Below are 144,179 nucleotides of genomic sequence, written 5' to 3'. Positions count from 1 at the left end.
GAAGATTTTTGAGGGCAGTGAAAGAGTCAGTCATAGCATGGGTCCATGGAATGGGCCAAGATCCAGAAGTCTTGGTGCTTGCCAAGGCATCTGTCAATGGAGCCTGAATCTCCACAGCCCAAGGTAGATGACGGCGATAATAATTAACCATCCCCAGAAAGCGCCGGAGCTCTGTGAATGACAGAGGTCTGGGTAGGTTTAGTATTGTTTGTACTTTGTCAGGGGGCTGTGAAATGCCATTGGCAGAGACCCGAAAACCAAGAAAAGTGACAGCGGGTTGATGTAGCTGCAATTTGTCCTCGTTGGTCTTGATGCCATCTGCCGTGAGAGTGTCCATAACAGTTTGCACATGTCGAATGTTGTCCTCGACGGAGGAGCTGAATATAAGAATGTCATCAAGATATGCAAAGCAGAATTTTAGTCTGAATAGCACTTCGTTGATGAAGCATTGCCAGGTCTGCGTTGCGTTTTTCAGACCGAAGGGTATGAATCGAAACTGAAATAACCCGATTGGGGTGGTGATTGCTGTCTTCTCGATGTCTTCAGGAGCCATGGTGATCTGGTGGTAGGCCCGTTTGTAATCAATGACAGGGAACGTGGTCGCACCTGTGAGGGAACTGGTAAAGTCAGCAATGTTGGGTATGGAGTAGGTGTTCATAATTGTTCGTGCTTTTAGTCGATGGTAGTCTCTGCACATGCGCCAGGACCTGTTTTTCTTGGGTGTCATATGAATGGGCGTAGACCAGCTGCTGGCAGAGGGTTCGATGACGCCAGAGCTTAGAAGCTCAGAAATCTGCTTTTTAAGGTAGGAGAGACGCTCAGGACAAAGTCGACGTGGTTTACTGGAGATCAGGGGCCCTGGCGTGAGGCGAAGCTTGTGAACCGTGCCATTGGTGATGACGGAAATGTTGCCGGTGGCACGGGAGGCGGTTTGTTTACAATGTGAGGCAGGTGGGGCAGGTGAGGCGATGTCGTGGTGTTCGGAGCCACTCGGCCGATCTGCCGGGAGCCGAGGTGGCGAAGTGTCCCAGGAGTCAACGTGACAATATGGCCGCCGGTCCGAAGCAGTGGCACTGTGGTCGGGTGAGCTCGGTAGAGCTTGTGAAGCATTAGTGAGTCCATTGTCCGAGGGCGCGGCCTGTGGCAGCACGGTCACGGGCGAAGCACTAGGCGCGAGTGCACTGTTTGTGTTGTCAGTGGCAGTCGCATGGCGGCGCGCAGGAGTCGAAGTTGCATAGTTTGAGGTGCTGCCTGCGAGGGGAGGGGTAGGAGCTGTCAGTATGGGAACATGTGACGCTCATCGCGCATGCGCACTCGTGTCCAGCCGAGTGTCATATGCTGCTGTGCTAGGGGGGGTGTGTTCCTGTGGAACTGTCAGTACATGTTATGGTAGACTTGATAGCACAGTTGCGAGAGGTAGCGGGAGGTAAGCACACGGAGGCTCGATTGCTGGGACTACAAGCAGATTCGGCACACTTACCGACCTTGCTTTATCCTTGCTGCGGTATCTGTAATTCCTTTGCTGTGTCGGATAGCTGGAGCTGAGTTTTGTGGAGCTGGAGGGAGAGCTCGAAGTTTTACTTCCGTAGGCGAGCGACGTTTCCAAGCTCGACAAGGCACTTGTGCGTTGTTTCTTGTAACATCGTCGGTGGAGCTGAGTATGTACAGATGAGATGAGCCCGGACCGACGTGTCACGGGGGGGTTTGCTCGACGGAGCACAGGGGAAGTGTGTTTTTGACAGGTGATGAAACACGGTGTTTTGCACTAGGTCCGGTGAAAGTTTATGGTGTTGCAAGAAGCCAATGGCTAGTAAAGGTTCCTCAATATTGCACACTAAAAAAGTCACTCGAGTTTGCAGTTTGCGGAGAGTGAGACGATGTGGGAGGTTCAACCCGAGCATTATAGTTTAGTAGAATTCACAACTTGCAGTGAAGTATGATGAGGGCAGATGTTCAACGACACTAAGGACGTAGGCAGCAGCAAAACATCGGCGCCTGTGTCCACTACGAAAAAGTATCCCGACGAAATGTCTTTAATATAAAGTCGTCCGTAATCATCCGATTGTTCCCGGACAGAATGGAGCACTTTGAGGTGCCTGTCATGTTGTGCGCAGGAGGTGGCACCCGGACCTACCTGCAATTTGCGTTTGGGAAGCAGCAGGGTGGTCTGCAGTTCCATGCCGCCTCACCAAACCGTGTGTGGAAGTAACAGTATGGGTAATGCAGCTGCATTTCCTGCGGAAAGTTCGTTGCCAGAGGCGGTGGCTGAGGTTCGGAGGCCGCAGCCGGTTTGGTTGCAGCAGAGGGCATGACCGAGGGTGGAGCCGGTGACGTCCTTGCTGTTTGTATACTGCGTCCCAGAGCGAGTGGAACAGTCGGTATAGTGTGGCCCCGGCCGCGGGACGAGGAGCCTGAACCTGAGACTTGCCAGGTAGGCAGTGGCCGGTGAAATAGAGCAGTGATGCATCATGTAGTTTGTCAGCAACTGTCATTTGTTGCTCGACGGGTCTGGGAGTCCTCTGAGCCAGAGCAAAGCGGATGTGGGGAGGTAGTTTATCTGACCAGATGGCGAAGAGAGCTGTGTCAAAGAGTAGATCGGTGCTGACCAAGGCCTATAGCCGTCTCCAATGTTGTGAAGGTTTGTCGTTGCCTAATTACTCGACGTGGAGCACTTGCCATATTGTTGTCTCAGTTGAGCGCACAAGCCAATGTAGAACTGTTTTTTGGCTAAAGTGAACCGGGTAGCTGAGTCCGGGACGTCGACCAGGCCAGCAATCAAGTCCTCCTGGTCGTGCAGGTGGGTGATAAGGCACAGAAATCTGGTTGATTCGTCGAGTTTGAAATGGTCGAACACTTCGTCCACAATTTTGAACCAGGTTGTATTCCAGGAGAGTGTGTCTCCAGGGTACGTGGCGACGACGGGTGGTCGGGTGGCAGCATGAAGGCGACACGTTGTGGTTCAGTGCGATCCATCGCGATGCGGGTGAGACACCGTACTGTGTCAATTGCGGCTGCGGAAGTTGGACACGTTGTGGGTGTGTTCGGATTGACGTCACGAAAGACCAATGCGGATGAGGCACCGAGATGTGCTGAGAACAGGAGCGGAAGCTCGACTGGGGCCGGCGCAGGGGCGACAGGTGAGAAAAACTACAAAGCTTGAAAACACGTGCCAGTCCGTGGAAAACTCGACATGCGATCAGAGTCTGAGCCACCTGTGTTGCAGGGAGGCTGCGGAGGTGCGGGCTGTCCAGAAGCACAGTGAGGAAAATGATGTCGAACGTTGGGCGGAATTTGTGAATGTTCACCGTTCAGAGTCACTTCACACAAAATGTTGTACGGAGAAGGTGAATGTCATGGCACAACACATAGGCGTAGCTGTAGGACGGGAGATGGAGGTCAGGCACAGATAACAAGCCATTGTTCCTGTTGCAGGCCGAGGTATTGAAGCAGGAAGGCATGTGCTGATGCTGAACCGAGGCGAAAACGGAAGACGTTACAACTCGGGGTCACCAGTGAGGTGGATGCTCAGGTGAGATACACCAAACAACACCTTATAATCAGGAGTTCATTTATTTACCTCTTGACACAAGTAAGGCTTACAAGGAACTGGATGGCGGAAATACACAAAGATAATGTTTTGCTTAGTTCAAAGATGATGCTCAGATCGATACTTGTGTCGATCTCATCGGCGCCACGGGATGTTTGTAAATATAGCCAACTGAATTTTTTCCTACCTGAGAAGAGATGGTTGCTAATAGGAACTTTTATGAATTGTGAATAATATGCAGTACTCTCTTCACCATAAGAATATAAACATTTTGCCATGTATTCTTTTGTGTTTGCTGCTATCTCATTTAAATCCTGTCTGCCTAATAAACTACGAAACTAGAGTGAGACAACAGCAAACGCGGAAGAATATACATATCGTGTCATGTTTATATTCGTATTATTCTTATGTCTAATAGTGATACAATCAGAAATGAAGCACGGCAATCGAGTAGATTTTTAAATCAAAGATGACTCTAATTTCTGTGCAGAATGTAACGTACTAAAGAGGCGTCTGCAAAGATTTTCAAACGGAGAAAAATTTTCGCTAAACTCTCGTTCAGAACATCTTCTATCATACACAGTCTATTATTTGGTTCTTGTTGATCATTATCAAAGATAGCAGCAGTGTAAGTAACAACAAATAGCAGTCTCTTGCCATTGTTTCGCTAATGAGACGATTCCTCTCTTCTCTTTTTTAATTGTAAGCGGTGGTAGCGTGCACAAAAGCAACCCATGCCACGAGCGGTGGCAGGCCGTAAACACTCAATATCAGAATGCGACAAAGAATGCAATGCATGAAACAGTACAGTAATGCATTTTCAGCTTAGAGTGGCGTAAACACCTGTATCAAAGACAACAGCACTTATCAGATCAAAGAAAAATAAGCAATCAATTCAAACCAGACGAAGCACGTGAAAAAGGGTAGGAACCCATATAAATACGGACAGAGTGCCTGACGCATGGAGGTATTCTTACTTCCATGGCCTGACGCACAGCAATGGCTAGCTGGTGAAGTTTAACTGCTAAGCTTACGACTCGAACCAAACTACATACTGTAGCTGTATCATCATTCATTCGACCTAAATTGTGTCTCATATTACAATGGACCAACTTTGTTTCAATTTGGAGGTGCGGCCTAAAACTTTTCTCTCCCCTTGAATTTCGAGTCTCAAATTTCAGGTGCGGCTTAGATTTAGGGAAATTTTTTTCCTTGATTTCGAGCCTCATTTTTCAGGTGCAGCTTACATTCAAGTAAATACGGTATACAAACCACACTGTTAATGGTAAAACTTGTCCTAAAAATTCAAATTAAAAATTTTTTCCCTTAAAAATAATTTGTTCAGTAGGGTGTGTGGTGATAGCTAGGGGGTATTCTGGTAAGTAGCTGTACAGTAACCAGCATTCCATACAAGCAAATCAATTGCGACTTTACCCGTTGTTTTCTTGTACATTAGGTAACTGAGCTGCGCACAGCACTGTGTAACAAGAATAGCCTGATCTGTCGTAGGGTCAACCTGCACACGTCTCCTTTCGTGACCAGCAGCTAACACACTGCAAATAATAGCTAAGCATTGGCTAGAATTGCGAATTAATAAAATAAACAGACATATTAAATAAATATAAATGAATAATTAATAAAAAGGGTTCTATTCTAATACATCTGTAAATGATGTACCCATCATATCAAAAGTAGTGGAGTATTGGATACAGCTCCAAATCAGTCAACATCTGTCTGTGAATAATATTCTTAGTGATTCTCAGTATGGCTTCAGGCCCGGCCTGTCAACGGTAAAAGCAGTTGACAATATATATGAAACAACATCTTCATCATTCGAATCAGGATTATCAGCTAATGCCACTCTTGTGGACCTCAGCAAGGCATTTGACTCTGTCAGTCACAGGATACTACTAGAAAAACTGCACTGCTATGGTATTAGAGGCTCAGAACTTTCTCTGATCAGATCCTATCTGAACGACAGAAAAAAAAAATTGTGCATTTTAACAATATGAGGTCAAATGTCTTGGATATCATGCAGGGCCACAAGGCTCTGTGTTTGGACCTTTACTTTTTATAATATATGTAAATGACTTGCCCAGCACCATGTTATGTAAATCCACACTCTATGCAGATGATACAACTTTTGTTACAGCAGGGAAAGACTTAGGAAAATTAAACGAGGAAAGTGAGGCTCATCTCAGAGCAGCCATCAAGTGGTTCCCACTCAAAGACTTGCATATAAATCATGATAAAACTGTAAATATTCTCTTTAGCTTGTGTGTTAAGATTGATAAGATTGACTGTGTCTCAGCTAAACTACTTGGGATCCATCTTGACTCAAAATTAACGTGGAAGAGTCATACCAATTATATTTGTACTAAGTTAGCACGTGTGTGATATTTGTTAGGTAAACTAAGGTCATGTGTTAGTGATAAGTTATTACTCAATGCATACTATGCCTTTTTCCACACCAATTTAACATATGCCACTTTGTTGTGGGGAAACTCAACAGGAGCAAAACAAGTTTTCATTTGGCAAAAGAAGGCAGTCAGATGCATCCATGGAGTCAGAAATAACGAGTCTTGTAGACCATATTTCAAAAATCTAAAAATACTAACAGTTGCAGCCCTCTTTATACGAAGTTGTCTGATAAACACACGTAGAAAACCAACACAGTCACAAACTACGACAATCTATCCATCACCATGACACAAGTATAAATCAGCAAATTGACATCCCAGTTGCTAGACTAAAGAAAACTCAAGACAGTTACAGGTACATGGTAGTAAAACTATTTAACATGTTGCCATTAGAGGCACATAATGTGTCACTGAATGAATTTAAAAGTGTCACAAAGAAATGGCTTACAGAAAAAGAGTTTATAATGTGCTCTAAAGATGATCTTAAGTACTGGTACTAATATAGTTTCACTGAGATTAAACTTATACATGTAAATATAATGCAGATACCTTGTGCAGCATCAAGGAAAAATTTTTGTATCTAATTAGACAATATTGATCTACAATATATTACACTATTTCTGTTAGTTATGTAAACTGTATATGTACACAAATGATGACATCAATTGCATTTTTTTAATGCCTAAAGATGGATAATAAAATAAACAGAGAATTATCTTGAATAATGGCTATTCAAGAAAGTGAAACTCAAGTAAATGGAAGGTGGTTCTACGATAACGTAGTTCAGTACAGAAATAAGCATATTAAATGCAGTAATGTTGTGTTGAGAGTGTTACAGGATTGGTAGCAGAACCCCAAGCTAAATAGTCATCAAAGATTCACGTAAACTAAGACCATTTTGGATCACAAAAGATGAAATATTTGCCAATTCAGATAATTCAAGGTTCAGCATTGTAATTTACAAAACACACAAAATAGAAAGAGCAGTAATCATACTCTGTGTATTCTCAGTGCCATAATGCAAAAGTAAAAAGAATTCTACATTGCAGCACAGTGAGACCTCTCAAAATATAATGCCCCTACCAAAGTTAACGTATGGTAGCAGCCATTCACAACCCAGAATCAATCACCCATATGACTGAATAACCCACGTTACCACATGTAGGTTTGCCTTCAAGTGCAAACATCAAAGTGACCTGAAATGCTCCCTTGAGTGCACCACTCAAAAAGTGTGTGTCTCCATTTGATTCTAGCAGTGCTCCACCATTGTCTGCTTCTCCATTGGCTGAAGGCCGTCCCCACCAAAAATACATCATTTTTGTGTTCAACAGTCATGGTTTTGACTCAACCTGACTACTTTCCACACTAAATTAATTTATTAAAATAATATTTAAATAAAGAAATGTTATAAACATTAACTCACCCACAGACCATTCACAATAAACAGAAATAAAGTTTTGTTCAAAAATAAATACGCCAGCATTCTTATGCCAATGCACTTATGTTAAATGACAACAAACTATTGTTAAATATTGTTTAAACAATTGTTTATATCTCCTTGATAGAAAGACCCTGTGATTCTCTTTTCAGTGGTGGTGAGAGTTAACACATGTGCTTGAACACTTCTAAATTACCATGGTTTCTTTCTATCAATTGTAATCAATGTTTAAATAATGCTGTTGGCAAAATAGTAGCAAATTCCTTAAATAAATACATAAGTATGACAAGATTAGAGGTATTCACACTACATTCAGTTGCTGTGTCATTGTGGGGAATACTATGTTCTGACTGACATTTGCACAATGAAAGAGATACAAACAATCCATAAATAAATTAGATACAGGTTGCCAGGTTTCAGGGATGACAGCTATAGTGCAATGCTATCATCTGACATACGATTGGTTGAAATCACATGAAGTGTTTGAAAGTTGTTAATTCTAAGGTTCATTGTGACAATATTCAGTGCTGTAAATTATTGTAGTTTTAAAGATATTGAAAATATTGTTTCACTGGATGCGCCTCATTTATCTGAGATCACCGACGTATTCAGATTTGCTCTATTACTTGAATGTGGTTTATTACAGATTTTCTAACAGCTGTTGTCCTAAGCGACGTCCATATTCCCCAATACGGGATTTACCCATTTCCAGCCATGCGCTTCTCATCCCTGCACCTGGAGCAGCCACACAACATCCTTCTCCTGCACTCACATACTCAGCCGAGTAAGAAAATTCACCTCTCCTCAACATCAGCCCTAGTCTGCTGAATAACTCGCCTATGCACTCATAATGTTACAAGTGGATAATAGTTCCAGAGGAAGTCGAAGAAGATCAAGATATAAATATGCAGTGCCCCACAATGGACGAAATTAGGATTGCCTTGAAAACACTAAAAAAATACAATGGCTCCATGCCTAGACAACATAGCACCGGAGTTCTTGAAAGCCGATATTGAAAGTACTGTTAAAATGTTCCATCCTTTGCTGAAGCATATTTGGCTTGAAGAGAAATCTCCAAAGGAGTGGAAAATGGTTTGGTGGTAAAACTCCCAAAAAAGGGAAATTTGTCAGACTATAACAACTGTCGTGGTATTACATCGTTGTCAGTGCCTAGTAAGGTCCTCACCAGAATTATTTTAAACAGAATTAAAGAATTCCTTGAAAAGCGACTGCGTAAAGAACAGGCCGGTTTTAGGGCACAACACAGTTGTGTTGATCTTATTAACACTCTTAGGATCATTTTAGAGCAAATCAAAGAATTCCAAGCAACTATGTACCTGGCATTCACTGATTTTCAAAAGACCTTCGATTCCGTGAAACATAAAATGCTCTGGCAGGTGTTGCAGAAGTATGGCATACCACAGAAGATCTTAAACATCATAAAAGATCTATATGATGGCTACAAATGCTGCGTACTCCACAAGAGAAATATGGCAGAGCCCATAAGAGTAACGACTGGAGTCCGGCAGAGTTGCATTTTGTTACCAACACTTTTTCTTCTTGTTCTAGACTCTGTTATGAGAAGAGTCACAGCAGGCAGGAGACAAGGAATCCAGTGGGGGATCCATGAACGTCTGGAGGATTTAGATTTTGCAGACGACACAGTTTTATTAGCTCAAATGCTTGTAATGGTACTTTGACTACCGCGCCTCCGCCAATACAAAGATATAATTTACGATCGCGCACGCAGAAGAGCGCTGCGCCAGCGACCGATTTTTATAAATAATTTTTTTCGTCTTTTTACTTTTGCGTAGGTTTTTTGTCTTTAACAACTAATTCATCACACACTCTCTCTCTTGTCTTCATACGAAAGACGTGTATTTTTTGGTGATGTGTTGAATGTGCTTTTGGGTGGAAATTCAAATTATATTACAAAGCGAGGTTGTTTCAATAGTGATTCGAGGTGGTTATCGCCAAATTTGTAAATTGATCATGACAGTGACAACTTGAAGAAGTTTTCAACAGACGGAGAAAAGTGAAAGACGGGTCGTCCTAACAAGAGAAATTAGGACAGCCATGAAGACTATATTGTAATTAATACTGCGTATCTAACAAGATTATAAGGTAAATTTCAATTAAAGTGCGCGTCATATATCTTGGCGGCCGAGTTTAGGTTCGTTCTGCGCATCTGACGTCACAAAACACAGTCAGCCAATGAACAGAGAACGACGTTGCCAGATCTCGACTGCAGAGCAGAGCACCGACGAGTGTCTTCAGTTTTAGAAACGTTCAGTCATAAATAAAGTAACTGAATGAAAGCAATGTCTTTATAGCAGACTTTCTTTTATAGAAAGTTTGGAAAAAGCATTCTTTATACCAACTGCTTCATATTCTATTAACTAATTAAACCAAACATGCAATAAGTCTTCTAATTCAGGCGATAGCAAGGAAAGGTGTTTGTATCAATCTCACGAACCGCTTTTTCGCAATAAAGAACAGCGGTAATTGTTTATTTCCTATTGTACTTCGACGAAGTGTGAGTAATTCATAATCATACCAACAGTGTTTGTCAGTATTTTGCGTGAACTGTTAGATATCTCCTGGTGTCATAATGTGGGACGAGTTGCGGTAGCGTAACAGTTAAGGCGTTGGGTTAGTAATCGAAAGGTGTAGAGTTCAAACCTTGTGCAGTGCTTATTATTTTCTTAATTTAAAAACAATATCGAAGTGTCTTACTTCACGAATTTTATTCGTTTGAATGCAATTTTTTGAAATTTCTAGTGCTTTGTCTCTTCATTAACCCTTTCGCTGCTGCAGACATGTGCTCCCCGCATTCCGCCCTGTGCGCGATTTTGTCATCACTGCACTGCTCGCCTGTGCAGACAGATGGTGTTCTCACTGCTTTGACACACTTATCATTCGATTTCACATAAACTATTTGGCCCAAAAATTAGATTTTTACAAATCTTCTTGACTGATACCTCCCCCCCATAAATGACTTAATTTTGTTTCGATGTTCAACCCAGTTATTGTGCAGCATTAAATATAGTAAACCATTGCACGAAATTTTGAAGAGTTTGCAGAGGTAAATGTCCATAGAGTATACTTTCCGTATGGTCGATTTTAGTTGCCACGATGTTGAGAATGAAATGTGGACAAGATACCTAAATTTCATATAAAATTTACTGTGTAACAATATCTCATTTAATTTAAGTACCACATAGGTGTCGTATGTAATATTGAGAAATATTCCATCTTTCGCGACTGCAACAAAAGTGTGTCTGCACAGGCGAGCAGTGCAGTGACAAAATCGCGCACAGCGAAGGAATGCGGGGAGCACGTCTCTGTAGCAGCGAAAGGCTTAATGCGGCCGTGGTGGCATTACTTCATGAACTGCGCGCTCCCCCCTAAACGTAAGCTTGCTAACTATGCTATACTATGGTGCTGCTTCTCTTGGCGCGTGCGTCGTGTGCAACTGGCAACGCAGCAATCTCCCGCGTCTGGGCGGGCATGCGCGAGCCGCCAAGATAAAAGAATTGAACTATAGTTTCTGATGCTATTTCCGTACAGTCGCTTTTTGTAGTGTTGCCGACCTGGTCTGCCATGCACGGTCAAATTACAGCACGATCTCAATCAATAATATGAAGTCCGCCTTATCCGTAACTGAAACCACCAAAATTCCAAACCCAATCAGATTTTATATTTTATATTTTTCACGGCAGAACCCCGAGGATAAGGAAACACTACAATTGGCGTCCTGGTGACAGGACTTACAATCTCCGGATTTGATACAAGTGCAATTATTATAAATTTTGGACATTTTATCTAATTTTAACCACTTAATAGCATCAGAAAATGAATTTGGACTAAGTCTCATTCATTTAAATTGTAACGTTACGTGCATGAAATTTACAACAATATTGTTTTCCCTGTTATTAATTCGTGTTAATTTTCATTTTCATGCTGAGGAAATTAATTTGTTAAGAAAAAGGAAAAGGATAACGTTCCATAAAACAATTTGCACGGACGCGAAAGAAAAATTTTGGATTCAAACTGTATATCTGATGTTACATTTGCAACATAATACTGAAAAAAAAAATAATAATAATTTGTGAGTACAGAAATTTACATTTTTTCCAGTTTCAAGCAGCCATCTGTACTTCCTTTATTCCGATCCATTTATTTCGAAATTATTTTTCTTAATTGTAGTTAAAATTGATTTACTATTATTGCAAATGATAAGTGAAGAGCATATTCACAGTCATTTATTTGTGAGAGGGAAATTTCAGTCATCATCATCAGTTATCTGCTATATTAGCAGGTCCTTTGCCTCTCCATTTTCTGCGATCCATTGCTTCCTTCTTAAGGCTGCTGTATGTTGTACCGTCCATCATGTCATCCAGTATCTGTAATCTCTTCCTTCCTCGCTTCCTTTTCCCTTCTACATAACCTTCTAAAACTGTTTTTATCAGTCCGTCATTCTTTCTTAATATATGCCCAATCCAATTTCTTTTTCTTCTCTTTATTACATCTAGTAACTGCCTTTTCTCTCCCACTCTTCTCAGTACCTCTTCATTTTTTACTCTGTCCATCCAACTTATTTCTTCCATCTTCCGCCATGTCCAGATCTCAAAAGCCTCCAGCCTTTCTCTGTCTTTTTTCCTCATAGTTCATGTTTCAGCGCCATATAGAAGAACACTCCATACAAGACATTTTATGAGTCTCTTTCTGAGTTCTCTGTCCATACCGCTGCAGAAGATTCTCCTTTTCTTATAAAACGCCTCTTTTGCCATTGCTATCCTTGTTTTAATTTCTGTGGTGCACTTCCAGTCGGTGTCTATCCTGCTTCCAAGATACTTAAAATTTTGCACCTGTTCTAGTTTTTCTCCATTCAGCACAATTTTTAGTTCCTTATTTCCTCCTATTGCCAATACTTTTGTTTTATTTGTGTTAATTTTCATTCCATATTTTTTTCCGTTAGTTGCAATGGTGTCCACCAAATCCTGTAATTCTTTTTCCCCTGTGGCTAGAAGGACCATGTCATCAGCAAATCTCAAGCACCCTACTCTTCTTCCTCCAATTTCTACTCCTTTCTCATCTAATGAGCATTGGTCAATCATATTTTCCAAGTACAGGTTGAAAAGAGTAGATTTCAGTACCAGTTTAATAATTCAATTTCTAATTAAAAATCGTGTAGAAATATCCATTTCCATAAGAGAAATTTCAGATTTCAACATATCATACGAGGGCTATCTACAAAGTACATTACGTTTTGGAATTAAAAATAAATAAAGTACTGGAATTTTTTTTTATTATATACAGATGAAAGCCACACTTAAATACTACTTTTCTACATAGTTGCCATTTAAATTAAGGCACTTATCGTAGCGATGGACGAGCTTGGAAATTCCTTCGTCGTAAAATTCGGCCGCCTGCGCCTTCAACCACGTGGTTACCTCTTTTGGGACAGAAAAGGTGTGATTTTGTGGATTTCCTGGAAAGAGGCACTACAATAAACTCTCAATGGCATTGCCAAACTCTGCACAACCTCAGAAGAGCAATACAAAACAAGCGCAGGGGAAAGTTGGGGTCAAAGATCTTGCTGATTCACGACAACGCCCGGGCCCACACGGCAAATGCCACTCGTGAAGTTATCGAATCTTTTAAGTGGGAGTTGTTTCCTCATCCGCCGTACAGTACCGACCTGGCACCGAGGGACTTCCACTTATTCCCAGCAATGAAGAAGTGGTTGGCTATGCAGCGTTTTGATGACGACGCACAGCTTCAAGAAGAGGTAACCACGTAGTTGAAGGCGCAGGCGGCCGAATTTTACGACGAAGGAATTTCCAAGCTCGTCCATCGCTACGATAAGTGCCTTAATTTAAATAGCAACTATGTAGAAAAGTAGTATTTAAGTGTGGCTTTCATCTGTATATAATAAAAAAATTCCAATACTTTATTTATTTTTAATTCCAAAACGTAATGTACTTTGTGGATAGCCCTCGTATTTTAAATTTTTTGTTTTTTTTGCCATTGGAAAATTTTATTTGCAATTAATTACGAAAACCGCAAGATGGACGCTAGACGCGTAGAAATTGTTTCCGCGGACGAGCTTAGTGAAAGTGACACATTGCAAAACATGTCCGACCGTCAAATGAATATTGAACGTAATTGTGAGGATGTTCAAGACATAATTTTACCGGATCGATTAAGGCAACAGCCCCTATATTTAAACAGATATACAGGCGAATGGAGAGAGAGTACTACGCGACATTGACAACGTCAACTTCAGAACCAGACATCAATCAGACACGAAAAATGACGAAACTAAGACACAGGACTCTGACATGCTCAACCAGATTCTGAAGTTACTTGGTGACCAAAACAGAAAATTTGACAAAAGATTTGACGCTTTAGACGAGAAAAATTACAATTTAAAACGTGACATTGGGAAATTTGACACTAAATTCGATGAACTGGCACGGGACATTAAACAAAATTTTGAAAAACAATCGAGACAAATTGCCGACTTGACAGAAACCACCAGTAGTCTTGGAAGGAAATTTACTGACTTATCAGACAAGGTTACGAGACAAGAAAAGGTATTTGTGGAATTCAGTGACGAGACAAAAATTGACTTACAACGATGTAATGAGAAATTGTTAACAGTAGTTTTTGAACAACAGAAAACCAGTACCCAAGTTGACGAATTACGACAGTCACACAATTCCGTAAAAACAAACCAAGAACACTTAGACCTGACGAATACAGACCTTTCAGACAGATTAAATGATGTAACATTGGAGCAGAAATCCTTACAGGAAAAGTTAGAAAAACTTGAAGACAGAGCAGATGTAGCATTTTTAAAGAATGACAACTCTAGCAGAGAAACTTCGCATGAGTGCAAATTATGTGATGATTATTTAGATGAGAAGTTTGAGACTGACACAGATCATTTTAGATAAAACAAAGGAACAAGTAAAGGGAGAAACAGATAATATTCGGAAAGAGGTACGTAAACTTAAAGAAAATGTAGTACCAAGTTTGTCAGTGATACCAAAACCCAAATGAGAATCCGAATAATGCTAGATCCAGCACACAGCCGAAAATAGAATTACCAATGAGTGATACAAATCCCAATGAACCATTTTCAATGCTACCACAAGATCAAAATTACTATCAGACATCACCACATACTATGCACAGTTTGACACAAAATACAGGACCCATAATACCATCGGGAGTAGCTGATGAAGCATTAGTACGACATGGATACTTTCAGACATTTTCATGTGATGAGAAAGTCAAAGTGCATCCGATTGTTTTCATCCGCTCTTTTGATGGTATTTTCCCGAGACATTGTTTAGAAGCCGATAAAATTCGATATGTTACAAATTTGTTACGTGGAAGAGCAGCTAAGTGGGGAGCAGCAATTAAAAGACGATGTTTAACATTTGAACAGTTTGAACAAGCATTTCTTGAGGAATTCTGGTCGATCACAGAACCCGAAGAAAGAGACTTTACGTCAATACTTTGAACGCTACCTAGACAAAACATTATATTGGACAAAACCAGCAGATTTACCAGACGTAATTAGAACACTTAAAAGCCACTTACCATTTCCTTACCGTGATAAATTAATAGGAGTGTCCGAGGACAACATAAAGAATTTTTTCAGTTATGTTGATGAGATAGATGTTGTTTACAGAGATGAGATCAGGAATTTCAATCAATTGTATCCGATCCATCCAAGCAATTCGCGTACGCACAACAGAAATGACAGAGGCTATTGGCATCCGCCTCCGACACCACAACAGAACACTCAAAGAAACAATTCGCACTACAGTGGGACATTAGGAGAAACAACTCGCAGCATTGGCAAGGAAACAGTAATTATTACTATAATGGTTATCCGAACAGTAATTACAAACAGAACAATAACAGTTATATTCAAAATAACAACAATAGAAGGAGGAACCGAAATCATAGAGATCAGAGAAGAGAGGATAACAGGTACCATCCAGGATATTTTCAGAGGAACAACATTCAAACATGTATTGCAGGAATAACAATAATGACAATACCAGTTACAGTCATGGCCGAAATAATGTATGGGGAAATCACAATGGACCACCGCCACGACACATGCAATACAGCAACCCTCAATTCCTACCTAACGGAACTCCCAATGCGACGCGAGGTAATGTCAACAACCAAACAGCTGATACTTGCGTTACGCGCGACAGAAACGTAAATATTATTGAGTTGGGCAATGAACCCAACCCGCAGCAACAACCGAATTTGCCGTAAAACGATCGACGACCGAGCTAAGCGCTCGAGTCACGGTAGATAGGGAGCAGAGCGCACCGGAACCGACGATTTGTTTTCTCCGATATGATGACAGTAAGAAAATAGAGAAAGAATTATATCAGGTTGTAGATTTTAATAGTACCAGTAAAACAAAGAAGATTATTCAGGCTATAACACGAGTTATGATTGGTAGTTATGAAGTGGAAGTAATGTTAGATACAGGAGCAGCAGCAAGTGTCATTTCAATGTCCTTATATAATGAACTCGAACAAATAATGAACATACAAACATTGCCAGTACAGAATTGTCACATTATAAGTGCCACCGGTAACAAATCAAAGAATGTGAAATTTCAAGCGCTAATTAACTTCACATTTTCAAATATACCACTCAATTGCAGTTTTCTGGTAGTAGACAAATTAGTTATGCATTGCATATTAGGAATTGACTTTTTGAATGACTATCAAGCAATCATAGATTTAGGAAAAGGGAAATGTCATTTAACCGTAAACCAACAACAACTGGCAATAGAGTTAACACAGGGTAAAAACTTAAACAGTAAAAAAGGTAAGTTTGAACAGTTACATTTTGTGTATCCACCAGCAACAAACATATGTGATTTAACTTTTAATGAAGCTTCAGCTCAGGGAATTAAACCTAATGATTTATATGAGAAATGCACAGAATCTGAATATCTGACCAAGGAAGAACAACTTGAATTACTTGAAGTTTTGCAGCAATTTGCCGAGGTATTTGTGGAGAAACCTGGAATTATTAGAGGCTATACTTAAGAGATGGATGTTAAACCACACAAAACATACTGTAGAACATATTATAATATTCCTTGGTCAAAGAAACCCGCAGTTTTGAAAGAGATTGAAAAAATGCAAGCTTGAAAGGTCACATTCACCATATTGCAGTCCGATACTAGCAGTTAATAAAGAGGATGGTAGTGTAAGGTTAGTGCTGGACGCATGAGAAATTAACAAAGTTATAATCCCAATGAACACATGACCTATAAATTTGGAAGAACAACTTTTAAAATTTCATAATGTACAGTATTTAACCAATATCGACCTCCGCTCATCGTTTTGGCAGGTGAACCTCCATAAAAACAGTCGTAAATACACTGCATTTCTATGTGAGGGATGTAGTTATCAATTTTGTGTTCTACCCTTTGGTCTATGAGTGAGTGCTGGAGTATTTATTGAAGCCTTAGATGCTGTTCTTGGACCACAATTGTTATCGCAAATCACAGTTTATGTTGACGGCATTGTCATTGCCACCACTACTTGGGAAGAACATATTAATCTTTTGAAGCAACTTCTGACTAAATTTTCTGACGCAGGTGTCACTATCAATTTATCATAGACAAATTAGGGAGGAGAGAAATCAAATTCCTTGGTCACATCATATCAACTGAAGGCATTTATCCAGACTCAAGAAAAATTGATGCAATAAAGAATTTTCCATCCCCACAGAATCGTAAACAACTTAAAGCCTTTCTTGGTCTGTCTTCATTCTTCAGGAAATTTGTACCCTACCACCTTCTTACCAGTCCACATCTTCTATCTTTACTCAAAAGAAATAATATTTGGAAATGGACAGAGTTCTGTCAGACAGATTTTGAAGTGATTAAGAATGCTTTAGTAAATGTACCGTTATTATGTCATCCTGACATGACGTCAGACTTTTGCCTAGTAACAGATGCACGTTCCTATGGGCTCGGAGCATTTTTATTCCAAATTCATGTAGAAAATGAACAAACAGTCATCAGACCTATTAGTTTTGCTAGCTGCACGCTCACTGAATGCGAAAAGTCATATTCAGTGACCGAGTGAGAAACACTTGCCATAGTATGGGCATTTTGCAAGTTTCGCTACTTTCTATGGAGAAAACGTACTAAGCTTTATACTGATCATCAAGCTCTTTCTTTCCTGCTATCATGCAAGTTATTACATTCACGTCTTGCACGCTGGTGTGCATCACTACAAGAATATGATTTTGATATTATATATATAAAAGGAGAATCCAACATTATAGCTGATGCTCTATCTCCTTTGCCACAAGGCCTACAAGAATTTTCAGATGTGACAGAACAAACATCAGATTTCAAAATTTTACTCATGTATGGCGGTACATTTGCACCTTACTACAAAAACATGTGCAGGAAGTTAGCCATATTGCAGGACAATGATCCCAGGTGGATCCAGATAAAGAATAAATTACGTGCAGGAACAGACCCACATCTTGAAAAATATTACACATTACACAAAGAAGTATTATTTCACCGACAAAACCCTGAATCACAGCATTGGTGTGTTTGCTTACCTGAAGCTCATGTTGATGATTTTATTTTATTTACACACAGAACTTGGGGACACTATGGTGTAACCAAATGTACAGATAAGATTATACAATATTGCTATTTTCCAAATTTAAGGCGAAGAGTATTGAGTAATATTAGGAAATGCATCATATGTCAGAAAGCCAAATATTATAATCGCACAAGCTTGAATGAATTGCACCCAATCATGCCTAAGAGGCCATTACAGCTAATTTGTTTAGATATTGCAGGACCCTATCCACAAGGACGTGGAGGAATGAGATACATCCTTGCTGTGTTAGATGTTTTCACAAAGTATTTAAAATTATATGCTTTATGTTCAGTTTCTACCACTGCTATTACCAGACGTCTATTAACAGATTATTTTGTAAGAATAGGAAAACCTGAAGTTATGATCACGGATAATGCAGCATATTTTACCAGTTTAAAATGGAAGACTTATTGAAGAACAGAATGTTAAACATATTTTAGTTTCAAGATTTCACACAGCAGAAAACCCAGTAGAAAGAACATTTCGGGAATTTGGACAGTTTATGAGAACACACACACCAGAGAAGCACACAAAATGGGTAGAATACCTAGCACCATTTGAATAAATAGTGAACAATTTAACTCACATTTCTACTGGATACACACCAACTGAATTAATTATGGATAAAACAGAAAGAAATGAATGGACAGACCCTCTACCTAAATTTACAGCAACAACAAATCATGTTAGTTTAGAAGAAAAGGTAAGACAAGCTTACACAACATTATGTGACAAAGCTAAGGAAAGAGAGCAGAAATATGACAGAGGTGTCAGGAAAGCACAAACATTTCAAGTTGATGAGTTACGTTTTACTAAGAACACATCCTAAACCCACAAAACTGAAACATTTAAACAGGAGATGGCAGATCTTATACTCTGGACTATACCGAATTGCAAATATTCCACACCCTGGCTGTTATTCATTAGAATATCCATTAACACATAAACCCAGAGGTCTACATCCACACAGACATTTGAAAAAATACATACAGTAAAATGTTAGCTAATGAGAAGAAGATAATTAATGTGATATACAGTTATGATGAGCCTACATTTAAGTTGTACAGATACTTACAATCTAATGAATGCAGGTAAGTCTAGAACGCAATGTGAACCATCCAATAGCTAATTAGATATTTGGTTATAAGAGGAGTTGCTATTGAGGCATATACGCATTAGAGATTAGATTAGATTAGATTAGATTTACTTTCATTCCAATTGATCCGTAGTGAGGAGGTCCTCCAGGATATGGAACATGTCAGAAAAACAACAATACATGACAAATATTTAAACTAAAACAAATAAGCTAATGTACCATTCCACAGGTCCCAAGTGGAATGATCGTCATTTTTTAATGAACACTAAGTGTCATTTTACAAATACTATTGCACTGAATTTAAAATAAAAAAGTTTTATATTTATTTATAAGGTAAGAAACATGTAATACAACTACTGTAATACTTATTTACAATGAACACATTACTGCACTGAAATGGTGCAGAAGTTAGATTATACTTACACACACACACACACACACACACACACACACAAATTTTCAGTGAACACATTACTGCACTGAAATTGTGCAGAAGTTATGTTGTACTTATATACAAATCAGTTGGTTTTCCTCAGAAATTCATCAATGGAGTAGAAGGAGTTGGCCACCAATAAATCCTTTAGGCTTCTCTTAAACTGAATTTCATTGGTTGTTAAGCTTTTTATGGCTGCTGGCAAGTTATTGAAAATGTGTGTTCCTGAATAATGCACACCTTTTTGTACAAGACTAAGTGACTTTAAATCCTTGTGAAGATTATTCTTATTTCTAGTATTGATTCCATGAATTGAGCTGTTGGTTTGAAAAAGTGATATATTTTTAATGACAAATTTCATTAAGGAATAAATATATTGGGAAGCTGTAGTTAGTATCCCTAGTTCCCTAAACAGGCTTCTGCAGGATGTTCTTGAGTTCACACCACATATAATTCTTACTGCACGTTTTTGTGCCCGGAAAACTTTAGCTTGGCTTGATGAATTACCCCAGAAAATAATCCCATATGACATTATGGAATGAAAGTAAGCATAGTATGCCAGCTTTTTCATTTTTATATCCCCTATGTCTGACAAAATTCGCATTGCAAACAGAGATTTGTTAAGATGCTTCAGCAGTTCTGTGGTGTGCTCCTCCCAGTTGAATTTATTATCAAGCTGTAATCCCAAGAATTTAACACCGTCCACTTCTTCTATCTTCTTGTCATCATATGTTAGACATATACTCTTGGGACACCCCTTACAAGTTCTGAACTGCATGTAGTGTGTTTTTTCAAAGTTCAGTGACGAAGAATTGGCTAGGAACCAGTGATTAATGTCTACAAATATTTTATTGGCTGATCTTTCTAAGACTACACTTGATTTGCTATTTATTGCAATGTTTGTATCATCAGCAAACAAAACAAACTTGGCATCTGGTAATGTTACTGATGAAAGGTCATTGATATACACAAGAAAAAGTAAGGGCCCCAAAATGGAACCTTGTGGGACCCCACATGTAATTAGTTCCCAGTTGGATGATGCCTGATAGCTTGATACATGTCTCTTTCCTAATAACACCCTTTGTTTCCTGCCAGAGATATAAGATTTGAACCATTTTGCAGCATTTCCTGTTACACTATAATATTCTAGTTTACTTAAAAGGATATTGTGATTTACACAGTCAAATGCCTTTGCAGAGAACTGAAGAGAACTATTTTCTTTAGGAGGCATGTGATAATAGTAATGTTGATATGAGTGATGTGATTGACTGAATGAGATGAGTGAATGTAATTTTAGTTTAATAAGAGGACAAATAGTAATATGGAGACAGGTAAATGGAATATAAGATGAGAAAAGGGTATTATTATTATAATAATAATAATTATTATTATTATTGTTGAAGTAAAAAAAAAGATGATGAATAAGAGGAAAATATATATATATAAAATGCTGAGGAATAAGTATGTTATTTTGTGAAGAATGAATAATGGATAGGTGAGAATGTTATGAGTAATTGAGTATATATTGAGAGGAGAAAAACTAGATTTGAACGCTATATCACATGTACTCATGGAATACAGAATGAAAGTGGTGGAAAGAATATTATTTATTGAAAGATTGGTATGCCTGAGATAATAACTTATGTGATGTCTTATATATTCTTATAACTAAAGGTGAAAGTATAGATTTATGTGGAAAGAATTATTTACAGAAGCCACTGTTGAAAATATACCAGAAGATTTAAATCTATAACACTTTAACACTAATCTAATGGGAACTTGTAATGAAATTTTTGGAGTTATGTAGTCTTCACACTTCAGATTGGAAGAATTATTTAAGAGAAGATATTTAGCAGTCATCTAATGGAATAATTAAAGATCATCTACTGTACTGCACCATTAAATAGAAAGGAGAATAAGGAGAAAACAAAACGTCAGTCCTCTGTTGCAACTCATACTCTCAACCCACCCTTAGAAAAATTTATACATGTTGATGAAATATTTGACATTATATAATTTGTGATTATCTGACAGTATGGGAGACATAAACACATATTTATTTATGAATCGAATTTTACAGGTACCACAAGGTAAATACAGAATGGATATACAGCATGGAACGCAGCAGCAATTATCTAAGAAGATTTATTTATTAATTAAGTAAAACATTTATTTATATTGCTTGATACTCATGAAAGGAAGGAGATGAACTACACAAACTTTATAGGAACATGATTGACTTGAACTACACTCCTGGAAATGGAAAAAAGAACACATTGACACCGGTGTGTCAGACCCACCATACTTGCTCCGGACACTGCGAGAGGGCTGTACAAGCAATGATCACACGCACGGCACAGCGGACACACCAGGAACCGCGGTGTTGGCCGTCGAATGGCGCTAGCTGCGCAGCATTTGTGCACCGCCGCCGTCAGTGTCAGCCAGTTTGCCGTGGCATACGGAGCTCCATCGCAGTCTTTAACACTGGTAGCATGCCGCGACAGCGTGGACATGAACCGTATGTGCAGTTGACGGACTTTGAGCGAGGGCGTATAGTGGGCATGCGGGAGGCCGGGTGGACGTACCGCCGAATTGCTCAACACGTGGGGCGTGAGGTCTCCACAGTACATCGATGTTGTCGCCAGTGGTCGGCGGAAGGTGCACGTGCCCGTCGACCTGTGACCGGACCGCAGCAACGCACGGATGCACGCCAAGACCGTAGGATCCTATGCAGTGCCGTAGGGGACCGCACCGCCACTTCCCAGCAAATTAGGGACACTGTTGCTCCTGGGGTATCGGCGAGGACCATTTGCAACCGTCTCCATGAAGCTGGGCTACGGTCCCGCACACCGTTAGGCCGTCTTCCGCTCACGCCCCAACATCGTGCAGCCCGCCTCCAGTGGTGTCGCGACAGGCGTGAATGGAGGGACGAATGGAGACGTGTCGTCTTCAGCGATGAGAGTCGCTTCTGCCTTGGTGCCAATGATGGTCGTATGCGTGTTTGGCGCCGTGCAGGTGAGCGCCACAATCAGGACTGCATACGACCGAGGCACACAGGGCCAACACCCGGCATCATGGTGTGGGGAGCGATCTCCTACACTGGCCGTACACCACTGGTGATCGTCGAGGGGACACTGAATAGTGCACGGTACATCCAAACCGTCATCGAACCCATCGTTCTACCATTCCTAGACCGGCAAGGGAACTTGCTGTTCCAACAGGACAATGCACGTCCGCATGTATCCCGTGCCACCCAACGTCCTCTAGAAGGTGTAAGTCAACTACCCTGGCCAGCAAGATCTCCGGATCTGTCCCCCATTGAGCATGTTTGGGACTGGATGAAGCGTCGTCTCACGCGGTCTGCACGTCCAGCACGAACGCTGGTCCAACTGAGGCGCCAGGTGGAAATGGCATGGCAAGCCGTTCCACAGGACTACATCCAGCATCTCTACGATCGTCTCCATGGGAGAATAGCAGCCTGCATTGCTGCGAAAGGTGGATATACACTGTACTAGTGCCGACATTGTGCATGCTCTGTTGCCTGTGTCTATGTGCCTGTGGTTCTGTCAGTGTGATCATGTGATGTATCTGACCCCAGGAATGTATCAATAAAGTTTCCCCTTCCTGGGACAATGAATTCACGGTGTTCTTATTTCAATTTCCAGGAGTGTGTGTGTGTGTCTATATATATATAATAGAGGGAAACATTCCACGTGGGAAAGATTTTATCTAAAAACAAAGATGAGGTGACTTACCGAACGAAAGCGCTGGCAGGTCGATAGACACACAAACAAACACACAGAATTCAAGCTTTCGCAACAAACTGTTGCCTCATCAGGAAAGAGGGAAGGAGAGGGAAAGACGAAAGGAAGTGGGTTTTAAGGGAGAGGGTAAGGAATCATTCCAATCCCGGGAGCGGAAAGACTTACCTTAGGGGGGAAAAAGGACAAGTATACACTCGCACACACACACACACACACACACACACACACACACACACACACACACACACATATCCATCCACACATACAGATACAAGCAGACATATTTAAATATGTATTTTATAAGGACAGGTATACACTTGCACACACACACATATCCATCCACACATACAGACACAAGCAGACATATTTAAATATGTCTGCTTGTGTCTGTATGTGTGGATGGATATGTGTGTGTGTGCGAGTGTATACCTGTCCTTTTTTCCCCCTAAGGTAAGTCTTTCCGCTTCCGGGATTGGAATGACTCCTTACCCTCTCCCTTAAAACCCACTTCCTTTCGTCTTTCCCTCTCCTTCCCTCTTTCCTGATGAGGCAACAGTTTGTTGCGAAAGCTTGAATTTTGTGTGTATGTTTGTGTTTGTTTGTGTGTCTATCGACCTGCCAGCGCTTTCGTTCGGTAAGTCACCTCATCTTTGTTTATATATATATATATATATATATATATATATATATATATATATATATATATATATATATAAAACAAAGATGATGTGACTTACCATACGAAAGCGCTGGCAGGTCGATAGAAACACAAACAGACACATACATACACACAAAATTCAAGCTTTCGCAACAAACTGTTGCCTCATCAGGAAAGAGGGAAAGACGAAAGGATGTGGGTTTTAAGGGAGAGGGTAAGGAGTCATTCCAATCCCGGGAGCGGAAAGACTTACCTTAGGGGAAAAAAAGGACGGTTACACACAAACACACACATTTAAAGACAAAGAGTTTTTGCCAGAGACAAGCAGACATATTTAAAGACAAAGAGTTTGGGCAGAGATGTCAGTCGAGGCGGAAGTGCAGAGGCAAAGATGATGTTGAATGACAGGTGAGGTATGAGTGGTGGCAACTTGAAATTAGCGGAGATTGAGGCCTGGTGGGTAACGGGAAGAGAGGATATATTGAAGAGCAAGTTCCCATCTCCGGAGTTCGGATAGGTTGGTGTTGGTGGGAAGTATCCAGATAACCCGAACGGTGTAACACTGTGCCAAGATGTGCTGGCCGTGCACCATGGCATGTTTAGCCACAGGGTGATCCTCATTACCAACAAACACTGTCTGCCTGTGTCCATTCATGCGAATGGGCAGTTTGTTGCTGGTCATTCCCACATAGAATGCATCATAGTGTAGGCAGGTCAGTTGGTAAATCACGTGGGTGCTTTCACATGTGGCTCTGCCTTTGATCATGTACACCTTCCGGGTTACAGGACTGGAGTAGGTGGTGGTAGGAGGGTGCATGGGACAGGTTTTACACCGGGGGCAGTTACAAGGATAGGAGCCAGAGGGTAGGGAAGGTGGTTTGGGGATTTCATAGGGATGAACTAACAGGTTACGAAGGTTAGGTGGATGGCGGAAAGACACTCTTGGTGGAGTGGGGAGGATTTCATGAAGGATGGATCTCATTTTAGGGCAGGATTTGAGGAAGTCGTATCCCTGCTGGAGAGCCACATTCAGAGTCTGGTCCAGTCCCGGAAAGTATCCTGTCACAAGTGGGGCACTTTTGTGGTTCTTCTGTGGGGGATTCTGGGTTTGAGGGGATGAGGAAGTGGCTCTGGTTATTTGCTTCTGTACCAGGTCAGGAGGGTAGTTGCGGGATGCGAAAGCTGTTGTCAGGTTGTTGGTGTAATGGTTCAGGGATTCCAGACTGGAGCAGATTCGTTTGCCACGAAGACCTAGGCTGTAGGGAAGGGACTGTTTGATGTGGAATGGGTGGCAGCTGTCATAATGGAGGTACTGTTGCTTGTTGGTGGGTTTGATGTGGACGGACGTGTGAAGCTGGCCATTGGACAGGTGGAGGTCAACGTCAAGGAAAGTGGCATGGGATTTGGAGTAGGACCAGGTGAATCTGATGGAACCAAAGGAGTTGAGGTTGGAGAGGAAATTCTGGAGTTCTTCTTCACTGTGAGTCCAGATCATGGAGATGTCATCAATAAATCTGTACCAAACTTTGGGTTGGCAGGCCTGGGTATCCAAGAAGGCTTCCTCTAAGCGACCCATGAATAGGTTGGCGTACGAGGGGGCCATCCTGGTACCCATGGCTGTTCCCTTTAATTGTTGGTATGTCTGGCCTTCAAAAGTGAAGAAGTTGTGGGTCAGGATGAAGCTGGCTAAGGTGATGAGGAAAGAGGTTTTAGGTAGGGTGGCAGGTGATTGGCGTGAAAGGATATGCTCCATCGCAGCGAGGCCCTGGACGTGCGGAATATTTGTGTATAAGGAAGTGGCATCAATGGTTACAAGGATCGTTTCCGGGGGTAACACATTGGGTAAGGATTCCAGGTGTTCGAGAAAGTGGTTGGTGTCTTTGATGAAGGATGGGAGACTGCATGTAATGGGTTGAAGGTGTTGATCTACGTAGGCAGAGATACGTTCTGTGGGGGCTTGGTAACCAGCTACAATGGGGCGGCCGGGATGATTGGGTTTGTGGATTTTAGGAAGAAGGTAGGGGTGCGGGGTGTCGGTGGGGTCAGGAGGTTGATGGAGTCAGGTGAAAGGTTTTGCAGGGGGCCTAAGGTTATGAGGATTCCTTGAAACTCCGCCTGGACATCGGGAATGGGGTTACCTTGGCAAACTTTGTATGTGGTGTTGTCTGAAAGATGACGCAGTCCCTCAGCCACATACTCCCGACGATCAAGTACCACGGTCGTGGAACCCTTGCCCGCCGGAAGAATGACGATGGATCAGTCAGCCTTCAGATCACGGATAGCCTGGGCTTCAGCAGTTGTGATATTGGGAGTAGGATTAAGGTTTTTTAAGAAGGATTGAGATGCAAGGCTGGAAGTCAGAAATTCCTGGAAGGTTTGGAGAGGGTGATTTTGAGGAAGAGGAGGTGGGTCCCGCTGTGACGGAGGACTGAACTGTTCCAGGCAGGGTTCAATTTGTATGGTGTCTTCGGGAGTTGGATCATTAGGAGTAGGATTAGGATCATTTTTCTTCGTGGCAAAGTGATATTTCCAGCAGAGAGTACGAGTGTAGGACAGTAAATCTTTGACGAGGGCTGTTTGGTTGAATCTGGGAGTGGGACTGAAGGTGAGGCCTTTGGATAGGACAGAGGTTTCGGATTAGGAGAGAGGTTTGGAGGAAAGGTTAACTACTGAATTACGGTGTTGTGGTTCCAGATTGTGTTGATTCAATTTTGTGGTTTTGGAGGGAGTGGAGCTGGAAGTGGGAGATTGAGTAGATGGGAGAGACTGGGTTTGTGTGAAATGAGAGGAGGTTGAGGTTTGCTGGAAAGGTTGTGAAGGGTGAGTGAGTTGCCTTTCCGGAGGTGGGAAACCAGGAGATTGGATAGTTTTTTGAGGTGGAGGGTGGCATGCTGTTCTAATTTACGGTTGGCCTGTAGGAGGATGCTCTGAACAGCCGGTGTGGATGTGGGAGAGGAAAGATTAAGGACTTTTATTAAGGATAGGAGTTGACGGGTGTGTTCATTGGCTGAGTTGATGTGTAGGTGAAGGATTAGGTGGGTGAGGGCAATGGATTGTTCAGTTTGGAACTGGTATAGGGACTGATGGAAAGAAGGGTTGCAGCCAGAGATGGGAACTTTAAGTGTGAGGCCTTAGGGGGTAATGCCAAATGTCAGACAAGCCTGAGAAAATAAAATATGGGAGCGTAATCTGGCTAGGGCGAAGGATTTGTTTGCGGAGGGAATGTAAATAAAACTTAATGGGGTCGTTGTGGGGGTGTTGTGAGGGTGACATGGTATTAGAAGGTGGAAAGTGTAACATGAAGCTGAAATGAAAATGAAAATAAAAATATATGGGGAGGGATAAAGGTGGACTGGAAAGTAACTGGAGATCTGGTGTGAAAAAAGGCCCAAACTCTTTGTTTTAAATATGTCTGCTTGTGTCTGTATATGTGTGTGTGTGTGTGTGTGTGTGTGTGTGTATACCCGTCCTTTTTTCCCCCTAAGGTAAGTCTTTCCGCTCCCGGGATTGGAATGACTCCTTACCCTCTCCCTTAAAACCCACATCCTTTCGTCTTTCCCTCTCCTTCCCTCTTTCCTGATGAGGCAACAGTTTGTTGCGAAAGCTTGAATTTTGTGTGTATGTTTGTGTGTCTGTCGACATGCCAGCACTTTCATCTGGTAAGTCACATCTTTGTTTTTAGATATATTTTCCCTACGTGGAATGTTTCTCTCTATTATAACCATATATATATATATATACATACAAAGATGATGTGACTTACCAAATGAAAGTGCTGGCAGGTCGACAGACACACAAACAAACACAAACATACACACAAAATTCAAGCTTTCGCAACAAACTGTTGCCCCATCAGGAAAGAAGGAAGGAGAGGGAAAGACGAAAGGATGTGGGTTTTAAGGGAGAGGGTAAGGAGTCATTCCAATCCCGGGAGCGGAAAGACTTACCTTAAGGGGAAAAAAGGACGGGTATACACTCGCACACACACACACATCCATCCACACATATACAGACACAAGCAGACATATTTAAATATGTCTGGTGACTTTACTAGTATTTATGAAGTAGTTAGCAACCATCCCATGAACCTATCCTCCTACAGAGGGCTGTCTTGAAGCTTGAAATATGTGTAAATTTTATTCCAGGAGGCAAGATGAATTTTAAGTTGAATATTCTAGCGAGTTGCCACAATTATCTTCAAATGTTGCAAGTGTAAGGAAAGGGGAAGGAACAAAAAAAGGAATGAAAGGAAAAAGAATGAGCTAACAAATAAAATAAATAAAATGTATATTTCAATCTGAATGTAATGTAATTCACATGTCAGCACAATGATACTGAATGTAACGTAAAAATTTACTATATTTTTCATTTAATTCTGTGTATGTATTATACGACAACAATGTAACTATCTCATGTAATGATTAATTGTAAATATTTGTATATTTATGTTCTTACTATATCAAGAAATGTATTTTAAGGAGATGTTAATGAACTGCAAAGGACTTGTGCATGTAGCACATTATTCATATAAATGGAACTGAAAATGCAAAGAAGAAACCAACGTGATGGAACACTGGTCAAGAAATATTTACGTAGTGTCAATATGCCTTGAAGTTTATGGTGTAGTGGAAGCCAGCAGGTCTTCAGGTTGGTGTAAAAGACAAGCTCATCACCTGTCGTAGGCAGTGAGGTGTTTCCTGTGCCCTCATTGACCATTTATACCCCGGTAGACGCCACCAAAATTCGACTGCTGGAGATCACAATTTCGTGTTGACCCATTGAACAAACTTTGGACTTTCTTCAAGTCACACGCAAGAGATCCAGGCAGTACACACACACTCAAAATCCGATACTACGTTTAAAGACATTGGAGCAATATAATAGAAACATTTATTGTTCGAATTAATTCCATTGTATGATTGTAAACACGAATCTGTGAACTGAATTCAAACGCTGTGCTAAGCAACGATAATACGCTGCAATTCAAAGACATTAATGTTACGACTCCTAAAGAGGATACACACCAAAAAGACTGTATACAAAGACTGGTGTGCAAAGAGCATTGTGCTCAGAAATATTTTTTGTAATATGTAAATTTTTTATTTTCTCATATATATATATATATATATATATATATATATATATATATATATATATATATATAATTGGTGTTTTGCCCTTAAAGAGCGCATTTGGACTAAACTACATGGCCAGTTCCTTTTGCTGCCTTCCTTGCTGCCCAAACTTCCCTCATTCGCTCGCTGTGTTTCTGTTTCCGGTCCTCTGTCCATGCTTCTTGTCGGCTTCGTGTCTTCGGCTTCATCTTGATTGCCTTTTTGGTTGCCCATATTTCTTTCATCTTCTGGCTGTGATCTTGCTTGCGTTCTTCGGTCCATTTTATGCCTGTTCGTTTGTCGCATTGTATCTCATGTAGTTTACTTTTCTTAATGATGTTTCTGAACTTTATTCTGTCGTTTATTGTGTCTGCTGTTATGTTGAGCTGGTTCAGGTCGTTTTCTACCTCTGCCACCCATTTGTTGTTTCTAGTGGTTACCCAGTCATAGATCTGTTTTGTCAGCCTGTGTGATGGCATTCTGTATAGGTGTCCATAGAATTGTAGTCTCCGTTTTCTAATCTTTTCTGTGATTGTCTCCGTATGTTTGTACAGTTCCTCTGTAGGTTTCTTGATCCATATTCCATTGTTGTTAGTTGCGCCAAAGATTTTCCTAAGTATTTTCCGTTCTACTTTTTCTAATTGTCTGATACGTGTATGCCCTCGGATTAGTGTGGTCTCTGCTGCATATAGTGCCTTGGGGAACACCACCGTGTCGTAATGGCGTAATTTGGCTTTTTGTGAGATAGACTTCTTGTTGTAATGATTCCACACTACTTTGTATGCCTTGTCCAGTTTAGTCTTTCTTTCTTCATTTGAGTCTCTGTTATGTCCACTCATTTGTAGTGTTTCACCGAGGTATTTGAAGTTTGCTGTTTTGTAAATCGTGCCATACTTTGTGTTCAGATATGAGAGTTTCTTTGTGCTCATAAACTGTGTCTTTTCGTAAGAGATCTGTAGTCCAGTTTTGGAAGCGATTTCGTGCAGTTTTTCAATAGCGTCTTTTGTTTCCTTTATACCTGTCGTGACAATCGCCAAATCGTCTGCAAAAGCCAGGCATTTAATCTGTAGGTTTCCTAAGGTTATCCCCTGTTGTGATGTTTCCCATTCTTTTATGACCTTATCTAACACCAGATTGAAAAGGAGAGGTGAGAGGCCATCGCCTTGTCGGACACCTGTGCGAATTTCAAAGGGCTCTGATAGTGCCCCACATAACTTTACTTTGGAGGTCGTGTTGGTTAAAGTTTGCTCTATGATAGCCCGTGTTTTGTTGTCTACTTTGTATTCTGCTAGAATTTTGAAGAGAGTTTTCCGGTCGATAGAGTCATATGCCTTTTTGAAGTCAACAAAGGTAATGATCAGGTTCTGTTTGTGTTGTAAAATCATTTTCAGGTTCCAAATTTGTTCCGCACAAGACCGCCCTTTACGGAAGCCTGCTTGGTATTCCCCAATCAAGTGGTCGGTTTGGCATTCTAGTCTGTTCAGTAAAGCTTTAGAGAGGATCTTGTATGTGACCGGTAGTAGGGATATTCCTCTGTAGTTGTTCGGGTTAGTCTTGTCACCTTTTTTGTGCAGTGGGTGTATCAGGGCAGTTTTCCAGTCGTCAGGAATTTTCATGGTCTTCCAGATGTCTTCCAAGATCCTGTGGATGTCTTTGGTGAGTTCTGGGTCTTGTAACTTCCAGATTTCCGCGATGATGCCATCTTCTCCTGGTGCTCTACGATTCTTGAGTGACTTTATTATTTCTTTAACTTCTTCTAGAGTTGGAGGTTCACTATCTGGATTGTATGTGCTCGTTTTTGTCATCATTTCTTCCATCGGGGGGTCTGTGTTGAGCAGTTTTTCAAAGTACTTTGCCAGAATGTCACAATTGTTTGTGGTATTGGTTTCTAGGGTTCCATCCGGTCTTCTGAAGCACAAGTTGGGTGGTTGATATCCAGTCATATTTTCTCTGAACGTTCTGTAGAAGTTTCTTGTATTGTTCTTCATGAAGTCCGATTCAATCTCTGTCAGTCGCCGTTTGTCATACTGTCGTTTTTCACAGCGAATGATTTTGCTTGATTATATGTAAATTTTCTATACTGCCACGCTCACTTGCGGAGCGTGTCAGTAGAGGAGGCATTGTAATGGTACTTTGACTACCGCGCCTCCGCCAACACAAAGATATAATTTACGATCGCGCACGCAGAAGAGCGCTGCGCCAGCGACCGATTTTTATAAATAATTTTTTTCGTCTTTTTACTTTTGCGTAGGTTTTTTGTCTTTAACAACTAATTCATCACACACTCTCTCTCTTGTCTTCATACGAAAGATGTGTATTTTTCGGTGATGTGTTGAATGTGCTTTTGGGTGGAAATTAAAATTATATTACAAAGCGAGTTTGTTTGAATAGTGATTCGAGGTGGTTATCGCCAAATTTGTAAATTGATCATGACAGTGACAACTTGAAGAAGTTTTCAACCGACGGAGAAAATTGAAAGACGGGTCGTCCTAACAAGAGAAATTAGGACAGCCATGAAGACTATATTGTAATTAATACTGCGTATCTAACAAGATTATAAGGTAAATTTCAATTAGTTTCTGATGCTATTTCCGTACAGTCGCTTTTTGTAGTGTTGCCGACCTGGTCTGCCATGCACGGTCAAATTACAGCACGATCTCAATCAATAATAAGAAGTCCGCCTTATCCGTAACTGAAACCACCAAAATTCCAAACCCAATCAGATTTTATATTTTTCACGGCAGAACCCCGAGGATAAGGAAACACTACAGGCTGACTGATATGCAAGCTAAATTAAACTTGCTGAAAGAAGAAGCAGAGACTGCTGGCCTCAAGATAAATACAGGTAAAACAAAGAAAATGAGAATAAATTCAGGCAACATGGAGGTGCCACTGTTAATGGGTGAGCAGCGGGTGGAGACTGTCATCTCATTCCTGTATCTGGGTAGTATAGTGGTGGAAGATGGTGGAGCTGGAGATGACGTGAAAAACCGAATTAAAAAGACAAATGCTGCATTCATACAATTGTATCTAATATGGAAAAATAGAAATATCACATACAAAACAAAAATCCGTATTTTTAATACAAATTTGAAGGCTGTCCTTCTGTACGCCAGTGAAAGCTGGAAAATGGATAAAAAGATAACAACCCAGTTACAAAGCTTCATAAATAGATGTCTTCGACGCATCATGAATATCTGGTGGCCAGAAAAAATATGTAATGAGGAGCTCTGCCGAATAACAAACCAGATAGCTATAGAAGACCAGATACGAGAGAGAAAGTGGGGCTGGTTGGGGCACACCTTGAGAAAACCAGATGGAGCCATCGAGAAAAAAGCATTGGAATGGAATCCCCAGGGAACAAGGAAGACCAAGGGGCACATGGAAGAGGACAGTGGAAGGGGAAGCAAAAATAGTTGGCAAGACCTGGGCAGATGAGGCAAATGGCCAAAGACAGAGACGGATGGTGAGTTCTCCTGGATGCCCTATGCCCCCATAGGGGCCAAAGGAATTGAGTCAAGTCAGGTAAGTCAAGCCAAAAATAAATACGCCAGCATTCTTATGGCAATGCACTTATGTTAAATGACAACAAACTATTGTTAAATATTGTTTAAACAATTGTTTATATCTCCTTGAGAGAAAGATCCTGTTGTTCTCTTTTCAGTGGTGGTGAGAGTTAACACATGTGCCTGAACACTTCTAAATTACCATGGTTTCTTCTATTAATTGTAATCAACATTTAAATAATGCTGTTGGCAAAATAGTAGCAAATTCCTTAAATAAATACATAGGGATGACAAGATTAGAGGTATTTACACTGCATTTAGTTGCTGTGTTATTGTGGGGAATACTATGTTCTGACAGACATTTGCACAATGAGAGAGATACAAACAATTCATAAATAAATTAGATACAGGTTACCAGGTTTCGGGGATGACAGCTATAGTGCAATGCTATCATTTGAGATACGATCAGTTGAAATCACACGAAGTGTTTGAAAGTTGTTAATTCTAAGGTTCATTGTGACAATATTCAGTGCTGTAAATTATTGTAGTTTTAAAGATATTGAAAATATTGTTTCACTGGATGCGCCTCATTTATCTGAGATCACCGACGTATTCAGATTTGCTCTATTATTTGAATGTGGTTTATTACAGATTTTCTAACAGCTGTTGTCCTAAGCGACGTCCATATTCCCCAATACGGGATTTACCCATTTCCAGCCATGCGCTTCTCATCCCTGCACCTGGAGCAGCCACACAACATCCTTCTCCTGCACTCACATACTCAGCCGAGTAAGAAAATTCACCTCTCCTCAACATCAGCCCTAGTCTGCTGAATAACTCGCCTATGCACTCATAATGTTACAAGTGGATAATAGTACGAAACCTAACAAACTAACAGTTAAAGCACAAAGAAAGATATGTTTGCTTGTACAGGGTTCTTTTGCAGAATTCTAGCCAGACAACAGAGAGATTTACCTACTTTAAATCACAGTTCACCAAGTGGCAACTGCAGTTCAAAATTCTGAACACCAATTACAATCTTGAACATGGATGATATTCAGCAACAGTATTTAAGTTTTAATGATGGATGAAAACAGCCAAATGGTTGCACAAATTTTATTGCACTGAACTGGTTTTGATACCAACTAACGGTGTCTTCAGCTAAATAAGTGAACTTTTTCTGATGAAGGTAGTACTCTTCGATGGTTTTGAAATCAGATCACTGCTATAGAATTTGGGCAACTGGTTACCTGTTTTTATCCTCACCACACTAATTACATAGGACATTTATAAAAATGCTTCAAGAAATTATTTAAGCAAGCTAATTTCACACAATTTACGCTAACTTAATTTTATTTAGGAACATAATATTATTGTCAAAAGTTCTGTCATTCCTCACAGTAATTCATATATTTATAAAGGTGTCAAGTAAATATGTCCTAGTTTTCCAAGTTGGATTCAAGCAGTGTGCCTTCTTAATTTTTTTTATATAACTACTGAAACCCTTAAAATAAAATAACTCCAGTTTACTGCCTATTAGATCAAATGAAAAACATTCTATAATCAAGAAAGTTGGTATTGTTATGGTAAAGATTTTTAGTGAGGTCAAAATCTGTAGAGAAAGAATTTGTACCAAGTTTTTCCTGGAGCAGTTCAGTATAAAGTATTTGTTGCAACAAAGATAGAGTGTGAACTACAAATGATGCCAGAAGATGATAATGTTGAAAGGGAATCTGAGAATATTAAACATTACAAACAATCAGGAAACTCCATGGATATATGATGACCTTAGGAAGTTGATTTTGGAAAAGAATTTATACAAAAAATGTTATCAACTAAATCACCTCAAGATTTACAAAATTAACAGACAATAAAATGGGACAAAAGAAACAGAATTAAATCAGAAAAGAACAAGATATAGAACAGAAATCCATTCAGACAGAGTTTAATAGAATGAAAGTGTGACGGAAAATTACTGGTATGAAAAAAACACTAGTAAACAAAGCATACGAATTGAAAAAGCATTACACAGATCTAACTGAAGACAGACCCCAGTACACAAAAGAGGAAGAAGCTAAGACGGAAGAAACTGACATCTTGAGGTGTCGGGTGTTCTGCCGGATATCAGCGTCATCCATGCAAAACATTTCAACATGACATGTTGGCTTCATCAGGTCCTACTTGAGACTGTCAATCTCAAGTAACATCTGCTGAAGATAATGAATCATGTTAAAATATTTTGCATGGGTGAAGCTGATATCCAGCAGAACACCCAAAACCTCAAGATGTCAAGATATTGCATGGAAAGTCTGAAGAATTACACTGAAGAAACTGTTATAAATATGACCATTGTGATAAGTCATTAGCTAAAACAAAAAGTGGCTAATCACCTGGTCCTGGAAATACTCCTGTAGAATTACTGGAAGCTGGAGGACACCGTTTGAAGAAAACAATACTGTCCCCTAAGAACAACTTGTCAACAGGTTGAAATTCCTTCAGAAAGGGAAAGATCATAAATGGTCTCCATTTTTCAAGAAGGGCAATAGAAGAGAGAGTAATTGCTAGAGGCATTAATTGAACTAAACGATGAGCTGCTTATTTGTCAAAATTACATACAAGAAAATAAGGCAGAATTTTGGTCACTATACTGTGGAATACCAAAGTGGGTTCCGATAGAACAGATCCAGTAATGATAACCTCATTATTTTACAACAGCTAATGGAGAAATTTATACAATACAAGCCTTGCACAATACCTTTGTAGATTTCACAGAAGCTAACTAGAGCAAAACTGCGGGAAGCTTTGAAAGATGCAGATATGGATAAACTTTTACAGATTATTATTGAAATGTACACAGATAATAAGGTACAGATTAATAGATCGTCAAAATTATCCAAACCTATTAACATCACAAAAGGGCGTCCGCCCCGATAGCTGAATGGTCAGCATGACGGACTGCCGTCCTAAGGGGCCCGGGTTCGATTCCCGGCTGGGTCGGGGATTTTCTCCGCTCAGGGACTGGGTGTTGTGTTGTCTTCATCATCATTTCATCCCCATCCGGCGCGCAGGTCGCCCAATGTGGCGTCGAATGTAATAAGACCTGCACCAAGGCGGCCGGACCTGCCCCGTAAGGGGTCTCCCGGCCAATGACGCCAAACGCTCATTTCCATTTCCATCACAAAAGGGCAGAAAAAAGGTTGCACCATGTCACCCAACTTGTTCAATTTATACACAGAAGTGGGTCTCCAAAGGTGGGACAACAGCTGTGAAAGAATGGGAATCATTGTTAATGACATCTGTTTTCATTAAAATTTGATTATTATTTTATTGTGTGGCAATTACTTATCACTTTAGAAATACAAATATGTACATAATTTACAAATTTACAGACATATTTTTTACACATTTTATCACATCTGCTGTCGTGTCCAAGAGGCCCAGGTCACGAATATTGAAGGGCACTCTTCAACAATGTGTCTGACAATCTGTCTTGGGTGGCCAGCAGTTTTTCCCCATCTGAATAACTGGTCACTACATCTCCAGTGGTTTGTTATTAACTTGAAGGAAGGTATGGAGCTCTCGTAAAGTATTATACCATTCTTTCATCCAAGCTCCATGGAGATTGAGGTTATGGTCCACCAAGTTGGCAGCTGTTCTGAATGGGGAATGTCTTGAACAGAGTCTGTCAGTTCAGATATCAGGTATATCCTCATGAACTGACAGCTGCTGGTTGTTCCATATCTTATTCCACAGGAGGATATTCTTTCTTCTTAGGTCAATGATGGAAACTGGTTCAGGTCAAATAGAATACTTCAGTGGACTTGGTGGGGCAGTGACAATCTGCATTTTTCAATTTAATTGCCTATATACCAGCATCGTATGCTTGCTGTTTATCCAGACAGGGCTGTCAATTTTACCACTCGGTAGATAAGGCTGGGTCGGATGATAAGAGTCAAAACTGGAGGATCCAATGTATTACGGCTGTATTTTTGATCAGCATTATTTTTTGACCTCAATTTAGCTGCAGCCTGATAGATGCTGTTTAAATGACAGCACCCTGTTAGCTATAACTCTAAGGTACCACAGATATTTGCTACAGACCACGCAATTACACTCGAATAATATGGCCAGTTCACAATTGGCTAGGGCATTTCTCACATGAAAACAAGTGTGTACAGTTTGCTAAAGTTTGGTTGAAGTTCCCATTTACAAAAATATTTTCCCATTACATTTAGCTTAAAATATTTTCAGTGAACTCTATTTAATTGTGCTTTGTTGCTTTCACCCAGTTATCAGCAAAACCAAACTTCCTGGACTGAAAGGCTGGTATGTCTGCAACATACACGCTAAGTAGTAACAGTAGTGTCACTGCTGTGCCTTGAAACAGACTACTGCTGAGAATCAGTTGGTCAGTAGTGGCATTACCAAATATTACCAGAAATGGTGTCAGTGAACATGTTGAGAAATTGTGCTATTCTTATGCAGTGTATTGCACAGAGCAGCTGTCTTCCCACGGTATCGTAAGCTGCAGACAGATGAATAATTACAGCAGAGGTATTTGATTGTTTCTGGAAGCCAGCTTTTATGTAAGTTAAGGTACTTGATCCACACAAATTATGTTTGGTTGGAATCAGGCCTGTTAAACAGGAATCTTTCCAAGTATTTTGATGCATATAGATAGACAGCAGCCTCTCAAGTAATTTGTACATCATACTTGACAACATTATTTAATTGGATACATAAAAAATCTAAGCTCTGAAAGCTTGCCAATTAAACTATATTTTGTGTGTGTGTTCTGCCACCACTTGGTGAGTAGATTTTTTATGTATCCAATTAAATAATTTAGTCAATATTGACTGTTTTTGTTGGTACATCATACGCGGACGGACAATAGGATGAAAACTTTAAGGCTTTTTATTGGGTTTACCTGTTTTTAAGGTACCAATGGTCTTCATCTGTTTTGTAAATTGTGGAATGGATTGTCTTTGCAGACTGTCAGAAAAAATTGGCCTACCCATATTTTGGTATATTTGCCACACTGCAGAAGAAATTCTAGATGTGTACCATCAAAACCTGGAGCCTCACCTGATTTAATGTCTTGTAAAGCCATTGAAATATCTTCAGGGGTGAACAGGGGAGAATATGTGCTATGATGTGAACATTCTTCCATGCATCCTCCTCAGTTTTCACTTAACTTGTATGGCGTGAGTTCGGGAAATTATCAGGCCATTCTAACACAAGATGAACACAAAATTGAGTTATATACACTAGGTATATATAAAGATTATTACAAATGCTCCTACAGATGAGTCTAACACAAGCCGAGTATCTAGTAGTGAATAGTAACCCTAGATTTGAAGTTCACATCAAAGGCAGAGCAGTTCCAAGACGGGTCGAAAAATTTAGATATGTAAGGGCTTATACTGACAAAAATGGATTGGGTAACACAGAAGTAAAATACAGAATGCAACAAAGCAGGAAAGTAGTAGAGCAAATGAATTCTTTTTGGTAGGACACAAACCTTTCTAACAACAAGAGAAGAGTGGATTGGATTTTAAACCCCATCAACAAAATAATGAACCACTGTAGTGTACAGAAGGAGGATGCCCAGAATAGACACTTGGCAGAAGGTAAAAGGATTACAGCAATATGTTATTAATTGATTTTTGTGTTGATTAATCCTATAATAATAAAATCTGTAGAGCAGATATTACGAACTACTACCTGACAAACCCAGCATTGTCCAGGTATTCATTTTGCCAATTTCTATAGGAAATGAAAACAAAAAATGAACTGTTTGTAGTGAAGTATAAAAAAAAGTTCATTTCCATGTATTTGTGAAAACACCTTTGAAATTACGAAGTGGTCATACAAATAAATATGCATAATGTACAAATGTGTATGTACAGATTCAGATTAAGAAACAAGATCGCAAACAGTTTCTGTACCCAGGGTACAGCTCTTCCGCACATCCACAACCTGATTTTGTAAATTGTAAATTTCTCTTGGGCATCAGTTCTTTATAGCTCTATAGACTGCTATCGTTTTCATCTAAAGCTGTTTGCACTTCGCAGATGAAAGCTGTCAAAAGTGCTGCCAGATGTCAGGGATTTCCATAAGTTGGCTTGGCTGCAGGAGTGTCTTAATACAGGGTGTATACGTGGACAAGGAAAAAAATTCCCGGATTTCCTGGTAAAAATACACTTTCTCCCAGGTGAAAACATGCTTATTCCCTGTTAACTGACAGTATATTTTCTCTCAGAACAGTATAACTTATCAGTCCTTTGAATGATTATGGTTTTATACACAGACATAGAATTTCCCGGCGCTTTAGAAAACTAAACACGAGGAAAAAACACATTTCGGAATGATCTTTGATGTGCAGCAACAAGTATTACGAAAGTATAAATTCGAATTCCACCATACACCGCATGTTACTTTCCGAGTATTGAAATCAAGATTGCGAAGCGCTTTTGTAAGCCAGTCATAGCTCATGTCACGAGATCTCGCCAGCCGATGACTGCGGGTATTCAGAGCTTAGGACACGTAATGTAGTAAGCCAATAGCAACATCACTGTTAAGTAGCGCGAACGCACAAACAGAAAAAGTTAATGGTTTAAATTAATATACAGAGTGTTGCTACACGAAACGGAAAGCTTTCACATATAATATTGGTCTATAAAATTAATAAGCTGCAAGAGAAGCTAAGCTTTCACATATAATGTTGGTCTTTTGGCGTATATTACAATTAACGATATATCACACAAATGTGCCAGTAAAATTTTTGATAACGACATAAATGTCTGATCTTCTGGGCTCGAAATTCATCTAAATGGCTCGTTATCAAAGAGTTGATTTTTAAATGAGAGTCAAACGCTCTGTGATTTAGGAAATTCATTGTACGAGGTGCATTCAAGTTCTAAGGCCTCCGATTTTTTTTCTAATTAACTACTCACCCGAAATCGATGAAACTGGCGTTACTTCTCGACGTAATCGCCCTGCAGATGTACACATTTTTCACTACGCTTACGCCATGATTCCATGGCAGCGGCGAAGGCTTCTTTAGGCGTCTGTTTAGACCACTGGAAAATCGCTGAGGCAATAGCAGCACGGCTGGTGAATGTGCAGCCACGGAGAGTGTCTTTTATAGTTGGAAAAAGCCAAAAGTCATTAGGAGCCAGGCCAGGTGAGTAGGGAGCATGAGGAATCACTTCAAAGTTGTTATCACGAAGAAACTGTTGCGTAACGTTAGCTCGATGTGCGAGTGCATCGTCTTGGTGAAACAGCACACGCGCAGCCCTTCCCAGACGTTTTTGTTGCAGTGCAGGAAGGAATTTGTTCTTCAAAACATTTTCGTAGGATGCACCTGTTACCGTAGTGCCCTTTGGAACGCAATGGGTGAGGATTACGCCCTCGCTGTCCCAGAACATGGACACCATTTTTTCAGCACTGGCGGTTACCCGAAATTTTTTTGGTGCCGGTGAATCTGTGTGCTTCCATTGAGCTGACTGGCACTTTGTTTCTGGATTGAAAAATGGCATCCACGTCTCATCCATTGTCACAACCGACGAAAAGAAAGTCCCATTCATGCTGTCGTTGGGCGTCAACATTGCTTGGCAACATGCCACACGGGCAGCCATGTGGTCGTCCGTCAGCATTCGTGGCACCCACCTGGATGACACTTTTCGCATTTTCAGGTCGTCATGCAGGATTGTGTGCACAGAACTCACATAAATGCCAACTCTGGAGGCGATTTGTTCAACAGTCATTCGGCGATTCCCCAAAACAATTCTCTCCACTTTCTCGATCATGACGTCAGACCGCCTTGTGCGAGCCCGAGGTTGTTTCGGTTTGTTGTCACACGATGTTCTGCCTTCATTAAACTGTCGCACCCACGAACGCACTTTTGACACATCCATAACTCCATCACCACACTTCTCCTTCAACTGTCGATGAATTTCAATTGGTTTCACACCACGCAAATTCAGAAAACGAATGATTGCACGCTGTTCAAGTAAGGAAAACGTCGCGATTTTAAGTATTTAAAACAGTTCTCATTCTCGCCGCTGGCGGTAAAATTCCATCTGCCGTACGGTGCTGCCATCTCTGGGACGTATTGACAATGAACGCGGCCTCATTTTAAAACAATGCGCATATTTCTATCTCTTTCCAGTCCGGAGAAAATAAATCGGAGGCCTTAGAACTTGAATGCACCTCGTACATTCTCACACATAGTTCAACTTGCGTAAAATGAAATGTGATTTGATGGTAACGCTTTTCAAACGATTATTCGGAATATTTTTCCGCGACCTGTTAGAAATAGGTTCGTTTTTGCAGTTGCCAGAGGGCGCCAGGTGGCAGGTGTCACCGCGCTTGCGCAGCTATGGTGCCGTAAGGAGCCCCATATGTTCGTACGTGTAAAACATTAAAAGATCTTACATTATGTCATAAAAGAAACAAGACATCAGAGGATACTCCAAGAGCATCGGAATTTCGTGACCCATACTAAAATGTGCACATTTAAAGTGCACATTCGTATGTCCAGATTCCCAGTGAAGTAGGCCGCGACCTGATATTAAGCTTATCAATGTGGTTTTCGGGATGTAAATTTCCTTGGAGTACCAATACTGTGTTATCTCATGATTGGTTGTTTATTATAGCATAGCGCCATACGTGCTAGAAGTTGAAAACGCGCACTTGAAATGCAGCAAACTGTGTGTGGAATTAAACATTTCGTTTCAAATATATTGTCTGCGTCAGCGGAGAAGATTAATGAAAGAAAATTTCCTCAGCAAACCGACAAAAATAACTTCATTGTTGTGCTAGGCAATTACTGCTTGACTGTCAGGAAGGTGGAAATAAAATCAAATCTGCAACTAACAACACATTTTTGCCTTCCATAATTATGTGAATGTATTTTAATTCACTTGATAGCTCCCGGCCACAGAAATCTGTTTTGTTTTCATTTGACGTGAGAGCAGTAAACGAAGAGGAAACAGCCAAATCACTAAATGTAAACACGGGTCACGTGGAACTACCCACTTACCTACTATTACTCAGACTGCTCTGCGCACCAGCCCCGGATCTACGATATTTCGAATCGGGGCAATACCCCGCCACTCCCCGAGCGTTTGAGACAGGACGTCAAAAATAGAAAAAAAAGAGAATTTTCAAAAATATGTTCATTTTGTAGCGCTCAGCTTTCTGAAGGGTCTGAAAACATATGTGTTCGAGGAAATGTAAAACGTTATTTGGTCGAAGTGTGCCAAAGTGCAGTGCCTCGCCTCTTCACACAGCATTCTTCTATCGCATGTCACTGTACTTCGCTCTGTGGAATTGAAACATGTATATTTTGTATTTTGTAATGGATGCCATCAAACCATATTCAGGACAATGGAAATTAAAATGACCTTTGTTGCCTCTCCTGCTTACAGTCAAGTCAGCCGGTCTGAAATCCTGTCCCTCTTTAAAACAAAAAAAAGAACTCTTCAGAAAATATGCACTCTCTATTCCCTATCAGCTAACAACTTGCTGCTTTGTGTGGCATAAAATTAAATATAGGACACATAGACATGAAAAATCGAAATGTTGCTAATACTGAAAAAGCTGTTAATACAAATAGGACCCAAGACAGGTGTCGTTTCCCGATCTAATTACATCTATTTTGTCACGGCAACAATTGTAACATACACTAAATAAACGAGACTGTTTTGGCACAAACGGTCTTTTTTGTAACGACAGAATATAATTCACAAAGTACCAATATCAAATGCCTATTAGGCCTACTACAAGCAAAAAGCTTTACGTTAGGGGATAGTTTCACACTTCATTCATACGCTCCAGTTTCTCAAACATGATCGAAAAGTAGTAGTACGGAATTTTTATACAAACTTGGAATCGTCATATTGTTCCATAATTCGTGTAATGTCCCCGTTTCTTCTCCTTCCTCGTTCTAACAAACAGGCTTGTTATCACTAATTCTGTAACTATTCCTGCCAATGCCAAAGCTTATTCACAGGTTAACTTCACTAACTCTGCTAGAATCACCGGTTTAGTTATTCCGCGATTATTCTCTGGTTAGGCGTTGTTACATGTTCGTACAACGCGTTTTCCGCACTTCTTCCAGATTAGAACTTAAAGCGGCTGCTAGCTCGGCACTGTGCAACTGGCCCTTACTAGTATAGCGATCTGGCCAACAATTTTCCGTCAAAATTTCATTTTCTTCGATACACCGAGAAGGGAATATGTAATCTTCATTACCTGTTATTCGTTTATATCCACTTCTGTAGTCTGAATCTATGGATTTCGCTGATTATAACAACGCTCATCATTCGCAAACCCAATCAACCAATCAGACAGCGGTTGGCATTCAGCCATTCGGCTCTCCTCCGGTCAGCTTTTGTCTGTAGGAAAGTTTGTTTCTACATGCGCCGAGGATTGACCTGACACACATCATGTACACTATGCACGCATTTATAAATCAACTTATGATTCATTCAAAAATCAAACGCGACAGGGATGCGTTTCAAAGTCATATGAATACTCGATAGACTTAAGAGCGCTGGATGCTAGTCGCTTTGTGAAACAACGTTTCCCCCCCCCCTCAAGAATATGAATTTGCCCACACCCCTCCCCCTCCTAGATCTGGACCTGCTGCGCATGCATGAATCTGGCAAGTTGGGCGCTCCAGTAAAATTTTTCCCGATAGCATCTAGCTGCGACTGCTTACACAGCCAGCAGCCACATTTCTGTAGCCACAAACGGGAGAAGGTACTACTCAACTGCGCATGCACTTGATCCCGCTCGTAAACTGCTAAAACGAATCTAATGTAAACAGTTGTGACGTCACGCTCATCGGAGGCAATTTGTTGTTACGAAGCATCGCATAGTCTTCCTAAAGCCTGTGACTCATTTTGCTGTTGGTAGACGCTTGTATGAGCACCGTGTTTTGTTGCTGTATATGGCGCATTTAATTTGCAATTTATGTTTTATTTTCGTTTTTTCTCTCGTTCATGTCTTATTGCTTATATCTGTAGTAGCGGGATACAGTAATATCCTTTGTTCGAGTATCAGTTCTTACCAGTCAAAATTACAAAAATTTAACTGAAAACAAAAACAATGAAAAATTCCCGGTTTTCTCCCAGATGAAAAAATTCCCGGGTTTTTCCCGGATCGTATACACCCTGTAATATATTAAAACTCCACGCACTATGCGACATTTTTTTCACGTCTCACAATCAGCATTTATGATGTATCTCTTTAACTGTGTCATACAGTGATATAAATGTGTAGATACATTCAGTGGCACATGTGCATACTGTCAGCAAAATATGTTGCGAACAGAGTTAGCAGCAAAGTAATAAATTTAAATGTCATGTCTATATTTTTGATTTCCAGCTCCTTGTATTGGTCGTGTTTGCAATTAAAATTTTTGGATGGGAGGTCCGCCAGTTATGCAAAACAGTTTTTCTCCGTACCCAAACATGTTTCGGCACCACTGTGCCATCATCAGTGGGTTTTTGTTTTTTATTTATTCTGCAATGTTAACGTTTTTGTTACGTGATTATAAAATTGTGTTTTTAATTCAAACAACAGATCGTTTCTTTTTGTAAATACATTTACATTTGGTGTGCATGAATTTTCTGAATCACTTGTGTGTTAAGTTCTACAGGTAGCTTGTCATCTGCAACCAAATGATGATGTTGAGAAAGTTTTTTGCTGGGAGTTAACGTATCTTTCAGAATGTAATTCAGTTTTTTGCGATGTTTTCGCACCTATTTTCGTATTTACTCACGTTTTCGTGTGGCAAGCACTTCCATTCTCCGCATCATGCTGAGATGATGTGATGCAAACGTAACTGTAACAAGTATTTTCCACAAATAACGTAGTAAAACACTTTTCACTACACCAGAACACAATGTGATTGTGGTTTGTTGTGTCGCAGCCCAGTCAGTGTTCATTTGTTCACCAGAGAGTTCGGAGCCAAATTTGAATTTTGTTTGCATTTTGTGTGTGTGTGTGTGTGTGTGTGTGTGTGTGTGTGTGTGTGGGGGCTTTCACAAAATCCACATCTATCCTATGCAAAGTATGCTGGTTCCCTGACAACATACTTGACCTGAATAAGTCAACTGCTCACCAACGTTAATGTTCCAATCCTGCCAAATGTGACCCAAAAGGTGACTAATGTCGCCCCTTGAAGAAATAATAAAATACGCCTTTTACTCATAATACTGTTAAAGTAACTTCAAACATATGAGTTGTCCATTCCCTTGCATACTTACTTTATCTGTCCACAAGAAGGAGCCCTGCCTCTGAAAGCTTGTGAAAGTTAAATCCTTTTTTGTGGGTGTTCCCCTGCCATCGCTTGATGAGTAGATTTTTTTTATCTATCCATTTTCATTATATTATCAATAATTGAATATTTTTACTGTCGTATTAATTGATGCAGCTTCAAGCACATTTAAAAATATAACTTTATAACCAGGTGATTGTCCTGGTTCATAAGACAATGTTAAGTTGTATATTGTGCCAAAAATTATCATCTTCCATCTATTATATTTTTCACCACCAGTCCCATTGTCAAAATCTAGTACACCTTCTGAACTGAAAAATGCTCTTTGTGTGAAATGGTATTACAACTGAATATGACGAAGCTGCACAGAGTTATTACTCCTTGGCAGTTCAAAGCTGAAGATTTTCCCACAATATTGGAGCTTTTCAGAATGTGGAAAACGGCTGAAAAACAGCCTAAATGTAATTTAATGGAGGAAATTTTTTTTAGACAGAGTGGAATGAAAATTTGGCAAACTGAAACCTTATGCCAGATCATTAACTAACTTGATGTCTGCCTTCTTTGGAGGAAAAAAACTGAAAGACTGCAGCCAACTATTGATCAATGAAAAACATTTAGATGGTTAACTGCATATGAAAGTTTTAACCCAAAATACAGAGAATCAAATACTGGCCTATTGTAAATATTTCTTACATTTTAGAACACTATGGCTGGCAATTATTTACTACGCATAATTTTGCTTTCAAAGTGTAAAGGTACACAACACAGTTCACATCAATTTTGTAGGAAAAACATTTGGAAAAATCTCTGGACAGCAGCCACACATGAAGTACTTGAATAATGAGAAAACCAACAGCTGTACAGTTGTTCAACAACGTTTATTGAATGAACGAAGTTGGATTACAATGCAGCTGTTGTTTTCATCACTATTAAAGTAAATTTGGGAAAGGATCATCAGCATTACAAGAAACATGACTAAAGAAAATTTTTGTAAATACCAATTCTGATAACCTTTATTGAATTTATTTGAAAATATACACAAAATAAAAAATTTTACAGTCTTACAAGTGTTCAAAGTTACTTAGCACTGCTGAGATTCAAGTGCACGCACACGCGCACACGCACACACACACACACACACACACACACACACACACACACACACACACACTATTTACATGAACAGCTTCCTTGTATGTTATCACATTAGCTTTTTGCAACTGCTGTAATGAACATGTGGTAAAGGATTAAATTTTACACATTCTTTGGAAGCAACTAGTCTTAACTACTGAGAAAGTTACCTCCACCTAAATAAAATGAACTGTAGGCTGTTCATGGTATGACATTGTAAAAACACTTCAAGCCTTTAGCTTGTCAGTATACTCATTACACATAACATAAACAAAGAACTGAAATACTTCCAACTAAACAGACAGAAAACTAACATTAACAGCAACACATTAAATGTATCAGCAAACAACTAAATGTTTCTCATATTTGAAAACATGATGACTGTTACTCAATTCATTTTTTATTTCTTGTCCAGATGTAGTCAGCAATGTAATAGACAAGAACCTGCAAAAGAACGCAGAAACATACTAAAAATTTGGAGACCTACGAACCTCTGAATTATGCACCATATTAAGCATCTTCTGAACCATCAGTTTTCCCGGAGTTTTATTTTAGTAAATGTTGAGGAGATGACAGATGTAACCAAGTGTTTTACAAATGGTATGTCATCCAAGAATAAGAAAGAAAGAGCTCACAATAAATTTTGTTATGACAATTATAGATCATATACAAGGTATCAACAAGGAATACATTAAATTTGGCTCCACCAACCAGGTACTGACAACAGAATGATAAATCATGTAAAACTGAATTCACACTGAATACTGAATAATTTACGTTTTCTCATTATTTTTGTTTAAAATCTTTCGGTTCAAAGCTTTTCATACTCACTAAAAACAACAACTCCAAAATTTAGATTAGGGGAAATGGATTCAAGATCAGTAAGAAAATGAATTGAAACAAAAGAACTTAACTGTAAATAATGAGGAAATGTAAAATATGGCAACAATTTACTATTACCCTTTCAATGCTCTACTCTCACTCTCTTCTTAATTACTCACAGCTTCCAGTTTCTCCACTAAAATGCGAAGAAACAGCACTTCACTGCACCAGTCACCAACTGGTGCACACTACCATTCCCCTATGTGACATTTTCCAATACATTTGATGTAGGGGAATTACTGAAAAAACTGGCTCAACGTCAATATTTTACGAACAGAGAAATGTTTAGTTTTCTATCTGTCAACAGGTTTACTGTTGCCTGTCTTAGGATAGCCCTTTCTGCTCGTTGCCATTAACACGATAGTGTTAATGACACAGTTTCTTTCACAGAAAATGCTTGTCAGCAAATAAGAGACAGCAAGGATGAAAATAATTCAATTCTAAACACGATTCTCCAAAATTAAGTAAAATTTATAATGTTGAATGACATTTTAAAACATAAAAGCAAAATGAAATGCAAATACTTTACAGATATTTACATTTTTGCTAACTCTATTTAAATTGCAGTCAAGTGTTCTTACAATGTTAAGTTCTTACAATGTCAACTACAATTCTTGTCTGAAATTCTACAAATCAGTTACTAACAACATTTCAGAAATATAGCATTTATCACCCCAGTAAAGTCAGGCCTTAAAACTCAGCACAAATGCTACATAAAACATCAAGCTCAAATTAAGGAAAGAACATTTTAAATGCAAGAACACACTTTTGTAAAATAGAACACACTTTTGTAAAAGATGGCTTAACACATCATAGTCAACTTAGAAGTGCCCTGAGGTGACAAAGGAGACAGCCAGTTCAGCCTTGTAGTTCCTGTAACTATAAGGCACTAAAACCAATGCAGGCCATACACAACTGCTTTACTCCACATTAGAAGCCTGTTACACTATGACTGCGATTAATCTTCTTACCAATGAGGCGAGAGGATCGAGAAATTATATTCACTTGGGGACGACAATTGGCATCTACACTAATGCCACCTGCACCAGCGACTTTCATGAGGATTGTAGGAGTAACTGACTTGAGACACTGTGCAGCCGCCTCCAGGCGGCGTGACAGGAACTCATTCTTCAGACGTTCTGCATTCAGCTCTCGCTGAAGCTGGGCCTTACTCTTATTTTCAGAAGAAAGCGCACGGTGCTGCAGGATCTCTACTGCACTCGGGCGGTGACTGGCATCACGTTGTATCATGTCCTGAAAATTTGAAATTTGTAGTGACAGCAGCATTTAACACTATAAAGCTAGCCGAGTCAATTGTAAAATATTACTTCACTTTTTGTTCCATTTTCCATGCAACAAATAGATCCCTCTCGAACTGAGGTATGAATGAACTGTCTCTTCCATTCCGAACTTCCCAATATATCCCCTCTTTCCTACCCGAGGAAGGGACAAAGTTCCAAAAAGCTAGGAATATTGTTTTCTGCCTTTATGTGCGCAAATTGGCAGTACTCAGTATTTTACCATGTACGGGTAAGTGCTGGTAAGCTACCATCTTGTTTTTATTTTATACAACTTTACAACCCCAAGGAAAAATATTCTTTTACATTTTTAAAAAGCATACAATATGTTTCTACAACCTATCAGACATAGCAGAGTGGCCATTGGCAATTTCCCATAATCATGAGATTTAACCTTATCTTTATAAGTTTTTTCTCTCTCTCTCACTTGCTCGCTCCCCCCCCCCCCCCAACTAATTTTTTTTGTCTCATTCACATTACTACTACTACATTGTTTCTTCTTCATTTGGCCCCTTAAAGAGCATCTAGAGCCATTATTAGCTTTTCTCTTCCTACAACTTACTCTCCATATCACAACAGGTCTGTAAGTTTTACAAACCATACACTTAGTTTCAACTTTGTTCTGTTAGTTGTTTGAACATGAACTTGTTATGTGATGTTTAAAGCTTTCCCAGCGTACTGATTGTTCCATAAAAACACGGGAGAACTGCCGGATATCAGTAACTTCCTGCAGGAAGTTACTGATATCCGGCAGTTCTCCCGTGTTTTTATGAACTTGTTAGTTCATAGTTGCTAGTGGGTCACCAGTGAGTTCCTCAAGGTCTTTTTGGATGTTATGTTCACTTTCAATTATTTCACATGCTGAGACCCTGGGTGTTTAAAGATAAATTACAAAGAGGAATTTTCACTTTTATACTTACAGCTATGAAGATGATTATGTGAAGTTCTAACCGTGATATGTAATTTGTGAACAAGGCAAATAAAACTTTTATTTGACAATCAGATTATATGTTCCATGAACTGACAGTCAAGTTTTATAAAATCTAACAGCCAATCAACGGGTTTAAAACATGGTATAACATGGCCTATAAAGCTGTGTGGTGAAATTAACTGAACAAAGACATTGGTAAGGAATGGCACACTCAAAGAACTTGTGCAGCATTATTACGGTAAGAACATCTGATATTGATGAAACTGGTTTTCCCTTCAGAGTCCTCTTGAATAAGAAACTAGCTTTTAAAGGTGAAAATTGCCATGGAAGGAAACACAGAATAACTTTTGGTGTTAATGTTGATATGACTGAAGAGGTTGGAAAATCACTAAAAGAAGTCCTTTTAAAAATATGAAAACATGACACACTAATTACAGTGAAAAAAATTCACAATGTTTGGTTTGAGAACTATTTTTAAAGAAGTGCATACCCCTAATGCAAAACTAGGAACCTGTAACAGGAAAAGTCTCATCTTTGTATATTTTTGCCAGCACTGTCCAAGAATGTGAATGTGTTGTTTGGCAGCAAGAACTGTAACTGCACAAATAACTTTCAGTCCTTGAAGATCTGAGCATTATCAATGCTTTCATGACATTATAGGAAATCTATTGTGCATAAGGCAGTAAGTTTGAAGGAGAATGAAAGGACCCAACCTCCTTTGAGATATCAGTTCTTAATGTACTGTCAAAGGCATGAATGAAGGTTGAGGAGACCATCTTCAGCTGCTCCCTAAAAGCAAGATTATTTCAAACAGTGAAATTATGTGGATCTGGCTTACCAGATCTGAGCAATAATAACCAGAGAGTGGAACTCTCCTAATTTCAGTGTGGGTAGTTGCAGTTGAAACATTCAATGCAAGATTTCCTATACAATAATGATGTCACCACTGAATGCACGCCAACGGACTGTAAGTGATCAAAGGGAGTGCCTCCCACTGCAAATGTATATGCCAAGGAAAACAATAATGAAATATATGTATGCTGCAGATGTGGACATCTAACCTTTTGAATATATTTATGACCTAGAGAAATATAGTGAAATATTTCACCAAAAGAAATTTAAACAATACACAATCCTGGATTTTTTGGTAAACTGTAGGGACTACCAATGTTTTCATTAATTGTCAAGACTTGCGTAAGCCAATGAGTTTCAAATTAGACGATAGTAGAATTAATAAAATAACTGTTTGTGCTTAAAGAGCAATTTCCCACCATTTAAATTTTCTCACGATTTACAGTGTTCTTTACAAGGCCTTGAATAGTGTGAAATAGAAGTTTCACTGTAGTGCGAAAATATGTCTGCAGCAGTTTGATCTAATGTCAAATGTACTAATATTCCCTAGAGATACGTAGACAACAAAACTGAGCATAGAGTGCAGATGTTTCTTTTACTGTCTGAGTGGCACACTAACACTGTCACACGCACACCAGGGCACCACAGGACTCAAGTGAGTATACCAGAGCAAGTTTTTTTACACCTTTCATGAGTGGAGATTTAAACAAAAAATAAATGAATAAAAATGAAATGGAGGTGGGCAGGGAGAGAAAGGGGTGTAGCAGAGTAGGGCCACTGTGGAACCCTTTTGCAAAAGTAAAATAACATCTTGGTCCATGAACAATGACACCCCTCTACCACCTACTCCAGTCCTGTCTCCCACCCCTATCAAAGGCAGGGCTACCTGTGAAAGCAGCCATGTGAACTAAGCTGCAACCATTGTTCTGCTTTCTTCTACATGGGCATGACAACTAACAAGCTGTCAGCCCACAGTAATGGACACAGTGAAACTATGGGCAAGAAACAGATGGACCAGTTGCTGATCATTCTGATCAACACGATGTGCTTGGTTCCAGTCTCCCACATACCTATCCCCTTCCCTTCTCGCATGTCAGTTATGCATATACACCATCTGTCCCACCAGCATGCCGACAAGTCCTTCCTCTGTCTCTACTTATCCCCTCTCCTTTCCCCCTCACCTCACACAGCCTCCCAATACTGCACCTTGCAGTCCTAAGCTGTCACCACCACATCCCTGCACACTCAGACTCACAGCACTATCACTCCACCCCACCCCACCTACTAACCACCAACCCATCTCATGCTGCCTCTCTACCCCCATCACCCATCCCAGCAGATACCTGTTGAAATTGGACACAGTCAGAGTCAGGCCTCAGTGTCCAGAGACAGCAGCCATGTGTGTACCAGTTGGGCTTGTGTGACTATCTGTGTTTTCTACTTTGCACGAAAGCTTCATGAATTATTTCCAGAAGAACAGAAAAACTGGCAGAGGCCGCCCTCAGGGAAGATGAGTTTGGACGGTAAAATGAAACAACATGTGATGGAATACTGACCCTACAATTTATCTCTGAAGATAGATCAAGCAGGGGAAACCTACTTTTGTAACATTTGTATGTTTAGATGAATGATTTTGACAATACAATCTTTGAAATTCTGTTAAAATACAGGAAGTAAAATGTTGTCTACAACTTGTATAGAAACCAGACTGCAGCTATAAGAATATGAAAGGAAAACAATAGTAGAGAAGGGGATGAGACTAGCTTATAGCCTATCCAGAGATCATTCGATAGGTATGCTGACCAAGCAGTAAAGGGCTCCAAAAAGGAATTTGGAAAGGGAATTAGAGCTCCGATTAAACAAAAAGAAAAATGAACTTTGCCATCTCTGGCAGCATTAAAAAGTCATGGACAAACCTCAAAGGACTTTCAACAGCAGCAAAAACAGAATGGAAAATGTCGAAGATGTAAGACAAATATAAACCAAATAAAATAGGTTATCAGAGTACAGTGTAAATCAGATGAAGCTGAGGGAATTGGATAAGGAAATGGAACAACAAATACAGTACATGAGTTTTTATGATTAGGCAGAAAATTCATTGAGGAAACAAAATGCAGATTGGCAACAGCAATGACAGCATTGCTGAAAGAGAGAAAATTGTTAATATCAACTGTAAATTTAAATGTTATTAAGTATTTCCTTAATAAGATATTAAAACAGTTCAGACAAGAGGAGAAATGAAGCTTTTAAAATAGAATACTACAAAAGAATGTTTTAGGTTAGACAGATTTTCGTGTAAGTAATAATGAGGTAGCGACTCACATTGGGGGAAAGAAAGTAATTCATAGAATAGCTTGATTAGGAGGAGGTAGATGTTTTCATGACATATAATGAGGCACCAAGGAATATTCAGTTTCATAATAAATCTGACTACCTTACGTGACATATACAGTCCCTTGCAATATCACAAAAGAAAGTAGACCATGTTGGTTGAGCTTAGTTTACTGCAGGGTTGGCCAAACGCTGCATAGTGTGCACATGTGCGGAAGTGCTGCACATGTGAGCACGTGTGCGACAGCAACATCTGTTATTAGACATGTGTCCTAAATGAATGGCAGCGGCTCCACTTCCCTGTTTATGTGGTACAGGCAAGAGCGCAACATACCCAGTCTCTTTTACCCCTGGTGACTGTAACCTTAACAGAGAAATACTGGGAAATGGCAGGTACTGTGAAAAAGCGAAGGACGGGAGATCAATGTTCTCAGTCGTTTAAAAATGACTGGGAACTGCAATTCTTTTTTGTAGCCATTGGCGAAAACTCGCAGTGTTTGCTGTGCCGCCAAATAATAGGCAGCCAGTGTAAGTTTTCAATTGAAAGACACTACAATACATATCACAAAGACGAGTGTAGTGTACTCGACAGTGGGGAACGACAAGCAAAATTAAATGTCCTTAAGAAAATGGATGAGACACATCAACTCGATTTTACTGTATGTCAAAGTAACTGATACTTCTTGAACTCCTAGTTTCTTGTGTTACATTTATGTCTCTTTCACTGTACGCTGTACAATGTACTGTTTTTAATTTTCCAGAATGACAACCACAGTAAATCTTCACTGCAAGCAAGTTTTAAAATCGCATTAAGAATTGCACAATCTGGGAAACCCTTTTCCGAAGGGGAGGTTGTGAAAGGGTGTCCAATCGATGCTGCAGAACTTGTGTGTCCCACAAACATTAGCAGGTTTCAAGAAATCAGTCTATCCAAACAAACAGTGACAAGACATATCAGTGCTATGGCCAGCGATGTGCACAGGCAGCTAATAAATAAGGCTAAAGACTTTGCTGCTTTCTTTGTTGCGCTTGATGAAGCAACAGATCTTACAGATACAGCCCAGGTTGTGATATACATACGAGGTGTCGATAATGCACTTTGTGTAACAGAGGACGTTTTGGACTTAGTACCTTTGAAAGGGACTACTACAGGGAATTCACTGCATTCTGCATCGAGAGGCGCTTTGTGCAAAAGCAGTAATGTTAGCAAACGTCATGCAAATTATTGTGCGTACTGTATACTATCGGAAGACACGTGGGCTTACGCATCGCCAGTTTGGCAGTTCTTGGAGGAATTTGGAGCAGAGTACGGCAACATACCTTATTTTACCAAAGTACACTGGCTAAAATGCTGAAAATAATTTTTGATTATGTCTGGTCATAGTAACATTCTTACATGAGAAGGGAAAAAGTGAACCTATGTTGGAAGATCCTTGTTGGATATCAGACCTTGCATTTCTCGTGGACATTACGTCTCACATGAACAGCCTGAACGTCATTTTGCAAGGTGAAAATAATTTAATTTCAGACATGTTGGAAAAAGTAAATGTCTTTGAAAGGAAACTTGCGCTTTGGGAGAGCCAGCTATTGACAGAAAACACTGCACATTTCCTGACTCTTGGACTGGTCCATGGAAGTGCTAGATTTCAAGAATACGTGTCAATAATTGTAAAAATTAATGAACAATTTCGAGCACAATGTGCAGATGTTACAAGTTTGTCTCTTGTCATTCGCCTCTTTGCTCGACCATTCTCGTCGTCAGTTGAAGATGCTTCGAATGATCTACAGATGGAACTGATCGACCTACAGTGCAATACAAGACTAAAGGACAAGTTCTTTGCAGTGCGAGGTACAAAAGAATTCTACAAAAATTTTTCACAACAAGAATTTCCATGCCTGCACCGAGGAGCCGCGAGAGTTATGTCCGTGTTCGGGTCGACATATGTTTGTGAAAGATTTTTCTCAGTAATGAAAATTAATAAATCAAGGTTTCGATCAACCATAAGTGATGAAAATCTTCGCAACTGCTTGCGTTTGTTAATGAGCTGTGCTTTTGTGCCCAATATTAACTATATCATTGCTCATGACCATTGATAAACGTGTTTGGATTTATTCCTTTCATAATTAAAAATTATTGTTTACTAACTGTGCATTATTGCCTCATTCTGCTCCATGTTACATTATTTGCAGGAAAATTGGTCATTAAACCAATTGTTTCAAATTTTTTTTTTTTTTTTTTTTTTTTTTTTTTTTTTTTTTTTTTTTTTTTTTTTTAATGTGTGAAGGGCTACGCTCAGTAGAAGTCGATAAAACATAACATTCACTTATTTGTCGGTTATTATGCAGATTTCAGACGGAACTGATGAAAGATGTAGCAATAATGGTATTGAAATAACAGGTGATCACCGAGAGGTCTGCGGTTATCATTCTGTTCAGAAGTCAGTGAGACAGAAATTATGTGAGTGTAACTGAGGGCACCGAGAATTAGTTATAGGAAACCTTGCATTAGTTTAATGTTACTTGAAATCATGAATAAGGTTCGTTAGGAGTCGCTAAGTGCTCTCTTTCTTAAATACTCGATCAAAAATATAACGCGTATTTACGTGACGTCAGTCAAGCTGCCTTAATAAAAACCCACGGTTGTTAACTGTATTACTTGTCTTACTGGGTTAAACTGTTAACATAAAAGTGGATGTCTCAATGAGTAGACTGTGACAGTATTTTAAATAGAATGAAATTTTCACTCTACAGCGGAGTGTGTGCTGATATGAAACTTCCTGGCAGATTAAAACGGTGTGCCGGACCGAGACGCGAACTTGGGACCTTTGCCTTTCGCGAGCAAGTGCTCTACCGACTGAGCTACCCAAGCACGACTCACGCCCTGTCCTCACAGTTTTGATTCCGCCAGTACCTCGTCTCCTACCTTCCAAACTTCACAGAAGCTCTCCTGCAAACCTGTTCGAGTCTTGGTCCAGCACACCGTTTTAATCTGCCAGGAAGTTTCACTATTTTAAATGTTTAATACGTGAAATACCTTCCCATGGTTGGCTTGCAAGCTGTGGAAAGAGCACCAGAATGCGTCGGAACAGAGTATCCCAGCAAATGGATAAAGCGACATCTGTGTGTAGAAACATGCACTACATGAACACTGACGGCTGCGGCATGCACGGTGTGACCCAGAAGTTGCACATGTGCAGGAGCACCACACGCGGGCAGAATTTCTGGCCGCCCCTGGTTCACTGCATATTCCATATATCATATTCACAATAACTCTATAAAGGGGCATTTACATTGAGCCCAGAACATATTTTTGTTCGGAACATTGTGTGCAACTTGTTCCCTCAACATGTTTGCCACACTGTTCGTTGCTCGCATTCCCGTTTACACTAGCGACCAACATTTCTATGTATTCGCATAGTCTGCTGCGGTGAACTGATAGGTTACTTGGTGTATTCACATCAAGAGATACGCTATACCAAGTGAAGAGGAAGAACTAATGACATTTGGTGCTGCATTAATATTACTTAATGAAATAAACGGACGAAGAAAACGTTGAAGCAGTCGTCGGTGGCCCAGAGCATACTATAGATGACGTGGCGGGAATGACATGTTTGTGAGCTGAATTTGGAAGACTGTTCTGGCTTTCGTAAATTTACTAGGATGTCGCCATCAGATTTTAAAATGTTGTTGAATATTATAAGACCAGTTGTTTCAAAGAAAGTCACAAATTTCAGAAAAGCTATCACTGTGAACCAAATACTTACTGTTACTCTGTTTTCTGGCATCAGGAGACACCTATCAAAGCCTGCCAAATTTCAAATAGTTCCATATCATCCAGGAAACTTAGATATTTAAATCCAAACCACTTTGTTTCGTAAAGTGTGTCAGTACAAATACAGATTTTCTACTTTTCTCTATTTTTCTTTTCTCTCGCCGGTACTGAGACGAGAGATTTAACTTTTTTGTCCTCAGCACTGCTGCTAGTGCCAAGCACCATAGCAACTTTTTGTAATGAATCATGTTTGATTTTTTAGTATTTTTGTAACCTGCGCAACGTACATTCCACAGGCACTCCCCTGCCTCACAGAGCGACATCAGCTGGAAAAGTTTGTCTCGTGCCCACTCCATTTCAAATAAAAATGAAGGGACATAAAATAAACGCACCACTACACTCCAGCAAAACAAACACCAAAACACTCACTCAGAGCAAACGAACACTAGCGCTGCGTAGCGGAAGTTAGTGGTAGCAGGCCACGAACAATGTTTCTTTGATCTCTACTGACGCAGCCATCGAATATTGATTTTGTGTTGCGAACATGTTGCCAACATCGGTAGTCCAATGTTGCAAACAATGTCGCGAACTCAGTGTAAAGGCGCCTTAATGGAGAATGTGTTTGTAGGCGTACATACAAGATATCTTTTCTTTGTGAAAGCAAGGACATAGGCTGGTCATTTAGATAAAAAGGTAAAGTTTTTATTAATTTAAACTACAACGGACCTGATAAACGAAAACCAACCACATATACACAGTATCTATTCAGAAATTTATTTATGGAGTAGGAGTTGTCAAGCAGCAATGACTTTCAGATTGTTTTCAAAACTTTCATTACCAGCCAGCATAAATTCTGTAACACAACTGTAAGAAGAATTAGTGTAAGGAGATTTTATGAGTAAATCACATCTGCAATATTTACCCATTTTACCAATGCTGCACGGTTTGAAAGCAAGATGGGTCAAGACAACATTCAGCCAGTGAAGTGGGTGAATTCACATGGACATTCTCCTGAATGATTACATTGGAGGCAGTCAGTTCTATACGCAAGATACCTTTATTGCACCATGTATGTACCTGGCATTAATGGCCAGTTTTGCCCTGTTGCCATTTTCAAATGTCAGCAACCATAATACCAAACACCGCAGAAAGTAAGACACATAGTAAACATTGTAATGCTTTCCATATAACAATTACTGTTGTACTATTACTACTACTACTTCTACTACTGCATCAGTGATGTATGTGGCACACTGAAAACCTGTTTCATAGTAGGTGTTGTGTGCATTATTGCATGCCTGTCATTATTCTTAGTGAAAGGTCCTTCTACTGTTACGCTTTCACACTCTGCAAAATCTCTTGCCTAAGCAAAGCCTTTGACGCTGCATGTTCCCCTGGTTTAGTAACATCTGTATTAATGAATGAGGAAGCAAAAGGACATGTTGAACTGTTAAATGTATTTGATAATGCCCTGTAAGCCAGCTGTTAAGAATATGTTACTTAGATGACATATAGCGAAATGTGTTCTTAGAAGCTGTGTGTGATGTGCAAGACCATTTATGTAATTTGTGTGTGTGTGTGTGTGTGTGTGTGTGTGTGTGTGTGTGTGTGTGTGTGTGTGTGTGTGTTGGGGGGGGGGGGGGGGGGTTGAAGTCCACATACATGGCCTTTCACATCACAAATTGCTTCCAAGCACATATTTTGCTACAAATAATTGAAGTAAAACATTCTTAACAACTGGCTTCTTGGATGTCGTCACATACATTTAGTGGTGGTTTCTAATACATAAATACAGATGTTACAAAACTGCAGGAAAATGTAGCACCCAAAAACTTTGCTTAGGTGTGATTTTTGTGAAGTGTTAAAGTAACTACACAGACTGAATAACTACAGACACACAACATTGAAGAGACATGACTGCAGCTCCCTCCACAATTATACTTTGACACTTTGCAAAATGTCATATCTACACATATTCTTTGGGAAATGCATGTTCCTGCAGTTTTGTAACATCTGTGTTCATGTTTATGACGCAGATAGGACACATTGTACCATTAAATGTATTTGACCAAGGCCAGGATGCTTGCTGCTAAAGACACTTATTTGATGTACTGCAAAATGCATGCTTGAAAGCTGTTAGTGATGCGCAAAATCATAGCTTTTAAATACGACATGCATCACTGACAAATTTAAGTAATATAGCAAGAATTCTAATATGCAAAGCATAATTATGTTCACCACATAATCTGCCTTTCTACTGAGTTTGTTGTTATAATTGCAGACTTTGAAAATGGCAGCAGGCCAAAACCATCCAGTAATGCCACACATATCATGGTGCAATGAAGACATCTCACACGACAACTGACAATCTATGATGGTATTCAAAAACAGTTTCATCATTCAGGATTTATGTTGAGGCTATGGAGCCACTCAAGAAGCAACTAATCACATTGACATTGTGAATATGAAGGCCACGTAGCAGATCCACAAGGATGATCAACAGGCAGGGACGATTATGATGCAATGATGTGACAAAGGAGACATGATGGGTGCCAGCTGTATGACTTCAAAGCTTTTACCAGTCGCTCTGGTTATTCATCATTAAGCCTTTTCCATAATTTGGCAAGTACCCAACAATTAACATAGATTAACCTCCGTGTTGAAAACTTTGGATCAAGGCAGTCAGGCAGATGCAATATTTCTTGATTTTCAAGAAGCATTTGACTCAGTACCACATGTACGCTTATTGTCAAAAATACGATCGTATTAGGTATCAAGTGAAATTTGTGACAGGATTGAGGACTTTTTGGTAGAAAGGATGCAGCAATTATCTTGCACGGAGACTCTTTGTCAGATATAGCAGTAACTTCAGGTGTGCCCAAGGGAAATGCATTGGGACCCTCACCGTTTATGTTGTATACTGATGACCTTGCATACAATATTTGTACTAACCACAGATTTTTTGCAGATGATGCAGTTATCTATACTAAAGTATTGTCTGAAAGAAGCTGCATAGATATTCAGTCAGATCTTGGTAAGATTTGAAAGGTGCAAAGATTGGCTAAGTGCTTTAAATGTCCAGAAATTTAAAACTGTGCACTTAACAAAATAAAAGAACATAGTATCCTGTGACTATATCAACAAGTCACAGTTGAAATCTAACAACTCAACTCATACAAATATGTAGGGGCAACACTTTGTAGGGATATGAAATGGAATGATCACATAGGTTCAGTTGTGGGTATAGCAGGTGATGGACTTCAGTTTATTTGTAGAATACTGGGAAGTGCAATCAGCCTACAAATGAGACAGCTTAAAAATCACTTGTGATACCCATGTTGCTCAAGTACGTGTGACCCTTACCAAATAGGACTAATCGGATATTGAACATATACAGATATGGGCAGCACGAATGGTCACAGGTTTGTCTGACCCATGGGAGTATGTTATCAAGTGGTTTAGGAAACTGAGCTGGCAGACTGAGGTAGGCGTAAACTAACCCGAGAAAGACTATTAACCAATTTTCAAGAACCTGCCTTAAATGACGACTTGAGGAATATACAACAATCTCTGACATATTGCTCACATGTATGAAATTTACCTTGATAAGTTCATTGAAGTCACGACTCACATTAGGCAAATACTTAATTTTGCCATCTCTAATGTCATGCCATTCCTGACCATTCTTCGGGAGAGGACCAGCACCTCCAGCTTCGTAGACAGTTAAACCTGGAATTAATTTTGAAGAATTATCTAACTGAAGTCAAGAACACAGAGTTGAAGTTTAGTAAGAGACACACAATAGTATGTTAAACATTAATCCTGAGTACATGATTTACCCCCCCCCCCCCCCCCCCCCCCCCTTCCCTACACACACACTTTTTTTTTGTCAATGTGGCAGATTTGATTCTTAACAGATTATTATGAATTTCACAATTTTTTTCAGAGGATGATTCCTCTCCAACAACAGTTTCACTTACCTAACGTTACAACCTATCTTTCAGAAATTCCTTGCTTCTAACCTGGCCTCATCTTCCTTTCTTATAACCCTCCTTGTTGAGGTCAACACCTCTCCTCTCTTAAGCTAGTGTCAGTGCTGTTTTCTGTAGTGTGTTACTGTGCTCCATGCATCGATCCGCTACAGGTGTGCTCCATTCATCGATCCACTGCAGGTGGTGGCTGCCTTTCCCTTATTTTATGTACTGCCCCCTCTAGGACTTTTCATTATTATATTATTACCTACAAATATATTTTAGTAAACAAAAACCTCACGAGATCTGCATTTAAACAACTGTCCAATACCAAAGTACTTATTCAGCATAAGTATTGTACTGCATAAATCAAGAGAAGCTGCGGCTAAACAAATACTGCTCAGGTTAGCTGTTAAACTACTAGTGCGTGTCTTTTAAGCCCTCTCAATGTTCAGTTTTGAATTGTTGAGGAAATATGCTTTGAAGGGAGTAGACTTTAATTTAGAGTGTGGTAAATTACATAGCTGTCAGCATATGTAAATTTTTTTTTTTCTAAAAATATGGACAACACATGATCATACAATAACTTCTCATCAGTAGCATTGCTCATTTGGCTGCAATACAATACAGACAAAGGCTAGCTTCAATCCCAGCTGCATGTCAAAATTTACAAAATAATTATTACTACTGCAGTCACTTTTTACTAATCTTTATTAGCATTATACTTTTTGGCAGCATTACGCTAAAGTTTGATGAGGATTATTTGCCGACTTTCATGTTGTACAAAAAGATTTTCATTCATTTTAGTGTACACCATGGGTGAGTGATATGTTTAAATCATCAATTTCTGTATTTACTTATCTTTTTGATGGGAATTAATTTCTCTGGTACATAGAGCACAAGAATGAAAACATCACCAGCACGTAGTACTTTCACATTCAGTCATTTACATTCCAAAGACTTAAATGGTAAGAAACTTATTTCAGTTTCTAACATCAATGAGAATGAAACCCTTTCTATATAACCATATTTATGTCATGGTACATATTTAAATATTAAGATTATATGGTACTTCATAGTGTCAAGACAATTTTAAGTTAACTCTTTCAATTAATAAATTAAGCATTTCAATTTGGACGTATTTTTGAACAACTTTATAGCTTATCAATTAGTTGCCAGTTATCATGTACCATGCCTTGAGGAAAATTTACAGTCTTTCGTATAAGTTCATTTGGTAACCCTTCTCCATTTATTATATGGCAAGAATTTGAGATATTCTAGAATGGGTAGACAGTGCCCCTAATATAGGTGGCTACTGTTAATTTAGTATAACTGTTGTGTGAAACAAATTTGTGTGTTCCTTTTATCTTTTTCAGACATCTCTCCCAGTTTGACCAACAAAGAGGCTTTGCATGTACACTGTTTTGTAACACATACTGAGACACAAAATGAACTCTGATAGACACAATGAAGCACTTACTAAAAATGATGCAGCACATGCAAAGCTCTCTATATAGGTCAAACCGAAAGAGACTTCCAAAATTGATATAACAAATACAAACAAATGTTGTACAAACAGTTATGCTTAATCATGAATAGCAACACACATTAAGGACACTGGCCACCCATCCTGGGGCATTGTGAATGGTGCTCACATGTTACATAAAATGAACAAGGTGAAATGGACTTCTAGTTCTTCATACAAGTTTTCAATCATGGCACAATACAGGGTAACAGGCTGCTAAATGGTAAGCTAGAAAGTAACAATGTAAATTTCTCCAAATTAGAATGCTTATTTTATTAACAAAGAGTTAACTGGAATAAATAAATAAAATATAAATTATATGAACATTACTAAATAAAACTGAGGAATACCAAATGATCATTATTTACTGTGCCATGACATAAATATGATTTAAAAAACACCAGTTGTATCTTGATCGATTGTACCATCTAGGCAATTGAAATAAACTTTTCTTAGCCGTAAAGAGTCTTAGGAATGTAAAGCTGCTCAGCCATAATGAAAATCTCCACAAAATATTTATTTTAGTTCTTCATTGCACACTTCAGTAATTCACTGTTGTCGAAGGAACCAAATGTAAAACTTGAAGAATAGCCAATAATGCAGCAATGATTAAGCATCTTTGCTGCATGACAATAGCAGATACTGCAAGGCAGGGTGGTTTGCAAGTTACTACTGGGGTACTGGTCCATCATGTTGTGCTGTCCCTCTTAATACATATTGATAAATCAAGTATCAAACTCTACTAATCTGGCAATGTTCTATCAAGTAGGCACGTGAACTTAATTTTATTTGAAATGGGGAGACAAAGTGACACTTTCCACAGACACTAGGCATCATATGAGAAACAGTATTTGTTGGGCTGACAACACATTATAAAAATGACACTGCAAATATCTGTTAAAACACCAGAGAAAATGGAGTCAGTTTTTATATATGCTTAGTAACATTAAGTTGGACGTGATACTTTGTATCTACACTGTTCTGGTTGGTGCAAGTTCTGCTGTCTGTATTATTGTATTCAGTATGTGATGTAGGTATGTTTCTCACTGTGTGCTGCTTCTTTTACATTTCATTCCTTTGAAAATGGAGAAATGTGGAAGGAATATACGAAATAAATATTTTGTAGTCATGACAAGAGGTTCATCTTAAGTACAGAACATGATCACCATGTCTCTAAGCTGGAATATATATCCAAAAGCACAAAGTGGTGATGTGTTTATTATTGTGCTTTGTGCCAAACAAAGTATTTCCATCAAAAATGTAAGTAAACACATTAATTAAATGACTCACACATTCAATTCAATTAACGTGTATACACAAAAATAAATCAATCTTTCTGTACGGGATGAAATTTAAGTACATTACCTCCCTGGAACACCCAGAAAATAACTGTCATGCTTTAGACTCATGTAAATGAAACTGTAAGGCACCTGATGATGGCAGCATGCTGCCAAAACATGACCTTCTAATAAATATTAGTAAAAAGAGACCAAAGCAGTAAAAATTTCTTCATAAATTTATAACACAGTTGCTTACTGTTACCAATTCCATCCAGCATGGATAAACTCAGTATGCTTATCAAAAACAACTCTGTATTTCTAAAAAGTTTTTATCTTTCAGAAAGAGATACATATTACATGTTGACACACTTACATTTGTTGCAAATTTACTTCATAAATAACGACGCTTTATTTTCATTTTTCCTGTAAAAAGTAACTTTGTCTTAGAAGCTTGTATTATACTTTTCTAAACATCACATTCACACCTACAATGTTTCCTGAAACCTACAGTGTAGCTTTGTTTTCTGTGCAATTTCCCAACAGTCACCAGGGAACCAATATTCTCAGTGCAAGTAACTGGATGTGAATATCTTTTTGGTACAACTTAGCATGCTTCAAAAAGATTCATCCAACTTCATAGGAGTACATTTTCTTTACAAACGAAGATGGAAACTTTGGGGAGATTTTAGTTTATGAATTGAAACTGAAAGTTTATCCTGACTCTTCTTAAGTTTCTGGTTTACGTGGCTTCCCATTCAGGTCTTTCTGCTGCAACTATCTCATTCATTCACTACGCAATGGTGAGAAAATGCCAAAAATTTCACTTGTTAACAACATGGCATTCTAATGCACTAGTTCCTGGTTGTAAGAATTTATTAACGATTAGCTGCCTCAATGATGGACTGGCCGTAAGATGCATGTGTATCTCACAGCACACTACTGGCCTCCAAGGTCAATTTGTTTCATTATACATATTATTTCTCTTTCTTTGTTTGTGGTGGTTTTTGAAAGACTCCATGTAACTTCCATCACAACAACTTCGGGTTAACTGTTATGTCACATCACACAGTGACTGCAGTCACGCTAGACATGATCGTGCAAGTACCTGACCAAGTTTGACATTGTCCTTATGTTTATTATGTGACAAGAAGAGGCCACATTGCACATTTGTGAAAGGTCTATGAAAACTTTGATCCCAAGCATGATAGTATAAAGAACCCCAAGGTTTTATGTGCATGCCTTTAAAGTACCCTTGCAATTCTGATGGTTCATTTGAAAATAAATGCTGTGTTTCTGGCTACATTCATGAAAATGATACGAGTCTCGTGAAATTCGAAGAATATTTTTGGAACCTCCTGCATTCGAGTGATGTAACTCGGTGCCATCAACAGGGTACTGCGGATATGTCAAAAAGGTGCTCCACACTTGCATACTGGGGTTAGTGGAATACTAAACTCTGGCTCAGTCATACACAACTCGTGATTAAATAACATGTCAAATAAAGTATCTGGAGAAGTGATTATCTTGTTGATGAGATTTACAAATATTAAAGACACAAACTTTTACAAAACATCTATAGAATTCGAAGTTTCTCCTGAGAGTGCTGGATTTCAAAAGCAGTTAGCACTAGTGAAAAAAATTGTCATTACTGAAACATTTGTTATTGTCACTTTGCAAAATTTGGATGATGCATGCATACACTGTACTGCACTACTAGTACTTAAATTCACTTTGATCTTGTCCCCCCCCCCCCTCTCTCTCTCTCTCTGAAGGAATTGAAATGAAAGTATCTAGCGCACGCGCCAGTGTATACCTGTCCTTTTTTACCCCTAAGGTAAGTCTGACTCGTTACCCTCTCCCTTAAAAGCCACATCCTTTTGTCTTTCCCTCTCCTTCCCTCTTTCCTGATGAAGCAACCTTGGGTTGCGAAAGCTTGAAATTTGTGTGTGTGTGTGGTTTTTATTCTGTCTGTCTACCAGCGCTTTCTTGTTCGGTAAGTTACAGCATCTTGTTTTTACCCATTTTCAACACTACTAATACCAAGTGGCAATTATAATTTCTTTCTTTCTCTCCATTTATTACATCCTCAAAATGAATGCTTATATTCATTTCCAGAATCTAAACAGCAAAAAACATTATGCTACACACACACACACACACACACACACACACACACACACACACACACACTCACCTAAAGCGAATATGTCAGCCTTTGGAAGATGGCTGAAATCTTCTTGGAGAATTTCATATGGCAAGTATCTGCAATCACCTTCTTCCACTTGTGGATCAGCAACTGATGTCACATGGCCGAGGTCACCTACAAACAACAACATACAAGCAACTTTGATTCTGCACTTTTGACATAATTGCAAGGGAAGTAATCCATATTAAGTTCATATAATACATGACACACAACTTGCGATACAGACTGAGCAATGAAAACTCCAGGTCAGAATATTAACAATATAAGGAAACGATAGATTTTTACTTACTGTAAAGCTGACACACTGAATTGCAGATAGGCAAAATGAGAGGACATCTACACATTAGCTTTCAGCCAATGCCTTCTTCAGCAAATGAAATGCACATTCATTCATGTGAGCAAGCATGCCTCACATACACACGACTGCAATCCCCGGCAGCTCAGACCAGAATGCAACTGTCACACAGAATGGAAGCAGCAGCCTGGAGGGGTAGCTGCATACAGGTGGGGGGAGGGGGGAGACGGGAGAAGAGCACTGTCTAGCCCAAACATGCAACGACTAGACTGTCAACAGCTGTAGTGTTGGGAGGCTGCAGGACAGAGAGCTGGGGTGGGCGTGGGTGGGGCAACTCCCCATTACATTATTCCACTTAAGCAATGAAGAGGTTTACAGCTGCCCTACTTCCACTAGAATACATCTTGTGACTGCCTATAAGGGCACTTTTATCATACCTTTTATATATAGTGTGATCCTAGCTTTTACAAAAGATTTGTGAAGGAACATTGACAGTGTAATATGGGCCCAGCATTTACAAAGGAGCTTTTGTAATGCTAACAATTAACTAAAAAAATGAGACTGAAGGAAACATTAACTGGCATTTTATTTTATCTGGAGGGACAAAACTTTCTATATTATGAATTGTAGAGCCTTGAAAATTATAAATTAAGAGTCAACAATGTGGTAATCAACATGTGAAATGTAACGGATCGGACAGCCCCCACATACAAGGAATTCTCCAATTGTGAGAAAGATAAAGCTTCCCAACACCTGGAAGCTGGTTTGAACACAATAATGCTTTATGAGGCATGGTACCATTGGAGGTAGGCTGACACTGCCTTACTCCGATCTACTAGTATAGTTTAACACAGATTCAGGATTTTAACATCTCAGTTGGCATTTTAGCATCATCTGCCATAATCAGCAGTAGTGTGCAGTAGATTTAGTAGTCCTTCCCAGCATACCGATACTTATCAAACAAAACAAAAAATGCAAATTTTCTATAACCCCAATTTACATTCCACCTAGCAATGTCAGGTAAATTGTTTATAAAATTTTATTTCAGTATTTTTTGGTTTTAATTTAGTTCCAAATATTATCAAAATTTTGTCTATTTTCTGTTTCATTTAGAGCTTATGAGAGCATGGCAACATGATATCCTCGTCTGTGGATACAGCACTTTGCAGTGCAGGACAATGTGCTGTTTTAGCTAACTACTAATAACTGCGAGAAGATGGGATCCTCACTGTCAAGAGCCTGTAATTGATGTAATGAAAATGTTTAGTATCCTTTACGAGTTGATTACCAGTAGATGTGGTTGGTACTGCACACGGCAGCCTCAAAAGATTTTAACCACATATCTAACAGACACTGAACTTCAATCTGAGAAGATCTATTAGAGAAAAATGGGAATGACATAAATGAAAATAACAAATGTGATGACTGAAAATATATTCTCAGATACTGCTGAGTTTTAAGTACATCATCATCAAACAATAGTCTCACTGATAGGCACAACAAAAAGGCTGTCACAAATATAGCTTTCAGCTGTTAAGGCCTTGGTCAAAATTAGACACACACACACACACACACACACACACACACACACACACACACACACACACACACAACTGCAGTCTCAGGCAAGGCAACTGAGGTCACACAGCAGTGTGGCCTCAGTTGCCTGAGACTGCAGTCATGTTGCGTGCTGTGTATGTGTGTGTTTGTCGCCTAATTTTGACGAAGGTCTTACTGGCCAAAAGCTTTATTGGCGACAGTCTTTTTGTCGTGCCTATCTGTGACTCAGCATCTCCACTATATGGCGAGTAACAACTTTCTTTTTCACAGTATTGTTACATTCCATCCCGACTTTTCCATTGTTTGACCTAATACTTCGATGTTTTTCCAATAATTACAATTAATTAACTCTGTTCTCTATTGAGGATTGTCTGCAGAACATTTATATTTACAAGAAGAGTACCGTATTTACTTGAATCCAAGCCGCACTTTTTTCCGGTTTTTGTAATCCAAAAACCGCCTGCGGCTTAGAATCTAATGCAAAGTAAGCGGAAGTTCTGAAAAATGTTGGTAGGTGCCGCCACAACTAACTTCTGCCGTCGAATATATGTAGCGCTACACAGGCGTGCTTTGCAGGCCCAAAGATAAATACTGGCGCCAAAACCTCTTTGTCAGTCAATTAATTAAAAAAAAAAAAAAAAAAAAAGGTGGAAGACGAGCTTTTTTCTACACCCCGAGTTTCGAGCACTGTATTTTCATACATTATCTAATGAAGTAAATACAAATTCCGTATTGTTCATCTTCGAATGTAGCAGCATTTTGATGTACTACGAAAATCCGACTGGCAAGACTGTTTGGGATGTTTGTCAATATGGCCAACTCTACGTTCTGAATTTTTTCCTACCTGTGAGAAGACGCGGTTGTTAATAGGAACTTTTATGAATTGTGAATCACATGCAGTATTCTCTTCACCATAAGAATAATACGAATATAAAGATTTTGCTTGTATTCTTTCGTGGTTGCAGCTATCTCATTTAAATCCTGTCTGCCTAATAAACTACAAAACTAGAGTGAGACAACAGTAAACGCGAAACAATATACATATCATGTCATGTTTATATTCGTATTATCTTTATACCGAATAGCGATACAGTCAGAAATGAAGCACGGCAATTGACTAGATTTTTAAATTTAAGATGACTAATTTCTGTGCAGAATGTAATGTACTAAAGAGGCGCCTGCAAAGATTTTCAAATGGAGAAAAATTTTCGCCAAACTCTCGTTCAGAACATCATCTATCATACGCAGTCTATTATTTGGTTCTTGTTGATCATTATCAAAGAAAGCAGCAGTGTAAGGTAACAACAAATAGCAGTCCCTTGCCATTGTTTCGCTAATGAGACGATTCCTCTCTCTCTCTTTTTTAAATTGTAAGTGCGGTAGCGTGCACAAAAGCAAGCCATGCCGCGAGCGGCGAAAAGCCGTAAACACTCATTATCAGAATGCATTTTCAGCTTAGAGTGACGTAAACACCTATAACAAAGAGAACAGCACTTATCAGATCAAAGAAAAAAAGCAATCAATCCAAACCAGATGAAGCACGTGAAAAAGGAAGGGTACCCATATACACTCCTGGAAATGGAAAAAAGAACACATTGACACCGGTGTGTCAGACCCACCATACTTGCTCCGGACACTGCGAGAGGGCTGTACAAGCAATGATCACACGCACGGCACAGCGGACACACCAGGAACCGCGGTGTTGGCCGTCGAATGGCGCTAGCTGCGCAGCATTTGTGCACCGCCGCCGTCAGTGTCAGCCAGTTTGCCGTGGCATACGGAGCTGCATCGCAGTCTTTAACACTGGTAGCATGCCGCGACAGCGTGGACGTGAACCGTATGTGCAGTTGACGGACTTTGAGCGAGGGCGTATAGTGGGCATGCGGGAGGCCGGGTGGACGTACCGCCGAATTGCTCAACACGTGGGGCGTGAGGTCTCCACAGTACATCGATGTTGTCGCCAGTGGTCGGCGGAAGGTGCACGTGCCCGTCGACCAGGGACCGGACCGCAGCGACGCACGGATGCACGCCAAGACCGTAGGATCCTACGCAGTGCCGTAGGGGACCGCACCACCACTTCCCAGCAAATTAGGGACACTGTTGCTCCTGGGGTATCGGCGAGGACCATTCGCAACCGTCTCCATGAAGCTGGGCTACGGTCCCGCACACCGTTAGGCCGTCTTCCGCTTACGCCCCAACATCGTGCAGCCCGCCTCCAGTGGTGTCGCGACTGGCGTGAATGGAGGGACGAATGGAGACGTGTCGTCTTCAGCGATGAGAGTCGCTTCTGCCTTGGTGCCAATGATGGTCGTATGCGTGTTTGGCACCGTGCAGGTGAGCGCCACAATCAGGACTGCATACGACCGAGGCACACAGAGCCAACACCCGGCATCATGGTGTGGGGAGCGATCTCCTACACTGGCCGTACACCACTGGTGATCATCGAGGGGACACTGAATAGTGCACGGTACATCCAAACCGTCATCGAACCCATCGTTCTACCATTCCTAGACCGGCAAGGGAACTTGCTGTTCCAACAGGACAATGCACGTCCGCATGTATCCCGTGCCACCCAACGTGCTCTAGAAGGTGTAAGTCAACTACCCTAGCCAGCAAGATCTCCGGATCTGTCCCCCATTGAGCATGTTTGGGACTGGATGAAGCGTCGTCTCACGCGGTCTGCACGTCCAGCACGAACGCTGGTCCAACTGAGGTGCCAGGTGGAAATGGCATGGCAAGCCGTTCCACAGGACTACATCCAGCATCTCTACGATCGTCTCCATGGGAGAATAGCAGCCTGCATTGCTGCGAAAGGTGGATATACACTGTACTAGTGCCGGCATTGTGTATGCTCTGTTGCCTGTGTCTATGTGCCTGTGGTTCTGTCAGTGTGATGTATCTGACCCCAGGAATGTGTCAATAAAGTTTCCCCTTCCTGGGACAATGAATTCACGGTGTTCTTATTTCAATTTCCAGGAGTGTAAATACGGACGGAGCGACTGACACATAGCAATGGCTACCTGGTAAAGCTCAACTGCTAAGCTTACGACTCGAACCAAACTACTATAGCTGTATCGTCATTCATTCGACCTAAACTGTGTCTCATATTACAATGGACCAACTATGTTTTGATTTGGAGGTGCGGCCTAAAACTTTTCTCTCCCCTTGAATTTCGAGTCTCAAATTTAAGGTTCGGCTTAGATTCGGGATTTTTTTTTTTTCCCTCGATTTCGAGTCTCATTTTTCATGTGCGGCTTAGATTCGAGTAAATACGGTACATTAAAGCAGTAAGAGAACTTTTATTTTGTATGAATATAAAAAGATAATAAAAATACTATGAAATAGTTCCTGATATTTGGTGTTTCATAGTTTCTTAGAAGTTCGATGCTAATGAATTAATAAATTGCGTTATTTACAGATGTTGTTGGGGCGAACTAATGTTGTAATTTATAATGTTAGAGACAGACATCGCTTGGTGTGAAATAGTTTACTTTATGATCAGTTTCAATAGCAACTACCTGTCATCCTCAAATTCTCAGACTTACAATGTACAGATACAATAATGATAATGTAGTAATCTGCGTGACTGTACAACAGTTATACACGAGTCTCACTGACATAAGGAGGACAGGTCCAACTACAATAATACAGCCCACACTGGGTTGTCAAATATATATAACTCGCTAAATAAAATATCTGTAACACTTGTAAGCAGTATAGGAACAAAAACAGGCACATTAATATACGTGATCCATTAACGACAACTCGGGGAGCGTGTGGTGATGCACTTCAGAGTCCACAGTAAGTCGTTTCAAGTCGGGTTGTCAGGTGGTGCCACTGCACTAAGGCAAACAATGTGTACACGATTTGTTCGAAGATTGTACAAACTATCTACTTACTAGAAAAAATTTAAATCATATTACATAACAAAACTATAGACAGGAATATAGATCCAACTAGACAATACACATTGACACAGCTCATAGCATACAACAAGTACATAACCAGAGTCAAATAGTTGCAGGTATCTATGATTACTGAGTACCCAGATGTAGGTAATGGAAGGCTCAAACCTCTAACAAGAGAGGTTATTACATTATGCAACTGACAGCCAGTAAACGGAAGTAAATACACACAGCTTAGCACAGAGTACTTCCTTAGATATAGCAGAGGCACGTAACGTAGTATAACAGTTATGAAGTGTGAGCTAACAAAGCAACTGGATACAATTGGATTCATAAGAAAAAATTGTAAGCAGTGAATGAATCCAATCTTATGAAGTTAGTTTAATATAAAGGATAGATAAAAAATCTACTCACCAAGCAGTGGCAGGGGAATACACACACAAAAAAAGGTTTTACCTGCAAGCTTTTGGAACGAATGTCTCCTCCTCCTGGAAGAACGGTTGAAGGAAATGGAAGATGTGTGAAGGAAAAGGACAGGAGAGGTTTAGAAAAAGGGGTAGAGTTCAGAACCCCAGATCAGGCGAGACTTACCGGCTGGGATGAGAAGGGAAACTGTCAAATTTGACAATTTTCATTGTTAAATTATTTGTTCTTGATTGTGTTTGTGTAATTGCAAGTGACTAAAATACTTGGAGAAGGACACACACACACACACACACACACACACACACACACACACACACACACACACATTCTTAAGGCTGACGTTTCATATTGTTTTCATTGATTTTTCCAAACAACTCTAAACAAATGTTGGGACGACTAAAAAGGCCATATCAGACACTTTTCCATTTCATGGCCCTTTATTAAAAACTGATAAGCGAAAAATTCTTGTACTATCCACCACAATAACAGTTTGGTTTTGTATGTTTCATTTTCACTGCAACAATTCACAGCTTTAAGTTCTATTAATCAGTTTTGTTTTATTTCAATTGACTGATCGTACGTTATCAAATGTTTTATGAGACTGTAACTGGCAACATTGTTCAACTGAATAAAAAACTAAACAAAAATATATTCACACTTGAAAAAAATTGATTGTAAATAGAAGCTATCTGACTCACCAATTTTGTATGTTATTTCCTCAGTATCTTCTTCCTCAAAACCATCATCTGTCTGATCAGCTTTCAATAATTTTAGCCTCTTTTCTCTGGATATAAATATATTTCCAGGTTTGATGTCCATATGAACCAGCTGAAGAGAATGGATGTACCTGAAATTAGAATCCACACAACTTAATTCAGTAATTTTTGCATCCTATTCTCCTGAAGAGGAGGAAAAAATTTCCATAATATACACCACTCTGACATCATTAGACACAGCTGGGATAGGTATGGGTGGAAAAAAGGGGATGGGAATGGGGCAGCATTTCTTAAGCCAATACAACAAATGTAGATTTGAGCCATTCGATATTCTTTGCATACTGATCATACCATGGTTAGGGCTGGTCATGTATAAGCATAGCTTGAAACCTACATTAATTTGGAAAGTATTGCATGGAAAGGTCTGGCAAAATTTAAATAATTTACAATTCACTAAATAGTGGGAGCATTTAGTTTAGTGTGCACACTGATGGCTCAACACTACTTACTGTAGAGAACCTTCCAGAAAGCATTTGACACTGTGCCCCATTGAAGGCTATAGACGAAGGTATGCACATATGGAATAAGTTCACGGATATGCCAAGTGGCTCAAAGAGTTCTTAAATAATAGAAGCCAGCAAGACCAACTACAATACATCAGACCACAACACAGAAACCAAGATGGCGGCAGTCTTAGGCCAAGTATTTCAGTGGTACCCTAATATGAATTATTTACAAACTTCATAAATGGAAAGTAGATTCTAAATTGCCTAAGAAATGTCGTATTATTATATATTTTTCTATATTCAAACTTAAATAAAAAGTTGTTACTAAAGTCACAAATTGGAGGAGGAGGAGATTAGTGTTTAACGTCCCGTCAACAACGAGATCATTAGAGACGGAGCGCAAGCGTGGGTGAGGGAAGGATGGCGAAGGAAATCGGCCGTGCCCTTTCAAAGGAACCATCCCGGAATTTGCCTGAAGCGATTTAGGGAAATCACGGAAAACCTAAATCAGGATGGCCGGAGACGGGATTGAACCGTCGTCCTCCCGAATGCGAGTCCAGTGTGCTAACCACTGCGCCACCTCGCTCGGTGAAGTCACAAATTGCCTATTAAGTACTATGACGAAGTAAAATTTAGGGATGCAACTCCAAATCAAATCCAAACAACTACTACACAACACATGTAAATGGCATATTTTGACACTAATAATAATTTAAAAAATGAAGCTACCTAGCAATAATAAGTGAAGTGTGTAACTAAAGCTCAAAATTGTATTAAACAATATGCAGTTAATTCTAGTCACTGTCATTATGTAATATGCTAGAAGTGGTTTGATTCTGAGCACCTGTTGGATTTATTTGCTGCTCAGCTTGGCCACTCTGCATTTTGTTATTTTTGCTGCAATGTCTTCATGAGTTCCTCTTCTTTGTTTTACTAGGGTTCGAGCAATTTCCTTTGAAACACACTTTTCATTCAGGAGTTTTGTGTAATTATTAATAAAAATATTCGAAAGCACTTTAATACTTTTCTTGGTTACTGTCTTTAAAGGAATGCCACGTTTGCACACATCACTGAGGTTACTAATGGCATTTTCACACAATTCTGTTTGTAAGGCAAGTACTGCATCTCTTTGATTTTTCAAGTTTGAGAAATTCTGATTCACATGTGCTGCTAATCAGAACTTTAAAAGTAAATCATTATAGAAGAAGGACATTCAATCCCCCACAATTCAGCTGGTTGAAATAGGAAAGGACTTCTTTGGTTTCACACTGCAACAAAATTTCATCCTCTGTCTGTAACATTTCTTCACAACCTCAACATTTTCCACCTTTTCGCAGCTTTTCAAACACTGTTTTGCTGGTGTATCTAGCAATACAAACCAAGACTTTCAAATCTTCATCCATCATGGGAATGTTTGCTAGTTCCTCTAGAGCAGATTCTAATTCATCTAAATTTTCACATGTTTGGTGTTTTATGCTGTAATTTACTTTTGCTGCAAAATCATTTAATGTAAATTCACCATGTTTAGTAGATCTGAGCTTTAAAAGACTTATTACTTTGAGTTTCAGATTTCAAGATTTGCTTGACTGAAACATTATATATGCAGCCACTTAGCCTTCTACAAGCTCCAAATCTTGCTTCTAAAGCAAGAATGTGTAATTTTGCTGTGAGAATATAGGACCAGTTGTAGGTGTTAAAAATGTATCTGCATAACTGAACTGTTGTTGCAAGTGTGTGAGAGAAAGCAGTATATGATTCATTGGTTTGTTTTCCATGAGTAGGCAATGCATGCCCGATGTCAATATATGTTTTCAAATTTTCAAGAAACTGAAGTTTCTAGTCAGTAGGTCCAGTGATTGGGCTAGAATTATCATCTTATGTCTATTTGCTTTTCATGGGATGCTGTTGTAATGGTACTTGAATTACATAACCATTATGGTACCTCACCTGAACCTCTCGACACCAGTAATATTCTACTGTGTTTCTGCAAAGTAGTTGACATATTTCTGCGACAACATTCAGATTCGCTTTCATTTGTGTTACATCGATATGTTTATATTGCAATGATATTATTCTTATGTGTATTCTTTCTTTGTCACTATGATCTTTGACATACTTGTAACTTGATTTTTGGGTGCATAAGCGATTATTAGTTAGTTGTTAACTTGTTGGAGAGTCGGACCTTGAGAAGGTCAAGTGTTGGACGTCATGTTGGAAAGATGCATAACGTAGTCAGCTTATAAAATGTGAACTTTAACAGTGACTGTGATGAAGATGTTTTCAAGTATGTTTTGCATTGTGAAGTTTTTTGTGATACGTGATATTGCAATAAAAGCAATTAAAAGGAAGTGTAACAATTTCGGAGTGCTGATTATTTCTTTACATCACCATTGTCCAGCAAAAGTGTAATCTTCGAGAATGGTTTGTGAGGCGCATCTACAAAACTTTTGAATATAGCAGGATAAAACCTAGGCCTCTTTGCATCCGAGCTTGGAATCATAACCACCTAGATTTTCAACGATTGAGCCATGATTTTACGACGAGACCAGCGTGGGAAACGCAAAAAGATGAGTGCCTAGTTTTTTGATTATTACATGAAATGACTTTATTAACTGTGCTCTAATGACACCTGCCACATAATATGACTGTTGTTGCCCGAAAATTCAGTATTTAGCAGCGTGAGCAACACCACAATCATTAAATTTTGACCTTTGTTGTGGTAGGGTTGTCAGACTGTACATTAGAAAATGTCCACCATTTAACGATTAATATTAAAAACTGAGTAGTGCCATCAGAAATCTCAATCCCTGACTTTTCAAATTTTCTAGTGCTGCCACATTTTTAGAATCAAAAACACTGAGAGCAAGGGTAACATTCTCTCTCTCTCAAAAGAAGTTGGATATTCTGCCTTTCTCACTAGCTTTGGGCAAGTTTCAACTGTTTACTTTTCTCAGAATGAAACAGGTTCCTCAAATCTGAAAACTTGACTTCACCGACAGTATATTCACATGCAGCATTCCCTTCATCACTGTGTAGAAAGGTACTGATGAAGGCAAGTGTATCCTCAATATTTGGCATTATGAAGGATTCATTTTTTCCATTCAACCAGTTATTTCTGATACACTTAAGCAAGTGCACACTGTCAAACAGAAGAAAGGCAAATTTGGATGGAGTGACTGGATTTGTAATACACGGCTGGAAAGTGCCACCACACATAAGCCGATACATTTTCCTGTTAGTGCTATGGTTATCTGTTACCAGGCATATAACATATCCAAGCTCATGCATTAACTTTAATACATCAATTGTATTTTCAGTAGTGTATCAGAATTAACATTTTTTACAGGAAAGAGAGCTATTACTTCTTTATAATAAGAATGTAAAGATGATGCCATGAAAACCAGCGTAGTACCTGCTGTTGTTGTATCTGAAGTATTCTCAACAACACCAAGTATCTTTCCGTAAGAGAATTTTGAGTTAATATAAACTTCACCTAGCATCACTGAAATTACCTTGTCACTTTCCTGAATAAATATATTTTTTTCCCTCAAAAAAAGCTACCAGTGATGGACCAATACAAGGTTTATTTGGACCCATTTTGCATAGAAACTGCCTTAAATAGACAGGATGCGGTAATGTTTGCACATTTCTTTTTCTCAAGTGATGGTAGCCACCAGGAAATGGAAAGCAAATGGTTGCTGCCCATATCAAAAGCTCAGGAGAATATCTACATTGCTTTGTTATTGCAAACTGTAATTGCTCCAAAACAAATTCTATTTTAGGGGCTATTTCTTCATCAAAATCACTACCAGCTTTCAGTGCTTGTTTGAGAACACTGACTAAAATTATAATCTTGCCAATGGTGCCAATAGAGTTATCTGTGAAACCATTTAGGTGACTCACCAGATTGTCAAATTTTGTCCACTAGTCACATTTCAAGTTCTCTTCCTCCCCAGACTGTAATATCCATTTCCAGGTTTTTTGTGAAACACTTACTTCCAAGGAACTTGATATCTTGAAGCACACTGAAACTAACGGCACATCACTGACTGAATCATCCTTTAATTTAATGAAAGATATGTAGCCATCCTTTAAGTGTAAACGGACAAACATTCCTTTTCTGCACTTCGCTTTTAAAATGCAGAAAGTCAGGTATATTATCACTTTTGCACAAATTACTGAAACTACATTCATCACGTTCCAGTAGCTGTTTAACACAATCTTCAGGATTCTTCCTTTCCTTACGAACTGGTACTGTATGATAAGAAGGTTGATTAGGAAAGATAGTAGGAATCGCATCATTTGTTAGTTTTCGTATTTTTCGTGGCACACGTATTGGTTCACTATTTTCCACAGGAAAAATGTATTCCCTAACCACAAACTTAGGCTCAAAATGCTTAATGCGTACCACAGTTTTATCGTTCACTTCAAAATTATCTCTCTTGAATTAGTTTAATCCATTTGTTCCTCAATGCTGTTTCTTTGGGAAACCTAAATGTTGAGGTATCATACGTTTTGCCATAATCTGATTTACAACCTGGTACACAACAGCTACAAACCATCGCAAGAGCAGTTTACACTTTAAATTATACCGAACTTACTAGAGAATCTATAAAATAAATACTAGCGTAGCACTTGTGACGACATTCACAGCATGTAGCGTAAATAATAGGCAGTAATAAATGCTTTCACTTCTCTTGAACGTCACGTATACAATGTACACACACGTTACACAAACACAAGCACGCTGGTTTGTTTCCCCCACGATTGCTGCCATACTGTCAACTATCAATATCTGCCCTAAGATCTGATTTATTGTAGGTGGTCTTGAATCCATTATGTTGTCCTCAATGGCGAGTGTTCGTTAGAGACAAGGGTATCATCAGGGAAGTGTGATAGGACTACTGTTGTTCTCTGTATACATAAATGATTTGGCAGACTTGGTGTGCAGCAATCTATGGTTGTTTGCCGATGATGCCACGGTGTACAACAAGGTGTTGAAGTTGAGCGACTGTAGGAAGATACAAGATGATTTAGACAAAATTTACAATTGGTGTGATGAATAGGAGCTAGTCCTAAATGTGGAAAAGTGTAAGTTAATGCAGATGAGCAGGAAGATCAAACATGTAATTTCGGATAAAGTATTACTAGTGTCCTGCTTGACACAGTCAAGTCGTTTAAATATCTGGATGTAACGTTGCGACGTGAAATGAGGTGGAACAAACATGTGAGAAACTTAGTACGGGAGGTGAATGGTCAACTTTGGTTCATTGGGAGAATTTTAGGAAAGATAGGGGTTTACTTATAAAGGAGAGCACATATAGGACACTGGTGCAACTTGTTCTTGAGCACTACTCAATTGAGAAGGTAGGAGTGCGACCGAACCACCAACCATAGGCAGCCATGGGCCCCCTGGGTCAGAGCAAGCGATGGGGCACCCGTTCAATCCTGCAAATGGCCATCAAGGTCAATGCACCCTACCCTCACAGAGAGGGGTAGACACCACATACACAGATAAAACGTAAAACCAGATAGGCCACTTTGGCATTGTCTGCTAGCACCACATGTAGTGTGCCACAAAGTTTAAGGTTTCACTGTAAGACAGCCCAGGAGGATGTGAGCCACCGTTAGATGGGCACCACGTCGCCAGATTCCAATATTAAGGGAGGAAATATGGCATTACATTCAACTTGTAGTCAAGAGCTGTCCACGAAAGATGGCGGAAGCTTTGGCGCAATCAGTTATTCAACCACCGACAGGCTGGTGACAGATGGTATACAGACTGTACACATTTGGAGACGGACTAATCAGCCAGCACATGACCCAGATCCCGTACAGCAGCACATCACAGAGACTCAAGTTCATCACGAGTTGCCCCAAATATGGTAATGTACACTCTGTTGCCAGCGATGTGCGTCAGAGGGAATGTTCCAGCAATTTGGTGAGCACTATAAAGGGGGGAACTCGCCCCGAACCAAGGAGAGCACAATAGGTAGTCGTCTGGGATGCTATCCCTGTGCCAGTCATCAAAAGGCTGAGGACTTCGAATATGTAGAGTTGTGTTGTGAATGACTGAGAAGACAGTCTCAGGACTTCAGGACTGCGAGACAGGAAGCTGCCGATTGTTAGTATTCTGCAGATTCTTCACAGGGTGTAGTTCTCCCAGCCGCGGACGTGAAAGTCTCCCCTTGACGCCAACGATCAAGGTAAGCCCTTGGTAAAATATGTACTCCCTTACCCCCTCTCGGGACAAGACAACCACTCTGACAATGTGGAGCATTCTCACATCATAGTATTTGACCTTGGGTTAGCTAAGTGTGGCCAATGCAAAGCCGACAGAATTGTAGACTCCCTGCGGAAAGCACAGAGAGAAGACTGCCACATAGTCATGAGCCCCTTTATTGCTTGCAGTTAGTTTGGAGAAACCAAGGCACACAAACTTGTGTTCCAAGCCTCCAACAACTAATGGCATATACTTAAGAGTCGACGGAAGGTCTGGTTCCAGTTCCCCCATTTCCAAAGTTGGCATCCCTGCTGCAGCCATCTCTGCCACCGAGTCAGCATGTTTGTTCCCTGGGTTCCCAATGTGACATAGGGTCCAGAGAAAGACTACCAAGCCGGCCACTGTGGCCGAGCGGTTCTAGGTGCTTCAGTCTGGAACCGCATGACCGCTACGGTCGCAGGTTCGAATCCTGCCTCGGGCATGGATGTGTGTGCTGTCCTTAGGTCAGTTAGGTTTAAGTAGTTCAAAGTTCAAGGGGACTGATGACCTCAGATGTTAAGTCCCATAGTGCTCAGAGCCATTTTTGAAAGACTACCGAACATCCAGATTGATGAAGGTCAGAAAGCAGATACTGGACAGTCACAACCAAAGGGTTTTGAGGGTAGCACAGGTCGATAGCCTGGAAACTACTCATGGAGTCGCTGCTGATAGAATGTCTCAGCCCTGCAAGAACAAACATGACTGAGGGCTTGAGTGATGACCAACATTTCTGCAGTGAATACACTGCATCCATTAGGCAAGAAGCATAGTTCAACACCATGCATGTACGTAGGCAAAACTTGTTTGTCCATTGACTGTAGAGCCATCACTGTATACCACTTCCAAACACCGAACTATATCACAGACAATCGGAAACAGGCAGTTAAAAACCATTGGGACAGCACAGGATTTTGGTCTCAATGCTAGGTAGGGACAGATCCAAGGACAGGTACACACCAATGATGTATGCGATTACTCCCGACAAGAGGTGACAAGTGGGGGAAATTTGAGTTCAGTGCAGAGACACTGTAATTATGATAGGACTCCATTCCTTGGCCACTGTTGTGAAAGGTGAAAGGTACTTCGGCTGCTCAGGGGAGCAATTCTTTTTTGGTGATTTTAGGACGCACAACTACAGTGGTCATTAGCGCCCAGACTAAGTTATGAATGCACAGCGAGGCACAAGGTTAAAACAGCAACTAAAAAGGACAACACTATAAAAGGCACATTAACAGGCAAGGGAGTAAAAGAAAACAGCATAATCAAATGTCCTTAGACAGAGCAGCTGCTCCTGGGTCATCTGCTAAAATGGCACCCAGAGTACATGGCAGGCCAAGATCAATGCGCAGTGTATTAAAATTCGGACAGGACATTAAAATGTGGCGTACCGTCAGCAATTGCCCACATGGGCAGAACGGCGCCGGCACAGCCATCAGCAGATGGCGATGGCTGAACCGGCAGTGTCCAATTTGTAACCGGGCCAAAACGACCTCCTCCCGCCGAGAAGGGCGTGAAGAGGTCGTCCAAGCTGTGGGGAGATGTTTCAAGGCCTGAAGTTTGTTTTCAGTAAGTGTAGCCCAATCGGCATGCCACAGCGATAAAATGTGCTGACAAATGACCCTGCTAAAATCAGATGAAGGCACACAACAAGAAGCTGTCCGAGGCTGGAGGACCACAGCCTTGGCTGTGGCATCTGCAGTTTAGTTCCCAGGAATACCAACATGGCCAGGAATCCACATAAAGGTAAGCGGAGAACTGTCGTCCGTCAGCTGCTGAAGAGAGCGCTGGATCCGGTGCACGAAAGGGTGAACTGGATACGGATCATTGAGGCTCTGGATGGCGCTCAGGGAATCAGAGCAGATGACATAAGCAGAATGTCAGTGGCGGCGGATGTAAAGAACAGCCTGATAGAAGGCAAGTAGCTCACCTGTGAAGACCGAACAATGGCCATGGAGCCGGTATTTGAAACTGTGTGCCCCGACAATAAAAGAACACCCGACACCGTCATTGGTCTTAGAGCCATCTGTATAAATGAAGATCGTATTAATGAACTTCTAATGAAGATCGTATTAATGAACTTCTAATGAAGATCGTATTAATGAACTTCTAATGAAGATCGTATTAATGAACTTCGAACGAAGTTCGACAAACTGCGAGCGGTATACCAAAGCTGGGGTAACCTTTGGGAGCGAGCTGAGGTCAAGGTGAACGTGAACCTGAGCCTGGAGCCAAGGTGGCGTTTGGCTCTCACCCACTCGAAAGGTTGCAGGGAGTGAAAAATCAAGGTGTTGAAGGAGGCGACGAAGTGAACTCCAGGGGGTAGCAGGGCAGATACATACAACCTGTATTGACTGTCGAGACAGTCGTCAAAAAAGGAACGATAAGACGGGTGGTCGGGCATTGACAATAGCCAACAGGCATACCGACAAAGCAGTACATCGCACCGGAAGACGTAACCCCCGATGTTGTATAGAGTTGAGGTGGCGTAAGATGGACGGCCGTGCAGAGGAGTATACAAAGCTGCCATAATCCAGCTTTGAGCAGACGATCGACCGATATAGGCGAAGGACGGTTCAATCCGCTCCCCACGACATACTGCTGAGAACACAGAGGACATATAGAGAATGGGTACAACAGGCAGCCAAATATGCCACAGGTGGAGACCAGCTAAGTTTCCTGTCAAATGTAAGACCTAAAAATTTTGTTGTCTCTTCGAATGGGAGAGCAACGGGACAGAGATGTAAGGACGGTGGGAGAAACTCTTTGTGGCGCCAGAAGTTAATACAGACCGTCTTCTCGGCAGAAAAACGGAAGCCACTGGTGACACTCCAAGAGTAAAGATGGTCAAGACAATGCTGAAGACAGCCCTCCAAGAAACAAGCACGCTGCGCACTGCAATAGATGGTAAAATCATCCACGAAAAGGGAGCCTGATACATCAGCTGGGAGGCAATCCATTATTGGATTGATTGCTTTGGCGAAGAGAGCGACGCTCGAAACTGAGCCCTGTGGCACCCCATTCTCCTGGCGAAAGGCATTGGACAGGACAGAACAGAACCCACACGCAACCTGAACTGTCGATCCATCTCCAACAGGTGTCGTAAGCCTTCACCTAATCAAAGAACACAGCCACAGTCTGGTGCTTCCGCAAGAAGTTATTCATAATGAAGGTCGACAAGGTAACCATATGGTCAACAGCAGCGCCTACAAAATCCACATTGTACATTGGTAAGTAGGTGTCGAGATTCAAGCAGCCAAACCAAACGAGAGTTAACCATTCGTTCCATCACCTTCCAGACAGAGCTGGTAAGGGAAGGCAAGTGCTTGTCCTTCCCCGGATTAGGAATCGGAACAACAACAGATTCGCACCAGCATTTGGGAACATGACCCTCAATCCAAATGCGACTATAAGTACGAAGAAGAAAACCTTTACCCGCAGGAGAAATATTCTTCAGCATCTAAATATGAATAGAATCAGGCCCCGGAGCATAGGACCGTGACCAGGCAAGTGCATTGTCGAGTTCCCGCATGGTGAATGGGGCATTATAACTTTTATGATTCGAGGAGCGGAAGTTAGGTGGCCCTGCCTCCTCTGCCTGTTTTCGGGGGAGGAAGGCAGGGTGGTAATGAGCGGAGCTCGAAACCTCTGCGAAAAATCGGACGAAGGCATTGGAGAATCCTCAGGGGCCACCAGGACATCATTCGCGACCATCAAGCCAGAAATTGGTGAGTGGAACTTAGTGCCAGATAGCCGGCACAGGCTACCCCAGACAACAGAAGGAGTAAAACTGTTGAAGGTGCTTGTGAAAGCAGCCCAACTGGCTTTCTTGCTTTCTTTAATAACACGATGACACTGCGCATGCAATCGTTTATAATTAATACAATTCGCCATCGTAGGGTGGTGTTTAAAGGTGCATAAAGCACGTCGACAAGCACATAAAGCGTCTCTACCAGGTCGACCAGGGGACCGGTATGCGATGTGGAGAAGAAGTAGTATGAGGGATGGAATATTCAGCAGCAGTGAGAATGACTTCCGCGAGCTGTGCGACTTTACTATCACAGCTTACGAAGGTTTAATCCTGAAAAGTCGCCCTGGAAGAGAAGAGCCCCCAGTCTGCTTTGGAGATGTTCCAACTAGTTGAGCATGGAGACAGGGTATGATGCAGGAGATGGGTAACACAAGGGAAGTGGCCACTCGAATACGTATCAGAAAGTGCGTACCACTAAAAACCGGCGTGCAAGTTGGGTAGTACATGTAGAGAGGTCTAAATGGGAATAGGTACGAGTTGTGTCCGAAAGAAAAGTAGGGGTGCCAGTACTGAGGCAGACAAGATTCAGGTGGTTGAAAAGGTCTGCTAACAGGGAGCCTCTCGGGCAGGATGCTGCAGAGCTCCAAAGGGGATGGTGGGCATTGAAGTCTTTAGTCAACAAAAATGGTGCAGGTAGCTGAGCAATAATTTGCATCATGTCTGCCCTAGTAACGGCAGACAACGATAGAGTGTAAACGGTACAAATGGAAAATGTAGAAGTGGGGAGAGTAATTCGGACGGCAACCGCCTGTAGGTCGGTGTGCAATGTGATGGAATCGTAGTAGATATCATCCTGGACCAGCAACATAACCCCTCCATGAGCCAGAATACCTGCCACAGGGGATAGGTCAAAACGCACAGAGGCATAGTGTGCCAAGTCAATTTGATCACATGGGCGTAGCTTCAGCTTCCTGGAGAGCTACGACGAGCGGACAGTGCAAACGTAGCACCAACTTTAAGTCCTCTCGGTTGGAGCGAATGCCACGAATATTCCAATGAAGAAGTGACATCGTGAGAAGAAAAAGGAGAAGCAAGAAGGGGTCACCTCGAAGGCCGCTGATGGCCTGGCTTTGAGCGAGCACTGCTGCCGCTATCAATAGGCGGAGAGTCATCGTCCATTTGTTCAATAGGTTCGTCGGCCATCTTGTTAAGATGGCCGGGAGGGGGAGCTTCCTCCGCCGGTGAACGGCCAGATGTTCTGCTACCAGCGGTGTGGCCAGGCGAAACGGATAACGGCCTGGGGCGGCAACCGCTGGGTGCCGGAGGAGAAGAAATGCGCCCTGGCGGAGAAGGAGAACTTTGCTTCCTATGAGCCTTCTTGGAAGGTCGTTTAGTCGAAGTACTGGTCGATGGCTGGGAGTTCGGGGTACGTAAGAAGTCTTCACGGGACGGTTCATTCTTGAAGGCCCATGCATCTGACTTCTGGGTCGTAATCTTGGCAGAAGCTGATGAAGGTGCTTGTGTCTTATGGGTGACGGGAGGAAGAGGAGACGTTGACCGGGCGATCTTAGCACTGGCCGAACGGACGACCGCAACGCTAAAGGTCAGATCACATGTCTGCGTCGACACCTCCCTGATAGTCCGAGGAGAGGCAAGGACAGTACTGTATTTTCCCGCTGGGAGCAGCGTGGGCTTCCTACTAGCAAATAGCTTGTGAGCAGCCGAGGTGGACACTTTCTCTTTGACCCGAATTTCCTGTATACAGTGTTCATCCTTGTAGATGGGGCCGTCGCGGGAGGACGCTGCATGGTCACTCTTGACAGTTCAGTTCATGCAACGAGGAGACTGAGGTGGACAGTCACCCTCATGGGCATCCCTGCCACAAGTGACGCATTTAGCCACATTAGAACAAGACTGGTGGGTGTGATTAAAGCACTGACACTGGTAGCAGCGCGTAAGTGTTGGGACACAGGTGCGAACACAGATAACCTCATTGCCCACTTTGATGCGCGACAGCAGCTGAACACTATCAAAGGTCAAAAAAAGTGTGTGGGTCGGTACAAGGTCATTGTCGACCTTTTTCACGACCCTATGGACAGCCATCACGCAATGCTCAGCGAGGAAAGACTGAATCTCCTCGTCAGTCAATCCGTCGAGTGATCTAGTATATACCACACCACGTGACGAATTCAAATTGCAGTGAGCCTCCACCGGGACAGGGAACGTGTACAGGAGTGTGGCCCGAAGGAGTCTTTGTGCTTGAAAGGCGCTCTCAGTTTCCAACAACAAGGTACCGTTACGCATCCTGGTACAAGACTCGACAGGTCCAGCTATGGCATCTACGCCCTTCTGAATAACGAAAGGGTTGACAGATGAAAAACCCTTTCCGTCCTCAGATCTAGAAACTACTAGGAACTTTGGGGCAGGCGGTAGGACTTTTGTCACTGGTGGCGGGTTAAGTTTCCGTTTTTGGGCATAAGTCGAGAGAGAAGAAGGAGAGAAATCCATTGCGGATGAATCCCTCTTGATTGCCAGCGTCTCCGATGGCGCGCTCCTTCTTGTGGGGACCCTCTCAGAGGGCGCTCCCGCCTTGGGTGAATGTTTACACCTCAGGTCACACCCCCAAGAAACGGATGGAGGGACCAATCGGAATGTTCAGAAGGTGTCAGCTCAGGCAAGCACACCTCCCTGGGCCTGGCCTTTACCAGGGGTAAGTGCGTGCCTTACTTGTCTACCCAGGGCGGGGAATTACGTGTTACCCCGTCACCGGCAACGCGTGCGAACGCGTGAGTCGGCCTTCAGGCATGCACAGGGAGGAAAGAAGAATAGGAAAAAAAGGGGAGAGAGGAAGAGAAAGGACAGACTGTCTCAAATGCCGAGGCGGAGACCATAGGGTGGGCAAGAAGGCAACGCGTAGAAGGCAATGCGTAGAAGGCAACGAGAAGAAGGCAAGGTAAAAAGTAAGGAAGACAGTAAGAAAGAGAGAAGGAAAAAGAAAGGAAACAAACAAAGAAAGGAAGAAACCAGAAGCAGCAAAAAACCAAAATGACCACAAATGTAAGTCGTTAAACCGTCCGTCTCCGGACGCAAGCGCAAACTTCCCCCTTGAGGGGGAGGGACTCCTTTTAGTTGCCTCTTGTGACAGGCAGGAATACCTCAGGCCTATTCTTACCCCGGACCCGCAGGGGGGCAACGGAAGGAGAGGTGCCCCCAACCACCAAGGGGGCTATGTATTTAAGTAGCCCTGAGGATGTATTCGGGCGGCCCACAGTATGCAACAGAGATTGTGGAACTACCATCACAAGTGAGGGTGATGTTTATGTAGCTGAAGCATATGTAGATGTCAAACAAATGGGACGCAACTGTTCAAATTAATGTTTAGCCTCCTGGTAAGTCAGCCGGTCCAGGGTCATTTACTACATATTTTCCACTCCTTTTGGAGTACTGTGCAGTCTGGTGAGCAGCAGGAGTGATGCTCTCCATAGTTAATAGGTCAATCCAAACAAAGTGGTCCAATAAAAATTAAGTTGCTTGCTTGACCATTTTTAAAATATTAATTTTTTATTATGGGATTACCCTATAATTGAGAAGTTCAAAACAGTTTTTTTAATTTACCTTTCACCTTTATTGAATGGTGGCCATTTTCATTTGTAAGTGCGTGACAATGTTTCAGTTTAGAGACATTAGCAAAATTATGAATATCTCTGCACTGGGTTAAGTTACAACATTGCAACTGACATGTTTTTAGAAAAGTGTCCTCTGCAACATTGTCTATAGCACAAAATACCTTAAATTCAAAAATAACCACCCCAAATGACCTCCAAAGTTTGGTATACAAATTTTCAAAAATCCAATTTTTCGGCCCAAAAATAACAAACAAGAAATGATTTATGAGAGTAATTTTTTTCCTGTAGTTAAATATCATACACTACTAGGCTCATATGGAGCAAGAACACTTACAAATGTTTCCTTAATTTTTTATGAATTTTTGAAATTTGAAAATTTTCATTTTTTGGTAAGTTTGGCGTTAGTTATCTCAGGTGGGACTGAAAAGTAGGATTTTTGCACAGTTTATACACCTATATGATAGCAACGTACTGTAAAAATTTCAACATTTATATCTGACTAAAGATGAATTTTTGAAAATGAGGAGATAATTCACATTACCCTACAACTGATCTTATGGCTTTTGCCTATTCATGTGTGATATTGGTGGGATACAATCAATTATTATTGAAGTAAGGTACTGAATTATATACAAGAATAGGAAACATCATTGAAATTAACATTTATATTATTCTGACACACTTAAAATAAATATTTTCAAATAACACCTTTCGAGATGCGACTGTTCCTAAACCTGGTGGTGAATGTTAAGAACACTTATTTCTTCAGACAGCTTCTGTGATACAGGATAAGATCTCCCAGTTGCTGTGGGAAGTCCAAGCACTTAAAGTTTCCTTAAAACATTTTTCATTGGTATCCAAACTGTCACTAGTAGATTTCTTGGATGATGTTCTTGGGCCAGCAGGGTGGTAAAAATGCACAAAAACATAATTGTTTTCAAAAATTTTTCTTTCAACCTCTGCAAGCCACCAGTGTCCATCACACACACGTCACTATGTCATTCAATGTTAAACACAGAGATGTAATTTTGCTCGCACAATGATCCTCATAAATTTCAGTTTCTGATGTTACATAGCATCGAACTAAGTTTTCTGCAATGCCAAGGACTCTCTGGAAATGCCTTGTACGTTTTATTGCTATACAGTTTTCAAATGTGGTCTGAAGTGTTGTTTTTATACGCAGAACCACTTCTTTCTTAATAAGAAAATAGGTAATGCCTTTAATATTATCCTTGCAAAAGACATATCATGTCCTGTACTGTGAGAATTTGGTCTGTGGTTGGTCTTTGTAGGCTGGCTTTACTTACTCCACGTTTTGTTGTACCTCCTATTCCATCACATGCATTTTTACCATGGCAAGATTCAAAAAAGTGCCATTCATCCTGTAACCCAAAGTCTACTTCGTGGTTGCACAGATTTGAAAAATTCTTTTTGTTCTTATACTGAGTACCACTTCCATCTGAAAAGTATATCAGCTTCTCAACCTTGGGAAAATTTGTTTTATGTAATTTATTACATACTTTTGAAACACATGTACAGCCGAAGTGTTGTGCTCCAAGTAGTCGCTTAGAATGCAAATTTAAGAACTGCAAACTTCATCTTTCTCATTTTTTAAAGTAGAGAATAAATGGATGCACCGTTGCCTGGTCACTGACAGAGTGGTACACTTGTATTGCACCCTGAATCACAAATGTAAAATTTTCTGTGAAACCAGCTAGCACTATGCATTCAGTTTCATGAAATTCTGCTTTTTTGTCCTTCAAAAACTTACTTTGGATTTTAGAAACATAGTGGTGACTTTTGAGTTTTTTTAAGTTATCAATTGAAGACCCCAAGTACTCTTCCTGAGATTTAACCACTGTTATCATTTTTGCCCTGTCAGTTGTGACCCACTGTTTGAAGGTAATACAGTCTGGCATTTCCTCATCATATTCATGAAACAATTCAATAACGGTTACCTTAACAGGGCATTTATTACACAAACTCACCCTGCAGTCATAACTGTTAAGTGTCACAACCATTAAATCTAGTAACTCTTTGTAGTTTTCATCATCTTCAAAAAACTGATGGATCTTTTTAGTTGTTTCTTCACTTATACCTACTCCTTTCTTCTTTCCTAAAACTGGAAGACCGCCTTGCTCTTTCACAAATTTTCGGGTTAATTTAACCAAACGATGAGAAACATTGAATTCATGAACTATTTTTTCTCTTGACCATGAGTCAGGGAGCAAACTTAAAATTTTAACTTTTTCCTCTTTAGATGTCACTAAACATTTTATTTTCAATTTCTCTATTAAGCTCAAATATTCAGTGTCAGATGATGCTGGTGGTAGGTTTTCTTCTTCTTTAGAAATAATGTTGGTATCTGTATTATTAAAGCACGATTCCAAGTCTCTTCTAATTTTGTCTAGAGTTTGTTGTACCTTATTTTCAATAGCTGCTTTTCTTTTTCTACTACTTAATTTTATTATTTTCAAAACAGGAGATACGCCTTACTTAGAACAAGAAAAATCCAATATGCTAACAGCTTCCTCATTAGGAATATAAATGTCATTAACAAGGCTACATGATTCTGGTTCTGGATTCAAAAGAAATATTTTTGAGTAAAAATTTGGGCACAGGAAATTTCCAGGAATCACATTACGTTTCACTTGGGAAGCTGTTTCATTCTCACACCTCAAACCTTTAGTAATAGGCTTTTTATGAACTTTAAGAGGATCACAGCACTTTCTTCCAAAAATGGGTTGTTTTTCAGAATCTATTTCTTCCCACGATACTCACACACTGATGTTACAGGAGAACTTACTCAAAATTTAAACTAAGTTTGCTAACTTTAAAGTCACTGACATTTTTCAAGTTTTCTGAATTGAACTGTAAACTGTTTTGTAACACACTTCACTTGCTATCTGTCCAACAGAGCACTGTTCATCCATGTTATTGCATTCCAGTTAATCTCTCAAAATTAATTACAAATTACACACAGTTCAAAGCACATAACACATTCTACACTCTCGATGAAGTATGTATATCCACTCTAACAGAGATTTCAGAACAGACTGACAACTACAATGCCACACCCAACAATAATGTACCAGGTGATCAAAAAGTCAATATAAATTTGAAAACTTAATAAACTACGGAATAATGTAGATAGAGGGGTAAAAATTGACACACATGCTTAGAATGACAAGGGGTTTTATTAGAACCCAAATGCAGGGTGGCACTCCACCCCATATTGCTAGACGCGTGAAAGATCTCTTGCGCGCGTCGTTTGGTGATGATTGTGTGCTCAGCCGCCACTTTCGTCATGCTTGGCCTCCCAGATCCCCAGACCTCAGTCCGTGCAATTATTGGCTTTGGGGTTTCCTGAAGTCTCAAGTGTATCGTGATTGACCGACATATCTAGGGATGCTGAAAGGCAACATCCGGCGCCAATGCCTCACTGTAACTCCGGACATGCTTTACAGTGCTGTTCACAACATTATTCCTCGACTACAGCTATTGTTGAGGAATGATGGTGGACATATTGAGCATTTCCTGTAAAGAACATCATCTTTGCTTTGTCTTCTTTGTTATGCTAATTATTGCTATTCTGATCAGATGAAGCGCCATCTGTCTGACATTTTTTGAACTTTTGTATTTTTTTGTTCTAATAAAACCCAATGTCATTCCAAGTACGTGTGTCAATTTGTACCTCTGTATCTACATTATTCCGTGATTTATTCAGTTTTCATATTTATGCTGACTTTTTGATCACCCGGTACTTCTTTATTGACAATAAACCTAAACGTAAATGTCCATTTTTATTACCATAGAACAAACTTGAAACCACCTATTGTTTAATACTGCATTATTAAAAATAAATAAACTAAATGAATATTGGGTGATACTGTTAACTAAGTATGTCACAAATTTTGTTACAATGAAACAATAAACCATTTAAACAGGCAACAGCCTTAAGATCAGTTGTAGAGTAATGCGAATTATTTCCTCATTTTCAAAAATTCGTATGTTTGTTCAGTCAGATACCAATGTTGAAATTTTTACAGTACGTTGCTATCATATAGGTATACAAACTGCGCAAAAATCATATTTTTATATTCAGTCCCACTTGAGATAAATAATCCCAAATTTTACACAAAATGAAAATATCAAAAAGTCATAAAAAATTAAGGAAACTTGCTCCATATGAGGCTAGTAGTGTATGATATCTAACTATAGGGAAAAAAATAGACTCTCATGAATCACTCTTATTTTTGGGCCTAAAAAGTGGATTTTTGAAAATTTGGATACCAAACTTTGGAGGTAATTTTGACTGGTTATTTTTGAATTTAGGGTATTTTGTGTAATAGACAATGTTGTAGAGGACACTTTTCTAAAAACAATCATGTCAATTGCAATGTTGTAACTTAACCCAGTGCAGAGATATTTAAATTTTCGCACATCTTTCCAGACTGAAAAATCATAGCAAGCCTACAAATAAAAATGGCCACCATCCAGTAAAGGCGCAAGGTAAATTATTTTAAAATACTGTTCTGAACTTCTCAAATATAGGGCAATCACATATAAAAAAATTAAAATATTTAGAAAGGCCAAGCAACCACCATTGTACCACTTCATATGGATTGACCCTGACAAGTGGGAGGAGGTGCACATGGAGAATTTGGATGCAGAGGACGTCCGCAGTCTTGACATGTTGTGTTGGAATTGCAGTGGGAAGACGTGCCTGAATTCCCAGCACTTAAAGCACTGTATAGGGGGAGGGATGTATGGTTTTACGTCACATCAGTAAACCATCACCTTGACCTTTTCAGGCAATGAATCACCCTCAAAGGCCAGGATGAAGGCACTGGTAGCAACCCTATTGTCTCTGGGTCTCCTATAGATGTGCCACAAGAAGTGAAGACCCCGCCATTCTAAACTGGTGTGGAGCTCGTCGTCAGACTGCAAGTGAAGGTCACGACAGAAAATAACCCCCTGGACTATTTTGAGGCTCTTATGGAGATTGACGGAAACGTGAATACCACCCAGGTGATCACAGGGAAGCAACGCCCGTGACTGGGTTGGGGATGCTGTCTAGACGAGGACTGCCCCACTTCTAAGTCTCGACAGTGCAGTCACTTCCCCAACCTTGTACTCCAGGTGTTCAAAAAGAAATTAAGATTTTGTAGCTAGAAAGGAACCCCATCCATTCTGCTGGAGACTAAATACTTTGGCGAATATGGATCTCTCTTGACCATAGATCTACGTTCTTCCAATGATGTGGCTAGGGTGGGGAATGATTTAGAGTAATATCTCTAAACATTAAAGTCAACTTCTCCTTTTTTAGAGATGGCTGGGGCCATTCAGTCTCCAGCAAAGGATGAGTTGGTCTGCTTCAATGCGGGTCATCCGCCCTGATGCCACCCACTCCAATCAGGGGCTTCCCTTTGTTGCCCCAAGTCCCCATGTCCCAAGAAGACCGGCATCTACTCCTTGGCATACGTGGTGATTTTGTAGTTCAGACATTAGCAGTGCGATCCCTGTGTTGTCAGGGGGCTACCACCAAATGGATACATGACGGCCCCACCACAATGGACCGGCTACCGTGCTGGATGTTGGGTGCCGAGAAATCCAATATTCTCATGGGGGTGAAAGAGGACAGTGGTCTATGGAAGCAGAGGTGGTACCCTTTAAGGTGTCCTTGCCCTGATAACTGGATTGATGGTGGAGTTGCAGCTTCAGGACAATATGAGGTGTAGAAGGTGTAAGTGCACACTGGATATATGGCACACCACAAAAGGCGTCCTTCCCCAAATGGCCCGCACTTCGGATAATTTGGAGAGATGTGTAGGTCAAACCCTAAACAGGGACCATAACTGATTAAGCCGGAAAGCGGGAAACTCCTTTTGGTCTCCTCTTACAACAGGCAGGAATACCTCAGGCGTATTCTAACCTCCGGACCTCCAGGGGGTGGGGTGGGGGGGTGAAACCTATGAGGAAGGAGCATAACTTAACAGTAGCTAAAGGATTCCTATGCCGAAGGCCAACGGAATGTGTTTCAAACGAACTGTGAAAAGTTAAGTAGTTCTAAGTGCTATCACTGAGACAACACACTTTAGAATTGGGGGGGAGGGGGGGGGGGGCTAAATTATTCTAAGAATGGAAGAATGTCATGGCACAGGTCAGAGGCAAGGTCATTTGTAGTAATATAATAACACCAAAGCACCTGCTTAGGCACCACAGCCTGTCTGCCAGTTGATGACCAGTGAGTTACGAACTGTTGGAAAGTAACTAAAAGGCTTCTACTGTCATCGAGATCCTTTCCATTCACCCTGTCCCACCAACCGCCACCGGAGAACACCCATACCCTCACAATCTGATTATGGTTTGGACAGGAGTCAGAATAATATGTTAAATATGAAACACCAGAAGCAACATAGGCTATAATACACATATTTAGACAACCAATTTGACATACCCTGTCTCTGTCCTGACTCTGGGGCAACATTTAACTGTAAGATAGTATACTTCAGTTAAGTAAAATTTCCGTACGAGGTCTGTTGGAAAGCATCCAACATTTGGAGGGAAGGGTTGGGGTGGAAGCTTACCTTGAGTTTTGGACACCTACTCACCCTTTTAAGGATTTTCCTTAGGACTCCATACACTTCTCCCAGCAGCGTCACCTTTATTGGAAGCATGCCGAAACAGCCTCTTTCAGAATGAGTTTAGCTGTGTTGTTCTTGCTTTTGTAATGTCTTCTCCTGTCTGAAATCGCATTCCTTTCAATGGCCTCTTGAGTTTGGGAAGAGCCACAAGTCACAAGGGGGCCATATCAGGAGAGTACAGAACCTGTTTGAGGACAAAAAATATGGTTTTTCACCAAAATAGTCTGAATCAACTGTGAGGAATGTCCAGGAGCGTTGTCATGATCGAGGAGCCAATTTTCTGTTGACTGCAAGTTCGGTCTCTTGCGCTTCACAGCATCGAACAGGCGATGGAGGATGTCCCTGTTGTTCTCTTTGGTAATTGTTTGACACTGTTGTGCTCACTCATGATGTACCACACAACGGGAGTCAAATAAAGTAGTAAGCATCACTTTGACTTTGCTGCGCACTTGGTAGGCCTCCTTTCGTCTTTGTGACGAGGAATGCTTCCATTGTGATGACTGGGTTTGGTTTCCAGGTCATTCCCATATACATCGGACTCGTCACCCATGATTCCATGTTCACGAAGTTGGGATCGCCGTTTGTGGAGTCCAGTATGTCCTGCGAGTCTCTAACACAAAGTTGCTTTTGCTCAAGCAGCAGCAGCAGCTTCAGCACGAATTTTGCCGACATTCTCCTCATGGCACAATCTTTGGTCACAATGCAATATGCCAAAAAAGTGCTGATGCTCACCACTTATGCAATTTCTCTGATAGTCACACAATGGTCCCACATCACCACCGTTTTCACTTTGGCAATGACCTGGTCATTTCAGCGTAATGATGGCCAACTGGAGCGTGGCTTGCTCTTCATCCATATAAAGCCGTCTTTAAACCAGTTTTATCACACCTTAATCTGTATCATGTCCATAGCATCATCACTAAAGCCTTCTCAATGGTTTTCACCTGGCTGTCACTCAGGTTCTGGCAAAATCTGATGCAGTAGCACTGCTCTACAGATTAAATCATTTCCCTTGCAATGAAAAACTGGTGCAAACACTACACACTACCTCACCGAACTTCCACTTGCCAGCAACCGACATTATCAACAGATGGAAAAAATTCACGCAAGCATGTGCATGAGGATTCAAGGTCAGCTCATGCAAGTTAGCTAGATCCAAATCATCTGGTGTTCACAAAAGGAGGAGGAGGAGGAGGCAAGTCCAATGCTTTTTTAACAGACCTCTTAATCTACAACTGATACAAAATGATACACTAGACAATCAAACGAATGATACCACCAGATGGCATGTTTATAAGTGAAGCTACAATACAGCGTAAGGGCCATTCCATGCCAAGCAGTCAATAAGTTCCTGCACGACAATCATGGATTTTTATGGAATTCTGTATGAAGATTCGTGTGTTCCCAATAAATACTGGTACAGTTTCACGATTCCTAAATCAACAGAGATAGTTATTTGTTTGACTCCATAGTGCAGCTATCAACAGTGTGTCTGAGTTTTCGGCAACTTACAGACATAATACCACTGGCAACATTTTCTTAAAGGAAAACATTTTCTTGAAACAAAACTAGGTCACCTTGTAGAACTTTTTGTGCTCTCTTAAGCAACATAATAAGAAATTTTCTGAGCAATATTCATATAGATAACTTGAAGCAAAGTTGGCTGAATAAATAGATGCTTAAAAAAAAAGTGAACTTTAGCTTTTTATATCTCCAGAAGTAATTTTGGGGTAGACCTGAACCTTTTCATGTAATATCTCACTGATACAAGGTCTTTTCTTATTGCTTTCCAATAGTTGAGGCACAAATTGAGGGCACAGTTGATTCCTAAAAACGCCAAAAACGGCTATTTTTGGCTTACATTTACTAAAAAACAGTCTTCTGCAAACTCTTGAACCATTTCATTAGAAATGTCCTAAACCACATAAAAAACTAAATTTTCTTTAGTAATGCTAGCACATAATATCCTAAAAAAGACAAGGTAGACATCTATCGACAATGATCCCATTTTCTGTGGTACTCTAATTAAATCGGACATATTTTATTATGTTATACAATTGCTTAGTACTCTCTTGGTAAGGTAATATGAAAAGTCTTTTAGACTAGGAAAAGAAGGGGGATGGGGTGGAGGTCTTGTCCCAACTCACCGGACATATTTCGGTCTGTTTTTCTGCTATAACTACAGAATAAAACTACTTACAAACTTCACAATTTAACTGTGCATTTCCAAGGCAGTGGAGATCATGGTAGTAAAATCACTGTGTAACAGCTGTAGCACAAATCTTATAGGAATGATTCATGTTATACAGAATTATTAGTGCGTCGTCTTCCTGTGTCGTGCTATTGATGTGTTAATTTAACACCAGAAGCAAGGTCATTTTCTACCTGTAGTAGGCAACCATTGTTTCATTGGTATTTGAGTGGTGTTTGGGGTGCTGACATGTTAACAATAAGTTCAGGAAGATTCTAAAAGTGTAACCAAAGGGTAATTTGGTCTCTAAAATGTACATTGTCAAAAATAATTTTTCAGAAATAAACTTTTTGTTTTAAATTTTAGAGAAGAAATCCCTCAGCCTTTCAGCAAGCATAATGAAAACAAGTAACACAATGTTACACAGTTTTCTTTATAAAAAGATTGAAACACAATCAGAACATACTGTCTGTATGAGTACTAATAGTATTTTTACTTTTACAGACAAATAATGTGAGTACTAATTATTTGTTAAAAATTAGTTTGACCAGTTACTGCAAGGGGAAGTTGGCTCCTCTCTGCAGTTTGCAGGGGCCAGCAAGGTCAACTGCTACTTTGAGGATGACGTCACACTGAAATCTTATTAGAGGTTAGAAACTTAAAAATTCTGTGAACACCGATTAATGCAACGTCAATAATGTTGGAGAAGACAAGCACAGACCATCTCTGGATACTGTAGAATCTATTCATTGGTTAACTATATCGACACCATCCTTAGTTTCATTATAAAACTTCAGTTTCTGGAATTTCCTTGTTACTATTCTCACTGACCAGACATCCAGCATGCTCGTTACTCAGAACAACGACTTGTTTTTTCCTTCTTCCCTTAATACACTGTGAGAAAACTGTCTCTTCACTTGTACAAGTGTGTCGCATACAATGCATCGTCTCTACTTCATGTTGCATGAGAGAGCTCTGAGTGATCTCCAAAGAGTGCCAAATAAACTTGCTCCTTTTTGTTTCAGTTCATACGCCAGTTTCATGGAAGTGAAGAAGTTGTCAGTCTTGATGTTATGACCACAGTTGAGGAATGGCTGTGACAACTTCCTAGCGACATTGTGGCCAAGACCCTTGCTCAGACCATGAGTTTCGTGTTTGCCACAGTAAAAGAATACATTCAGGAAGTAGTACTTGTCAGCACCACACAAAAGACAGTATTTTATCCCCATACTTATCAGTTTCACTGGGCATGTATTACACAAATGGGCACCTGAACTTGCAAGGATACAAACCTGAACTTTGAAGGATACAACTGCTCACCGACAATCATTTTCTTGCCCTAGCTTTCAGCAGGCAATGCAATTATCAGTAAATAAATTCCATATTTCTGAAACAAGGCAAATTTTACAGATTTCCATGCATTGTCTGGTTGATGATATTGACTCAAACCTAGGTTGACTTCTTATTCCTGAAAAGCCACGCATATTTTAAGCATCATCCAACCTCCGAATTCTTCAGATTTCAGATTATTTTTGTCCTAAACTGTCTTAATATACTTCAACACCTTGTGAATCATGTCAATGCATGCCCAGAATCTATTTAGAGTCAAAATCAGTGTTATTAATATCAAATTACGTTAAACGCTGTACTAGTCAAAATGACCATATGATACTTCAGGTATAACAGGCAAATTATTCATATTTTTAGGTGGGCTAGGGGAATAAATTCTGGTGGGATATACAACTCCATATGTGATTAAAAATCATGGGAGAATTTCATCTTGCAATGATTATGGAGGGGCATAGGGGCCTTGGCAAACCATCAAGAGTCAAAACTGATCTACGTGGTACGCCTACTGTTAATTCTGGTTTAAGATACAATGCAATTTTTTTTAGCATAGTTTACAGTTTATGTGGAACATTAGCGTACTGATTAAAAAGTGTATAAATGTGTTGCTATGGTCCAGTCCATGGTAGCTTAACCAGTTCTGGTTCCTCTTAAAACTAGAAAACCAACATCCACATTGCCATAGGGGCCACACCTGACAGCTATGCAGCAGCTTACATGGGTGAGTGTTTGCCCCAAGTTCCCAAACCTGATAAGGGTTTCACAGAATGAGAAGTTTGGAAGGTAGGAGACGAGGTACTGGCAGAAGTAAAGCTGTGAGGATGAGGTACTGGCAGAAGTAAAGCTGTGAGGACGAGGCGTGAGTCTTGCTTGTGTAGCTCAGTTGGTAGAGCACTTGCCCGCTAGGCAAAGGTCCCGAGTTCGAGTCTCGGTCCGGCACACAGTTTTAATCTGCCAGGAAGTTTCTGATAAGGGTTTCTTTAGACATGATCCCAAGCATGATATTTCATTTCTATAAGTGTCTGAGCCCAAAGCTAGAGGAGGTATCTTACGTTTGCTTCAAGCTCATGAATTTTTTTACAAGGTTCATTAATTTGCTGTCATGAGGAAAACTTTACTAGAGGCCATATCATGTCACTGATGAGATTGGCTTGGAAGAACTTCTGATAAGATAAAAACCAAAAAAATTACACTTTTCAAATGCAATTGATAAAAATTATTAGAAACACAACAAAGAGAAAAGTACTCTTTTTACCGGATTCCTTATCCAACTTCACTTTAAAAAAATGATTTTGTACAAGTGAATGCTGTAGAGACATCTAAAAAAACAAAAATGACTACTTATTTGCAAGTATCCCGAATCGAGCTTATTTCCTAGCCATCAGGACTTTTGATATTATCTTCCACAGAGATTACTGAACAATTGTAGAACACACTACAATACGTCACATTTAATTTGACTGCCAGCAGAATATTGACCCACTTTCAATACATCTCCGCCTTGTCATTTTTTATGGTGTTATATGTTTTCATTGTGATCCTACATCTACTTTTCAGGCAATTTAGAACATAGTTTTTCCAATGAAAATATTTTCAAAGAGTTTGCAAATGACTTTTTGTAAAAGTGGGTCAAAAGCAGTCATTTTTCCAGTTTTTAGAAGAATCTTCTACTTTTCCCTCGATTTGTAAACTATTAGAAAAGATTAGGAAAATGAAATTTTGTATTTTATCACGTATTAGTAAGGTATTACATGTTCAAGTTTCAGGTTTATCCTGCAATTACTTCCAGAGATATAAAAAAGCAAAAACTTTTTTTTTCCAAGTGTATTTTTTCCAGCCAACTTCGCTTCACATTACACGTATGAAAAATCCTAAAAAAAATTTTTTTCGCTCAGGAGAGTGCAAAAAGTTACACAAGGTGGCCTACTTTTATTTCTTTCAAGAATGATGGTGGTGATACGTCTCAAAGTAGCCAAAAAAAGTCACAAGTGAACTACTTATAGCTGCACTATAAGGTCAAACAAATGACTAAGTATTGAATTGGTGATCACAAAACTTTACCTATGTTTATTAGGAACAAGTGAAAATGTGAAAATGAAATTTTAGCAAAATCTGTGAGGGTCATGTGGGAATTTTTTTCGCTCAGGAGAGTGCAAAAAGTTACACAAGGTGGCCTACTTTTATTTCTTTCAAGAATGATGGTGGTGATACGTCTCAAAGTAGCCAAAAAAAATCACAAGTGAACTACTTATAGCTGCACTATAAGGTCAAACAAATGACTAAGTATTGAATTGGTGATCACAAAACTTTACCTATGTTTATTAGGAACAAGTGAAAATGTGAAAATGAAATTTTAGCAAAATCTGTGAGGGTCATGTGGGAACTTATCCTGAGATTAGATCACTTTCCATGGAATATCCCACAATTTAAATGACAATTGAGGAGAAAAGGAGACAACTTACTGAATAGTAGGAACACTGATTTGCCAACAGGTAAAAAAAAAAAAAAAAAAAAAAAAACTACTACCTTTCAGAATGTAGTAACACTGATCTGAATTAAAAAAGCCTTTCGACAAACACCCCAACTATTCTGAGAGTTCTTTATTTATTTATTTATTTTGTAATTGAGATCAAAGATACCAAAACTTATATTTACATCTGCATACATACTCTGCAAATGGGGAGTTTCATGGTGGACAGTACCGTGTACCACCACTAGTCATTACTTTTATTGTTCCATTAGCAAATAGTGAGGGGAAAAAAGATCTGCAGGGTGTATGTGCGGACAAGGAAAAAAATTACTGGATTTTTCCCGGATTTCCAGGTTAAAAATATGCTTTTTCTGTGTTAAGTGACAGAACTGTAAAACTTATCAATCCTTTGAATGATTGTGTTATGGTTTTATACACCAGTGTAAAATTTCACGGCACTTTAGAAAATGAAACTCTGGGAAAAAAAAACACTTTTTGAAAGATGTTTGATGTGCAGCAATATGTACACTGCATATTTTCGTAATATGAAAGTATAAATTCCAATTCGCACAAACACTGCATGTTACTTTCCGAAGCATTGAAATCTAGACTGTGATGCGCTTTTGTACGCCAGTCATAGTTCAAGTCACGTGATCTCACCAGCCAATGACAGTGGATATTAAGAGCATAGGATATGATGTAGTCAGCCAATGGCAACATTGCTGTTAAGCAGTGCGAACACACAAATAGGAAAAGTTAATGGTTTAAATTAATATACATAGCGCTGCTACAAGAAAAGAAAAGCTTTCACATATAGTATTGGTCTATAAGATTAATAAGCTGCAAGAGAAGCTAAGCTTCCTCATATAATGTTGATATTTTTAGTGTGTGTTACACGTTAAGACACATCACCCAAATGTGCCACTAAATTTTTTAACAATGACATAAATGTCTGATCTGTGCTCGAAATTCTTCTAAATGGTTGTCCTCAAAGAGTTGATTTTTAAATGAGATTCAAACGATCTGTGATTTAAGAAATTCATCGTACATTCTCGCACATAATTTATCTTGCGTACAAGGACATTTACTTTGAAAGTAACACTTTTCAAACAACCATTCGCAATATTTCCCCACGACTTGTTAGAAATAGGTTCGTTTCAGCAGTTGCCAGAGCGCCAGATAATATAAATCACTGCACTTGTGCAGCTACAATGATGCAGGAGGCCCATATGTTCGTACGTATTTAACATTAAAAGATCTTATGTTATGCCATAAAAGAAACAAGACATTAGAGGATACTCCAAGAGCATCAGAATTTCATGAACCATATTAAAATGCGTAATTCATCTTAAAAGTGCACATTAGTGTGTCCAGATCCACTGTGGCGTGTAGTGAATGAGCACTTTCCTTTCCATCCACTGTTTGAGAGTGCGAAAGGCCAGGGGGTTGGGTGGGTGGAGGGAGGGGGGGGGGCGGTAGTAGTTCTCTAACGCAGAGGCTCGAGCAAAGTGCTCGGCAATTGGGTTTGCGTCGGTAGATAACACGCCATTGATGTTAATGTCAGGGTATCCACAAACATGTCTGATCTTCGTCCAGAATTGGGAAGGTGACGTACGGCACTCAGGAGTCTCCTAACATTCCTGTTTCCACCGTTTTATTAGCTGGCAAATGCGGGCACGGAGCCGCTCAAAGGCTATTAGATGCCCTAGGAAAGAGTGCTGCTTATGTCACTGTAGAGCTCACCGAAGCTCCTTAATTGCCTCAGCAACTTCCAGCAACCACGAAGGGACTGTCTTTCACAGGTGGCACCTAAAAGAACGAGGGATCGCGTTTTCCACTGCAGAAACGATTGTTATAGTGAACTGCTCGATGACAACATTGATGGCAACATGTGGGGCAGAGTCATCCGTGACAGCAGAGGTGAAGGCTTCCCGGTCTTCCTTGTTTAAAGCCCATCTGGATAGGCGTTCATGGGCATGACGCTGGTGGACTGACAGGAAGATGAGGAAATGATCACTACCACACAGGACGTCATGTGCCCTCCAGTGGACAGATGGGAGAAGGCCAGGACTGCAAACTGAGAGATCAATGGCCAAATACGTGCCATGTGCCACACTGAAAAGTGTGGGAGCACCTGTATTTAAGAGGCAGAGGTCGAGTTGTGACAGTAAATTTTCGACCTCCCTACCTTTGCCAATAAGCACCACCCCACAGGGGGTTATGCGCATTAAAATCTCCCAAAAATAGGAAAAGTTTAGGGAGTTGATGAATCAGTGCAGCCAATATGTTCAGGGGTACTGCACCATCTGGGGGAAGATATAAATTGCAGACAGTCATTTCCTGCATCATCCTTATCCTGACAGCACAGCTTCAAGAGGTGTTTTAAGGGTCACAGGTTCACTACATACCGAGATAAGGACATAGATGCAAACTCCACATGACACACTATTATAGTCCCTACAGTTCCTGTAATATGCCTTATAGCCTCAGAGGGCAGAGGTCTGCATTGCCGGGAACCATGTTTCCTGGAGGGCAATGCACAAAGCAAATGTAAAGCTTAACAGTTCCTGTAGCTCAGCCAGGTGGTGAAAAAACCACCGCAATTCCACTGGAGGATTAAGTGATCACGAGACTGGGAAGGCATGACACACTCACACTCAATGAGGCAGTCTATGCTTCAGGGTCACCTGCTGCCACCAGATGAGTACCTGTGCAATTGACATCCACTGGCTCTGGGGACCCAGCGAGATCTAGGTCCTCAGCAGATGCCAGAAACTCCACCTCATCCTCAGACACAGAACTTTTAGGTAGGGGTGGTGTTGGTACCACCGCAGTGCGTTGGCTCTTTGAAGTCTTTCTTGTTAGGTTTCTCTCGCTGCTCCTTAGGTTTGTCCGGCTGGAGGGCTTCACTGATTCAGTCTCATGGACTGAGGAGGATCATGAAGCCCTACGAGCAGCTACCTGTGGTTGCTTCAGCCACTGATGGCTGTCAGCTTTCCCAATGGTATGAACCTGGGAAGGGAGTGACCCAAGGGATCCTTTCCTGGTGAGAGGACCCGAAGAGGACTTACGCTTCCCTGGCTGAGAAGTGGGGACTGATGTCCTCGAGGGATGGGGAGGGGAGGGCGGGGGGTGTTGCTCCTGAAGTAGGCTGTGCAGGAGCAACAGGGAGGGAAGTGCCCCCATCAAAGGGGCAGGTGCAGTCTGACGGCTCTGAGAGCCAACTGTATGTGGCAGAGCGGAAGATGGTACAACCGTTGTCATAGCGGCGGCATAGGTTGACGTCATGTGCACAGGATGTAGCCTCTCATATTTTCTCTAAGTCTCTTTCTGTAGACACAGATGGGAGGTGAGGGCACAGGTAGTATTTGGATGTGAAGGACGTCCACAATCTCGACAGGTGGTGCTGGAAGTACAGCGGAAAGACATATGGCCGAACTTCCAGCAATTAAAGCACCGCATCGGGAGAGGGATATATGGCTTTGCGTCACAGTGGTAGACCATCACCTTGACCTCGTGCAATGTGTCACCCTCTATGGCCAAGATGAAGGTACAGGTGGCAACCTGATTATCTCTCAGATCCTGGTGGATGCATCAGACGAAATGGACACCTCGCCACTCTAAACTGGCGCGCAGCTCATTGCTAGACTGCAGAAGAAGGTCCCCGCAGGGGGCCTCGGGATATGTTCAAGAAGTCTGCAGTAAATCAAAGTTAAGAATACTAGTCTGTAATTTTACAGGTCCTTCTTATGTACAGTGAGTCACATGCATTTTTCTCATCATTTGCATGCAGAGAGGAATTTGCAATAAATGAAAGTGAAATACGAGTTCAATGCCATAGGGTACTCTCCGTAAAACCAAATTGGGATTCCATGTAGACCTGGTGATTATTATTTTTCTCAACTCTTTCAGTTGCTTCTCTATGGCAGGGATTTTTATTACTATGCCCTCCATGTAAGAGGGTATAGAACAATAAAATGATGGTATGTTTGTATAATCATCGTGTGAGAATGATCTCCACGTTGCCACAAGTTACCCCAAATGAAACTCCCTGAGATTTCCCTGGTTTCCAGAAAATTTCTGGCACTTTTCCCTGACAAATTTTGAGATCTTAATTGTAAGTAAAGACACAAGATGACAAAAAATTTAAGGACTTCTGTATTGCTTAACATGTGAGCAAAAATCTTAAATATTAACATCTTTTGTAATGAACTGTTTTTCAGTGGAGAAAGCAAACCAAATGGTATATATGTGTCGTTAAGACCACTGATGTAATTTTATTTCAATAAAATGAAACACATTTGGCGACAAAAGTATACACTTCCTTGGAGTCGCAAGAAGAATTTAAAATACCTTCACTGATTTCAGAAATAACCTCAGAAAAAGTAGGCCTCTTGAAAGAAGTTAGATTAGATTCAGTTTTCGTTCCATAGACCCAAAAAATGAGATGATTCTCATGGGTTGAATATAATACTTACTACCCTGATCATTTGTCACGAGATAGTCTAAATAGGATAATACAATGCAGGGAAGAGTTGTGTAAACCAACACTACAGGTGGCCGCTAATAAAATGTTGGTTCTACTACGTTTGTTATTGTCAGTTGTTACCAACTGTGTTATGTCTTATTTTACAGGTATTGTGCGATTTTTCTTTAAAGGAATACACGAGTGTATAACTTACAAACTGCCAGCGACTACCACAATTTTCTTCTTCTTATAGTCCATACTTTCTAATGTATAAACTACTTTCGAAGTGTCAAAAATGTACTAGAATAAATAAAAAGCTGCTCTGTACAATGTACTTGTGGCGAGACAGTTGCAATTCCCAAAACCCATCTCCTGTGGCCTCTGGCCTTCTGAGGAGCACTGTAGTCCTGGGTCCATGGATAAACCACGAATATCCACCACATTTTAAATCATGGTGGGTCTTCTCCATACTTAACCCTCATACTCAGCATGTGTTTCTCCAGGGTGCAATTTAAAAACAGTTTAAATTTTGCCTGTAAGTCCTCTATGTCCATTATAATGGAACTAAATGACGTCCATTCATTGTCTAATAAGTAGTATGCTAACAACTGCTTATCTGCTCTTTCCAGCACAAATAGTCTGCTGTATTGATTGACCAAGTCACTATGATAACACCATGATCACTAATCCCTGTCCCTATACTGGTGCCACAGATAAGGTAACTGGACAGTCTGATAAGCTGCTCAAGACAGTTTTCACAAGACTGTCTGTCCATACCACCTGCAATAATCCATAGGCGTCCCAGTCTATACTCAGTAGGTTAAAGCTACCTTCAACTAATACTGCATAATCTGAGTATTTTGATGCTGTTAAGCATAGACTTTCTTTCAATGATTCTGAAATTGTAACGGTGGACTCTGATGGCTGGCAAAAACACCATAAAATTAACACGAGTTCACACAGACCTGTTACATGGATCACAATAACTTCACCACTGTTTTTATTGAATATGCTGAATTTTACACATAGGCCCAGATTTCAGTTGGTTTAGTAACTTAAAAAAAATTCTTTTGTGGCAGTGTTATTGACTGACACTAACAGTGTAACTTAAATAAATTAATGATCTTAAAACCATAACACATTTTCATCAAACCAATACACATTTTCATCAACTGCAATAAACACACCCCCTTCCATGGCACCTACAAGTTGGCTTTTAGGTATACTTTCCACACCTTGCTAAATATTTCAGAGCTGTTTACTTTGGGTTACAGCCAGCTATCAGTTTCAAGAATAATTTGAGCGTGACAACTTTCCTGGGGGTGAGGGGCGCCAAGTGTTCAAGACTGTGACCAATACTTCAACAATTTAATCTTAATATTTTGACAGCCCTAGTGTCTTTTTTGCACGTGGTCTGACTTTGGTCTCTATGTATGGACTGACAAACGTTCTTCAGAGGGTGTCACATCCCGCAAGCACTCTACAAATACTCTGCTACCTGACTAGCTGCTCCCTTTGTGTAGTGCACCACTGACCTATCAAGAGGTGTCTCACACCTCCATCCCTTAACACAGACCATAAATCTACAGAAAAGAAGACCACAGAATCAACATAACCTTCAGTTGAGGCCTTCCGCTCGGCTTCAAACCAAAGAACCCCAATCAACTCTTGGAACAATGCTGCAAACCATGAGCCCTACTTGCACTCCACACCTGAGGCCAGCAGTCTTCACTGTTTTCGTCACACATCTGGATGAAATGAGGATGGGCGTCACAACCCAAGCAACAGACATCAATGCTGACATTAGCCGCAAGTTGCAGAAGACTGGACCCAACATGCATGATAGCCACAGTCAAGGCCACCTACAAACCTCTAATGGCATTTATAGCCTCTGGGCCGGGAATGCACAGTCGACACCTGTGCAGCTAGCCAATCAGGGATCAGTCTGTTTCTGTATTCCATACTGTGTGAACTCACATAATATTGAGCACTCTACCATGCTTTACGTGCTTAAAACTACGACTGACTGATTTCTGTGGATTTTATCATAATGGTTTAAACACTTAAAATGCAAAAAGTGTTTCGCGAACAGGCAAGGTGCCTTATTTTTAAAGTGTAGTCATTCTTCAAATGTGAGGCAGATTCAGGCAAACCAGTGAGCGACACTGCCAAGGTGCAGGAACATGACATAAGTCTACGCAGTGTTAGCCAAATTGAAAACGCACCATTCCTTGTAAGATGGATGGCCAGAGGTCATTAATGCTGTTGCCAACTATAATATTTGATGAAATAAACTATTGATTTTGAATTTTATTTACGGCATTCCACTGCTTGATTAAAATACTAATTTTTGTACGAACTCTCAACTAGATAGTATGGCATGGTACCATGTGTGTTTATAAAAGCTGGGCAGAAATTCTTAAGTCTATGCAGTCCACCCCCAACCTCTCCCAACACAAAAGAATGATGCAAAGTAACATGTTATCAGTGGTGAAAACAATTGACCGTGAAGTCATAAATAAATAATTAGATTAAGTTATGGTTTTAAGATCATTAATTTAAGTTACACTGTTAGTGTCAGTCAATAACCCTGCCACAAAAGAATTTTTTTTAAGTTACTAAACCAACTGAAATCTGGGCCTATGAGTAAAATTCAGCATATTCAATAAAAACAGAACTACAAAGGCAATAAACCCACATAAATAAGTAGAATCAGCTCCAAACACCTCAGAAATAAATTGTGGCTAACTTCTTCATTAAATTTACAAAAGCAATAAAGAGGTGTTTGGGAAAACAGAAATCTAAACAGGCTTACTACATATTACTAGATTAACACTGTCAATAAAAGGTAAAACATTTATTCCGAAGTATTTATTTAATGCTTATAAAACTTCTGTCCACGTCTCTCTCGCTTAAGAGACAAGTAGCATTCTTCCAGAAAAAGCTAATAAATAACGTTTAAAACTCTATTCCTCATTCTACAAATAATTATTTAGCAAGGTGAAAAATGTGCCCTGAATACTTACTACTCTTCAATACTGAGGAAACAACACTTACATTACGTAACAGCAAGAGGGGAAAAAAAGGACAAGTACTTTACCTGAGTCCTTCAGCCACATGAGTTAAGAGTTGACGCATCTCTGATTCTGAAAATGCAGTGCCAGTTCTGTGATTTTCTATAATGCGATCAGCAAGGCTACCACCATTGCAATATTCATTCTGAATTATCATATGGTCATCTTCTGCCCATGCAGAATAATAGCGCACAACATGTTGGTGCTTTCCCAGAACAGCATGAGCATATACTTCATTGAGAGCAGCTTTCCTGTCAACCAAACCAGTAGTGTAGAATGCAATAAACAGAAACACTAAATACGCCACTCTGACAAGAAATACCCTACAGTATAACTATAAAATTTGGGTCAACAGAACCGTCCGATTCCACCAGTCTGCTTCGACCCATCGCGTAAAGGTGTTATGGTCTCTCTCCGTGTGTGTGTGTGTGTGTGTGTGTGTGTGTGGGGGGGGGGGGGGGGGGGGGGGGGGGGGGGGGGGGGGGGAGGGGGGGGGGAGGGGTTGTTTTTCATAGTTGTAGGTGTTGGTTTTTTTTGTATCAGGGCCATTCCGTGCCAAGTGGTCTAATATCGAGAAGTGTTCCCACATGACCATCATGGATTTTGATGAAATTTTGTATGAACATTCACACTTGTTCTCAATGAACACCGGTAAAGCTTCAGTTTCAGAAACTCAATACTTGCAGAGATATCTATGTAAGTATTTGCATGAAAGAAACAAAACTTGGTCATCTTATACAACTTTTAGAGCTCTTTAAAGTAAAATATTAAGAAAAGGATTTCTGAGCAATTTTGATATAGATAATTTGAAGCAAAGTTGGGCGAAAAAATAGCTGTTTAAAAAAATGCGAACTTTAGTTTTTATATCTCCAAAAGTAATTGTTTGCACACCGTAACTCACTAACCAGGTCTTAGAATATAAAATTTCATTCTCCTATTGCTTTCCATTATTTCACAAATCTAGGATAAAGTTGACAATTTTTCAAAAAGTGCTAAAAATGGGTATTTTAGTCAAATTTTTCAAAAAGTGTTTTCGCCAAACTCTTCTAAACTATGGTCATTAGAAAGAGCATGTTCTAAACTATCTAGAAAAGTGGATTTGGTTTTGCAATGCAAGCATATAAGGCCCTAAAAAGTAGCATCATCAAAGAGGCACACTGGAAGTTTGAACACATTTTTCTGGCACTCAAATTATACCTGAAACCTTTTATTACGCCTAATAAATGTTTATTAGTGCCTTGAATAATTGAAATAAAAAGATCTGGTAAATAGGCAATGAGACTGTCAGAAAAACGTGAAAACTATGAGAAGTAGCCCTTCTGCTTTTATCGTAAGTTTTCATCTGCATAAAACTCTTCTCATTTGTAAAAAAAATGAGAGAGAGAGAGAGAGAGAGAGAGAGAGAGAGAGAGATAGATAGATAATTCAATGAATAATAGCTTCATATTTTTTGTACTTCTCAAAATTGTAAATATTTACAAGTGGAAAATGAAGACCTAATTTGTGGATTCAATTGTATAAAATATTTTTCCAAAAAAGAATTGGTTTGCTTGAATCATGCATCAAGTGATGTAAATTTTCCAATCAATATTGCAGAGATTTTAATACCTAGGTGTTGTAACCTGTGAATTTTTGTCTTAAAGTTATTAGGGAAACATGTGAAATTGGTTGGTTAAACATCTACGAGTTTTAATTTTGTGTTTAATCACACTTAAATGTAGCCTACTACCTTGGTAAATACGTAACCACTAGTTTCACAGAGAAAATTCACAAGATTCACTGTTTATAGAAAAATTAATGGCAACAATTTCTTTAACAATCAGACTGTTTCATTATTGTGAGCCTTGTTTGAACAATCGGTATTTCAGTGGTGTGTTTGCAGCATAGTGAGTGGCTTGGCTGAGTGTGGCTTGTTAAGCGATTCGTAATACCATCGAAGTTTGTAATCTAATTTACAAAAAATTGTTTTGATTGTGTCTTTTATAGCATATATCACTTATTAGATTTTTTCATTGGTATTATACATTGTGTATTCATTCAGTAGCAATTTGTGTGAAATTTAAGCAGATTATAATTTGCACTTAGAGGCCAAATACATTATTTAGTTGCTGGTTAGAGATAGATGCGGAAGGGAATAGCATACCTTCCTGCTCAATTGGGCAAGGAGATAGTGGAACAAAGTGTCATGTCACTTTCTTTGCCAAAAAAGCTGCTTTAAAATGGTTTTTAGTGATGAGGAAAAAGAGTTGTAGGTCCGACGTTCTGAAGCAAAGCTGGACAATACCTCTCAAGTTTGCCTACACCATGAAGCCCTGTTATTGACACAATATGAGAGGTTACAAAAAAATGCTTCAATCCCCTTGGGAAGGTGAATCATAATGTTAAGGCAGGAATTCAAACTCTTGATACTGAAACAGCTAATAAGGCTTCCGATATGTTGAAGAAGCAGCTTGTTAATAACATGAAGCCAGGTCAGAAAATTTGTCTGGCTTGCAGGACTACCTTAAATAAACACTTGGACAAAGCTTTATCAGCCTCATCATCACATTCTGACGAGGACTTTACACCAAAATAAGAATTAAATACTAGCTTATTGTCTATCGGTATTTCACCCCTGAAGAGAACAGTAAGTTACAGAGATAAGCCCCAATATGTGAAGAAGAAAATTCAAAAGGCTCAAAATGTGATTAAAAACAGAATTGTAAAGACAATGGGAGTAAATCAACAAATTGAAGATCCTAGTGAAATTACGGAATGTGGAAACTCTGCCGACTATGCACATTTGCTGACTGAACTGAAAGCCAAGATGCAGAATGCAATTCATAAAGAACAGATGCAAATTTTAACCTTGGCACCTGTAAGTTGGGCAGTCAGACAAACAGCAGCCCAGTTCGGCGTGTCCGAAAGAATGGTGAAGAATGCTCGGAAGGTTAAGGCAGAGAAGGGCATTCTGGCACTTCCCAAAAATAGGCAAAGCAGGAAATTACCAGCAGAAGTTGCTAGTAGAGTGTAAATTTTTTTTGAAGATGATAAGTATAGTAGGGTGTGTCCTGGAAAAAAAGATAGTATTTCAGTTAGACTTTTAGATAGAAAGACATACATGCAGAAAAGATTGTTACTTTACAATTTACGAGAAATGTATGTTATCTATAAGAATATAAATGGTCCAGAAATAGGGTTCTCAAAGTTTTGTGAACTTAGACCCAAATGGTGAGTAACAGTAGGATCAGCTGGAACACATGCAGTTTGTGTCTGTGCAATTCACCAAAATGTTAAGCTTATGCTTAGCAGAGCTGGTACACGTGAAAATTATAAGGAGATTCTCAGCAAGGCAGTTTGAACTCTAAACAGTGTATGCTACATCCCTGTGAAAGGTGTCCTGGGCCCGAAGCTATAGCATCTGAAATTGCCAGCTATTTCCTAGATCATGAGCCACAGGAAGTTATTGTGTTTAAGCAATGGATACATACCGATCGGGCCACACTGGACACTACGCAAATGGTAGTGGATGAATTTATTGAAGATGTAAAAAATGAAATATGGAGTCTGTCATGTCATTACATTGCCAAACATCAAAGCTTGCATCTTAAAGGCCTTAAATGTCATCTGAAAGACGAAGAGCTTTTTGTCCTAATGAATTTTGCAGAAAATTATTCTTTTATCATTCAGGATGCTGTGCAAGGCTTCCACTGGGACAATAGTCGAGCAAAATTCATCCATTTGTTATCTACTTTCGTCAGAATGAGAAAGTAGAATCTTTAAGTTTTTGCATTATCAGTGACTGTTTGTGGCATGCCACTATTACAGTTCACGTTTTTATCAAGGAGCTCATCAAATATATAAAAGCACGGTTTGCACAGTTATCCCACATTCATTATTTCAGTAATGCTCCAGTGCGCAATATAAAAATTTCAAGAATTTCCTAAATTTGTGCCATAACAAGAGTGATTTTGGAATGACAGCCGAATGGAATTTTTTTGCAACTAGTCACAGGAAATCACCTTGTGATGGGATTGGAGTACAATAAAGCGGTTAGCAGTAAGCTTGCAACGACCACTTAATGGACAAATTCTTACTCCCCTAGATCTGTTTCACTTCTGCTCTGAAAACATTAATGGAATTAAATTTGTTTTCGTCAGTAAAGACGAAATTGAAAAAATTATTGTGACACAAGAAGAGAGGTTTAAACTTGGACAAACTGTAGCAGGCACTAGAGAAAATCATCACTTTTTACCTATTGATGAAACAACAATTCACATCAGCAGAGTTTCAAATGATTGTTCATCTTTTCTAGCTAAAAGGAGCCACAGTAATGAAGGAGGCATATTAATGTCTGCTCTCCAACCAGGACAATATGTTGCATGCATCTATGAAAACATGTGGTGGATTGGGAATATCTGTGAGACCTCCACAGAGCAAAGGGATGCATTAATGAACTTTATGCACCCACATGGTCCAGCAAATTCATTTTATTGGCCACCAAGATTTGACAAGTGCTGGGTTCCGGAACACCACATTATTGCAGTTACTCCAGCTCCATCAGTAAATTCGTCTGGCCAGCAATACACCATTCCTCTTGATATTCATCAGAAAATTAATGTAGCATATCAAAAATTGAAATAGGTTAGAGGAAACAATCTAAGGAACCCAAGAGTGCCTTCTAATTTTACTATCAGGCTTGGGAACCTGTGTAAAGAATTAAGAAATAACATTGTTTCTATTTTTATTCTTTTGCTATTCAGACTTAAGCTAGGTCCTATTCATCAGGACTTCTTATTTCACTTATCCCAGACATTAATAAACATGTATAAGGCAAAATAAAAGGTTTCAGGTATAATTTGAGCGCCAGAAAAATGTTTTCAAATTTCCAGTGCACCTCTTTAATGATGCTACTTTTTAGGGCCTTATATGCTTGCATTGCAAAACCAAATCCACTTCTCTAGATAGTTTAGAAGAGTTTGGAGAAAACACTTTTTTGAAAAATTTGACTAAAAATACCCATTTTTAGCACTTTTTGAAAAATCGTCAACTTTATCCTAGATTTGTGAAGTAATGGAAAGCAATGGGAGAATGAAATTTTATATTCTAAGACCTTGTGTTGGTGAGTTATGGTGTGCAAAGTTTCAGTTATGGTGTGAAAAGTTTCGTGTACATCCCACAATTACTTTTGGAGATATAAAAAACTAAAGTTCGCATTTTTTTGCCCAACTTTGCTTCAAATTATCTATATCAAAATTGCTCAGAAATCCTTTTCTTAATATTTCACTTTAAAGAGCTCTAAAAGTTGTATAAGATGGCCATGTTTTGTTTCTTTCCTGCAAATACTTACAGAGATATCTCAAAGTTGCTGAAAATTCAAGGACGCACTATAGAAAGCTGTGCTATGGTCTTAAACAAGTGACTGTATCTCCAAAAGTATCGAATTTCTGAAACTCAAATTTTACCAGTGTTCATTGAGAAGATGTGTGAATATTCATAAAAAATTTCATCAAAATCCATGAGGGTCATGTGGGAGCCTCTAGACCACTTGGCATGGAATGACCCATCAATAGTTATGGTTGACTCATATAGATCAAGGGAAATGACTGATTCTAATTTCCATAGTTTTATGTGTAGGTACTGGTGTTTTGGTATCATCAGCTGTGGTCAAGGGAAATGTCCGATTCCAATCTCCGTAGTTTTTGCTGTAGGCATTGGTGTTTCGGTATAGTCAGCTGCAGTTGACCTATATAGGTCAAGGGAAGTGGCCGATTCCTGTAGATTTTGTAATTTTTTTTGTTCGTCATTTTGAGCGTTTTGGGATCGTGGTGTTATTTTTACTGTTATATTTAGTTTGTCCCCTCCCTAAAACCCCCAGTTTCCCGTGGTTGTCCCGTTAGTTTGGTTGTATTTTAAGAGGGAGATGTTGCTGTCTTATTTATACGTATTTTCATGTTTGTTACAGTGTGTATGTTGTGACATCATTGGCGCCATATTGGAGACACTTAGAATAGCCATTTCCGCCATACTGATGACGTCATAGGTCAAAGCAGACAGGTTGAATCCGACACTTCTGCAATCCCTAAAATTCAAAGGACATTTTAAATTAAGTAGGATTCAACATTACATGTAGACTGAGATGTAGGTGCCCCATGATATCACAAATTTAACAGCGTCATAGCAACTTCTAAGTCAAATTATCGCATCTCAAAGTAACTAAAATTCCGGACTGCACAGAAAACGAATTCTACAGTAATAACAATATTATTTCTCACTACATTGGTTCTGCCATCGGTTCTGTCAAGGGTGCTCACTTTTTACACAGCTCCTATAACCAAAAAAATTAAACCTCTAAATGCAAGGTAACTGAGCAGCTGAGTCTGAACTTAATAAGGGTGCGCACAACATTTGCCATAAAACCATAGCCCAAACACTTCCTAAGCACACTATACCCCAGAAACCTTCAAATCTGAAATGTTTTACATCAATCTAATTAAACATTGGTATTTGAAGATGGTTGCCATGATTTATGTCAAAACATGTTTCCTACACTACCCTAGAAATATTTTAACACTACACAAATTATTAAAACACTTACTCATTAGCACTGCCAGCAATTGGTTTTATACTCTTCTTTACTGCATATATACAACCATCAAGTCTGTTGATACACTTAAATACAGTTCCAAACTCTCCAGTTCCAATAAGTTCAAGTTCATGAAATTCCTGGAAAAAACATGGAAACAAATTGTTATTTCTTATTTATATTTTTTCAGTCACTGCATTCATCTTCCAACATGTTCTCAAACTAGTCATTTGTAATAGGCAAAACTGAAAGATGAATATACCTGTGACCAAGAGCCTTTTACAGACCTAAGAGCAAATCCTGACAATTGTCACCGCTAAGCAAACCCTCACTATCTGTCTTCATTTTGTAATAACACAACACATTATCTACAGCAATTTCTTCAGTGCCTTCTCTCTCTCTATCCAAACAGCAAATTATATTGGTTTCACTGTTCAGCAATTTCAGTTGACAGTTTCTTCACTGTAGAAGCAGCAGCAATTCATAATAGTAGACAATAAGAAGGAAAGTAGATAAAGTTGCAGTGCAAGACACATTGTGGAAGATATAGCTTTATAAATAAATGAAAATACTTTAGCACCCAACATATATACAATAAACAGGAACAAACAAGTTCAACAATATTGTAAAAAAGATAGTTGCTACTCACCATATAGTGGAGATGCTAAGTCTCAGATAAGCACAACAAAAAGACAGTCAGTAAACAAACAAACAAACAAACAAACACACACACACACACACACACAATCAATCATTGTCAGTTGATGAAGCCAGAGACTATAATTTGTGTGTGTGTGTGTGTGTGTGTGTGTGTGTGTGTGTGTGTGGGGAGGGGGGGGGGGCTGCATTTGCACAAGTGTGTATATGTCGTCTATTTTTGACAAAAGCCTCACTGACCGAAATCTTATTTTCTGACAGTCTTTCCATTTTGCCTATTTGTGACTATATATGGTGATCAGCAACTATCCTTTTCATAAAATTGTTACATTCCATTATGGATTTTCAACTGTTTAACAAAAAATTTCAGGATGACCAGGTCACTACCAATTTCTCAAGATATGTCTAAAATGTAGGGCATCTTCCAGTTTTTAGGAAAGTTTGCTATCAAGATGAATGAGTTCACACTATCAAAAGCTTTAGTTGTTGCTAAACACACACAAAATGCAAAACCTTGTTACGTCTGACAAGGATAAAAAAGTGAATCGAATAAGGAAGAGCGAGAGACCCAATTTTGACATAATAATGCTAATTACACAGATATAAAACATTAGACTCTAGAGTATACAGAAAGTATTTCACAGAAAAGATTCCTATGAAACCGACAAATTACCTTCATGACAATTTAGCGAATTTAAATGTTTCGTCTGCTTAAAGCCAACAGAAGCCCCCCAGTTTTATGACTTTAACATTGGCTCTTATGAAAGACTGCAATACAGAGACTCACATGATTACTCACACTGATGAAATATTTGTACCACACAGTTCTGACTGCAAGCCAAAATAATAAAAACGCTATACACAATATATAGTTATATGTTTAACCTTGTGGTATCTTGAAATATTTGAATCATGGAGAGCCAGCTTCTTTGTCGGTTGTTCCACTTCATTATCTGAATCATCTGATGCTGCCTGGATAGCAACCGAGCAACCACGTGAAGGCGGAGGTGGTGATCTACAAAGGAAGATTAAGTACTGGAATATTGATGAAAGTTGCTGTAAGATTTCAATAACTTAAAAGTATTATACTTCGCATACACATGAATAAGAGTTTGGGTTTAAACTGTTATGTTTAAAAAAAAAAAAACAGTCGCAGGAAACGCTTAAGCACTAAACTGACTACCTCCCCATATTGACACACACAGCAGACGCCAATTGTGCAACACTGTACAAATATGACAGAACATCACATAAAATACCACGATACGCACCCCACAAGACTCCTCTTGGATCTAGATCTCTTTTTGCTTGAAAGAAGCATTCCAGTTGGCGTGAATGGGTTTATGTTAGCTGCTGGCTTATTGTTATCGCTGTTTTCTCCTGTTGAAGCTTCGGGGGCGGTAAATAATCTTGATCGAGGACGCCCATTTTGTCGCCTGGCAAGACAGAGGTTGGAACGACGTAAAAACGGCGTCGAAAACGCTGTTCCAGAACTATTTTCAATTATTGTCTTCGGAGTAAGGGGCGAATCGAGAAGCCTGAGTGCACGGACTCCTTTGTACGGCGGGGAAAGGGACACCTTTAAATTAGTAGAGTTTGTCACATCACCACAACTGTTAACACTAAACTCGCGATTATGACAATCTAGTCCAAATTGTAAACTTGATTTTTCTTGCTGTAGTTTAGGAGCTCCGTCCTCATTCGAAGTGTCATGATCAAAAACTGAACTGTTGTTAAAATCATAGTTATCATCAACCGACGAATCAAAATCTAAAATCCTCGAGCCTGACTCTTCCATTTTTCGAAAACTTCATACATTAAAACGCTTCACAAAAACACAAGCCACTAAATCTTACAAAACGAATGGCGGCAAATCATAACTATCACACGTTAAACCGGTAACCAACCACTTCGCGGGATTCAGAGGCAAAGCGAATAATACGAATACCAACATAACAACATCAAAATACGACTGTTAGCAGTTTCGATTGTTGAATTTTACTTTATTTCCCACTAACGACCAGTTTTTCAAAATTTAGTCACAAGAAACTTATAGCTGCCATATAATCATCAACAATAAATGGAACTCAAACAGCACTCCACTTATAAAGACGATTTTTGACAAACGCTGCAACTTTCTGAAACTGAGAAATAGAAATTATTTCTAGATAAACGTGACATACAGTTTAATATTAAACTAATTTTTCGATCATTGGTCATATGAGAGAGCAAGCTATTAAGGAAGGACAATCTTAAACAGGGACAGTGATACATCTTTCAGATCAAGATAATTTGAATACTGGAGTACTTCAAGGAAGTTTGTTTGGCTCAATACTGTTTCTCATTTACATTAAAGACTTTCCACTATATGTTACACAAGATAAAACAGTGTCATTTGTTCATCACAGCAATAAAATAATTACTGGGAGGACAGCAGAAACATTAGGAGTAAAAGCTGACAAGGCACTTAGAGGAGGCCACAAATGGTCAACAACGCTTAATACAAAAATACTAATAACATGAACTCTGATACAAATAAAAAAGAATTAACACAACAAAGCTTAAATTATGTAATAAGTTTGCAGCATGTGCTTGTAGCACAGAAGTTTTAGGTATTTGTGTTGATCAGTAATTAAAATGGGAAATGAAAATATCAGGGTACTTGGAAAAAGAATTATCTCAGCACGCTATGCCCCACGATATTAGCAATAATGTTTAATAGCTCGCTTCTAAGAATAACATGTTTTGCAGATATATGTACTTATATCATCAATTATGACATACTGTAATACTCTGGGGTCCAAATGCTCACAATATGGAAAGTGTGTTCAGACTGCAGAAACAGGCCGTCACAATAATAAGGATGAATCATGAAAAGGCCCACTGCACCGAACTGTTTAAAACATGGGGTATTTTGAGAGTTGCAAGTTCTTTCAAACTACAGTTTTTATGAAGTAAACTTGTAGCAATGAGTAACAAACATCTCAACACAGGATCACCAAACCAGACACGGCAGTTGCTAGTATCTGTATAGAAAGAATAGCGTTAAGACCCAAATACTATGTATTACCAAGGAGTCAAACTATACAGGGCGAGTCGCGTAAGACGTAACACCACTATTATTCCGGGGGCGATTACACGTATCGACAAGCGGTGTTCGGCGAATCATAGCCTTCGACCATTCTATGGTCGAAGATCATAGCCGACTATGGGGCACATACTTTGGTACATGCACAATAATCAGAACGTTTATATTGACAGATATAATGAGGCAAGTACATGTTTTTTAAATGGGACGCTATACTTTTTTTACCATCATCCGAACGCTCTGGAAAAGACGCGTATAGTGATGTAACGCATGTTGCTATTGTGATTCAAACTTCGCTTAAAAGACGCTGGGAAACATTGCACGATTGAAGGTCGAGGCGGTCGGAAGCGCCTGTGACCAGCAGGCCGAGTTGCCGTGTTGTATGCAGCATGCACGGCCTACGCGACGTAGGTAAATCCTCATACGCCCTCTTTTAAGCAAAGTCTGAATCACAATAGCAACATGCGTTACATTACTATACGCGTCTATTCCAGAGTGTTCGAATTATGGTAAAAAAAGTATAGCGTTCCATTTAAAAAACATGTACTTGCCACATTATCTCTATCAATATAAACGTTGTGATTATTGTGCATGTACCAACGTATGTGCCCCATAGTACGCTATGATTCGCCGAAAACCGCATGCCGATATGTCGAATCGCTCCCGGAATAAAGGGGGTGTTACGTCTTACGCGACTTACTCTCTATAATAAATTACCAAAAAATCAACAACATAAAGGTACATGTAAACTTGAAACATGTCTTACACTTTACTAAAAAATACTTTTAGCTTGGTTGAAGAGTTCATGCAATAAAAATTATTACAAATAAATCATTAGAGTGAACAGCAATAAAGTAGCTAAAGTGGCTGGGATATATTTGTAGGCCAGGCAGCACATGTCTAATTTCGTAAATTATCCCACATAATCTAAAAATCGATGTTTATTATGAGAGGAGTCTTTTGATTCATTTCTCTTGCTTGAATCAGGTTCTAGCTGTTCCTTTAATCTTACCTTCCTTATTTCAGTGATAAATAGCATATCTATATTGTGAATTTCTTATGTAGATCATGTTTTTCATTATTCTTATTTAACATACTCTGTTGTAATTAAGTATCTAGGAAGGTAGAATGTTGACATCCATACAAACAAATTTGCCCACAAATGGATGAATAAATAGAAAAATATGAGAAAGGGAACACATTCAAAACTCAGCCAAAACCTTACCACAGTTATCATGTGAGACTCTTTGAATTTTATCAGGAAATGGACCAGCAGATAACTGCTTTTATCAAAAGCGATCATCATTCTTCATTTGTACTGATCACCTAGTCCTAACAGACACTTTTTTTAATTTGGTAATAGAGGTTTCAGACAAAGTTTTAATACCGAATAACAATATATGTTTGTGTTGAGACATAAATAACACACAAATACAATGGATGAAACCAACAGCAATCTCATGTACATTGTCCACATTCGTTGCAAATACAGATATGGAACATTGTGTCATACATGTATACAGGAAGCAATGTAATGGTAAAATTCTCTTTGTTCTGTATGATATTCAAAGTAAACTGAATTTAGATGTGGGATTATCTTCTGTAAAATATTAAGATTAGATATTAGATCTTTAGACAGACAATCAACTCGATGTTTCCAGGCCACTTTATTATCTATATACATTTACACAAAAACTTGCAGAGTGTGTGTTAGCCAATACGCTTTCATTTTTTGTCATTTGTTCATCTGATCCACCCAACCGAAATCACACGATATGGTTTTTGAGTGGTTAACCTTAAATTTTCACCTGAAAACTAATGTAAAAAAATTAAAAACGTTTTCGTTATAAATTTTTGCACTTGCTTAGGTAGACTACCTGAATATTTTGTCCATCAAAGAACACACATATCAGTGTCATACATAGTGAGGATTTGTTCATTATCTAGAAGTCAGTTAAATTTCTCATCATAATAAATGGACCTAATAATGAATCCTGTGAAACACAAAATTTTATGATTATTGGTCTGAATCTTTTCTTGTCTATGATAGTTCTGTTTCCAAATATGTTTTAGAGCATTGTGGCTTGTTTATTAAATATAACTCCAGTAATGTCATAAGATTTCCACTGAGAGCGTCATCTGCAAGTTTTGACAGTAGTGTATTATGATGTGCTCTGTTGAAAGCTTTTGAAAGGTCTGAAAAGACTCCTGTTGCTTTCTTACTTTCACCTTTTTCTGTAGAACAATTGTACTGCTGGTGACATTGTAATCCAGTCTCTTCTAGCCCATGCTGGAAATACCTTAACTGTTCTAATGACCCAGCACATATTTTACTAATTTCTTTTCAGTAATGTTACTAAAGGAGGAAATTACTGTGATAGTCGCAGTTCTGGAGAAGTTTCTTATCTCATACATTTAAACAAAGACTTGAGAATTTTCAACTTCAAGTTACCAAGGAATATACTATTCTGAAAAACACAGTTTTTTAAATGATACAGTGATATAACTAACTACAGCTTACATTTCTTTAAAAACCAAAGGAAAACTTTCATCCTCTCTACTGATTTTTTGCTCTTCAGACTATTTATCAGCTGAAGAAGATTCTTTATATCTACTTCAAGACTCTCACATTATTGTAATCCTTTCTGCTGTTGATGAGTAGATAATATATCATGCTCATACAAATATCACTTTCTAAAATGTCTATAAAAAGCCTTTAAAAAGCTTTCTTACTATAATTGGAGCACTTACCTGTCTGTTGCTAACATTAATTTCTATATACTTTAATTTGCAAATTGATGTTTGAATTTCTCTTAACCTGTTCACTGTAGATCATCAGGCTTTCGCAACATATTTTAATTTCTTTGAGAGACTGATACTTATACAACATGTATAGCTCTCTATGTACATTTAAAAATTATGTAAATGTGATCCACACAAGAATTTATCATAACCTCTATCATCAAGAGAGAAGTGAAGCCAATACTGTGTTTGTTTCCATTCAGCAAAACCCATTTGCACTAACACCAATAAGTCGGATGAGTTACTGTATTATCAGTACATTTTAAGTCTCCTTACATAATTATTGCAACAAAGAAAAGCTATCAACTGCATATTGTACAATAAACATTCTAATAAATGACTGTGGCCATAAGCCATTTTCAGCAGAAGGAGAGGGCCAACATGGGTCCCTGTTGTACACTTACCTGAGCTTGTTCTATATCAGGCATTTCTTTGCCAACACAGACAATTTGTTTACGATACTGTAAGAAAAGATTTTAATAGTTTATGGTTCTTGTATGTTATTGCTTGGATTCCATAAAAGTACATTTTTTCTACAGAACCAAGCGTTTTCCTTAGATGTATCATTACAGAATACAATAAGGACTGGAAATTTGCAGAATAGTGTAACTACACTAGTACACACTCATTCACCGACTAGCAACACTTGGAATACCATACCTTTCCAATTAGATTGGAAATGCAGATCGAACTTGTGGAGTATTTTTGAGCAAAAGATACGATATTCCGTTTATTTTGCCATCATCTGAAGAAATATGAATTACAAAAATAAACAGTCGAAACGTCAGAGTTACATTCTTAAGGACATCCAGAGACCATTGGCGATCACTGACAGCTTCAAAAACTTTGATAAAGCAAGAGAGTTGAAGTCATGACATCCATACTAGAATTCTTTACTCACATGAAGTGTTGAGTACTATTGATATTGGACTTCAAATTGATTCCATATTTCTAGATTTTCAAAAGGCTTTTAACACAGTACCTCACAAGCTGCTTGTAATCAAATTGCATGCTTATGGAATATCGTCTCAGTTACGTGGCTGGATTCGCAACCTCCTCTCAAAGAGGTCACAATTCCTAGTAATCGACAGAAAGTAATTGAGTAAAACCGAAGTGATTTCTGGTGTTCCGCAAGGTAGTGTTATGGGTGCTCTGCTGTTCCTTATCTACATAAACGATTTATAAGACAATCTGAGCAGCTGTCTTAGGCTGTTCGCAGATGATTCTGTCGTTTATTGACTAGTAAAGACATCAGACGATCAAAACAAATTGAAAAACGATTTAGAAAAGAAATCTGTATGGTGTGAAAATTGACAGTTGGCCCTAAATAATGTAAAGTGTAAGGTCATCCACATTAGTGCTAAAAGGACTCCGTTACACTGTGGTTAGTGGTAATCAGTCGTATCTAAAGGCCATAAATTCAACTAAATACCTAGAAAACACAATTATGAACAACTTAAATTGGAAAGAACATGTAGAAAATGCTACTAAAGTGATCACCTACACTACCCTTGACCGTCCTCTTTTGGAATACTGCTGCATGTTGTGTGACCATTACCAGATAGGATTAATGGAGTATATTGGGAAAGGGCATTTCTCATTGTGGCAGGACCTTCTCACAAAATTTCAATCAGAAACTTTCTCCTCTAAATGGGAAAATATTTTGTTGGTGCCGACCTCCATAGAGAGAAACGGTGATCACAATAAAATAAGGAAAATCAGAGCTCACACAGGAAGATATAGGAGTTCGTTTTTTTCTGCTCGGTGTTTGGGGGTGGAAGAATAGAAAATTATTGTAAAAGTGGTTCGATGAACCCTCTGCCAGGCACGTAAGTGTGATGCTAAGAGTAGCCGTATAGATATAGATGTAGATATAGAGGCTATTCGAATTTCTTAGCGACCTTAAACACAATGACAGAAGCAAAATCTTGTTGTTACCACAGACTGCAACAGACATGTGGTGTTTCACTGCGAACTAAATTGAGAATATTTGCAGAAGCACAAGTAATGTGTGACATAGCAAGTTATTATGGGATAACATTTATTGCAGTAAGATACCTAGATGTGGAGCCCAGTGAATGTACAGAAGGCTGCAAACTTATGTCTTAGCCATGACTCATAGCACATCTGTCGCTATTAGCCAGCATGAGAACGGGCTTCTGTGTCACTTAGAGTGACCGTATATTCATACCCCCTACGAATCTAAATAAAACATATTAAATATTAACCGATTATATTCAAACGTGGTATACTATTTTTTGTTATTCAGAAGAAGATCTCCTCCAAATTTCAAAGCTGTACATATAATAGTTTCAGAGATTCAGAAAATTAGCTAAAACCCACCAAACTGACACTCAGGGTGAAAAATTCAGCTAGGAACGATTACAGTTTGTCTTTTGTTACCATTTGAACTCAGAGTTCTCAATATACAAAATCAATTAGTTTGTATTTTTATTTTCAAAACTTTAATTGTACATTTTGTAGTATAAAAATTCAGAAAAGTTAATATCTGTTTATTATGTTGTTGTGTGAATAAATGAGAATGAGTGAGAGTATGTATGCGGAACATACGAAAAAATTCAATATTGTATTATGTACAACACTATGTAACTGGAACGTGGGAAAGATGTAATTTAGCCACATTGCTGATGACATATTCTAGAGGTGATTGATTTTGTAAGCAGGCTGCCAGAATATTAGTTTAAAGTGCAATCGTTTTCTAAATTATTTTCAAGGTTAATTTTATTTCGTTTTGTTTTATTAAATGTTGTGTTAGTATTTTCATTTGGGGATGACGTAAATTACTTTCTGAACAGTGATTGGCTTAGGCGAGTTTTGTGGCGAGTATGGTCTCAAAGGATCATTCTGATTGGTCCATCAGAATGATCAGCCAATGAGAATTAAGTAATTCCCGCGCACAGCTAGTTAGATACGCTGCTTATGGAATATGAATTACAAAAATAAACAGTCAGACCAATCAGAATGATCAGCCAATCAGAATTAAGTAATTCCCGCGCACAGCTAGTTAGATATGCTGTGAGTGAGGCAGTATCGAGAGAGCCACTCGCCAGCTTTGGACGCAGAAGGACATGTTAAATGTGATGATTCTCATTATGTGTAAAGTGAAGGAATATTAAGTTCCTCGCGTTTGATACAGGTCGTGACTAACGCTGATGTAGTTACGAACAGTTTGACGAATGTTTGGGGTTTTGGGAGTATTTTGTTGGTAAGTTAGTCGAGTGTGAACTTTCTGCCTTTATGAAAATTCCCTGTGGCGTATTCTGTATTCAGTTATGGAGTATTTGGAGAGCAGTTACTTTAAAAGAAACCCATTGAAAAGGACTGAATGTGAAACTCATTTATAGTAGTGGATCTGTGACTGTGAGATCGCGTCATCAATCGGGATGGACCCATCTAAATTTCTTGCAGCTTTGCGTGTGAAATTGGTTGTATGAACTGTGAAAAGGGTACTGTAGATACGTTAGTTAGGTAAATGTGGACTTGATAGCCCATTTTCATGTGTGCTAGAAGCAACAAAAGGCTTACCTACAAATTGTTTGAACATTTTCTGTGAGAAAAAATGCACCATATCACTACCCGAAATCTTGATATATGTGAGATCGCAGGAACTGAAATACTACTAGAGTTTAGGCGGACTTTGCAGGACAGATATTAGGCGGCGTTTTCTTCAACGCTGCTTTTTCGCTGTCTAGTAAGTATCTACACTTGCAGTGTGAAGGGACGTCGTGCAGAAGCCGTATTGAGGTAGTTGAACATTTATTTTGAACAGTATGATGAACGATTTTTTAAACCGCCTCGCTACAAATGGTAATTAGTTGTCAAGAGAGGAAACGTCGATTTCCAGAACGACATTGTTTGTCATACTGTATGGGATTTTCACGACTGTGGTGAGTATCCTACAAGGCAAAAGCAGCAGATGTTTTACATGACAAGATTTCTTTCACAGGAGGTTGACATTCGATTCCAACAATTTTGGAATCTCTGGCATTCAGGTATAGAAAATGCAACAATGAAACACGCAATCTGATGGAAACAACCAGTACTGTAGCAGCTAGGACAACTTTTCCAAGAAAAACACACAACTTCAGAAAAGAAAATCATCTCCCTGCTACTTATCTTGATGAGACCTGACTCAATGGAAATGGCGCCTTAGAGTGATGTGGTAAAATTCGAAGGGTAACTGATCTGCCTTCAATATCGTCTTTGAAATGGAGCACAGTTTGATGCACCATGAACAATTCCCCAGTGAATGCCGACCACCTGGCTGAGGACCAGTCAGTTTCTTGGGAAAAAAAGCTTAACAGTTGCTGAAGTACTGCACTAATGGTGGTTTGAAATTACTGACTGGCAAAGGAAATAAACTTGTGGCGACTCAACCATCAATTACCTTAGCAAACCCTTTGGTATGTGGGACAGAGCTCCGCTGCAGCACAATGTCTGAATGACATGCATGTGTTCTCCTGTGTAACACGATATCGACAAATGAGATGTACATTATCCTCACTAGCTTGCTACATTATTCTGGTTCCAGCATCACTATCGGCACCCGCTCCATGCTGGCGACCCCAACGGCCTGAATAATGCGGCGTGGACTTGGCAGATATTTATAGACAACATTCTCGTCAAGTCGCCTTCTGTTACACATGCCTCAGCGATGTTTAGGTTTGTTCGTCTCCTCCACACAAACACGAGGTACATTACAAACTCGTTTTTCAAAAAGTGCAGCAGGATCCCTTTCTAGACAATTCCCTTGCAGCCACAAGTTTCCCCAGGAATACGACTCAGACACAGTTATACCATGATTCATCTGCTGATGGAGCCTTTACTGTGATGGCCAGAGGTAAACAACTTCCACTTCCACACACAAATGTAACGTGAATCAACTGCAGCTACGATCTTGTCAACCCCACAACCCAGCTCCTTGCCACCTCCCTCCAAAGCAGACAAACAATCACCTACAGCCAGCCACAATGTGTCCCCCTTCTCCTCGCACAATATCACCTGTACAGAGATGCGACACAGACAGCTATGCTGTACCCTCTCAACCATCCCATCGAGAAATGGTCCAGCCATACCCTGCGCAAGCAGCCAGCCATGACACAGCTGGTCAAGTGTGCCTGCACGAAAATTATGTCACCTACAGCGAGCTATGGCTTTGTACCGAGTCTTAAAGTAACTTTGGAATTCGAAACTGGAATATTCACATAATCAAAGTTGAAATACTTTTATAATTTACCAATTGAACATTAATAATATATTTGGCTCTTATAGAGATTATAAATCACCCAAAAATACATTAATATGGAGAGGATGCTGCTTCACTACAGTATATTCTATACATATACTTGATGTATTGTTTCACAGTCATAATAAACTGTTTAAAACAAGTCACTGCAGTTATTGCAGTGTGCTGTCCACCAGATTTCGAGTGTCATATCATTTTCAAGCTCCTTACCCATGAACTATGGACTGTGCCGTTTGTTGGGAGGCTTGCGTGCCTCAGCAATACAGATAGTCATACCGTAGGTGCAATCACAACAGATGGGTATCTGTTGAGAGGCCAGACAAACGTGTGGTTCCTGAAGAGGGGCAGCAGCCTTTTCAGTAGTTGCAGGAGCAACAGTCTGGATGATTGACTGATCTGGCTTTATAACATCAACCAAAACAGCATTGCTGTGCTGGTACTTCGAATGGCTGAAACCAAGAGGAAACTACAGCTGTAATTTTACCCGAGGGCACGCAGCTCTACTGTAAGGTTAAGTTATGATGGCATCCTCTTGGATAAAATATTCTGGAGGTAAAATAGTCCCCCATTCTGGTCTCTGGGCGGGGATTACCCAGGAGGACGTCGTTATCAGAAGAAACAAAACTGGCGTTCTACGAATCAGAGCGTGGAATGTCAGATCCCTTAATCACGCAGGTAGGTTAGAAAATTTAAAAAGAGAAATGGAAAGGTTAAAGTTAGATATAGTGGGAATAAGTGAATTTCGGTGGCAGGAGGAACAGGACTTCTGGCTAGGTGAATACAGGGCTATAAATACGAAACCAAAAAAGACTAATGCAGGAGGAGGTTTAATAACATATAAAAAAAACACGATTATGGATAAGCTACTATGAACAGCATCGTGAATGCATTATTGTAGCCAAGATAAACACGAAGGCCAGGCCTACCACAGTAGTCCAAGTTTAAATGCCAACTGGCTCCAGAGATGACAAGGAGATTGAAGAACTGTATGATGAGAGAAAAGGAATTATTCAGATAGTTACGAGAGACGGAAATTGAATAGTCATGGGGGAGTGGAATTCGATACTAGGAAAAGGGAGAGAAGGAAAAGTAGCAGGTGAAATGAAAGAGGAAGCCACTTGGTAGGATTTTGCACAGCACATAATTTAATCATCGCTAACACTTGCTTTAAGAATCATGTAAGTAGGTTGTATACGTGGAAGAGATCTGAAGACACCAGAAGGTTTCAGATTGATTATATAATGGTAAGACAGGGATTTAGGAACCAGGTTTTAAATTGTACGACATTTCCAGAGAAGCATGTGGACTCTAACCACAATTCATTGGTTACGAAATGTAGATTAAAACTGAAGAAACTGCAGAAATGTGTTAATTTAAGGAGATGGGACCTGGATAAATTGAAAGAACTAGAGGTTGTTGAGAGTTTCAGAGGGAGCATTATTAAACGATTGGCATGAACAGGGGAAAGGAACACAGCAGAAGAAGAATGGATAACTTTGAGAGATAAAATATTGAAGGCAACAGAGGATCAAGTAGGTAAAAAGACATATGCTAGTACAAATCTTTAGGTAACAGAAGAAATATTGAATTTAATTGATGAGTGGAGAAATTATAAAAATGTAGTAAATGAAGCAGGCGGAAATGAGACTTCACGAAGAATATTATGTTTCGAATTGCTAAGAAAGCAGGTCCTGACAGCGTAAAAATTACCGAACTAACAGTTTAATAAGTCACAGTTGCAAAATACTAACACGAACTCTTTACAGACAAATGGAAGAAACTGGGAGAAGCCGACCTTGGAGAAGATCTGTTTGGGTTCCATAGAAATTTAGGAACACGCGATGCAATGCTGACTCTACGACTTATCTTAGGAGCTAGGTTAAGGAAAGGCATACCTACTTTTATAGCATTTGTAGACTTAGAGAAAGCTTTTGACAATGTTCACTGAATACTCTCTTTCAAATTCTGAAAGTGGCAGGGGTAAAATACATGGAGCGAAAGGTTATTTACAGTTTGTACAGAAATCAGATGGCAGTTATAAGAACTGAAGGACATGAAAGGAAAGCAATGGTTGGGACGGGAGTGAGACAGTGTTGTAGCCTATCTCAGATGATATTCAATTTGTACATTGAAGAAACAGTAAAGGAATTAAAATCCAGAGAGAAGAAATAAAAACCTTGAGGTTTGGCGATGACATTGTAATTCTGTCAGAGACAGCAAAGGACTGAGAAGAACAGTGGAACGGAATGGACAGCGTTTTGAAAGGAGGATATAAGATGCACATGAACAAAAGCAAAATGAGGACAGTGGAATGTAGTCTAGTTAAATCTGTTGATGCTGAGGGAGTTAGATTAGGAAATGAGACACTTGAAGTAGTAGATGAGTTTTGCTATTTGGGGAGGATATAAAATGTAGACTGGCAATAGCAAGGAAAGCGTTTCTGAAGAAGAGTAATCTGTTAACATTGAGTATAGATTTAAGGCTCAGGAAAATTTTCTGAAAGTATTTGTACAGAGTGTAGCCATGTATCGATGTGAAACATGGGCAATAAACAGTTTAGACAAGAAGAGTGTAGAAGCATTTGAAATGTGGTGGTGCAGAAGAATGCTTATGATTGGATAGATAGATCACGTAACTAATGAGGAGCTACTGAACAGAATTGGAGAGAAGAGTAAATTGTGGCACAACGTGACTAAAAGGGATGAGTTGGTGAGGCATCAGGGGAACATTAATTTAGTACTGGAGGGAAGCATGGAGGGTAAAAATCGAAGAGGGAGACCAAGAGATGAATACACTAAACAGATTCAGAAGAATGTAGGTTGCAGTAGTTACTCGGAGATGAAGAGGCTTGCATAGGATAGAGTCACATGGAGAGCTGCATCAAACCAGTTTTCGGACAAAAACGTCAGCAACAACAACAACAACAATCATTTACAAGTGAACAGCTTGAAATGCATTGTGCATACACGTGCCAGACAACATTAATGGCATAATTTTCCAGATCGAGATCGAGATTTGTGGCCAAAGGCTTTTGACTTGTGATGACAGGTAAAGAGTTAGGCCACGAGTAGAGCAAGGTTGCACAAAAAGTCGAAGTAGTTCTTCCCACATTGCCTCTCTAGCTGTCAGTTTCGTTGTTCCCTAGTATAATGAAAAGTTAATGAGAAGCTTTTTACGATGCTTGAAAGCAATCTGTACATTGTAGTGTTATGTTCGGGACTGCCATCAGATCACACTGGAATGCAGTAACAATCAGCTGGTAAATGCAATAGGAGAGGTCCAGGCCCTCGTTATCATGTTTACTGTGTTCACTTAGACTGGTCACTATTTAGATACATTTTTCCATAAATGTTCTTCATAGTAAAATTTTTTACCTGTTCTCTTCACTCATTATCAACATTTATTCTTAGGCTCTTGTAGAATGCGGCTAATAGGTGGAAAAAACTTCCTGTTGCTAAAAACTTCCTTTTCACCTATTGAGTTCTCTGTAGCTGTTGGAATGCATAGTGATTCTCTGATTATGCTAGACCAAAGACATTCCATAGATCGTCTGTTTCAGCTGATATGTTGTTAGTGAGCTTTTACTCACACTAATTATAATAATAACTATATACTTTACTTTTATCTTCACACAAATTAATAGCTGAGAACGGAAATCTTCGGCCATTCACTTGAGGGAATGTTTTAAATTGCTGTAAAATTATCTTACTGGTCAGATATGCAACGAAACACACTGCAAAGTAAATGGGAATAGTGTCATATGTTTAGGTGTGTCACAAAGCGCAAATCAATACTGTTGCCACAAAGGGCAAGCTAACTAGCATGTTGTCTGGTGCTAAAAGAAAATCCACAGTTCTTGATTTCTCTGTGGCTGCTGCATTATATGTTGTGACAGTGAACAGCATGAAAAGAAGTAAATGCATATTACAGGGAAGAAAAATGGATGATAGAGAGATGGAGTGAAGAAACTTGACATTTTTGAAAATAATTTCTTTCAGAGGATAAATACATGTTTCGAAATTTACAAATTTCGAGAGTTGTGAGCATTTCTCATGCACATTAATTATTAGTCACTTATAAGAATATGATTCATTTAATGAACTGCTGATTACATTTAGCAACTTCTGAATAAGAAAAAATAATCTGAATCACAAAGCAAACACATATCAACAAACAGAATAAAATATATGTATCAGAGAGTTATCATCGAAAAAACTTTTAGGACGGTTGTCTCACGAATGAAGTAAAGGAGCTCTTCAATAAGCAGAATAGGATTTCGTAATGCAGTCTTAAATCGGTTCTTCACATTGCATGGAAGCTTAATTATATAAATATGAAATGCAAATAATTTTTCAATTTTTTAGTCGCTGTATGTCCGATTACAAGGTCTCGTTAACGGTTGGCCCTGACTAGTTTTAGTACGCAATCTGACTGCATAGAATAACAACAAAGAATGAAAGAAAATTTCCATTAACACAATTAATTAATTAAGTCCCCAGCACCAATAAAACCTACGAAACCAAAACACAAGTGTAATTGTTCTGTGTGTGGTAGTGTGATTCAATGTACACATCTGGCACGGTTCTTCTTCAACAAGACAAGAAATTTTAAATACCACATATACTGAAGTAATTAAAGAAATAGAAATACTATAATTGCGCAAGAAAACCAGAATTACACTCTAATACAAGAACACAAGCCAGATGCTTTGTTGACTGAACATGTAATGACGCATTATTTAAGACATTGAAATAATAAAAAGAAAAGGGAATTTTTTTTTACCTTCATATATATTGACGAAAAGCACTCTGATCATTACAATATCTCCATTAGAACAACATCTGCTGTCTATCCCATCAAACAACTGCATAAAACATGGAACAAGCACCCCCTGCTACAACATCTCAACACCGACTCGCTACCACCTCTCAACAAGCACTCTCCACTACGACTTCTCGACAAGCACCCTTCACTACGATATCTCAGCAAGCACTGATTACTACGAGTTCTCGACAAGCACTGACTACTACGAGTTCTCGGCAAGCACTGCCAGTGGAGGCGGCAGATAAAACTCTTTGGCGCAATCTCTGGCGCTGTGGCTCAGTGTAGCCACCTTTCATACGCCCTTCCTCCATGGACCAGAATTTGATGGTATTTTTGCCAGAATTGGTGGTGAAAATACCACCAAATTCGTCCACAAAAATACAGACAAAATAAAAGATAATATTAATACGTAAATATCACATAATTAGATAAAATTTTGACTTTGCACTGACCTTTCAATAACCTAATATATAAAATACAGTAATCAATAAAAATTCCTTCATACATGTGACTTTACATAATAGTTTACACAATACACAAAAAATCAGTTTATACAAATGTTCACATAAAATGCTTTGAATGATTCAAAAAAAAAAAAAAACAAGTAGTTGATAGTTCCAGCAGTAGCACCCAGCAATGGTCAACAGGTGCAAATACCAACAAGTGACATCATTTTAGTAGAAGCAGTCCATCAGTGGCACCCAGCAATGTTGAACAGGTGCAGACACCAACAAGTGACATCATTTCAGTAGAAGCAGTTCCATTAGTGGCACCCAGCAATGTTGAACAGGTACACATAGCAACAAGTCACATTGTTTCAGTAGAATCAGTCCATCAGTGGCACCCAGCAATGTTGAACAGGTGCAGACACCAACAAGTGATATTATTTCAGTAGAAGCAGTTCATCAGTGGCACCCAGCAATGTTGAACAGGTGCAGACACCAACAAGTGATATCATTTCAGAAGAAGCAGTTCCACTAGTGGCACCCAGCAATGTTGAGCAGGTGCAGACAGCAACAAGTGACATTATGTCAGTAGAAACAGTTTCATCAGTGGCACCCAGCAATGTTGAGCAGGTGCAGACAGCAGTCCATAATATTCACTATCACTGATCACACAGTTCATCAGCAGAAATTAAACATTTCTAAGTGGCACGCATTATGTTGAACAAGTGCAGGTAACAGTCCATAATATTCACCATCACTAATCAGACAGTTCAGGCATGAACAATAGTTTGAATGCCCACACAATTGCTTTTACAAAATTATTATCAATACTCTTACACTAAACATACGAGGGCAGAGTTCAATAAATAATGCAACACATTTTTTTTCTGAAACAGGAGTTGTTTTATTCAGCATTGAAATACACCAGGTTATTCCCCATTCTTTTAGCTACACAACACTATTTTTCAACGTAATCTCCATTCAATGCTACGGCCTTACGCCACCTTGAAATGAGGGCCTGTATGCCTGTACGGTACCATTCCACTGGTCGATGTCGGAGCTAACGTCGTACTGCATCAATAACTTCTTCATCATCCGCGTAGTGCCTCCCATGGATTGCGTCCTTCATTGGGCCAAACACATGGAAATCCGACGGTGCGAGATCGGGGCTGTAGGGTGCATAAGGAAGAACAGTCCACTGAAGTTTTGTGAGCTCCTCTCGGGTGCGAAGACTTGTGTGAGGTCTTGCGTTGTCATGAAGAAGGAGAAGTTCGTTCAGATTTTTGTGCCTACGAACACGCTGAAGTCGTTCTTCAATTTCTGAAGAGTAGCACAATACACTTCAGAGTTGATCGTTTGACCATGGGGAAGGACATCGAACAGAATAACCCCTTCAGCGTCCCAGAAGACTGTAACCATGACTTTACCGGCTGAGGGTATGGCTTTAAACTTTTTCTTGGTAGGGGAGTGGGTGTGGCGCCACTCCATTGATTGCCGTTTTGTTTCAGGTTCGAAGTGATGAACCCATGTTTCATCGCCTGTAACAATCTTTGACAAGAAATTGTCACCCTCAGCCACATGACGAGCAAGCAATTCCGCACAGATGGTTCTCCTTTGCTCTTTATGGTGTTCGGTTAGACAACGAGGGACCCAGCGGGAACAAACCTTTGAATATCCCAACTGGTGAACAATTGTGACAGCACTACCAACAGAGACGTCAAGTTGAGCACTGAGTTGCTTTATGGTGATCCGTCGATCATCTCGAACGAGTGTGTTCGTACGCTCCACCGTTGCAGGAGTCACAGCTGTGCACGGCCAGCCCGCACGCGGAAGATCAGACAGTCTTGCTTGACCTTGCGGCGATGATGACACACGCTTTGCCCAACGACTCACCGTGCTTTTGTCCACTGCCAGATCACCGTAGACATTCTGCAAGCGCCTATGAATATCTGAGATGCCCTGGTTTTCCGCCAAAAGAAACTCGATCACTGCCCGTTGTTTGCAACGCACATCCGTTACAGACGCCATTTTAACAGCTCCGTACAGCGCTGCCACCTGTCGGAAGTCAATGAATCTATACGAGACGAAGCGAGAATGTTTGAAAATATTCCACAAGAAATTTCCGGTTTTTTCAACCAAAATTGGCCGAGAAAAAAAATGTGTTGCATTACTTATTGAACTGCCCTCGTACAAATTATAAGAAACACACAAATCATATCAGATAATTGTCATATTAACTATTACAAATGCACAAATATTAGTAAACCTATAATATTTATGGGTGTCAGTGCAAGCCACAACAAACAAGTAAAATAATATTTAGGAGGTAAGTCGGTACCACTTTTCTGGGATTAGGAAGGGAAAACACACAAAACACACTCACTCATCTTTCATCCACATTAAGTACTACTGTGTAATTAAATAGTGTTAACTGTGTAAATGCAATTCTGTCAAAATTTGATGTTCATCATGTGTATCAAGTAGTAGTGGCAGCAATGTATAACAGTCAATAATAGATAGTCAACGTCATAGTCATCATGTCAAGACCAATGTTTGCCAAGCCAGATCAAAATGTACGGTTTCTGAACAACTGTCAGTGTGCCAAGATATGCAAATGCTTCCTCTCTCCAAAAAAAAAGTATATACTGCTTAGTGATTTAAACAAAGTGTGTGTGTAGACAATCTTCCTTCTACTTGAATGTTCTAGTCTGCCAACTTCATCTTCCTTGTTACATATAAACGAACAAAAAAAATATGCTCCTCACTTATTTTACCTCTTATCCACCAAAACTCCAATAATCATCAGCATCACATAATCTTAATACTTCAATAATACCTCTTACGTCGATACATATAAACCTTATCATCAATATCATTTACCTTACCTCTTGTCCACCAAAACTCCAATAATCATCAACTTCACATAATCTCAATACCTCAATAATACCTCTTCAATACGTCGATACATATAAACCTTATTACCAATATCATGTCACTTCCATAAGAACTCTTTCCTCTAGTCAGTCTCCTCGAACGAGTACAGATAAAATCCTAGTGCATACTTCAATTCATCATCCCGTACAATCCGAAGACACAATGTCCACACACAACCTCTGTGTAATCCATCTGAGCCAAATCTTCTACTCATTATGAATTATAAAGTACATTTTGGTTACCTTGTCCATAATTAATTAAAAAAAATGCATACATGACCTCTAACAGACTTTAGTTCGAATAACTCTCAGTAATTAAGTACGATTACGTAGTATGAATGATAGTAATATTTCATAGTGTATACACCACTTCAAGAATCATGGCAAATCAGAAACATACATGTGGAGTATTTCTTGTGTCAAGTGTCACTTCCTATTTCAATTGCTCACGAAGAATGCAGTGTAATAACTGTCAATGGTCTAACCCTAGTGTTGGTATGTCATGTCGTTAGCTTCCTTCCTATTAGCATAAATTTCTACAGCTTCCATAAAACCTCCAGCTCATGTGACTGCTATGAAGTTTCTTGTACTAATGTCGTTTGTCGAATTATAGCAGTTCATTTTCTTATCTTAAAAATATAAGGCACTGAGCGTAAGCAAAACATGCAATAGCGAGTAAATATACCAGTAGAGAACAGAATGTCAACAAGTGGATGCAGCACAATCCCTACAACGAGGCTCTGCCAAGCGAACAATAATTAATACCATAGTGTAACCTAAACTCTATGTTTGTACACAGTATATCAGCATTTCTATATACCAAATTAAATAGTAGTTATGACAACAAACAGAAATGTATAAATATGCAATTCATACGCACAGCAGCAAACATATATCTTACACAATAAGCAGGTCATTAGCATGACATCAGCATAAGCAAATAAATGTTCATATGTAATCTTAATAAGTAAACATGAAGGCGCAAGCAGATAAATCACAAAGTGTAACCTACATACATAACCTTATCAGCACAATTTATCTGGCGACAATTATAATTTAAATAAATAAGCACAGCAGGCACATAATAAAAAAAATATGACATCAGTGAAAAAGCAGTGCAGCCAAGCGATGCATAATATATACAAATAACGACCCTGTTCATTAATCAATAATTGTCAAAATCAGTTAATGTACGCAAGCACGTCGCTTCACAAGTAAATTCATAGAACATGAAATTTAGCACAAAGTATGAATCACGTAATCGCGAGCAGCAAATTACGTCTAAAGTACGTACCTAAGTGGAAATATGTTACCTGAAAAATAAACTCAATTAATACTTATCTTTTTAGTTTATTAGTTTCTTCTTCGAAATTACATTCTTCCTGAAAATTCCTCAATAGCAAGTCCTCTTAACGTCGGACACACACAGAATTTACCTGAAGTTCTTAAATATTTTATACAACCGTATCCTGAAAAATACTGAACGTTAATAACATAATTTATAAAGTCACTATAGCTTTATACTGGATTTATTCGGAGAATTTAGACTGTATATTTGTTTACGGCTGTCAGTGCATTCGCACTGTGCGCTCGATCAGCTGTAGGCGCGTGACGTAGGAAGTAATTGTTTGCGGTCAACGACTGCCTTGTGTGGCGCGCAGACTTGACTGTTGCTTTGAGTATGTGCCGCCGCCAAAACACAGCGCGGTATCCTTGTATTCTCTGTATGTTTACATATAACTGTTGGTTTCTCGAAAGTATGTCATTCCACAAAAATTTTGACGTTAGATATCTGATGTACTCCCTTAGAGCGTCGAGATTTAAGAGTTTCTACTTCGACAGTGTTATCATGAATAATTTTGCGAACTCTATATGGATCGTTATAAAGCAGAAAAAATTTGCGACACAAGCCTTTTCCTTTGTGAGACAAACGATGAGACTTAATTAACACCTTTTGACCAACTGACAAGATTTTTAATCGACCAGGACGCTTAGCTGATTTCTCTCTTCTAGCAGCCGCAGACACAATATTTTGTAGAGCCAGGTTGACAACTTCAGAATGCCGCAGTTTCCGTGTAGGCGGAAAAGGAACGATTTCGGAAATGCGATTTGTCGGTGCTTTGTTTTTTAATATCAATATAGGCGGTAAAGAAGTTGAGTCATTAGGAAGTTCATTCAGAATGTTTTGAAAAATATGAAGATACTGATCCCAAGTTCTGTGATTCTGATGACAATAAAGACGACACAATTTATTGATTTCCTTCATCCATCTCTCTGAAGCGTTAGATTGAGGGTGAAAAAGTGAAATGAAAATTGGTTTAATTTTACGACGCCGTAGAGTACGAAGCCAAATTTTAGAGCGAAACTGTGATCCATTATCTGATATAACCTTATCAACATGACCCACTTCTTTAAGAAAATGTTTGATGAAAGCATTAGATACTGAACGAGCTGTTGCTTTGCGTAAAGGTGTAAAACACACATATTTTGATGTCTATTCCACTGCTACCAAAATGTATGCAAAACCATTAGTAGAACGAACCACTGGACCGAACAAATCGACTGCAGCCATGTCCTTTAATTTCGCTGGAATGATAGGAAACAACGGTGCTCTATGAGAAATAGTTGGCGGCTTAGCCTTTTGACATAATTTGCATTTGGCAAGAACAGATCGAATACGTTTTTCCATATTACTGAAGTAGCAATTTTCTCGTAATTTATGAAAGCATTTTCTGGGACCAAAGTGTGCATAACTGAAATGCGTGTACCAAATCAGTTTATTAACCCACTCATCAGGAATACAAACTAACCAAACAGAATTGTCGACCGATTTTCATTTAAAACGAATGTCATTATGAACTAAATAATACTGTCTGATCGCTACGCTTTCCTTTCTCCTCCACTTCTCCTCAATGTCCTTCCAGATTGGATCCTTATTTTGCTCCTTAGCGATGTCCTGGAGCGAAGACGAAATAAAATTCTCAAACGCAACACCTTGAATATACATCAAACAATAATTGTTTTCCTTGCAGTCCTCTTCAGCACTTTGTTTCAAACCCATAGGTGCACGTGATAAAGCATCAGCAACAATGTTTGAAGAACCCTGTATGTAAACAATACTAAAGTCAAATTCCTGTAGGTACAGCGCCCATCGTGACAATCTTCCATGAGTTAATTTTGTCGACATAAGATATTCCAGAGCTCGATGATCGGTGTAAACCCTAGTATGTCTGCCAAACAAAAATGTGCGAAATTTTGTGAAAGCCCAAACAACAGCCAAGGCTTCAAGTTCCGTAATCGAATAATTCTTTTCTGATTTAGAGAGAACACGACTTCCCAATGCAATAGTTTTCTGTACTACAACGCCGTCTTCTTCTATCTCTTGAAATAAGTGTGCACCTAGGCCTTTGTATGATGAGTCTGTCGCCAAACAAAAATCTTTAGATAAATTCGGATGTGAAAGAAGTGGAGCAGCAACTAAAGCATCACGAAGTTGTTCAAATTCTGACTGAGCTTCCTCATCCCAACACCAATTAGATTTCTTTCCAGATAGTTCACATAAACGAGGTGTGGCCAAATCGTCCAATCTAACAAAGCGTCTAAGAAAATTACAGACACCACGGCAACTACGAACATCACGTTTTGTGGTAGGAACAGCATAATTACGAATAGCGTCTAGTTTCTCTGGATCAGGAAGAATACCTTCTGTAGAAATAATGTGACCGAGAAATTTCACCTGAGAACGACCAAATTCAGATTTTTTCAAGTTCACTGAAATGCCAACTCTTGCAAAAATACGTAATAATGAATCCAAAATTTTGTTGTGCTCACTCCAAGAACGTTTAGCAATAAGAGTATCGGCAACATATGAAGTAATATTGTCACGAAGACAAACAGGTAAAATTTCGTTTAAACTACGAATGAATGCTGCTGAAGGTACAGTAAGTCCAAACGGTAATTTCCGAAATCACTTTTGGGTAAAATAGTCATATCCGGTTATTCTTTACCGATTCTCTAGATAGATTGATAGTCGAAGAGTTGTTTTGACAGATGCAAAGAATAGTAAAAGAGTAGGCAGCGGTGCAGAAAACTAAAAGGGAAATAGCACCGCTGCAGCTCGGGGCCCTATGCACGCTACGGCACATATTCATTTAGTGTAGTAAGTCCCCTGAGGACATTAATAGCCGCACATAATTTCCAGTTTGTGACTTAGAGGCCAATTTGGTGGAAGTGCGTACACAAATTGATCTATCCATGAACATGGATGTATGTCATTCTTAGAATTACGAAAGTTCTTAAATTTCCGAACATTAAAAAAGTGTTTATAGTCAAAGTTTTCGCCTCGTGGCGACAAAGACCTACCGCGTCTGTCCCAGTCCAAATGTCGATTATTGTCAAGTTCGTGCGCCTGGCGCTCTCTTGTTGCATCCCGTAAATGAAATAAATTATTTTCTTCAAAGCCCTCTGCTATCTGTGATTCTAAATTTCTTCTGCTGTCGTTTCCTACGATTTCGCCTTCAATTTGTTTGACTTGCTTTCGTAATGCCTCAACTTCCCTTTTAACAAGCACTCCCTACTACAACATCTCAACACCGACTTGCTACCACCTCTCAACAAGCACTCTCCACTACGACTTCTCGACAAGCACCCTTCACTACGATATCTCAGCAAGCACTGACTACTACAAGTTCTCGACAAGCACTGACTACTACGAGTTCTCGGCAAGCACTGCCAGTGGAGGCTGCGGAATAAAACTCTTTGGCGCAATCTCTGGCGCTGTGGCTCAGTGTAGCCACCTTTCAACATTTCATTTTGTGTTACCATTTATCATCGTAGCTATGGCTGCAATTCATTTGTTTTTCCTCCACCAAACTGGATCTAAGAATCTTTTAGGATTAAATGGGGATATTGAAAAAATTCTATTCCACACATATTTTACATTTATTAACTTTTCTTACAAAGTTCACTAAATAAATGAAATGAAGAAATCTTTCAAACCAATAAAGAAAATAAAAAAATTAAAGATATAGGTAAAAACTCTTTCAAGCTACATATATCAACTGATCATAACGAAACTGTGGTAAAGCCTCCCGGACTTAAAAATAGAAACAAAGATGAATTTTGTTCCATTAAATGATTTTGGTCCTAATGAGGTTTTAAATCGAAAAATGAAATGAGCGTAGCGAAAAAAAGTAATTTGAGAGGTTTGAATTTGCGATACTCAAGACTCTTCCTCAATTCAATTATCTCTCAACCTACTTTGATACTGAAATTATAATTAAATTATTACGCTTAGCTGCAAGCAGGTGTTGATATATGTCAACGGGGACAGTCATGAATGTGTGCCCCAACCAGGACTCAAACCAGGGATCTCCTGTCTACATGGCAGACACTCTATCCATCTGAGCCACCGAGGACACAAAGGATACTGCAACTGCAGGGACTTATCTCTGGCATGCCTCCCGTGAGACCCACATTCCCAACTTATTGTCCCGCACTATATTCATAGTGCCCCTGTCCATTATACTCATTACTAGCGGCTTTTTGTCGATTTATGTAAGAGTTCGGGCACTGTTCGTGCATCCGCACAGAAGAAGATGGTCAAATGGCCGGTGAGCGTTAAATATATATATATAAAGATGGTATCTGTTCTTTCGGACATTTCCGAAAGAACAGATACCATTGGTGACCATGCAGCTCGTTTTTTAGAATTAAATTACAATGAAATCATTACGCCCCGACCGGGGCACACATTTTCGACAGTCCCTGTTGACGTATATCAACGCCTGCACGCAGCTAAGCGTAGTGATTTCATTGTAACTTCATTCTAGAAAACGAGCTCCATGGTCACTGTGTCATATATATATATATATATATATATATATATATACTTTGATACTGTTCAAAAGATGTTGTAACTTTTCAAACTGTTGGCTAGGTAATAGCTTAATTAACAAGTGAGCCAGTTGTTCATATTTGTTTATGTAGCAAATACCAATAATTCTGTTGCTCACACAATCTCTGACAAATATTGTATTTACTATCGATGTGTTTCATTCTTTGATGTTGCCCCATCTTCCAAGCAAACTAATACAAGAGTTGTTGTCTTCGAAAATCTTTACTGGGCAGTTGATCTTGAGATCCTTGTCAGTCTACAGTTGCATGAACCTCAGAAGTTCAGCTGCTGTTGTGACCACAGCCACATATTCGGCTTCAATTGAACATAAGGAAGTGCAGCTTTGTCACTTTGTCACCCAGCGAACTATATTTCCATGGACTTGCAGAAGGGATCCTGATCAAGACTTCCTATCTTCTCCACTGTCAAAATCTGGATCTGTGTAGCAGAGAACCACTTCTGCTTCTACACTTCCACAATGAAATCAAATTCAAACATTTTTAAATATATCTTAGTGTTAGTGCTCTACATCTATATCTACGCCAATAATCCGCAAGCCACCTGACAGTGGGGCAGAGGGTACTTCTGGTGTCACTAAGTGATCCACCATTCCCTGTTCCACTCGCAAAAAGTGCTTCGGAACGATGATTGTCGATAATCCTTTGGATTAGCTCTAATTTATCGAATTTTTGCATCATGGCCATTTTGCGAGGTGTACGTGGGAGGAAGTAACATGTTGTCCAACTCTTCAGAGAAAGTATTCTCTCGAAATTTCAGCAGTAAACCTCTCCATGATGGACAACGCTTTTCTTGTAGCTTCTGCCATTGGAGTTAGTTTAGCATTTGTGTAACGCACTCGCGCCTCGTAAATTATCTGTTGACAAAACGTGTTACTCTTCATTGGATGTTCTGTATCTGTTCTATCTGGTTAGGGTCCCATATTGATGAATTAAACTCAAGAATCGATAGAACAAACGCGTTGTAAGCCACTTCTTTAGTGAATGAATTACAAGCATCTCACTTTGGCGTCTGATTTTCATACCATTTGCTTTATGTGGTCATTCCACTGAAGGATGCTCTGAGCAGTGACTCCTAGATATTTTACGCCATATACTATTTTCAGTCATTTTTCATCACTAGTATAGTTGTGCACCAGTGGATTTCTTTTCCTATGTATGAGCAATATGTTACATTTATCTACATTCGGGGTCAACTGCCAGAGACTGCACTAATCATCAGTCATCTTTATGTGGTTTTGCAAATCTCTACTCGCTCCTGGTGTTGCTATTTCCTTACAGACAACCACATTATCTACAGTCTTAAACAGCGTCCAACACTTTCTACTAGTTCCTTTATGTACACTGTAAATAGTAATGGTCCTAAAACAGTTCCTTGTGGTACTCTGGAAATTACCTTTACATCTGTCGATTTTGTTCCATTAAGAGCGACTGGTTGAGCTCCATCTGAAAGGAAATACTGAATCCAGTAGCAAATTTGGTCCGATAGTAGGTAAAATCTCATTTTTTTCCTACTAGATGGCAGTGCACCATGGTGTCAAATGCCTTCCCGAAGTCAAGGAATGTGGCAACAAGCTGAGCACCATTGTCTGCAGCGCTATGGATCTCATGGAGGATCAGAGTGAGCTGAGTTTTGCATGATCTATGCGGAATCCACATTGCTTTTTATAGGTCATAATTGTTAAGCATCAAACATGTTCCATAATTCTAAAACATATTAATGCCAATGATATATGCCTATAATTACATGTAGCTTTCCTATGACCCTTCTTATAAATGGGAACGAGCTGCGCTTTTTTCCAGCCGCCAGGTACACTTCATTGCTCTAGCGAACTACGGAAAATTGCTGCTAGAATGAGAACAAGTTCTTGCACATTATCTTTGCAGAAACTTGCCGGTTTGTCATTGGTACTGATGCCTTTCCGCTACTAAGAGATTGTAGTTGCTTTTCTATTCAGTGATGGGTTAGCTCCATATCTGCCATTTTGCTGTTCGTAAGATGATTGAAATGAAGGACCATATTATGATTTTCCATGGTGAAAAAAATTCGGAAGATTGAATTCAGTATTTCGACCTGTTCTCCATTATCTTCCGTTTCGGAGTCTGTATGGTCTCTCAGTAACTGAATTGATGATTTTGACCCACTTACTGATTTCATGTAAGACCAGAACATCTTAGGGCTTTTAGACAGATTGGTTTACTAAATCTTATTTTCAGTCTCATTGAACACTCCTCTCATAGATCTCCTTATGCTTATTTTCACTTCTTTCAGCTTTTGTTTCCATGCTAGGTTTAGACTTCTTTTGAATATGTGATGAAGCTCAATTTTCTAACATGGCTACTAAACCAAGATGGGTCTTTTCCATCTAGGGTTGTCACTTTCTTCACGAAAAAGGAAGATTTTTCATGGACATATTTTTTAATGGCTAGTGCATTCATATTTTTATTGAATGCCATTTTCAATCAAAAATAGCTCATATTTACATCCTAAGCCCTATTCCTTCATATCACTATGGCATTTTGAAACTGATTTAGCTTTATGTAGGTGGTTAAAAAAATCATTGCAGGGCATGTCATAATTTATTACTATTTGAAGCTCTGATTTTATAAGTTCTGGTGAACACCTGTTCGCCAGCCGCGGTGGTCTCGCGGTTCTAGGCGCTCAGTCCAGAACCGCGCGACCACTACGGTCGCAGGTTCGAATCCTGCCTCGGGCATGGATGTGTGTGATGTCCTTAGGTTAGTTAGGTTTAAGTAGTTCTAAGTTCTAGGGGACTGATGACCACAGATGTTAAGTCCCATAGTGCTCAGAGCCATTTGAACCATTTTTTTGAACACCTGTTCCTAACATCAGTCCACTTGTTCTTCATCATCGAAAACACTCGTTCCACAAATCCATTTGTGCCTGGTATGCTTAGTATAAAACACATGAGCTGAGAGATATTTGTAACTTTTTGTTGAGGCACTAGTGTGAAGAATTTTACACACTTAGACGCAACATCAACATCCTTAGTGAAACAGTTAGTAAAGTTATCTTTCACTTCACAAAATTCTTCACATAGCTGATCCAGGTTGATCCTATCTTGTAGATTAAGTGTTTCCACTGCAAGTTCAAAATCACAATATTGTAATTCCCCATTCAAAGAAAGAGGTTCCAACCTTGTATACTTATCACTAGCTGAGAAGTCATAAATGTTTTCAAGATATTTCAACAATGTGTCATAGAAAGAATCAAATTCACATGAAATCTTATTAAGAGATGTTGATGAAATGATTACAGATCTTCAAAACAAGATTCTCTTCATCCATTTTCCAGCTCTTCCATAGCATGTTGTATCGCATTATGAACCATGTGGTTTTAACAACTGGCTTTCTGCAGGTTGGAGTTTATGGAAAGCAGTAATTGATAAACAGATTGTTTCCTGCCAAAATTCACATTAGCACTGTCAGCACTTTATGCAGTTAAATTACTAATATTTTGTGAATAGCTCTCAGACTATCAACAATTAACTTTGTCACTGCATTTTAAGTTTCATTAGGCTGTTCAATAAATGTCAACAGTTTGTTCTGTACACCTACTAAAGGTTCAAAGTATCTTATACAAATTGGGAACATCTTTCTGTTGCCTCTATTCGAAGCATCTGTTGCTACTGAGAAAAACTTACTATATTCAGGAGATTTTAGAATATTATCAACATTACTGGCACTTTTAGGTGCTAATACGTTTTTCACCAACATTTCTTCCTTTGTCTTGCCACAGGAAAGTTTTACAGCGGTTTCTGAATCTGTGAATATACATGACGTCAATTTATTGCTACAATCCTGTTAAAAGAAAAGAAAAAAAATTCCTTGTGGTCTATGTTTATGTGCTGCTCCATGACTCTGCTGTCAATATCTTTACTCTTTGGCTTTTGTGTAACTTCTGTGTTTTTTCAGTAAATGTGTTTTTTTTCGTATCCAGGGTGTAATTATAAAGTTCATAAAATGTTTTCTTGCCTTTAAAATAATGTTTTTCATCAGGTTATGGACCCAGTACACATGTAAAGGCAAACAACATAGTTTAATTAAAACAATATTTGAAATGAGCCTATGTCTGTAAAAAAACTTGAATGCTAGCGGCGATTATATGGTCAGCATTGATAAGCTTGAAGGACCTGAGGACTGGGCCAAACGGAAATGGCATATTTCTATGGTACTGCGTTCATGTGGACTAGAAGATATTATTAACGGTACATGTGAACGTGTAGAGTTGCCGCAAGATGCGACAAGTTCACAAAAAGAAGCGTATGAGGAATGGCACAAGGACGACGCAAAGGCAGCAAGTCTTACAGCAAGTGCGCTAAGTAAACCTGTTGCAGAACTCGTCTTAACATGCAAGAATGCTAAAGAAATCTGGGACAAATTACGCTCCCGATTGGAATGTAGCAGTACTCAGCGTTTGAATATGTTGATTGAAACATTTTTCCGTATTAAACATGATGAAACGGAAGCTATTAGTGCACATGTGGCCAAACTGCAAAAGTTATTTGTGGACCTGAACCATGAATTAGCAAAACACGAAGAAAATACGCTATCTGAAAGAATCTTAAATGGTCGAATTTTGTCTACACTAGGAAAAGACTATGACAATTTTAAGGATCTCTGGGATGCGATACCGACAGAAAAGCAAAGCTTGAATTTATTAATTGAAAAACTCTGTACTATTGAACCGCGTGAACAAGACATTAGTGGAAGTGCAGCTTTCGTCGTTTCTAAAACAAGAAAACGGCAAACAAGTAATCAGCAAGTAAAGATGATGAAGTCACAATTAAAACAAAAGTTTCCATGTAATATATGCAAACAATTAGGTGTGGGCAGCAGAGTGTCCACAGAACACTCGTGACTGCAATAAAAGAAAAGAGAAGAAGCGAGAAAGTGAACACGCTGCATTTACTTCATACACTATGGGTGTGTGTACCAGTAATCACACTGACCCAAATAAATGGTATTGCGACAGTGGCGCTACAAATCATATCACTCCCAATGAACAGTATTTTGTTTCGTATAGTAAATTTGATGCTCCTCAAGTAATTTCATTGGGAAAACAAGATGTCAAAATGTGTGCGTACGGTCAAGGAACAGTTTACATCCAAATTCGATGAAACAGTAAATGGTACAATGCTAGAATGGACAATGTTTTGTACGTCCCTGATGCAGGTGCTAATCTGTTCTCTGTGAGAGCCATTGCCTGCAGAGGCTACAGTACTAATTTTAGTTATAATAATGTCTGTGTTCGAAAACAAGTCAATGGCAATATTGTTATGACAGGT

At 39.5% G+C, this 144,179-nt stretch overlaps 1 protein-coding gene across 1 annotated transcript; it reads right to left on the bottom strand.

Moving 5' to 3' along the window:
- Window positions 1–45,951: 45,951 nt before the first annotated feature.
- On the bottom strand, window positions 45,952–115,516 carry LOC124544639 (wee1-like protein kinase). Its single transcript, XM_047123250.1, has 8 exons — window positions 114,870–115,516; window positions 114,484–114,613; window positions 112,954–113,081; window positions 106,403–106,627; window positions 72,020–72,168; window positions 65,124–65,249; window positions 59,755–59,882; window positions 45,952–48,223 (listed from the first exon to the last, which is right to left on the bottom strand). Exons 1-8 carry the CDS (start codon window positions 115,394–115,396, stop codon window positions 47,900–47,902), a joined length of 1,737 nt encoding a protein of 578 aa, XP_046979206.1. The 5' UTR covers window positions 115,397–115,516; the 3' UTR covers window positions 45,952–47,899.
- Window positions 115,517–144,179: the final 28,663 nt, after the last annotated feature.

The sequence above is a fragment of the Schistocerca americana genome, chromosome 8 (assembly GCF_021461395.2).
Source record: "Schistocerca americana isolate TAMUIC-IGC-003095 chromosome 8, iqSchAmer2.1, whole genome shotgun sequence".
Classification (NCBI taxonomy): Eukaryota; Metazoa; Arthropoda; class Insecta; order Orthoptera; family Acrididae; genus Schistocerca; species Schistocerca americana.
The sequence above is the reverse complement of the archived record's forward strand: the minus strand, read 5'-3'. Positions and strand labels throughout refer to the sequence as shown.

What these genes read in the sequence shown, in the direction of transcription:
- LOC124544639 (XM_047123250.1), bottom strand. Translation starts at nt 115,396, where the DNA reads ATGGAAGAGTCAGGCTCGAGGATTTTAGATTTTGATTCGTCGGTTGAT. An exon ending in GGAAATAACATACAAAATTG is followed by an intron (nt 65,250 to 72,019) that starts GTGAGTCAGATA and finishes TGTTGTTTGTAG; the next exon opens with GTGACCTCGGCCATGTGACA. An exon ending in ACTTCAATGAACTTATCAAG is followed by an intron (nt 48,224 to 59,754) that starts GTAAATTTCATA and finishes TCAAATTTTCAG; the next exon opens with GACATGATACAACGTGATGC.